The sequence below is a fragment of the Zingiber officinale genome, chromosome 4A, assembly GCF_018446385.1.
Source record: "Zingiber officinale cultivar Zhangliang chromosome 4A, Zo_v1.1, whole genome shotgun sequence".
Lineage (NCBI taxonomy): Eukaryota > Viridiplantae > Streptophyta > Magnoliopsida > Zingiberales > Zingiberaceae > Zingiber > Zingiber officinale.
The window spans coordinates 38,586,184-38,730,362 of record NC_055992.1 but is presented as its reverse complement, the minus strand read 5'-3'; the positions used below and the strand labels follow the sequence as shown (position 1 = coordinate 38,730,362).

The 144,179-nt window shown below is 36.3% G+C and overlaps 1 protein-coding gene across 3 annotated transcripts; it reads left to right on the top strand.

The window, feature by feature from the left end:
• The first annotated feature begins 63,264 nt into the window (after nucleotides 1-63,264).
• On the top strand, nucleotides 63,265-134,077 carry LOC121969833 (protein MICRORCHIDIA 6). Of its 3 annotated transcripts, XM_042520094.1 has the most exons (21): nucleotides 63,265-63,307; nucleotides 95,248-95,347; nucleotides 95,533-95,880; nucleotides 112,112-112,186; nucleotides 112,292-112,326; nucleotides 112,507-112,585; nucleotides 112,680-112,769; nucleotides 112,848-112,923; nucleotides 120,921-120,999; nucleotides 121,145-121,279; nucleotides 121,594-121,692; nucleotides 127,901-127,990; nucleotides 128,068-128,214; nucleotides 128,627-128,719; nucleotides 130,888-130,939; nucleotides 131,060-131,171; nucleotides 131,809-132,044; nucleotides 132,124-132,230; nucleotides 132,889-132,962; nucleotides 133,173-133,215; nucleotides 133,650-134,077. In XM_042520094.1, exons 3-21 carry the CDS (start codon nucleotides 95,541-95,543, stop codon nucleotides 133,749-133,751), a joined length of 2,064 nt encoding a protein of 687 aa, XP_042376028.1. In that variant the 5' UTR covers nucleotides 63,265-63,307; nucleotides 95,248-95,347; nucleotides 95,533-95,540; the 3' UTR covers nucleotides 133,752-134,077. The 3 variants fall into 3 exon arrangements, with proteins under 3 accessions (XP_042376028.1, XP_042376026.1, XP_042376027.1); XM_042520092.1 differs by lacking the exon at nucleotides 63,265-63,307 and having other exon boundaries at nucleotides 95,243-95,354; XM_042520093.1 differs by lacking the exon at nucleotides 63,265-63,307 and having other exon boundaries at nucleotides 95,249-95,354; nucleotides 131,809-132,029.
• The last annotated feature ends 10,102 nt before the right edge of the window (nucleotides 134,078-144,179 follow it).

Below are 144,179 nucleotides of genomic sequence, written 5' to 3'. Positions count from 1 at the left end.
TTCTTTTTACCTTGGAGACTCCCCCTTGAGTTGTACTTCCTCCATGAACCTTGAATGCTTTCTTCCCCTTGGGACATTGGCTCCTATAATGTCCCTTTTGATTGCAAGAGAAGCACACAATGTGCTCCTTGCTCTTCTTTATTGTGGGGACGGTCTCCTTGGGCTTCTCCTTGCCCTTTGGTGCCATTTGACTCTTTTTCTTGGCCAATTTAGGGCATTTGCTCTTATAATGCCCATGCTCCCTACACTCAAAACATATGATATGATTTTTATTTTTATTTGAAATATTTATACCTTCATGTGTAGGGATGACATCTTCTCCTTTTGATCCGAAGGTAGAGGCTTCCTCTTGATCCGATAATGATGCTCCTCCAATAGATTCGACTCGACTTGTGGAGGTGGAAGCTTCTTCATCATCTTCTTCTCTTGACCCGGATGTGGAGACTTCTCCTTCTTCTTAATCCGGTGTCGTCGAAAATTGCTCCCCCTCAATTCTAGAGGTGGAGGCTTCTTCATCTTCATCTTCTATAAGAAACAAAGAGTATGCATCCTCTTTGCCCTTTTTGTTGCATTTCTTTGAAGATGAGGCTTCTTGGACTTCTTCTTCTTCGGAAGTTGAGCATCTCTCAACTTTGGAGTCTTCCTTCTCTTGGTCTTCCTCCAATGAGTCACCCTCTTTGGATTTATCTTGATTTGGTACAGTGGAGGGGATCTCATGAATCTTTGCCAATTTGCTCCATAGCTCTTTGGCATCCTTGAATTCTCCAACTTGAGCCAAAATATTGCATGGCAATAAATTGACCAAAAGTTTGGTCACTTTATCATTTGCCTTACTCCTTTGAATTTGCTCTTGACTCCATTTGCTTTTCTTGAGAGGCTTGCCCTTGGAGTTTGTTGGAGCTTCAAATCCTTCCATTAGAGCAAACCATTCCTCTATCTCCATCATCAAGAAATTCTTGATCCTTGATTTCCAAAGATCGAAGCTTGTTGAAATGAATGATGGAGGCACCCTTGTATCGAATACAAGTCCGTCTTGGAATTCCATTGAAGTTGAGCTTAATAAAATCTTTGACTTGAAAATTTTGCTCCAACTTCTTCACCCTCTAGCTCTTTTCCCTTTCCGGCGATGATTCTGGTGAAGAGCAACTAGCTCTGATACCACTTGTTAGGACCGATTATGTAGCTAGAGGGGGGGTGAATAGCTCGGTGCGCTCGTCGTGCTCTTCGTTGCTTGTTTCTTCAAGATATGCAGCGAAAAATACAAAGAAACAAAATACACGACGCTAATAAGAGGATTTACTTGGTATCCACCTCACAAGAGGTGACTAATCCAAGGATCCACACACTCCCGCACCCTCCACTATGAAAACCCTCCTTTATGAAAAAAGGTAGATCCGCTACCTTAGCGGCCCCCCTAGTGCCGGCCCCACAGATATGGAGGGAGGTTCATGCAGGTACACAGGCCATAGGCGCATGGCGGGGTAAACCCCAGGTCGTCAGTTCCTGAGAATCGACCCCTGGCCATTACGCCAGAGATACTATGCGCTCACCGTCTACGCTACGCCCTAGGGGCTGAAAACCCTCCTTTATGGTAACTACCAAAGGCGGAGAAGCCCTACAAGTTCACACTACAAGAAGAAAGGGAAAGGGAACAAAATACAAGCAAAAGCTTACAAGTTTGCACAAGAAAACCCTAACCCTAACTTTCCTCTTCAGCTGTAGATCCGCCTCTTGACTTGGAAAAACATCCAAGAACCTTTAAGAACTGGCGATCTGAACTTTGTGGAGAAGCTGTGGAGTTGCTGTGAAGATCTGAAATGAAATCTGGAAGTTCTGCCGAAGGAATCGAATGCCTGCAGCTAAATACGATGCCAACGGTCGGATTCCTATCGATTGGATTGCTCCCAATCGATCGGGGAGGCTTTAGATCGATCAGTCGATCGATCCAGAGCGCCTCTATGCTCTCGGAAATTGCCTGGATCGATCGGCTGATCGATCCAGGGCTTATCGTGTGAAATCGTCCCTCCCAATTGATCGCCCGATCGATTGGGAGCTCTGGATCGATCGGCTGATCAATCCAGAGTTCTTCTGTTCACGCGACACTTCTCCCCAATCGATCCACTGATCGATTGGGAGACAGCTTGCCGCGGGGACTCACCCAATCGATCAACCGATCGATTAGGCATGTGCCAATCGATCGACTGATCGATCTAGCTTCTTGTTTTTGCCCAAAAACAAATCCAAGGTCCCCTAAACCAACATCTGGTCAACCATGACATGTTGGTACATCATACCTAGCATCCGGTCACCCTTGACCTGCTAGAACTCGCTCACCAAGTGTTCGGTCAATCCCTTCGACCCACTTGGACTATCCTCCTTGTGCCAAATATCCAGTCAATCCCTTTGACCTACTTGGACTTTCCTTCTCGTGCCAAGTATCTAGTCAATCCCTTTGACATACTTGGACTTTCCAACACCAGATGTCTGATCAGCCTTGATCCATCTGGATTTCCTCGTGCCTGGCTTCACTCACCAGGATTTTCCCAATTGCCTGGCTTCACTCACCAGGACTTCCCATACTGCCTAGCTTCACTCACTAGGACTTTCCATACTACCTAGCTTCACTCACTAGGTCTTTCAATCTACCTGGCTTCACTCACCAGGACTTTCCATCTGTCTGGCTTCACTCACCAGGACTTTCAATCTGACTGGCTTCACTCACCAGGACTTTCCTTCTGCCTGGCTTCACTCACCAGGACTTCCCATACTGCCTAGCTTCACTCACTAGGACTTTCAATCTGCCTGACTTCACTCACCAAGACTTTCCATACTGCCTAGCTTCACTCACTAGGACTTTCAATCTGCCTGGCTTCACTCACCAGGACTTTCCATACTTCCTAGCTTCACTCACTAAGACTTTCTAGTCAAGTATCCAGTCAACCTTGACCTACTTGACTCTTCTTCACAATCTCACCACATGAACAATTGCACCTACAATCTCCATGTCTTGTCTCCATGTATTGTCAAACATTAAAACCCAAACATCAAGACTCAAGTTTGAACCAATTCAAGCTCAGTCAACTAGGTCAACCTTGACCTAGGGAATATTGCACCAACATATCTCATATTGACTCACTTGGGCATGACCATGCACTTAGTGGTCTCACTCTATCAAGAATATCGATGTCACTCCCGTCATATAGGAGGGATAGATCTCATCTACATCACTCACATCCCTCCGCATAATTTGTTACATACCCAGTAATCGCCTTTATAGTCCACCCAGTTATGGGTGACGTTTGACGAAGCCAAAGTACGTAACTCCTTATGTAGGGAACCATGGTGACTTCAGGTCCAAGGACTAGTAGTCATACTAATAGTCACATGAGAAAGTATATAACACTCATATAACGATCCATGATACTTTCTCATGGCGGGTCATTCAGTATACATTCTCCAATGCATACCCATGTGTCAACTTGATATCTCTATATCCATGACTTGTGAGATCAAGTCATCGAGTTGACCTACATGCTAGTCTCGTCGCATTAACATTGTCCCTGAATGTTAATACTCGACTATGAATGATTAAGAGTAGTGTTCCCTATATCATCTCACTATCGATTCAACCAATCGATTGATATAGGTAAGAACCTTCTACTCAAGGACGCTATTATACTTAGTTATTTGGCACCAATACAAGTAAGTATAATAACCAAAAACTAATGCCTTTATTTATATACAAGAATATGATACAACGAGTCCATACAACAATCATCAAATGATTGGCTCTAGGGCTCTAACTAACAATCTCCCACTAGCACTAGTGCCAATCAGTGTAGGCTCTAAGGCCTAATGACCTAGTGTGACCATCATGCTTTCTCTGTGCCAAAGCCTTGGTCAAGGGATCTGCGATGTTAGCCTCTGTGGGTACTCTGCAAATCTTCACATCTCCTCTCTTGATAATCTCTCGAATGAGATGGAAGCGCCGTAGTATGTGTTTGATCCGCTGGTGTGAGCGAGGTTCCTTAGCCTGTGCTATTGCTCCATTGTTGTCACAATAGAGCTCAATAGGGTCAGCGATGCTATGAACCACCCCAAGTTTAGTGATGAACTTGCGGATCTAAACTGCCTCCTTTGCTGCGTCTGATGCAGCAATATACTCGGCCTCTGTTGTAGAATCAGTGACTGTGTCCTGCTTCGAACTTTTCCAGCTCACAGCACCACCATTTATGCAAAACACGAACCCTGACTGCGATCGATAATCATCCTGGTCGGTCTGGAAGCTGGCATCACTGTAACCCTTTACAGCTAGCTCGTCATTGCCTCCATATATCAAGAAATATTCTTTAGTCCTTCTTAAGTACTTAAGAAAATTCTTGACCGCTATCTAGTGACTTTCACCTGGATCTGACTGGTATCTGCTCGTCATGCTCAAAGCATACGAGACATCAGGACGAGTACATAGCATGGCGTACATGATAGATCCTATGGCTGAGGCATAAGGGATTTGATCCATGCGGTCTCTCTCCTCTCTAGAAGAGGGACCTTGAGTCTTCGAAAGACTCACGCCATGTGACATCGGCAGAAATCTCTTCTTGGAGTTCTGCATGGCAAACCGTAGGAGTACCTTGTCAATATATGTACTCTTTGTTAGGATCTTAGATGGCTAGAGGGGGGGTGAATAGCCTCTTAAAAACTTAAACACAAATTTCTACAAAGAAACTTGTTAGCACAGCGGAATTAAGTAACTAAAACAAAAGGAAACAAGCACACTAACACACTAACACACGGATTTACGAGGTTCGGGGATAACTTGCCCCTACTCCTTAGCGTGTCCGTAAGGTGGACAACCCCTTGATCTTCGGTAGATCGCACCCCGGATAAATTCCGGCTAAAGATCCTCCTTCTCGGTGGAGTAACCTCTCCACAAAGTCTCAAGAAATATATATGTTAAAGCACAAGACTTACAGAGCTCGGTGGTAAAGAAAAATGAACTAACACTTACAACCACGCGAGGATCAGTGAAAATAGAGAACTCCCAGATCGCAGTATCACACCCGAGAGCTCAAGAACTTAGCACACCTCAACGATCAACAGAACTTTCTTTTCACTTTCTTTCTTGCTTGTTGTTCTTTCCTCTCGCTTTTTACTGCTTCTTAAGCCTATGTTCTCTGCTGTCACGGATCGTGGTCAATCTGCACAGAATCGTCGTTGCAGCCAATCCCTCTTCCTCCTTACTGGTTCTCTGAACTCACACCAATGAAATCACAGTCTTCACTGGTGTCTTCTGAGCTCGAACCAATCACCAGGAGTCAAGCGGATCGCAGCCAGATCACACCAGTAGTCGTTGATGCCTCAAATGCACCATGCGCCGCGAATCACAGCAGAAAGGCCATTTGTCGTATTCCTCTTATGGACTTAATTTGAAATTAGGCTTGGAATGATACATGTGATCCTTTAAACTCAAAAGCTAACAGCACAGAGGGTTATATGAATCAGGCAGATCAAATGCAGATCAAATGTAGATCAAATGCAGTGGAGGAATCGCAGAAACAAATCTGATTGTGTGTGTGGATCGGTCACCAGACCGATCCATGGACCGATCAGGACATATCCTGATCGGTCGCGCTTGTCGACGGCCGTGAGACCGATCGCATCGCAGTGGATCGGATCGATCCCCGCCTTCTTTCTTTGCAATATCATCTCACGATCGGCCCCAAGACCGACGATTGCACTCGGTGCATCGAGTGTTTCCCGATGGTCTACATCTACTGCACCTATCGATTGCACTCAAGCAGTCGAGTATTTCCGATCGGTCTACGCATCGATCAGATTACACTCGCAAAGCATCGAGTGATCCATGGAAACTTAGTTTCACTGGATCGGTCTGCCGACCGATCCACTGTCTTATGTGTCACTGGATCGGTCTGCCGACCGATCCAATGTACCATGGAATGTCCACTTAGGTCCCTTTCTGACCTAATCCAGAGAACAAACTACCGAGCCCTCTCCGACTTCGTCCGGTCCTGAGAACGAGCTACCGAGCCCTCTCTGACCTAGTCCGGAGAACGAGCTACCGAGCCCTCTCCGACTTCGTCAGGTCCAGAGAACGAGCTACCGAGCCCTCTCTGACCTAGTCCGGAGAACGAGCTACCGAGCCCTCTCCGACTTCGTCCGGTCCAGAGAATGAGCTACCGAGCCCTCTCCGACCTAGTCCGGAGAATGAGCTACCGAGCCCTCTCCGACCTAGTCCGGAGAACGAGCTACCGAGCCCTCTCCAACTTCGTCAGGTCCAGAGAACGAGCTACCGAGCCCTCTCTGACCTAGTCCTGAGAACGAGCTCTCTCCAACTTCGCGTGCCAAGTTTCTAACTTGGACTTTTCCCTTCCACTTGATCAACCTTGATCATTAATCAAACCGAGTTTAATTAACATCTGATATAAACTTAAATCCGTGTCAACATCAAAACAACAGCCAGATCAGACTGTATCAACAATCTCCCCCTTTTTGTTGTTTGACAACACGATTTAAGTTTAGATCAGAAATGTTCTTATTTTCATAATTTTAGGGGAATCAAGATCCTCCCCCTAAGATGGATACACCACTAAGTCAATAACGGGAATCAAGATACTTCCCGTTATCTTTTCCTCTAAAATCAAGCCTTCATACATCTCTAAACTTAAGGTATCCTCTCCCCCTTTGTCAAACACCGAAAAGGTGCAAATGAGGTGACAAAACTCAAAAAGGCTCCCCCTTAACCCATACTGTCTTTTTCTTAATGCACCTAGAGTTCCCTCTAAGTGTATTATATGACAATAAGAAAGAGATAAGATACAATCAAATCATGGCATAGGAACAGCATATTAATATGAACTGAAGCATAAGGAAAAGCAAGAAATAGACAAATGAATAGCAAAAACATATGAGTAGCATAAGTATCCAGGTCAGACAAAGATATCCAACAAATAGTATCCAACACAAACAGGCAAAGTGACACACAGAATGTATCAATCAATATCCTCAACAGGAGGAACCTCATCATCATCTGCGGGAGGCACGTAACCCTGAGGCGGCATGCTGGAGCTCGAAGGTGGATGACCCGAGAAATGCTGTGGAGGTGGGTAGTTTGCCATCCAGCCCAGAAGCAACTGCTGCGTCACCAACTGCTGACTGCGTAAGTCATCGTAGCGCTGGTCGATCCGAACACGTCATGCTGATCGAAGCGGCTCTCAAGCTCAGCGATCTGCCAGCGCAGATCAGGATCGGCCTCATCAGCAGCAGGAGGAGGAGCAGCAACCTGTCGAGGAAGTGCCCCTGGTAACTCTCCCAGACCTCTCCCATCCTTCCACCGAACAGCCCCATTCTGTCCCAAGATACCGGACTTGGAAAATGCCCGTTTCCCAAGTTGGCAATCCTGTCTGACCATCTTCACTATCCTACCCTTAGACACATCTATCAGAATGGTCTCGAGCCAATCTGTAATTATATGCCCATAAGGCATATAAATGGTGGAGCTGCTAGGCTGAGAATAAGAGATGATCGAAGAATAGATGCTGGACATAATGTCAAAGTCGAGACGCCGACGCAAACCATAAAGCATCAAACAATGATAGGATCGGATCTCTGCTAGAGGTTTGGATGTGATTGGAAGAAGACAGTTTGTGACTACCTTAAAAAAAATATAGTCAGGAGGAGATAGTCTCAGAGCCGCAAAAGTAGGAAACTCGACATCCAACTCATCCAATCCATCTGGTCTAGGATGACCGAAGAAGTACTCATAGATGGAATCAGGTGAGACATCAAATGGAGGAGGTAAAGGATGGGGTAAATCAGGATAAATGGAAAAAGGATCTCCTGAATACATTCGGCAACCTAGATACCCAAAGAATTCTACGATGGAGAAATCGATAGTTCTTTTAGCAACTCTGGTTCTATAAGCGCCATCACTGCCCTGATGAAGATTGTTGTAGAATTCAGAGACTAGGTCATAGTTGATGTCCCTTTCTAGGTAGACTAACGAGTCAAGTTTATAATAAGCCAGGGTTTCGAATACAGAGGGACAAAACTCATCAATGTACTTTCGATCCACAGATCGACATGGGAGCAGCTTGAATGTCCTCTGTTGAAACGCTTGTTCAAACTGTCGGTTCGGGAATCTTGAAGAAGAGGAAGGTTGAGGTCGGGAGGGTGCCTGGGACTTGGATTTCTTAGCAGATGACTTAGACGTACCCTCACCGGCTGATTTCTTCCTAAATAGGTCAAAAATGGGACATGGTCGGGGCAAATGGGAGTCCACGGGAGCCACAGAGTCGAGAATCGAGACAACACACAGAGATATACTGTGAAGATAAGCTAAAATGCCAAAAATGAATAGATTTCGGGGAGAAAGGAAGTTACCTGGGCGCCATTTGAGGCTTTCGGAGAAGATGGAGAGAAGAGTCGGGACTGAGGAGTGGTTCGACTAGGGTTTTCGGCGTGAAATGAGAGGACGAAGGATTGGGGGAAGTTAAAGAGGGTGATCAGATCATAAAATCGGACGGCTGTCCGATCAGGAGAAATCCTGACCGATCAGGGAACGTCCTGATCGGTCAGGGAGTGTCCTGATCAGTCGTGGAGACCGATCAGGGAACCTCCTGATCGGTCCCCGGACCGATCAGAGGTCGATCAGAGGTCAGAGCCTCCTGATCGGTCGTGGGGACCGATCAGAGAACCTCCTGATCGGTCCCCGGACCGATCAGAGGTCGATCAGTAAGAACAGAGAGGTGGAACTCTCCTGATCGGTCGTAGAGACCGATCAGATATCATCCTGATCGGTCCCTAGACCGATCAGTGTCTGATAATCAGTTATTTCAGTCTCTGAAATTCATATCGAAAGCTCTGAAACTTGGTTCAACAACTTCCAAGTTCAGAACTTAGGATCTGAAGAGCCCACAGATTATATTCAGTGATACCAAAGAATATTTCCTAATGCTGAGCTCTAATGATTTGGAATTATTTAGGGCTCGTGAGTTTCTGAAACTTGGTTCAAAACCAGAGAAGTTTGTTTTGTTTGTTTGCTGAAACTATGATCTATAGTGAACCAAGGTAATAAATCTGACTCAGGCTATCGGTTCAAAATATATCCTTGCTATGAGTAATTACAAGTTTGTCAAAATATGTCAAGGTTTCTTCACCAACTTGTCCTATTTTCAATCAAAATCAGGAAGATATCAATCAAGGGTATCAATCAACACATCAACAAGGTTAGATGATTTCTAGACACAGGTCCAACCAAGATTCCTTGGTTGGAATATATGAGTAAGATCTAGGAGCCAAATACACATGAATTATGTAATGGCCTTCCCCATACTCAATTTATGTCTCTTCAACCTAATTATTCAAGGGATGCATGATACATTTTGAATAATTTGGTTGATCCTAGCATCTCACCCCATTTCTAGCAAACAAAAATATTTTGTTAAACCTTATAGTTTGTGTGAGATGTTCCCAAGTTGCCCAAATTAATTTCTCAATTTCTCTTGTCATTTTAATGGTCCTTATTGATCATGATGTGGTCAGAATGACTTATTGAGCCAAACACATTCCCAATTCCCTCCTTAAATGACTAAATTCATTTTTCGGAAGGGGTTTGGTGAAAATATCGGCTAGGTTTGACTTTGACTCAACATATGTGAGTGCAATGTCTCCCCTAGCTACGTGATCTCTAATGAAGTGATGACGCACTTCAATGTGTTTGGTCCTTGAATGATGGACTGGATTTTTCGTTAGGTTTATTGTGCTAATGTTGTCACACAACACTTGCACTCCTTTATATGAAAGTCCATAATCTTCTAGAGTGTGAATCATCCACAACAATTGTGATACACTCTCTTCCATGGCAATGTATTCAGCCTCGGTCGTGGAGAGAGCAACACAATGTTGCTTCCGACTTGACCAACTAATCAACGATGAACCTAAAAATTGGCAACCCCCACTAGTGCTTTTCCGATCCAATTTGCATCCAGCATAATCGGAATCGGTATAGCCTATCAAATCAAAAGACTCCGTACGAGGGTACCACAGCCCTACTCTAATTGTGCCCTTGGAAATACAAAGAAGAGTAAGAACAAAATACACAATGAATGTACAAATACTCGCTTGCCTTCTCGTCGACTGAAGTCCCGGATGAAGCACCAACTTTATGAACGAATGCCAACAAGCAACTCAGTCGAAGAAGCTCACACGAAGCTTCGGATCTCAGCAAAGCTCAAGAGCACAGCTTTCAGAAGAACAGCAGCTCAGTTCAGAGGAGGAAGAAGAAGAAGCAGAAGCTTCGGAGAAGCAGAAACAAACTGTAGCAGCCCTCGATCTCCTTTTATAACCTGCATCCACCTGTGAAGAAGAAGCCAGAAGACAGCAGAAGATAGAAGACCGTTGTGAGCCAACGGATAGTTCTGGACCGATCAGGCTCCAACCTGATCGGTCCACACTGTCCCTGATCGGTCTTGGGGACCGATCGGGCTAAGCCTGGACTGATCAGTCTATGTCCTGATCGGTCCAGGAGGAGTCTGATCGGTCCCTGGACCGATCAGCCTTTCTCCTTCTTCTTCTTCTATTTGCTTTCTGATCGGTCTCCAAACCAATCAGATAATCCACAGAAGCATTCTGTTTGGTTACTGATCGGTCACCAGACCGATCAGCCGAGCTACCGAGCTACCGAGCTACCGAGCCCTCTTTGACCTAGTCCGGAGAACGAGCTGCCGAGCCCTCTCCGACTTCGTCCGGTCCAGAGAATGAGCTACCGAGCTATCGAGCTACCGAGCTACGAGCTACCGAGCCCTCTCCGACTCCATCCGGTCCAGAGAACGAGTTACTGAGCCCTCTTTGACCTAGTCCAGAGAGTGAGCTACCGAGCTACGAGCTACCGAGCTACCGAGCTACCGAGCTACCGGGCTACCGAGCCCTCTCCGACTCCATCCGGTCCAGAGAACGAGCTACCGAGCCCTCTCTGACCTAGTCCGGAGAGCGAGCTGCCGAGCTACGAGCTACCGAGCTACCGAGCTACCGAGCCCTCTCTGACTTCCCATGCCAAGCTTCCATACTTGGACTTCTCCCGTGCCAAGCTCCCTGCTTGGACTTTTCCGTGCCAAGTCTCCATACTTGGACTTTTCTCGTGTCAAGCTCCCTGCTTGGACTTTTCACCAGATGTCTGGTCAACCTTGACCTATCTGGATTTCCCTTGCCTGGCTTCACTCACCAGGACTTTCCAACTGCCTGGCTTCACTCACCAGGACTTTCCATCTGTCTGGCTTCACTCACCAGGACTTTCCAACTGCCTGGCTTCACTCACCAGGACTTTCCAACTGCCTGGCTTCACTCACCAGGACTTTCCATCTGCCTGGCTTCACTCACCAGGACTTTCCATCTGTCTGGCTTCACTCACTAGGTCTTTCTCCTGCCTGGCTTCACTCACCAGGACTTTCACTTTCACCTAGCTTCACTCACTAGGATTTTCACCTGGCTTTACTCACCAAGATTTCCCGACTGCCTGGCTTCACTCACCAGGACTTTCCGAACTGCCTGGTTTCACTCACCAGGACTTTCCGAATTGCCTAACATCCCAGTTAGGACTTCCCAGTCAAGTATCCGGTCAACCTTGACCTACTTGACTCTTCTTCATCCAACCTGATCAGACCCTGATCGGTATCTCCCCGCATGGACAACTGCACCTGCATTGTCCATGTCTACATGTCTTTCTGTATTGTCAAACATCGAAATCATTACCAAGGTTTACGCTTGGTCAACTAGGTCAACCTTGACCTACTGGAAATTGCACCAACAATCTCCCCCTTTTTGATGTTTGACAATACCTTTAAGTTAGGCTAATCCAATAGCCTCAACTTTCTTCATGCCACTAGGTAATGAAACATAAGTTACAACCTTACATTCTCCTTCTAAGAAGACAACCTACTTCTTAGATAATGAAGGCCTAACTTAAACCCTTCATTCTCCCCCTATTGGCACACATCAACAAACTCTCCCCCTGAAGAGTAAGTTACCGTTGTTCACAACTTCACTCGTTGTGATTAACAAACTCTCCCACTAACTCCAATGTTCTTCCTTGAACATTCTCTAGACATTCTCCATTCTCCTCCTTTTTGACACACATCAAAAAGAGTGAATCAAGGTCAAGAGTTTCTTCCTAATGAAAGTCTCATACCTTTCATTTAAACCCTTAATTTCCCCCTTGATACTAATGTCAATAGTCAATTTAGTGATAATCCCATATCACTCATGACAACTCCCCCTAAAGGTCAACTCTCCTTGACCAATAGGTAAAACTCCCCCTAAAGGTCAACTCCCCCTTGACCATTGCACCAACAATGTCTTGGAGAGTTTCAACCCTTTAGAAATCCAAAACTCCAACTTCATTGCTGAAATTTCAGAAATTTCAGGAAACTGGCACGCCCTGATCGGTCACCAGACCGATCAGGTCTTCCTTGGATCGGTCACAGTGACCGATCCACAACTGCCTGGACCGATCAGACTCCCTTCTGATCGGTCCACAACCTCTGATATCAGTTTCTGAATTTCCTTCCGAAATTCAGAAACCCCTACAAAATTCCAGAAAATTCCAGAAATTATAAAACTTTGAGGATACATTCCTCATAACATATACTATCAAGGAAAAATAGTTTTCTATGAAAATAGCTTCCATTTTTTAATCTTGATACAAAGTTCACAAGTCTTTGAAATAGCTCAAAGTTAACTCATCTTTGTATCACCTTGTTCAATGATGAATGCTATCACTAGAAAAGCTTCATCAAGGTTTTTCAAATCAATTTTGAAATGATTTTAAACCCTTCAATTTAGGATCATAATCTTAGGGCTAAATGTACATGACTTGTACAAAGGCTTTCCCTATGATCCCCAATTAGAATTAGGCTCATCTAGGTACAAGAACTATGCACCTTGATCCTAACTCACAATCCTAATATCTCACACACATCTAAGGTGTATCAAACACATCCAAGTCAATTTTGATGTGAGATATGGGTTTAGGTTAGCTTAATCTAAGTTCTCATGCATTTTTCTAAATAACAATTTGATCTCCATATCAAATTGTGTTTTAGTCCTTAAATCAATTTCATTGATCATTAATGCACAAGATGATGACATGGCATATAATTGTATCATAAATGGAAACATGTGTCAATGTCATGATGTCATGGCATAAAGTATGAAACTTAAATAAAGCATGACATTTAACTAACCTAAGCATTATCATGACATTATAAATGATCATAAAATAAATATGATGTCATGACATGGCATATGGCAAACAATACATGGCAAATAATATATAAAGGTATAGAAAATACCTAATTCTAGCCTTAGTTGCCATTTTTGATAATTTTGATCATTTTGCCATAGGTTCTATATTCCTAAGTGTAATAGACCTAGCATCTTATACCAAAGATTTTTAGATCACTATGTGCCAATTAGATTGACTCTAGAAAACTCCTCAAATTTGATTGGCACATTCTAATCACCTTAGGAATAACTTTTCATTTCATTTTCAAGGCTTGATTACACCTTGAGAATTTCTAAAGTGCCACCTTTTGCCATGATTAGGTTAACTACCTATTCAAGGTTGGCACACCCTAACCCATCTAGCGTGATGAAATCACGCTCCTAGGAACCCAAAACCTATTTGAGCTCATTGGGTTCACTAAATATTCACTAGGGATGACTTCCCTAGCAACCCTCCTAATGACCCTCCTAGGCTTTAAAGCCTTGGTCATTTGGGACTCATCAAGATCCACTCTAGGGGTGATTCCCCTTGTGACCTTGGTGATGGTCTTCCTAGCCCGAGATTTTGTTCCATAATCGAATGGAACATTATGATAAGTGGGCTTGACCACTTGGGACTTAGGTTTGTGACCCAAACCTTTCTTGTCCTTGGACATTGGTTTTTGGCCCTTAAACCCTAGAGATTACTTCTCCAAGTTCTTAAGAGCCTTTTCCAAAGTATCAAGTCTTGACCTCAAGACTTGATTTTCCTTTTCTAATACCTCAAGTTTTAATTTGTCATTTATCTTTGAGGTATTCCTAGGCATATGTCTAGTTGTTTTGGGATTTCTACCTAGGTTCTCCTTAGCCTTAGATGAGTTAATTCTAGGGTTAGCATTTCTAGAATTGTCCTTATTCAAGCTAGCATGTTTAGCACCTAAGCACATATATTGATTCCTATAATTAACATGCTTATCATTATTAGCAATTGCAATAAAACTACTAGCATGTGTCTTATTAGAATTGCAATAATGTGCCTTAAAAGGTACCTTAGGGTTTGCCTTGGCTCCCCCTATCGATTTGCTTGGTTTCTTGTCCTTGTGAGGTTGCCTCCCCCTCGGACATTGGCTCCTATAGTGTCCCTTTCGCTTGCATTGGAAGCACACCACGTGCTCCTTGCCCTTGCGTATCGGGACTCCGGCTTCCTTGACCTTTGGCGCCGGTGGAGTCTTTCTAATCCTCTTTGGACACTTACTCTTGTAATGCCCAAATTCCCTACACTCAAAGCACATTATATGCAATTTATTTGAACTTAAATTGCTTGAGTTACCTAGGGTTGAGGATGAGCTCTCTCCTTCATCCCTTCCGGAGGTAGACGCTTCTTCTTCTTGCTCCGATCTTGAAGAAGAACTCTCCTCCTTTTCTTCCTTAGATGTTGAGTGGCCCTCAACTTCTAATTCCATGCCTCCATGAAGTGAGCTACTTAGCTCACTTGACTCCTCTTCATGACTTGAAGTGGAGCTTCCCTCATGGAGCTTGGCCAAGTTGTTCCACAACTCCTTGGCATTGTTATATCCACCTACCTTACACAAAATGTCATTAGGTAATGAAAATTCAAGAATTTTCGTTACCTCATCGTTGATTGTGGATTGGTGGATTTGCTCCTTCGTCCACTTTTTCTTCTCTAGGGTTTCTCCGTCTTTATTCACCGGATGAGTAAACCCTACCTACACACAACTCCAATGAACTAGGTTAGTCATAAGAAAGTACTTCATTCTTACCTTCCAAAACGCGAAGTCGTCGCAATCGTAGAAGGGTGGAATCGTGACGTCTTCTCCAAGTTGATCCATTCTCTAGCTTGTGCTCCCCCGGGTGTTAATCCGTCGAAGAGCAACCTTGCTCTGATACCACTTGTTAGGATCTTAGATGGCTAGAGGGGGGGTGAATAGCCTCTTAAAAACTTAAACACAAATTTCTACAAAGAAACTTGTTAGCACAGCGGAATTGAGTAACTAAAACAAAAGGAAACAAGCACACTAACACACGGATTTACGAGGTTCGGGGATAACTTGCCCCTACTCCTCGGCGTGTCCGTAAGGTGGACGACCCCTTGATCTTCGGTAGATCGCACCCCGGATAAATTCCGGCTAAAGATCCTCCTTCTTGGTGGAGTAACCTCTCCACAAAGTCTCAAGAAATATATATGTTAAAGCACAAGACTTACAGAGCTCGGTGGCAAAGAAAAATGAACTAACACTTACAACCACGCGAGGATCAGTGAAAACAGAGAACTCCCAGATCGCAGTATCACACCCGAGAGCTCAAGAACTTAGCACACCTCAACGATCAACAGAACTTTCTTTTCACTTTCTTTCTTGCTTGTTGTTCTTTCCTCTCGCTTTTTACTGCTTCTTAAGCCTATGTTCTCTGCTGTCACGGATCGTGGTCAATCTGCACAGAATCGTCGCTGCAGCCAATCCCTCTTCCTCCTTACTGGTTCTCTGAACTCACACCAATGAAATCACAGTCTTCACTGGTGTCTTCTGAGCTCGAACCAATCACCAGGAGTCAAGCGGATCGCAGCCAGATCACACCAGTAGCCGTTGATGCCTCAAATGCACCATGCGCCGCAAATCACAGCAGAAAGGCCATTTGTCGTATTCCTCTTATGGACTTAATTTGAAATTAGGCTTGGAATGATACCTGTGATCCTGCAAACTCAAAAGCTAACAGCACAGAGGGTCATATGAATCAGGCAGATCAAATCGCAGAAATCGAACAAATGATTAGGTGTGGATCGGTCACCGATCGATCCATGGACCGATCGTGACATATCCGATCGGTTCAGAGCTTGTCCGACGGCCGGAGACCGATCGATCGCAGTGGATCGGCCCACGCACCGATCCCCGCCTCTTTCTTTGCAATATCTCCCGATCGGCCTCCAAGACCGATCGATGTGCAGCATCGAGTTTCGATCGGCCCATGCATCGATCAGATTGCACCGCGTGCATCGAGTGTTTCCGATCGATCTACATATCGATCGATTACACTCGCAGCACTGAGTGATCCATGGAAACTTAGTTTCACTGGATCGGTCTGCCGACCGATCCACTGTCTTATGTGTCACTGGATCGGTCTGCCGACCGATCCAATGTACCATGGAATGTCCACTTAGGTCCCTTTCTGACCTAATCCGGAGAACAAACTACCGAGCCCTCTCCGACTTCGTCCGGTCCAGAGAACGAGCTACCGAGCCCTCTCTGACCTAGTCCGGAGAACGAGCTACCGAGCCCTCTCCGACTTCGTCCAGTCCAGAGAACGAGCTACCGAGCCCTCTCTGACCTAGTCCGGAGAACGAGCTACCGAGCCCTCTCCGACTTCGTCCGGTCCAGAGAACGAGCTACCGAGCCCTCTCCGACCTAGTCCGGAGAACGAGCTACCGAGCCCTCTCCAACTTCGTCAGGTCCAGAGAACGAGCTACCGAGCCCTCTCTGACCTAGTCCTGAGAACGAGCTCTCTCCGACTTCGCGTGCCAAGTTTCTAACTTGGACTTTTCCCTTCCACTTGATCAACCTTGATCATTAATCAAACCGAGTTTAATTAACATCTAATACAAACTTAAATCCATGTCAACATCAAAACAACAGCCAGATCAGACTGTATCAACACTCTTACTTAGGCCAAGCAATCTCTTAGATCTATCTCTATAGATCTGTATGCCTAGAATGCGGGATGCTTCACCTAAGTCCTTCATTGAGAAACAAGTTCCTAGCCAAGTCTTGACAGACTGCAGCAAAGGGATGTCTTTCCCAATGAGTAGTATGTCATCCACATATAATACTAGGAAAACAACTGTGTTCCCTACAATCTTCTTGTAAACACAAGGTTCATCTTCATTCTTGATGAAACCAAACTATTTGATTGCATCATCGAATCGAAGATTCTAGCTCCGAGAAGCTTGCTTTAGTCAATAAATGGACTTATGCAACTTGTATACTCTGCTAGTATGTTGTGGATCTACAAAACCCTCAGGCTATGTCATGTACACATCCCCAAGCAGGTTTCCATTCAGAAACACGGTTTTGACATCCATCTGTCATATCTCATAGTCATGGTATGCTGCAATAGCAAGCATGATCCGAATGGATTTAAACATCGCTACTAGAGAAAAGGTTTCATCATAGTCAATACCATGAATTTGCTTGAAATCTTTAGCTACCAAGTGACCCTTATAAATAAGTCCATCCATGTTAGTCTTTCTCTTAAAGACCCACTTACACCCAATGGGTTTGACCCCTTCAGGTGGATCAACCAAAGTCCATACTTGGTTAGTGTACATGGATTCCATCTCGGATCTCATGGCCTCTAGCCATTTCTCGGAATCTGGTCTCATCACAGCTTCCTGATAGGAGGTGGGCTCATGCTCTATGAGCACAACGTCATCATGGTCAGGCAAGAGAAATGAGTATCTCTCAAGCTGATGACGTACCCTATCAGACCTGTGAAGAGGTAGGTCTACTTGAATTGGTTGTGGTTCCTCAACTCCTTGTGGAACAACATCATCCACAACACTTTGTGGTTCTAGTTCAACTTCCATTGAGGCTTCAGTGCTATGGTCCACATCTTGAACTTCTTCAAGATCGAACGTACTCCCACTAGTCTTTCTAGAAACAAAGTCCCTTTTTAGAAATACCCCAGTCTTAGCCACAACTATCTTGTGTTGACTAGGAATGTAGAAGTAATATCCCTTAGTTTCCTTGGGATATCCAATAAAATAGCACTTGTCAGATTTGTGCCCTAGTTTATCTGAGACTTGACGTCTAACGTAAGCCTCACAACCCCAAATCCTCATAAAAGACACATGGGCATCTCTCCCAGTCCATATCCTATATGGTGTCTTTATCACAGCCTTGGATGGAACTCGGCTTAGTATAAAAGCTGCCGTGTCTAGAGCATAACCCCAAAGGAATGTAGGAAGATCTGTGTGACTCATCATAGACCGTACCATATCTAATAGGGTATGATTCCTCCTTTCAGATACATCATTCCACTGTGGTGTTCCAGGAGGAGTGAGTTGGGATAGAATCCCACACTCATCTAGATAGTCACGAAACTCATGGCTAAGGTATTCCCCACCTCGATCTGATCGAAGTATCTTAATACTTTTGCCAAGCTGATTTGTACTTCATTCTTGAATTCTTTGAACTTTTCAAAGGATTCTGACTTATGTGTCATCAGGTACACATAACCATATCTACTGAAGTCATCAGTAAATGTAATGAAGTACCTATAACCACATCTAGCAGTGACATTGAAAGGACCACATACATCGCTATGTATAAGACCTAACAAGTCAGTCGTTCTCTCACTGTGTCCACTAAAGGGAATCTTGGTCATCTTGCCTAGAAGGCATGACTCGCATGTCTCATATGATTCAAAATTAAATGAGTCCAGCAAACTATCTTTATGGAGCTGGGATAAACGCTTGTCATTTATATGACCTAAGCGATAGTGCCAGAGATAGGTTTGGTTCATGTCATTTGACTTGAACCTCTTGGTACTTATGTTATAGATAGGGCTCTCAAGGTCTAGAATATAGAGTCCGTTCATCAGAGGTGCACTACAATAGAACATATCATTTAAATAAACTGAACAACATTTGTTCTTTATTATAAATGAAAACCCTTTCTTGTCCAAACAAGAAATTGATATAATGTTCTTAGTTAAAGCAGACACATAACAACAATCATCCAACTCTAGTACAAGCCCAGAGGGCAGAGATAGAAAATAAGTCCCTACAGCAACAGTAGTAACCCGTGCTTCATTGCCTACTCGTAGGTCCACCTCGCCCTTTATCAATGCCCTGCTATTTCTCAGCGCCTGCACATTAGTACAACTGTGAGAAGCACATTCAGTATCTAATACCCATGATGAAGAAATAGATAGATTGACTTCTATAACATTTATACCTGAAGTGGAAGTCTCACTTCTCTTCTTCTTAAGATCTTCCAGGTACACTTTGCAGTTCCTCTTCCAGTGCCCGATCTGACTGCAGTGGAAGTAGGTAGCATCCTTGGCGACCCCTCCTTTAGGCTTCAGTGCCTTGCCTTTGCCCTTGGCTTGGGACTTTCCCTTTCCTTTAGGCTTGCCCTTGCTCTTGTGTTTCTGAACCATCAGAATAGAGTTGGGCTTAACCTTCTTAAGGTTGAGCTCAGCAGTTTGTAACATACTAAGCAGTTTGGGCAGTGACTGTAGCTCTCTGACAAAGACTGCAAGATCAAGTCAGTGGCTAGCTCTTGGCCAAGTGAGAATCCCAACCTCTGTACATTCTCTATGTACCCAATCATCTTGAGTACATATGGACCTACGGGAGCCCCATCTGACATCTTGCACTGAAACAGTGCCCTTGAGATCTCAAATCTCTCGTGTCGCGCTTGTCCTTGATATAGTTGACGAAGATGTTCAATCATATCATAAGCACCCATTAACTCATGTTGGTTCTGAAGCTTAGAGTTCATGGTCGCGAGCATTAGACATGATACATCTAATGCGTCATCTTGATGCTTCTTGTAAGCATCTTTGTCTGCTCGCGTGGCATTGGCAGGAGGAGCCTCCAGAATGGGCTGCTCTAGAACGTACAACTATTCTCAGATTCCTGTACCAGTCCAGGAAATTTGCTCCGTTGAGCTTGTCCTTGTCAAGGACAGAACACAGAGAGAAGGTGTTCGTGTTTGACGTAATGGTAATCTACAACAGAAAAATGCAGAAAAATAAATATCATATTCTATTAATCATCTAATTAGGCATTTAATTAAATGATTCTCCCACTGAATTCTATATAATTCATGTGGGACAAGATCCAAATCATACTATGCCTTGAGTTAGCTTTGGTTAAATCACCCAAGACTTAGTATGATCGGTAGGTAACTTATTACCAATTACATCTCTATGCAACTCTTGTTTATAGGATCAAGATCCGCATTTATATTAAAACTCGAGTTAGCTTTGGCTAATATGCCCAAGAGTTAATATAAATGTGATTTTGTCCTATCTACCAACAATTGGAAAATGCCTATAGTTAAACTTGATCCAATTGAGTTAACTAGTTACTCAATCTAATTGAGTTGTACTCACTCATGCATTGATAGGCGGGACCAAGATTGTCCCTCCGCACCCTACCAAGATAGTATGTGTTGCTCTGCTTTGGCAGATTCAACAACAACATGCGATCGAGGTAGTGATGGGTATCACGGCATGGTAGGCATTTCGAGTTAACGCGATTGAGATCTAATCTAATCGTCGATGTGTATCATATACTCGATTTAGATCTAATCTAATCATGGAGGTGCATCATGTGCGTGACTTAGATCTAATCTAATCGTTAAGACACTAATTAATTACTAATCTAGCATGCATCACATATACACACACAAGCAATTAATTAAATATTTTGTGATTAGTCATGGCCCTACTACGATCTTCTCAAGTCAATGAGAAGATCGGATGGTCAACCTAAGGTCAACAGCTTCTCATGCTCCTTCCTTTGACCACCTTATATTGCTCGCGCCCTCCTCATAACTCCGTCTCGAGTGGACCTTCCACCGCTCCATTTTGTACATTACAAAAGTGAAACTCGAGTTACATTCGAGTCTAAACTAATTTACAATAGAAAATAAAAATAGGAAAGGCACGACGCGCAGGTCGCGTATCACATACAACACGCACATCACAGAAAATGACACGCATGCCATAATATGAATTACAACACAGAATTTCCAATCTAATTGGGTCTTTTGGGTCATGACTATCACAAAATAATATATAATTCTAAATTATTTAATTTCTATAAATTTTTGTAATTTTTTTTTTACAATTTTTACAATTTTTATGATTAAAAATTCTCGGCGGTCCCGTTTAGCGATTTTCGGGCGCAATCGCGGAACGAAACCCCTTGCGGGGTCAGGGGAAGCACCCCTACCCGCGATATAACCATCGCGAGTATTTCTAAGCGATCCTACAGCGCCTTAGTCTGCTATCCCAAAATGATTTGGGGCGAAACCTTGCCGTTTTGGAAAAATCTTCTTGGTAGTCGAAGCCTACAAGTGTCTAAACACTTGTGCTTCGCTTCTACGAGAAAAATACCCATAAAAACTATAAAAATAGTAAACTCACAGAAAGTTACAGATCTGTAATTTTCATAAAAATATAAATTAAAACTCATACTCGCTTCACACGTGGCTCTGATATCACTGTTGGATTTTTCGGGCCGCAAAAATCGCTTTTTGCGTTGCGGAAACCCCGAAATCCCCCGCCACTAGATCCGTGCGAAGAATAAAATTTCGTAAAAACTTCGAGTATGAGTTTTCTAACCTAGATCTACAAAGGAGAAGAGTTTATCCTTGATGCGAAGCCCTTCGCGTAATCTCGCTCGTCCAAGGTTCGCCGGATCTCGAAAGTATCAAAGTAGATACTTCTTCATGTGTATCCACACGAACAAATGATGGAGAAAACAACTAAAAGGTGTGCTAGCACCCTTAGAAGTTTCGGCCAAGGAGGTGGAGGAGAGGGAGAAGAAGATGAGAGCTTGAGAGGAGGAAGAAGATGAAATCAATTAGCACAAAAAATGCACTAAATTTCCTCTTTAAGTGGTCGACCCTTCAAGGCTTGTAACCCCCATGGAATATCAAGAGTCACAACTCTTGGTAACTCCCATGAGGTGGCATTTGGTCAAGTCAAACTTGACCAAATGAAGAAGCCTTGATGATGTGGCTTTGGTCAAGTCAAAGTTAAGTTAAAACTTGACTCTTCATCTTCCTACTTAAGTCAAGTCAAACTTGACCACTTCTCTCCCTTGGTTGATCTAATCTAACCATTGGTTCAAGTCAATTTTAATTTAATAAATCTCTATTCATTGAATTAAATTAATTAAATGAGTCTAAGTCCAAATTAGACTCACTTAACACATGAACCAAATTGAGTCCAACTCAATTAGCACAATTTGGATTACTCTTAATCCAATTTGGTTCATCACATGAACCTAATCCTTTAGGTTCATCAAATGAATTTAATCTCCATCCAATTATCCTTTGTGTGTGACTATATAGGTTCTTGTAATGTTGACAATGCTCCTAAACTCATTTAAAATCATAAGTAATGAGCGGTATCTAGAAACACATCATTACTATCCAAGTTACAAGAATGTTGAGATCTAACATCACCTTGTGACTACTAATTGTGACTCCTCACAATATATGACAAGTGTCCTTCTATCCTTGACATCTAGATTGATCAATATGGGGCATAGACCATGTCATCCTCTAATCAATCTAAATCTTGAACTCCAAGTAGACTCACTCAATCAAATGAGCTCAATATCTCATATTGACTCACTTGGGCATGGCCATGCACTTAGTGGTCTCACTCTATCAAGAATATCGATGTCACTCCCGTCATATAGAAGGGATAGATCCCATCTACATCACTCACATCACTCCGCATAATTTGTTACATACCTAGTAATCGCCTTTATAGTCCACCCAGTTACGGGTGACGTTTGACGAAGCCAAAGTACGTAACTCCTTATGTAGGGAACCATGGTGACTTCAGGTCCAAGGACTAGTAGTCATACTAATAGCCACATGAGAAAGTATATGATACTCATATAACGATCCATGATACTTTCTCATGGCGGGTCATTCAGTATACATTCTCCAATGCATACCCATGTGTCAACTTGATATCTCTATATCCATGACTTGTGAGATCAAGTCATCGAGTTGACCTACATGCTAGTATCGTCGCATTAACATTGTCCCTGAATGTTAATACTCGACTAGGAATGATTAAAAGTAGTGCTCCCTATATCATCTCACTATCGATTCAACCAATCGATTGATATAGGTAAGAACCTTCTACTCAAGGATGCTATTATACTTAATTATTTGGCACAAATACAAGTATAATAATCAAAAACTAATGTCTTTATTTATATACAAGAATATGATACAACAAGTCTATACAACAATCATCAAATGATTGGCTCTAGGGCTCTAACTAACAATTTTAGGGTGCGTTTGGTTTGCATCGTTTTCATTTTCATTTTCTGAAAAACGCGCGTTTTCTAGAAAACAGAAAATGACTTTTTGTCATTCTCTGTTTTTCTAGAAAACGATAGTCAATTTTTTAGAAAACGTGCGCGGAAAACGCAAACCAAACACCATTTTTCAGAAAACGTGTGTTTTCCAGAAAATGAAAATGGAAAACGCGCGTACCAAACGCCCCCTTAACATTTCCTCGTTTAAATAGGATAGCTAAAATAGACTTCCCTTATATCCCGTTTATCCCCATAAAATATAAAATGACTTATATAAATCCATAAAAATTCTAATAAATTTCTGAAAATTCATATAAATTTATTTCCTGATAAATTATTCATAAAAATATATTTTTTCCTTAAAATAATTTAATTATCTAAAGTTTTAATTATTTACATCTTTATCTATATTTTTTTTATTACAAAAATAACTTAATCTGATTGAGATGGTAAATACTTGAGTCAAGAGTTTCAAGATTATCTCAAAAACAATAGAATATTGTTTCAATGAACTATGCCTCACAAGTCACAACATAATGTGTTAGAAAGGAAAAAATCAAACCTTGTTAGACATGATTAGGTTAATGATGAATCTTGCAAGCCTTCCCAAAGCCTTTTAGGGTTACATATATGAGACAGTTGTTTACTTACTAAATAGAGTTCCAACTTAGGTAGTCTCTACTACTCCATTTATGAAATGGACTAGTAAAAATTCTTATTTATCTTATTTAAAGATATAAGGTTGTCCTACTTATGTGAAGAGGATTGTATCAGATAAGCTGGATGCTAAGTCTGATAAGTGTTTATTTATTGGTTACCCTAAGGAAACAAAGGATTACCAATTCTATCATCCCTTAGAAGAAAAGGTGTTTGTTTCAAGGCATGTTGTATTTCTAGAAAAATAGTTTCTCTTGTAGAAAAATAGTAGGAGTAAGGTTGAGCTAAGAATAGTTTAAGTGACTCCAATAGACACATAAGAGATACCTAATCAAGAACCACAATTGATTACTCATTTGGATGAGATAATAGCTGAACCTGTTGATACACCAATTTTTCATAGATCTAGTAGGATATGTCTAATTTATGAGAGATATGGATTTCTTAAAAGTGAATTGAGAGTCATATTACTCATTGAAGATGAGAAGATTACTGGTTATGGAAAAGTTCTAAAAAGTTTAGAAACGGTCTCATGGTTTGAAAATCATAAAATCAAAAATGGATTCTATGTATGAAAACTAAGTTTTGAACTTAGTGGATCCACCCGAAGGTATAGTACCTAATGGGTACAATTGGATTTTCAAGAAGAAAATTGACGTGGATGGGAGTTTAATTTCTCACAATATCTTGACAAACCCTTTATGTACATGAAGGTTAGTGGGAGTGTAGTTGTGTTCCTAGTGTTATATGTTGATGACATATTGCTTATAGAAAACAATATGTCCATTCTAAATTCAGTTAAAGTTTGATTTTCCAAGATATTCTCCATGAAAGATATGAGAGAACCAACCTATATCCTTAGAATTAAGATATATAGAGATAGATCAAAAAAGTTGCTTAGTCTTTCACAATCTACATACATTGATAAAATGCTAAAATGGTTTAGTATAGAAGAATCCAAGAAAGGTTGTCTTCCCATATGACATGAGATTTACCTTTCAAAGTCTATGTGCCCGAGCACACAAGACGAGAAGATTCACATGATTTAGATCTCATATGTGTCAGCTGTAAGATCAATCATATATGTTATGTTATATATGTGACCTAGTATATCGTACACTTAGAGTGTCATGAGTAGATATCAATCAGATCTAAGCATAGATCGTTGGGTGGTTGTCAAGACAATCCTAAAGTACTAAGGATTTATTCTTGGTATATAGAGGGATGATATGATTATACATGGGTATATTGATACCAATTTCTAGATGGATAAGGATGATTCTAAGTCTTAGTTTGGATATGTATTCACCTTAAAATGGAAGTGTAATAAGTTGGAAAGGTTCCAAGCAAGAAATTGTTACATATTCTACCACTAAGGTAGAATACATTGCAGCTTTTGAAGCAACAATGAAATTGATTTAGATCGTGAAGTTCGTCATTAAACTTGGATGAGGTTATGAGTATTATTAAAGTAGTACCAGTTGATTGCAACAATAATGAGGTCGTTGACCAAGCCAAGGAATCTAGGTATCATCAATAATCTAAACATATGCTTCACCTCTATCACTTGATCAAAGAAATTAAAGTAGGAATGAAATACAAATCAAGAAGATTCCCATCGAAAAGATTAAAGGAACCTAGCGGATCCTTTAACGAAACCTCTACCTCAAAACTAGTTTGAGAGTTATATATAGGCCTATGGTATAGGGTACCATGACAATTGACATTAGGCTAAGTGGAAGTATGTTATATTTGAGAGGTGTCCTAAGGCAATCGTCTTATGGTTTATACCTATTTATTGGATAAATAAATATTCACTAATTGAGTACACATTCTATATGTATTTGATTGGATCTTAAACTCATTTACTAAATATATGCAATATGATTCATAGAATAAGAGAGCTTGTGATTAGATCACAACTTGTAAGCATCTCTACATGTGTAATTATAAATGTATTGAAATAGTCCCTAGTCGATGAACTGATGAGTTCGGACATCATTGATTCTGATGGAATATGCCAAATATGGTGTGTGATAAAAATAACTTTAGTAAACATACACAGCAGAAGACAACGATAAATAAATAAAATTATTACATCATACACACCACGCATATGCAAGATATAATCATGCAGACAAGATCATAAAATAAAATGAAATCGAATAACAATTATTTTAGGTATACCTTACGAATGACCTATAACGAGAAGGGCATCAACCTTTTGCGACATTATCAAACCTCGCATCTATTCATATCCACATCGAGCTCTTCAAGACCGAGAACAAGCTTCACCTTTGAAAGGTACTAGCCACAAGTGAAGGAGAAGGATCAAGAAGAGGAAGAAGAAGCAAAAGGAAGATCTTCTTCCTTTGGGTGGCTCACGGAAACAAGAGGAGACCCTCTTGTTGTAGCATGCTGCAAGAGAGAGGTGTTGGTCCCTTGCGGCCGGCTAGAGGGGGTGAATAACCTAAAATCAAAAATAAATACTTTTCTTGAGATTTACAGCTTAATTAACATAAACACTTATATAAAAATAGTAAGCAAATTAAAAGAAGAGAGGCGTAAAGATTTTACTTGGTTTGCAATCAGAAGATTGCTAATCCAAGACGCTGAAAAAGCCCACTAAAGTCTCCTTCAGGCGGAGAAGTCTCTTACAGCAGTTAACGCACTCAATCACAAAAATAAACTGAAAATATATCATTTACAAATGTTTTATTTAGCTTCTGGGATCAGATCTATATTTATAACCATGATCGGGGCGTTTGGAAGGGTTTCAGGCGTCTAGATGTGGATAAAATTTTATTCAAGTCGCAATGGATTACGACACATTGAGTTTCAATAAACTTTATGGTCCGGGCATTAGAAAGAGTTCTGGGCACTGGGACGATGTTGATACGGGCCTCACTGGGCGAGGCGCCCAGATGGTCCAGGCGCTTAGACTTGGTCCAAGCACCCAAACTAAAGTCAACTTCCCTGTTGACTTTTTGGTCCGGGCTCTCGCTCCGGCTCCGCTCATTTAGGTCATTTCAGTCATCTGGAATAAGGCTCACCCGAACTCATTTTCTGATCTTCTCAAGCAACCTTCTGCTCTGGCTTCACGTCCCTCAGAATCGTCGGTGCTTCCTTCTCATCTGCCAGCATACTCTTCAGCAACACTCGTCCCTCAGACGCACCGAGCCCATCAACTCTCTCCCGTGCCATCCTTCTCGTTAGTTGTGTCTTTTGCTCGACTTCCTATGCTCCTAAGTTCGTACACACTTAGACACAAGGATATCAAGAAATAGCAGGACCTAACTTGACTTGGTTGATCACATCAAAACTATCACGGGGTACTTACAAGAGGTATTGGGTTTAAGTTTCTAAAACCTAATCAAGTCATTAATGAATTGTGTGTTAATTCTCTCTTAACTATATCAGTATATAGTCTTCTTTAATTAGTTGGATTAGAAAGTCCAAATCCAACTCATTATATCTTAATTAAAAATTAGTCCATCAACCCTTTGGTTTGATTCACAACTAAATTAAGTTGATTCATGGCAAATCAAATTGATTCATGACTAACCCAAATAGGGTTCAAATCATTCATAAGAGATGTGACTCATCCATGCTTTCATTCTGATAAATATTTCCATATTTGTCTTATGTATAGTCCAACCAAATATTTATCTCTTAATTTGAGAATCCTATGCTCTAAATTATTTTACGTCTTTTAGAGACTCGTAGTACGTGTGACCCAATAGGTTGTCGGTTTATCTTAGCCACCCATAATTAACTACTTAATTATAGAACGATCATGAATGACATCTAATAGTACATCATGATTCCCAATTAGCTGAAAAATTATAGTTGATCAAGAACTAATTCTGAACCTTTCAATAACTACAGTGAGTCTTGCCTCGTTCCTTTCACTTGTCTTATACCCACTTGATTTAGGACATGGTCTATGTGTCTGCCCCCACTAAGCTAACTATGTCACACCTAGTCTAAGTAATACTTCCTCATTCTGTGGATTCAATTACGTATACATGTGTACAAAAGCTTCATACTCTTAACAAGTGATAATTTGTCCAAAGACTTTGAGTAATAATCCTAACGAGTGGTCATAGCATAATGAGTGGCCATAGCATATACGTCTCCTTGCAAGAAGCGGTGAATCCTTTATAGGCTATCCAAACACCTTCGGGCACTTCGACTTATAACCAATCATCTCGAGTCCACACCTCCAATAGATGTTTGCTTAAGATGTCAAAGTATAAGTCTCTCTGACCAAGATGACATGTATACCTCAAGTAGAAGGAAACTTACACTCAAGCTGCAGTAAGAACTTTACAAACATATCCATATATGTAGAGAACCATATGAAGTCTTACAAAAAGTGACTTCAATGAACTAGTTACCATAACTATCATCCACATTTAACTCTCGACATTCCAATATCTTTAGCTAGTGAGAAACAACTACTTGGCCGAACCAAGGAATATAACTCATACTAGTCTTACAGAATTGATGATATCTAAATGTATCAATTCGACGACTAAGAAAATTCTAATACGTTCATAATTGGACATGTAGAGATAATCATAAATTCTCTGATATTATAAATTGTATTACGGACATTCAGTAAATAAGTTTAAGACTATTCAAACATATAATATGCACTCAAATAGTGAATCTATATTTATCAAATAAATAGTAAAATCATAAGGTGATTACCTTAGGACATCTCTCAAAATCTAACACTCCCACTTGGCCTAATGTCAATCGCCATGATATCCTAAACTATAAGCATAGACATGACTCCCAAACTTGCTTTGTGGTAAAGTCTTTGCTAAAGGATCCGCTAGGTTCTTTTCAGTAGGAATTTTCTCAAGTTGTATTTCTTTCCTACTAATGATCTCCCTGATCAAATGATGGTGGTGAAGAACGTATTTGGATCGCTGATGAGACTTAGGTTCCTTTGCTTGCGTAATGGCTCTAGTGTTATTGTAGTAAACAGATAACGAATTTCTTGATCCAAACTACTTCCTTTGCTGCTTCCGAAGCTACAATGTGTTCCGCCTCACAAGTAGAATCTACAACAGTGTCTTACTTGGAACTCTTTCAACTAACTATGCCTCCATTTAATATGAATATGAATCCAGACTGAGACTTGGAGTCATCCTTGTTCGTCTGGAAAGTGGCATCCATATACTCGTGTATGATCATATCACCATCTCTATATACTAAGAACATATCCTTAGTTCTTATCAAGTATTTAAGGATTATCTTGACATCCACCCAATAATTCATTCATAGATCTGACTGGCATCTGCTCGTAACACTCAGAATACATGATAGATCATATTGCGGACGCATAAGGTATCTTATCCATGCAAATCCTCTCATCTTTGTGCGTGGACATATAGACTATGAAAGGTGAATTCCATGTCTCATAGGTATGAAACTTTTCTTGGATTTATACATGACAAACAATTTTAGCAATCTGTCTATATATGTCGACCGTGAAAGACCAAGCAACATTTTCAATCTATCTTTATAGATATTCATCCCTAAGATGTAAGTTGCTTCTCCCATATCTTTCATAGAGAATGTCGTGGATAACCAAACTTTAACTGACTGTAGAGCTGGCACATCATTTCTTATAAGTAATATGTCATCGACATATAATAATAGGAATACGACCACACTCTGACTAACCTTTTGAAAACACAAGGTTTGTTTGGATTTTGTGACAAATCAAACTCTTTAATTGCCTCATCAAAATGGATATTCCAACTCTTGGATACTTGCTTTAGTCCAGAAATGGACCATTGCAGCTTGCTTACTTTATTCTTGTTAATAGATGTAAAACCTTCGGGTTGTATCATATACACATCCTTGAGTAGGTTTCCATTAAGGAAAGTTATTTTCATATTCATTTGCTATATCTTATAATTATGATGAGCTGATATAGCCAGAAGTATCTGAATGGATTTAAGCATGGCTACAGGTGAGAAGGTTTCATCATGTAAATGTCTTGCCTCTGATGATGGTCTTTCACCACCAACCTTGCCGTGTAGATAATTACATTACCATCTATGTCAGTTTTTTTCTTGAAAATCCACTTGCACCCTATAGGCATAATGCCTTTAGGTGGGTCCACCAATTTCAAACTTGGTTTTCATACATGGAATTTATTTTTGACTTTATGGCTGTAAACCACTTGCCCTTCTCTGAACTATTTAGATCTTCTTTGTAATCAATAGGTTCCTTATCCTTAATGAGTAGCACGTCATTCGATTCTCTTATAAGAGATTCATATCTCTCAGGAATATTATGCGTCCTACCTAATCTACGAGAAGGTTGTGTCATAATCGGTTGCGGTTCTTGACTAGGCATTTTATTAGTCTCTATTAAAGTCTCTTGAACTTCATCAAGTTCAACTATACTCTCACTTGCTTCTTGTAAGAGAAACTCTTTCTCTAGGAATGCAACATGTCTTAAAACAAACACCTTTTGTTCTAAGGGGTGATAGAATTGGTAACCTTTAGTTTCCTTAGGGTATCCAAAAAATAAACACTTATCAAACTTAGCGTCCAACTTATCTGATATAGTCCTCTTCACATAAGTAGGACATCCCCATATCTTCAAATAAGATATGAGGGGTTTCTTACTAGTCCATACCTTATATAAAGTAGTTGAGATTGCCTTTGTTAGGACTCTATTTAGCAAGTAAATAGTTGTCATGAGTGTATAACTCCAAAAGATTTTAGGAAGATTTACACGATCCATCATTGACATAACCATGTCCAACAGGATTCAATTACACCTTTCTTACTTATATGGCCAAGGTGACAATGTCATAAGTAAGAGGTTAATTGATTATCTATTAGAGCGTGTTTATTGCTCGTTTCAATATTAAATATATCACTAAATATATCTAATGCATAGATGTTATTGTATAAAGCTCCAGTATCATAAAGAACGTCATTCAAAGTTATATAATAATAATTGTTACTAAAAGTCAAATGGAAATTTTTTCTATTTAAGCAAGAAATAGAAACAATATTCTTTATTAATGCAGGAATAAAATAACAATTATCCAATTCTAAGACAAGTCCACTAGGAAGCTTTAACATGTATGTTCTAATGGCGACTGCAATAACCTTTGCTCCATTCCCAACTTACAGACTTGATTGCCCCTTGACGAGTCTTCTACTATTCCTTAGCCCCTGTATGTTAATACATATATATGAGTCACACTAGTATCTAATATCTAAGTGTCTGAGGAAATATCATAATAATAAATAATGAAAATATCTGAGGAGGATGGGGCATCGAATGTCTTATTCTTCTTCACAGACTCAAGATAAATCTTACAGTTTCTTCACTAGTGTTCCATCTTACCACAATAATAGCATGAGCCCTTTTGTGTTGGTTCTACTATCTTAGCATTTTTGCTCTTCCCTTTAGCATGATATTTTGGCTTCCTCTTAGAACCTTTCTTAGAGGAGTCTACTAACATCACAGTTTTCTATTACCTTTAATAAAAGGCTTTATAGTCTTCAACATATTAATCATCTCGAGGATGGTCGATTCCAAATTGTTCATCCAATAGTTCATCACAAATTGTGAATGACTTTTTGGCAAACTATGTAGAATTAAGTCAATACTTAACTCATGATCCATCGCAAATCAAGTGATGCTAAACGCTCTATGCAGTCATTCATCTTTAGTACAAATTGTACTGCAGATGAACCCTCCTACATCTTTGAGAAAAAGAGAAGCTTGGAGACTTCGAACCTTTCAGATCTAGCTTACTTATCAAACAGCTCACGAAGATGATAGATAATATCATAAGTATCTAAATGCTCATGTTGTTTCTCTCAGGAGTTATAGCGGCTAGCATGATGTAACTTATAAGTACAGAATCATCCTTATGTTTCTGATGGGCCAACAATTGGTCTACAGTTGCATTGGCATCAAGACTTGTGGGAAGCGGCTCATCAAGGATATAAGTTAGCTTCTCAGCTTTGAGAATAATTCTTAAACTTCAAAACTAATCCAAAAAGTTCGACCCAGTCAGTTTGTTCGAGTCCAAAATCAAACACAAATTAATAAAAGTCATAATTAAATGATTAACCTAAAAATACAAAAATGAAAATGTATGAGAGACATTATTTTATTTATGTAAACAATTTACATGTAATAAAACCCCGCTAATTTATCAAATTTGAATACCTTTATTTTGAATTCAGGATATGGTAGGTTTCCTTAAAGTGGGTTGATATCATGATAAATAAGAACAACCTTGATTTTAGCCAACAAGATATTCTTAGCTATAGCAGTAGGTAACAAGTTTATCGATAGCATATCACTTATATGCAACTATCATATTATACTAGCAACCAATTGATTTTTGCATAAATATTGGGTTGTTAATATTGGTGCAATTAACCTCCAAGGTTTTAATGTCTAACAAATATGTTTAAATGAGCTTGATCAAGGGAAGTCCTAGTCACGGCTAGGTAAGTGTGAGAAGTCAACCAAGTGACTAGTCCTAACTACGGTTAAGCAAGGAAAGTCCTAGTTGTGACTAGGCAAGAAAAATCTCGGTAGATCATGGAAGCCAAGTAGAAGGATTCGATAAGTCTGGAGGACTCGACATCAAATCCCTAGTGGGTTGATCTAATGCTGAGTCTTGGTGAGTGAAGCTGGGTGGAGAAAACCTTAGAGAGAGGTAACTTTAGGTCCTGGTGAGTGAAGCCAGATAGAGAAAATCCTAGAAGGAGGTAACTCTAGGTTCTGGTGAGTGAAGTCAGATGGAGAAAATCCTAGGGAGAGGTAACCTTAGGTAACGGAAAGTCTTAGAGGAGTGAACTCCAAGACCAGTGGATCTCGGTAATTCTAAGTTTAGTTTTACCATATGGTTCTATATTACTATTATTACTATTATCTAATGTAGTATTGCAGGAAAAATCTTAGTGGATCAAGGATCATACACTGAGCAGAGAAAGTCCAAACAGGTCTGGAGGACTAATGTTTGACAAGTAAGTTGAGATATGAAACTAGAGGAGTGACAGTGAGGTCGCGTTCTAGAAAGGAACAAATCTTAGGTCGCTGATCCAACTGAAGAAACCGGGAAGGTTTCCAAGTTGAGATCAAGACAGTTCTACTATCAAATACTACTCATGCATCTTACTATTCATATATTATTGTCCTAACATTATTTTATAGGGATATATTGTTTAACTCTATTTTGTAGGAACCAGCCTGATCAGTCGACCGAATCCAGGGATCGGTCGACCGAACCCAGGGATTGGTCGACCGAACCAGATCGACTCAGACCAGAGCATAACAAAGTTCGATCAAAGGCTGATCGGTCGACCAAACTAGATGATCAGTCAACTGAACCATGATGACATGGCAGAGATCAGATCGAGTCGAAGCAAAGAAGGAAGCAAGGCTGATCAATCGACCGAACACAAAGATTAGTCGGCCGAACAATCACATCATTAATGAAGAATTAAATGCAAATCTTAGTGAACAGGGAAAGTTTACTATTTAGTTGATTGAACATGTGATCGGTCGATCAAACCATTAAAGATAATAAATGCCCAAAGATCGAATCTCAGCGAAGAAGGAAAGCAAAGAGTTCAGTCGATCGATAAGAGGTTTGGTCAACCGAATAGATCAGTCGACTGAAGGATTTATCAGTCGACCAAACCGTGCTTATAAAAGGGGAGCTCGAGGTATGAGGTGGTAACAAAGTTTTCTGTTCATCTCTGTGTAAAGTATCTGTTCATGATACTTCTCTACTTCTCATCTTCAAGCAAGCTACTTCATCCAGAAGTGTCGACCGAGCTTCATCTTCCATTCTTGTTAGTATATTTACTTAAGCTTGCATTATATTTAACTTGAAAGAAGATAGTAGTTTGTTATTATCTTCTACTTGTATTTGTACGTATTGCTTCTTTCCCAAGATTTTGAAAAGAAGAATCATAGTCGATTGCCCAATGGTGCGATCAAGGATCGCGGGTATTAGAGTAGAAGTCAACATAGGCTCCGAACCAAGTAATCAGCTTATGTCATCTATATTGCTTTTTCCGCTACTACTTTAATATTCGTTTTACGAAATGATACGAAAAGAAAAGGTTTTTAAGGAGCGATATTCACCCCTCCCCCTCTATCACTCCTTTTCGATTCTTCAGTTAACACATTAATAAGTATACATCAAATGCATATCACCCAACTTCATCTCTATCCACATTAATCATGGCTTTGGCATAATAAATCAACTTTTCAAGTTTAAAACCAACCCATTAATCATGAGATTGCATCTCCACAATTTGAACATATTTAATTTCAAGTTGAGCTTGACATTTGCCAATAACTCAAACAAGAACTTAAACTCTAGTTCTTACAAGATTAACAGAAGGTGTAGGTTTTAATATTGTGTAAGGGATTTGGTCTCATCTACATCATGCAAATATTCTATCTATATGATACTATACGCTTGACAAAAATGATGACATGACACATCACACACATGACATAGATGATGGCATGACACATCGCACGCATGGCATAGCATGACACATCATACAAATGGCAAGATCTAATCACATAGTAAACATGGCAAATCTAATCAATCATAAGTAATGTATTACATGGTATACAATATGGCATGAATATGACATAAATTTAAATATATTATAATTCAATTTTGAAAATAAAAATATGTTATAAATCTACTTTTAATAAATCAAGATTTATCTAATCAAATTAGAAATCAATTTCTAAATTTAATTAACATATCTCATCTAAAATTTTTCTATCAATAAAAATATTTAATTATTTTGAAATAAAATTATAAATTAATTTCCTAATAATTTAGGAAATAAATAATCAATAGTTCTTAATTTATTATAGAAGAATTTAAATCTAAATTTTTTATGATTTTCTAAATATTTGTAAATTTGGTATTTCCTAATAATTTAGAAAACTTTATTAAAATAAAATATTTTAATAAATCTAAAAATTTAAAAAATAATAATTTCTATAATTTAATTTAGAATATCTCAAATCTGGATCTTTTTAAAAAAAATAGAATCTTTTCAAATTTGATATTACCTAACAAATTAGGAAATTTTCTAAAAGTAAAATATTTCTTAAAATATTAGAAAATTCTAAAAATAATATTTTCTAAATTAATTGAATATTTCTAAATTTTATTCCCCAAAATTATTTAGAAACTTTCCAAAAGGGAAATTTTCTAACAATTTAGGAAACTTTTAAAAATAGAAAATTCTTAATAATTCATAAAAATACTAAAAAGTAATTACAACATTAATTACAAACTACAAAATAATTTTATGATCATATCGAAGCATGATCAGGCTCTGATACCACTAATGGGATATGCCTGATGCTGTGTATGCTAAAAATACGTTTCGTAAACATGCACAGCAGAATACGTAACGATAAATAAACTAATTTATTACATCACACACACCACACATATGCAAGATACAATCATGCAAAAAAGATCATAAAACAAAATAAAATCGAATAATAATTATTCTAGGTATACCTTAAGGATGACCTATAACGAGAAAGATATCAACCTTTTGCGACGTTATTGAACGTTGCCTCTATTCATATCCACGCCAAGCTCTTTAAAACCACTCCAAGAGAACAAGCTTTTCCTTCGGAAGGTACTAGTCATGAGCGAAGGAGAAGGATCAAGAAGTGGAAGAAGAAGCAAAAGGAAGATCTTCTTCCTTTGGGTGGCTAACGGTAACAAGAGGAGACCCTCTTGTTGTGGCCAACGGTAAGAGAGAGGGAGAGGGAGAGAGAGGCATTGAGTTTAGGTTTCTAAAACCTAATCAAGTCAATAATAAATTGTGTGTTAATTCTCTCTTAACCATATCAATATATCATCCTCTTTAATTAGTTAGATTAGAAAGCTCAAACCCAACTCATTATGCCTTAATCAAAAATTAACTCATTAACCCCTTAGTTTGATTCACAACTAAATCAAGTTGGTTCAAGACTAAACTAAATTGGTTCATGACTAAACCAAATATGATCCAACTCTTTCATAAGAGATGTAGGTCATCCTCACTTTTGTTCTGATAAATATTTCTATATTTATCTTATGTATGGTCTAACCAAACATTTATCTCTTGATATGAAAATCCTATTTCTAACTTGTTTTATGTCTTTTAGAGACTTGTAATGCATGTGACCCAATAAGTTTCCAATTTATCTTAGCTATCCATAATTAACTACATAATTATGAAACAATCATTAGTAACACCTAGTAGTATATCATGATCCTCAATTAACAAAAAAATAATAGTTGATCTTAGAACTAATTCTGAACCCTTCAACAACTACAGTGAGTCATGCCTCGTTCTTTTTACTTGTCTTATACCCACTTGGTTCAGGACATATTCTATGTGTCCACCCCCACTTGGTAGATTACGTCACACCTAGATCAAGTAATACTTTCTCGTTCTGTGGATTCAAATTACTCTAACATGTGTACAAGGGTTCTCATACTCTTAACATATGATGTTTTGGCTAAAGACTTTGAGTAATAATTCTAACGAGTGGTCATAAGGTATACGTCTCCTTGCAATGAGTAGTGAATCCTCTATGGGATATCCAAACACCTTAGGCACTTCGACTTATACCCAATCATCTCGGGTCCACACCTCCAATAAATGTTTGCTTAAGATGTCAAAGTATAAGTCTCTATGACCAAGATAACTTATATACCTTAAGTCGAAGGAAACTTACACTTGAGCTACAGTAAGAACTTTACAGACATATCCATATATATAGAAAATTATATGAAGTCTTACAGCAAGTCACTCCAATGAACTAGGTACAATAACTAGCATCCACTTTTAACTCTCGATATTCCAATATCTCCAGCAAGTGAGAAATAGCTGGTTGACCGAACCAAAGAGTATAACTCGTGCTAGTCTTACTGAATTGATTCTGTCTGAATGCACTAATTCGATAACTAGGGAAATTCCAATATGTTCATAATTGCACATGTAGAGATAATCATAAGTTGTGGCCTAATCACAAATTCTCTCATGCTATGAATTGTATTGTAGACATTCAGTAAATGAGTTTAAGACTATTCAAATATATAATATGCACTCAAATAGTGAATCTATATTTATCAAATAAATAGTAAAATCATAAAGTGATTGTCTCATGACATCCCTCAAAATCTAACAGATTATATAAGACTAGCATGGGTTATACTTCTTGGTCTAACCAAATAACTATTCCTCACTAGATGGATACATTAGTGTTGGTTGGTCCTAGGAAGATCGTACTGGTTCCACTATACAAAAATTTTGTACAAGTGTCATACATTTCCTAAACAACATATTGTGTTCTTTAGAAATTAAATTAGGAATCGCAAATGGAACTTAACATTATTGATTCCAAATTTAACTTATCTGTTCTTAATGGTTTAGATTTGGATCGCAAACGATGGTTAACATTATTGATCTAAATCCACCTATGTTATAAATTCAATTAAATATTAATTTCCAAAATTGGCTTCCAGGACTGCATGGCGAGGCACTAGTCCTTCTTGGGTATGGGATCATCCACCACCGCCTAGACAAAGCCTTTTAAAGAAATCTAATATTTAATTTCTTTATATAACTCTAGGTTTAACCAAAAAGAACAATTGAATCACAATTTCGAAAAACAAAAAAAAAACACAAATTTGAAACTCTAGAATCATATGCCTCTTGTGTTTGGAATTCATACAAAGAAAAACTAGCATGATGCGGAAAATAATTACTAGTTATACCTTTCTTTATATGCAACGACCTCTTGATCTTCTGCCGTATTCCTCGCCTCCTCTTGGACGTCGTTGTTGGTGTGGGAAGCATCCGACGATCGAACCTTAGTTTTGATAATGGCAAAGGATTCAAAGTTAAGTTTGTGTGTGATCTAACATGTTTGAATAAGTGTTTCAGGAAACTCCTAGCTGCAGTTAGGCAGGTGAAAAACCCTAAGGGGTGGTAACCTTAGGTCCTAGGGGGCGGTAACCCTAGGTGAGGGAAAACCCTAAGGGGCGGCAACCTTAGGTCCTAGGGGGCGGTAACCCTAGGTGGAGGAAAACCCTAGGGGGCGGTAACCCTAGGTCCTAGGGGGTGGTAACCCTAGGCGGAAAGTCCAGTCGGTCTGGAGGACCGGACTGGCATCAGGTAATCTCTCCTGAGGGGAGTAGGTGAGGATGTGTTCCCCGTAGAGGGAACAGTAGGCGTCGGGTCGACCTAGGGTTTCCGGTTGGGAATCCGAAGTCAGACTCGGACAGTCCGAAGACTGTCAGTTTTTCTTTACTATGTTTTATCAGATTCTAACACTGTCTTGCATGGTATTTGCTCGGACTAACCTTGTTTTGCATGAGAGGAACCTGCTGGAAAAAGGTGGTCCGGGCGCCCGGAACAGGTCCGGGCGCCCGGGACCAAACTTTATCCCCTGCGCGACTTCACCACGTGGAGCAACCTAGTTGGCTGGCCACGTCACACTCCAGGCGCCCGGAAAGGTCCCAGGCGCCCGGAACCTCATATAAAAAGAGGGTTGAGGTGCAGCTTCAAGAACAAGACATTCTAAGCTTTCTTCTGTGAAGTGCTGCCAACGAGACGACCTTGAAGCGCTACTACTCGACGTCGACAACCCGAAGCTCAGACTCTTCGATCTTTTGTTGTCGGTATTAGTTTACTTATTGCATTAATTGTAATTCAAATTGTAATCTTTCCGATATTATAGTTGTTGCCCATCGAAAGCGGTCAAGGACCGCGGGCCTTCGAGTAGGAGTCGCCATAGGCTCCGAACGAAGTAAAACATCTGCGTCTGTTGTGTTTGCTTTTACTTTCCGCTGCGTAACTCTTTTACGATTTCCGAAAAACGTTAAAATAGCCACAAGCGCTATTCACCCCCCCCCCTCTCTAGCGCTTTCGATCCATCAGTCGTGTGGGCGACGAACCTCCAAGATGAACACCACCTAAAAGCTCCTCCTTCTCTAAGTTTCGACCACAACCACTACCAAGGAACAAAAGAGACCGAGGGGAAAGGAAAGGGGAGAGGGACGATCATAAGAGAGAGCACAAGCAAGAGAATAAGAATTGATCCATTATGAAGTCTCTCCTCCCCTTCTTTTATAATACTTGTCCAAGGCAAATAAGGAAAGATTTTTACAAAAAATTAAAATCTTCCTCTTCTTTTCCTTTTCTCCTTTTTAATTCCTTTTTCTCCTCTTAATTGATTGAATGGTCGGCCCCTTGCTTGGGCACCAAGCAAGGGTGGCCGACCCTTAAAAGAAGAAAAATATATCTTGTAAAAATTTTATAAGCAAAGAAGGAAAGCTCTTATAAAATTTTACAAGATCTCTTTTAATTTCCTAATGTGGATGTTTTTTTAAAGAAGGGAAATTTTAAAGCAAGTTTTAAGATTTAAAACTTCTCATTTAATTTTTTTTTTTTAACATGGTTAGAAAAAAAAGGAAAGTTTTAAATTTAAAACTCTCTTTTTTTAAAAAACCATGCGGATGGTTAAAAAAGGAAAGTTTTAAAACTTTCTTTTAAGTCATGTGGCCTAATTCAAGGAAAGTTTTATAATTTTAAAATCTCTCTTTTAAAACTTGTAGATATTTACAAAGAGAAGATTTTAAAAATTCAAAACACCCCTTATACTTTGAATTATGTGGCGGGCCCCCTTCTTGCTTGGGCACCAAGCAAGAGGTCGGCCCCATTGAGGAGGAAGTGGATATGAGGCTTTTCATGAGTGGATATGAGGCATTAATGAGGCTACGACAAGGACCTAGAGGAGAAATTGGTTTTGGCCTCCCGACGAGCTCGAGTATCCCGTGTTCGCCCCGAACACGCAACTCAAGTTCATCAATAATAACTCATTCCACTAGAGAGTTATTATTGCACTACCGCACCAATCCTAAATTATATTATGGGCTCCTTCTTATCATGAGTGTGTTAATCTCCCTATGTTTAAGATATCGGATGTCCACTAATTAATCGAGTTACTGACAACTCATTTTAATTAATGTCTTAGTCCAAGAGTAGTACCACTCAACCTTATCGTCATGTTGGACTAAGTCCACCTGCAGGGTTTAACATGACAATCCTTATGAGCTCCTCTTGGGGACATTATCAACCTAGATTACTAGGACACAATTTCCTTCTATAATCAACAACACACACTATAAGTAATATTATTTCCAAACTTATCGGGCCTTTTGATTTATCGAACTAAATATCACCCATTGATGAATTAAAGAAATAAATATTAAATATATATTCTTGTCATTATATTAGGATTAAGAGCACACACTTCCATAATAATCGAGGTCTTGTTCTTTTATTTAGTTAGTATAAAAGAAACTGCCTCAATGGTTCTACTCAATACACTCTAAGTGTATTAGTATAATTATATAGTCAAGATAAACTAACACCTAATTACACTACGACTGTTCTGATGGTTTGTTCCTTTCCATCTCGATCGTGAGCTACTGTTTATAATTTATAAGGAACTGATAACATGATCTTCTATGTGTGACACCACACACTATGTTATCTACAATATAAATTGATTGAACAACTACACTTAGCATATAAATGTGATATTTTTGACCAATGTGATTCTTTATTTTAAAATAAATGTTTGCAAAAGCTAGGCTTTTAGTATACACTCTAACAATCTCCCACTTATACTAAAAGACTAAGCTACCATATCTGCTGCCATACATCTGATTCTCATCCCCTCCACATGCCGATCAAAAGCTTTCGCCGGAAGAGCCTTAGTGAAAGGATATGCCAGGTTATCTGCTGATGCAATCTTGGCGACTACAACTTCTCCTCGCTTGACGATGTCTCGTATCAGGTGGTACTTGCGCTCTATATGTTTACTCTCCTTATGGGCTCGTGGTTCCTTCGAGTTTGCAACTGCACCACTATTATGACAATAAATTGTGATGATTTTGGGCAAATCAGGAATCACATCTAAGTCCATTAGGAAGTTCCTAAGCCATACAGCTTCTTTGGTTGCCTCAGAGGCTGTCATATACTCAGCTTTCATGGTTGAGTCTGAAACGTATTTTTGTTTAACACTCCTCCATGCAATGGTTCCACCTCCTAAAGTAAACATATAGCCTAATGTAGACTTACTATTGTCCCTATCTGATTGCAAGTCTGAATCCGTGTAACCCACAGGGAGCAAATTATCTGCTTGGTAAACTAGCATATAATCTCTGGTCCTTCTCAGGTACTTCAATATATGCTTTACAGCAATCCAATGTCCTTGTCCAGGGTTACTTTGATATCTGCTAACCATGCCCACGGTAAAACAGATATCCGGTCTCGTACACAGCATTGCATACATTAGGCTTCCCACAGCCGAAGTATAAGGAACTGCCTTCATGTCCTCTATCTCCTTTGCTATCTTCGGAAACATCTCTTTAGATAAAGCTACTCCATGCCTAAAAGGTAAGAAACCTTTCTTGGAGTTTTGAATGCTAAAACGAGCAAGGATTGTATCTATATATGAAGCTTGAGATAGGCACAACATCTTTTTCTTGCGATCCCTTATGACTTTGATCCCAAGAATGTGTGCACATTCTCCTAAGTCCTTTATATCGAATTGTTTGGACAACCATACCCTTATGTCCGATAACACTTTGACATTGTTGCCAATTAACAAAATGTCATCTGCGTATAGTACAAGAAATATTACCACGTTTCCGTTACACTTCTTGCATACACAAGACTCATCCGGATACTGAATAAATCCATATGATTGGATTACTTCATTAAACTGGATGTTCCAAGATCTTGAAGCTTGCTTCAGTCCATAAATAGACCAATTGAGCTTGCACACTAGATGCTCTTTGCCTTTTTCAATGAACCCCTCTGGTTGCTTCATATGGATGTTTTCTTTAAGACTTCCATTAAAGAAAGCTGTCTTGACATCCATTTGCCAAACCTCATAATCCATATGAGCAGCAATGGATAAGAGTATTCGGATAGACTTAAGCATAGCTACCGGTGAAAAGGTCTCCTCATAATCGATTCCCTCTTTCTGAGTGTACCTTTTCGCAACAAGTCTTGCTTTGAAGGTTTCTACCCTTCCGTCTGTCTCTCTTTTCCTTTTGTAGATCCACTAGCATCCAATGACTTTTATGCCATTTGGTGGTTCTACAAGCTCCCAAACCTTATTAGAATACATAGATTCTATTTCAGAATTTATCGCCTTTTGCTAAGATACTACATCTTTATCTTGGAGTGCTTCGTCATACGTCCGAGGATCAGGTTCATGTTTACTCGGGATCAAGTCCGAAGATTCTTCCAAAAACATGAATCTCTCAGGTTGGCTTACAACCCTCCCACTACGACGAGGCAATGTATGTAACTGTGCATCATTTGTAACACGTGTTGCAGTTTCTTGTGGTACTTCATCTTGTACTGTTGGTGCTAAAGTAGACATGTCATCTCTCATTTATTCTAGAACAATTTTACTTTTGGACTTGTGGTCCATTATATAGTCTTCTTCTAAAAATTGGACATTGGTGCTAACAATGACCTTCTGATCTTTAGGACTATAAAATAAACCATCTTTCGTTCCTCTAAGATACCCCACAACACGCGAACTTCTATACGAGATTCCAATTAATCAGCATATGCTTTCAGCACATGTGCTGGACTACCCCAAATCCGAATATGTCTCAAACTAGGCTTTTGCCCATTCCACAATTCTGTGGGAGTAGAGGATACTGATTTAGAAGGTACCAAGTTCAGAATGTGCACTGTCGTTTCCAAAGCGTATCCCCAAAACGAATTTGGTAATTCTGAATAACTCATCATCGATCTAACCATCTCCATAAGAGTCATATTCCTTCATTCTGCCACACCATTTTGTTGGGGTGTACCAGGTGTGGATAATTGGGATTGAATCCCAGCTTCTGATAAGTAATTCCTAAACTCTCTTAAGAGGTATTCGCCACCACAATCAGACCGTAGTGTCTTGATACTTTTACCAAGACGTTTCTCCACATCAGCCTTGTACTCTTGGAACTTATCAAAGCACTTTGACTTACGGCGCATCAAGTAAATGTATCCGTATTTCGAATAATCGTTTATAAAAGAGACAAATTATTCGAAACCACCTCTTGCCTGGATAGACATAGGACCACACAAATCAGAATGAACCAGTTTTAACACATCTTTGGCTCTATACCCCTTGGCCTTAAAAGGTCTCTTGGTCATTTTACCTTCCAAGCAAGATTCACAGGTTGAAAAGTTTTCCACCACTAATGAACCCAAGAGTCCATCAGCTATAAGCCTTTGAATCCTACTTAAGTTAATATGACCAAGTCTTAGATGCCAAAGATATGTTTGGTTCATCTCCGAAGGTTCCTTTCTCTTATTGGAATTAGAAGATGTGTTATTAATATCCATCTGTTGCTTTATGGAAGAAATTGGATTTAAAGTATATAAATTACCAACCAATGCACCAGAACAGATAATAACCCTATTTCTCTTTATAACCACATTGTTATTAAAAGAAACAGAATATCCATCCAAATACAGTTTAGAAATTGAAATTAAATTCTTTCTGAAATTGGGTACATAAAGACAATTTCTTAAAACCAAACTTCCATTCCTATCAAAAGATAAGTAGACGTCTCTCACTGCAACAGCCGCCACCTTAGTAGCATTGCTCATGTAAACAGTTATCTCTCCTTCAAATAGTCGTCGGGTTTCCTGGAACCCCTGCAAAGAGTTGCAGACATGATCAGTGGCTCCCGTATCTACACACCAGGTACTGGTAGATAACACCACTAAACATGTTTCAACTACTAAAGAATGAGATATACCTTTATTGTTCTCTTTCCTACGAGGGCAGTCTGCCTTCCAATGTCCTGACTGCTTACAGATGAAGCACTTTCCCTTCGGCTTCTTCATTCCAGCTTTTTGTCCTGTACCTTTAGGTTTATTCACCTTCTTTGCTGAAACAGCTTGTTTCTTCTCCTTCTTATTTTTTGACTTAGAAGTATAACCATTTTCAGTATAGTGATGTACTACTAGGTGTCATTCATAATCATTCCATAATTAGTGATTAATTATGGGTGATCAACATAAGCGGGAACCTATAAGATTACACACACTACGAGTTTATCTTAGAGACTTAAAACGAATTTGAAAATTGAATTCTCAAATCAAGAGAGAGATAGAGTTTGGTTGGACCAAATAAAAAGAACAAATATGGAAAGATATTTGTCGGAACGGAAGCACCGATGGGCCATGACTATTGTAGGAGATATAGATTCATTATGATTTGATAATAAATCAAAAGGAGTTTAGTTTAGTTATGAAACAACTTGGTTTAATAATAAATCAAAAGGGTTTGGTTTAATTATGAACTATAATGGTTTAGTTTTGAACTAAACTTAATCTTAATGGTAATGAATCAAATTAACTTTGCTTATTGGATTAGGGAGATTACTTGCTCCCTAAGTCATGTAGAAGTATATAAATACCTTCTATGAGGATAAGAGAATAAGGATTTGATTTTTGAAAGAAAACTCTAATTTAATTATGTTTCTTCTCATCCTCTTCTCCCTCTCCCTCTCTCTAACTGTCGCTCAAGCTCTTGCCTGCTAAGAGTTACCACCGACCATCTTCAACCATCGAATTCGGTGCCGATGAATTTGGTGTCGACAAATTCGATGTCGACGAATTCAATGCCAATGAATTTAATGTCGACTAATTCAGTGCCGAGGAATTTAGTGTCGACGATTTCGGCGTCGCGCCGCTCTCCAAATCGTGTAGTGGTAGTTCTCTCGGATTTCTTAGTCTTCATGCTTGGCTAGTACTGATCGGAGATGAACAACTCATGGCTTTGCGAAGTCGTCTCAACAATAACTCGGCGTATATACGAGTAGAGGCAAATTTCATTGGATTTTCTAGTTGATGTCCTTTCCACTTTGCATCATCAGTCAGGTATACCTAGCGTAAATTTATTTTTCATACAATTTTAATTATGTGATAATGTCTGGTCATATTGTATCCTTGCATGTGTTTGGTATGTGTAATGTAATAATTAAGAATTATTATGTTTTTATTTCCACTGCACATATTTTTGAAATGTGTTTTAGCACACTCCACATCGGACATACCCCAACATCCTGCACTTGCAAACTTCACATAACTAATTAGATCACAACTAACCTAACTTTAACTTCAGTCATATATTAAAATCTTGGGTTACATGTTATGCACCCTGCACTAATAGAAATAAAGCACAAGTCGCAGCTTGTCATAGCACAAAAGGCGAGAGAGCACAAGAGAATATGTGAATGAGATTGAGTTGATTTCAAACTCTACCTCGAAGTTTTTTTTTAGTACTCCTCTGGTCACTTGAATTCATGCTGACGTGACTACAACATTTATCCATTAGATAATATTAACAAAACTCTCCGATTGACTAGAAGTCCTTTGATCACTTGGAGAGGAGTCAAATATGATCTTGACCCGACTCGTTTAGATTGTTAATAACACTCTATCTCTTGGTCACGTGGAAGCTACTCCGACTGTCAATTTGGTTAGGGGTAAAAAGGATTCTTTTTTCCTAAATGCATGTGTCCGCTAGAAATTGATTCCTTACTCCATTATAGTAAGTTTGTCACCCTCTAACCAACTGGATATCCCATTAAGACTATATACAACCACTACATGGAAATATTTGAGATAGTAATAAAAAAAAGTTATCTAGCATTCTCCCATTTGATCATATATTTCATCATTTAGTGAAGGAGTAGATAAAATACATGAATCCTGGTAGGTCCTTTGAGAGTCAGTATTATCTCCTATGTATTAAATGCATCATGTCTCTTGAGCTAATATAACTTAATAAATAAATTACATATTTATTAAATTTAATGATATTTCTAAAATTAATGAATACATATACAAATAAAATAAAATGAGAAAATATCTTACCATAAATGGAGTTTTAAAAAATTTTCTTACAATAAAATTATATAAGAGAATCAAGTCTCATTCTATTGACATAATCCTTAAATTTCAATGATAGCATGTCTTAAGTCGAAAGATTTGCAATCATTAATTTAGTGTGTGTTTAATAATCATTGTCTTATTTAATACTCTTATGGCTAGGTACTTGATGGTGATGCCATTACTTAAATTTGTCTACCATTTTAGTTATTTTTAGCCATAAAAATAATAGTTGAATTGTCATAATATGTCCTTAATGGCTTAGCGATAGATACTATAATTCTAAGTCCAGAAATAAAACTCCTCAACCATACATATGTGAGGTAGTCTCAAAATAACATACGAACTTGACTTCCATATTGGAAGGAATACTGTAGCAACCAATGCATGTTTCATACTTCTCCAAGATACAAATTCTTTGAATATATATCCAAATGTTGATTTCAATGAATCAACACAACTGAAGTAAAGTTTGAATTTGAGTAGCCTAATACATCCAAATTTTTAGTTTGTTAGTATATAAGCATGTAGTTTTCAATCCATTGAAGATATCTTATCACATTCTTTTCATCTTGTTGGTGCAGTTAGCACCGTATAATGAACTTATAGTCGAACTTATATTTTGATGTATAATAAAAGAATTTAAATTAGGTTGCATATGATCTGCTACATTAATGGTCCCCTAGTGTCGGCTCCACGGATTTGGAGGGATGTACATGTAGGTACACAGGCGTTAAGCGCATGGTGGGGTAAACCCCAAGTCATCCATTCCTGAGAATTGACCCCTGGCCACTACATAGGTTGCATGTGTTCTAACTAGTATGTCAAGTGTGCAGGTATAAGAAACTTGATAAGAGAAGTCTGTGAGGATTAGGATGACCAGACACCAAGTAGAAGGAGAAGTTTTGATAAGTTAGGAGGATCAATCATTAAGCAGAAGGAGCCTTAGTAGATAAGAAGGATCAGACACCAAACAGAAAGAATTTTGATGAGTTATAGGACAAATATCAAGTGGGAGAAGACCCAGTACGACAAGATGACTAGACACCAAGCAAAAGAAGTCATGGTTGTTGGTGCGGGAAGCATCCGACGATCGAACCTGTGTTTTGATTATGTCAAAAGGTTCAAATTTAAGTTGTCTTGTTATCTAACAAGGTTGAATGAGTTTTATAGGAAGTCATAAGTGTACTTAGGTAAAGTCCTAGCTGCGGTTAGGTAGGTGCAAAACCCTAGGGGATGATAACCCTAGGTCCTAGGGGATGATAATCCTAAGTGGTGGAAACCCCTAAGGGGCGGTAACCTTAGGTCCTAGGGGGTGGTAACCCTAGGTGATGGAAAACCCTAAGGGGCAGTAACCTTAGGTCCTAGGAGGTGGTAACCCTAGATAAAAAGTTCAGTCGATCTGGAGGACCGATTTGGCAAACATGTAAACTCTCCTGAGTGGAGTAGGTGAGGACGCGTTCCCCGGTGAGGGAATAGTAGGCGTCGATTCGACTTAAGGTTTCCGGATGAAAATCTAAAGTCAAAACCGAACAGTCCGGTGATTGTCAAATATTTATCTTAATCTTATTTTATTATGCTTAACTCTGTTTTGCGGATATGTTTTATATTTTGGATTAATGCATCTTGCAGGGAGTGAAAAATATGTAAAGCCTCAGATGAACAGTACCAGAGATGCCCTCCATGGAGCTTGGAGGCGCCTCGAGTGCACTAGTCGAAGACCTCCGCGTAACAGGGCAGAGGGTGCCCTCCATGGAGCTTGGAGATGCCCTAGACACTGGGCAGAGGGCGCCCTCCATGGAACTTGGAGGCCCCTCAGGCGGATAATCAGCAAGCGACATGGGGCTTATCGACGCTGTGGATTTGGCGGGGTTGGAGGCGCCCTCATGCTATTGGAGGCGCCCTCAATAGGCTATATAAGCCTGTCTTGACTAGATGCCTCAAGATAACAGTTTTCAACGATTCTTCAACTACGCACTTGTAACGCCCGAAAATTCTCAAAACTATTTTTAGAAATATTCTATGATTTGTCTGAAATTTTAGAATATTTTTATGGAATTTTTAGAGTAGCGGAAGTAGCAAAAATAAATAGAAAACGAAAACGGCCTACGCGGGAATTAAACCCGAGACCTATGGTTTACGGATAATTCTAGTAACCAGTTGAACCTAGCAGGGCCGTGCTGAAAGGAAAGGGAGGCAATTAAATTTATATTAGAGTTGGGCCGAATTACCACTTAATATAAATAGGAAATTATTAAGTGGGGTTTTATTTTGATCGGGATTCCTTCTCCTCAAACCCTCACCGACGCCAACTCTCCCTCTCCTCCCTCTCTCGGCGCCAACCACAAGCAAGGCTAGGGTTCCATCCCAAGGGTTCCAAGGGCACCTTCCGGCGACGACTTCGACTCAAGGACGCTCCCCTCCGCGAGAGGAACGTGTAGACACGAGAAGATCGTCGAAAGAATCTTCTCCACCGGAAACCTAGCGTTTAGAATTGTAAGGAACTTCACGTAAGAGGTAAGAAACCCCTCACCTGCAGTATAAGTAGTTTTCGTATGATAGAATGCTTTTAAATTAGTTATATGTAGATTTTTCGACGCATAAGGTGTATTTAACCCTCCTCGCGGATTTAGGGAATTAGTTGAGCACCTCTAGATGGGCCAGACACGTTTACTTCTTTTAGTTGGAGATTCTAGACGTTGTCGGGTGCCTAGAGGTGGTCTCCCAAATAGAGAGGAGAGTTGGAGCACACTAAGTGTTCGATAAAATGCGTAGCTCAGTAAAATGCTACAGTAGACAATTTTTAATAGCTCAGTAAATGAAATAGAAGCATTTAAATAGTTTAGTTAGTCTTGCTACAACTTATATGGGACTACGGTCCAATGGGTGGGCACCCACAGTCGCCTCTAGGTTCAGATAACCTAGAAAAAGCAAGATAAATTAGTTAGCTATGATTCAGTATTTTATTTTCAGTAGGGGCACTGTACAGGATTAGATATCCATTGGGCTGGGCTCCCATAGTCGGTCCCTAGGTTTAGATAACCTAGTAAACCTTACTAAATTCGGGATTTGCAACCCCGGGTCTAGCTAAGGATGCGCGCATAGAAAGTACCGGGCCCATTAGCAGCATGATTATGTATTTTAATCTATTATGATATTAGTTTTCCAAACTCACAATCAGTCATGTGATTATATGTCAAATCAGTTCTAGTTCAGCTTTAGTTTAACTCAGCTATGTTTTAGTTAGTCCTTTCTTATTGATACATATGCTAGCTTATGATTCGCTTTGTATGCCATGTTTAGTGTTCATGTTCAGTGATTTCAGTAGGCCATGCTTCAACAAGTTTAACATATGTTTAATAGCATGTTTTTAAAATCATAGATGCATCGTATGCATGTTTTAGTGAGGTAGATGGTTTCTTACTAAGCGAAAGCTTATAGATACTTTCTTTTCCTTATACTGCAGATAAAGGTAAAGGAAAGATGGACTAGCGGAGGCTGGAGGGCAATGCTACGAAGATGTGTGTGGGCAGGAACTTGGAATAGAGATCTTGGGGAACCTTAGCAAGCTTTGTTTCAAACATTAGAGCTTTTCAGTTTTTTTTTTTATCATTTTGCACTTTAGTATGTTAATCGCTATGAATTAGTTAGTCATGCACTTTATTATGCTTAGAACACCTCTTTTATGTTGATAGAATGTTAGTTGTTGTCGTTAGAGTGTTTCTTAGTCATTTTAGCACTTGTAATGTGATTGAGGCACGAAACAGTGCTGAAATCAGAGCTTAACTGCAAAATCAGAAACCCCAATCGATCGGTGGATCGATTGGGGGTTCCCAATCGATCAGCTGATCGATTGGACAATCTGTTCTGGATCGATCCGCTGATCGATCCAGCCATTTCCGTCACGAACAGAGAGCTCTGGGATCGATCAATGGATCGTTTGACCAGCCTGGATCGATCAGCCGATCGATCCAAATTATTGCCCGAGCACAGTACCGTGCTGGATCGATCACTGGATCGATCCGACGTTCCAATCGATCAATGGATCGATTGGGAGGTCTGATATCAGCGGGAAAATGTCTAAGTTCAGTTCCTTGACCATGGGGAAGGTAAAACATGTCATGAATAGTTAGTTTACCTACCTTAGTATGTACAGAACCAAGAAATGTTAGTAGTTGAGTAAAATTTTAATTAGCACAGCTTCCGCATCTAGTTTTAGTGATGGTCAGGGAATAGTTTAGCACAGCATAATGTGATGATCGGCCTTACAGCTTAGTTAGTAGAAGGCGGGTCGTTACAGCACTACTAACAAAACAATCCGGCAAAGCCATAGGACTACTCCGACAACCACAAGCTTGACTTTCTCCATTCTTGAGTTGTTGGTATACTTTTATTTATTGCATTTAAATTGTAATACTCCTTTTGTAATATTTCCAGATTGATAGTGAATTATCCAAAGTAAGCACTCAACGAATCTGGGTCTTAGAGTAGGAGTCGCCACAGGCTCCAAACCAAGTAGTTCCTTGGTGTGCTTGTGTGTTGTTTCTTTTATTCCGTTACGTAACGTTTACTCCGATCGATTATTTTAAAATGACATGAAAGTCACGAGTGCTATTCACCCCCCCCCTAGCATTTTTGATCCTACAATTGGTATTAGAGCGGAGTCGCTTCGAATTGGTGAAATCACGATTCAAGTAATTTTTTCGTGGTAATTTTAAATTTTTCAGAGTCAATCTAAATCGGTAAAATTGTCGCCTTCCGATTTGTTTTATTGATCGAGCTTTTTTTCTATTTTTCGAAGTCAGTGCAACCACCACTCGAGTTCTTGTTATATTCTCTTACTCCCGCACTACTAAAACCAAGACCCAACCTTGGAATCTTTGCTGTTTTTTTTTTTGTGTGTGTACGAGGTTTCCTCTTAAATAGCTCATCAAGAAGGCTATAGCACAACCCACCCGCTGCTCTTCTCCAGCGAAGACTTCAGCTACTGGAAGGGTCGAATGGAGTCCTACCTCCAAACCCAATTCGAGATGTAGATAATCATCAAAATCAGCATCTCACTCCCACTCGACGGCACGAGAAAACCAGTATCATGCAAGAACTAGGATGCAAATATAATAAAGAAGGTCAAGGCCAACGTCAAAGCAACATATACTCTTCAATGCGGCCTAACCAAAGAAAAACTTAACCGAGTCGACCCATTCTCAAGCGCGAAAGAACTATGGGAGAAGCTGATCGAGCTGCACGAAGACACCTCCGATACGAAAGTAAGTAAGCGCGATTTAATTTTGAATAAATTATATAACATAAAAATACAGGAAGGTGAGACGGCTAGCCAACTTCATGCACGGATTCAGGATCTGCTGAACAGTCTCCATGGAATGGGTCAAAAGGTAGAAAATCGCGACATAATCAGGTATGCACCTAATTCTTTTCCGAGGTGTAACACCCACGAAATGATAAGCTATACACATGGGTAAATTCTTTATAAAAGGAAAATGGAAATAGAAACCAAAATGAAATAAAGGAAGAGATGTTAAGGTTTGAACCTTGAACCTCCCACAAATGATAGAGTTAAATTAGTACATGATAACTACTAGAACCATGAATGACTTATGATTTGTAAAGAGTGGGAATTGTAGTTAAAAGTGAGAGTATGATTAAGTAAGGAAACAAGAGAAAGTCAAGTAGTTATTCTCCTCTTTCTCTTGGTTAAGAAAAGAAGCAAGGAAAAGAGAAAGACAAGTTGTCTTTCCCCTCCCTTTGCTATTTTCGTAGGAATGAAGAGGGGAGAAGATAGAGAAAACAAGGGGATGAATTGGGACACTTTTTCCTCATTGGGAATAAATAAGAATGAGTGAAGAGAAGGGAAAGTAAAGTTTTTCCTCCTTCTTCTTCCTCCTCCTTCTTTCTCCTTCTTCCTTCTCCACCGAAACATAGAGCTCTCTCTCCCTCATTTCCAAAATCCAAGCTAAGGTTTTCTCTCTAAGAAAACTAATTCCTAAGAAGGAGTCTCAAGGTTTACTCCTTACAAGAAAGAGAAAACAAAAGGGAGAACTAGGAAGAGAAGCTCCTTCTTCCTCCTCACAAGGGTACCACTTTCTTTAGGAACAACAAGCGAAAGGATGTAAGTATCCCCTCACCTGTGGTACAAGTTGTTTATGTTTTCCATAAGATTAGAATGCTTGAAACCTAGAGTCACAATGTTGAACTTTCGGCCAAGTGTAGATGAAAGACCTAGGAAAGCTTAAGACCTAAACTAACCATGTTCACTATGTCCTTATGATATGTATGCTATGATAAGAGATTGGTTTGGTGTACTTATGCTTGTATGTTGCTTAAAACTTAATTTCATGCTCCTAAGGTGTTCGGCCAAGACATGAATAAAAAGGTTTAGGGAAGTTCAAGACCTAAATAAGCATGTTCATTATGTTCTTATGATAAGTACCCTAGTATAGGAAGCTAGTTAATGTTCTTATGTTGTATGCTTACTTAAAACCTAGATCTATGATTTTGAACTTTCGGCCAAGTGTAGATGAAAGACCTAGGAAAGCTTAAGACCTAAACTAACAATGTTTACTATGTCCTTATGATATGTATGCTATGATAAGAGATTGGTTTGGTGTTCTTATGCTTGTATGTTGCTTAAAACTTAATGTCATACTCATAAGGTGTTCGGCCAAGACTTGAATAATGGATTAGGAGAGGTTAAAAACTTAGGTTATCATGCTCATGACCTTCTTTATGAAATGGTATGAAAGATTCTAAGTGTTTGCGTGCTTGTATGTTGATTGGAACCTAGTGGTATTACACTATAGGGTTTCGGTCATGATGTGAATGAAAGACCTAGGAGAGCTTAAAACTTAATCTAACATGTTCATGACTCTCCTTAGGATATGATATAAAGCTAACTTAGGGTTATCATGTTTTAATGTTGCTTGAAATCTAGACATATGTTTCTTTATGGTTCGTCCATGGTGAGTTTTAGTGTCTAAGGAAGCTTTAAACTAAATCTAGCATGCTCATGATTTCCTTTATGATATGATATGGAGTTAGCTAGATATTCATGCTTGTATGTTGTTTAGAGCTTGATTTTCTTCTTCATGAACTTTCTGCAATGATCAAATTTAGGGTACAAGGAAGCTTAAAATTAAATCTAGCATGCTCATGAATTCCCTTAAGATATGATATGAAGTTAGCTTGATATTTATGCTTGTATGTTGCTTAGAGATTATTTTCCTACTTCATGGACTTTCGGCCATGAAAGAATTAGAGACCTAGGGAAGCTTAAAAAATTGAATTAACATGCTTATGACTTTCCTTATGATATGATATGAAGTTAGCTTGATATTTATGCTTGTATGTTATTTAGAGGTTAAGTTCATACTCTTGAACTTTCGGCCATGATGGGATTAGAAGCCTTGATATGCCTCACATGCTACGTTAAGAATTAAGAGATGTTATTTAATGATTCCATGCATGATTATGTTTTTCTATGATAGGTGATGTGTTCATTTATGTATACCTATGAACCATGCATGATAATGTCTCTTATGATGTGCTATGTGCTCAAGTATGCATGCTTTATGATATGACAAGTAATATGATCATTTATGTATGCTTATGATCCATGCATGATAATGTCTCTCATGATGTGTTATGTGCCCAAGTATGCATGTTTTATGATATGATAAGCAAAGGCCTAAGAGTTGCTTCCCTTTATGTTGGGATTAAGAGCACTCTTTATGATATGATAAGTGAAGGCCTGAGAGTTGCTTCCCCTTGGGGACTAAGAGCACTCTGCATGATATGATAAGATATGATATGATATGTTATGACATGAACCATGATATGTTATTTTACTTTGTATGGCTTGTACCAAGGGTGGGCTCCATAAGCGCCCCTAGGTCGACGGACTATGAACGGGTCTAGTAAAAAGGGATGAGCTCCTTAGTACGCCCCTAGGTCGACAGTCGTAGTACGGACCTAGTTCCCTAGTAGGTTCGGGGCTAGCTACCCTGTCCTAGGGATTGCGCCCATTTATGTATGTATGTGGTACAAACCGGACCCTCATGATGATATTATGTTCAAGTACTATATGATATGTTTTAAGACATCTTGCATATGACATGACACATGTTTTAAAAGACATCTTGCATGATATGATTTATGATATGATATGCCATGCCTTATGATTTATATGACATGATGCTCTTATGATCTATGATATGATATTCTTTTATGATTTATGTGACATGATGTTCTTTTATTGATGATATGATACATCATGATATTTCTTTATGATATGCTATGCCCTTATGATTTATATGACATGATGCTCTTAGCATTTATGATATGATATAGCATAATGTTCTTTATGAGATGATATGTTATGATGCTATGTTTTCACAATATGATGTTAGATGAATATGTTTCCAATGTTATATGCTTATGCGATTATGCTTTGTTATATGGTTTTTGTGAGTAGGAAAGAATCTTACTAAGCTTGTGTGCTTATAGCTTACTTTCCTTGTACCGCAGATAAAGGCAAAGAATGGATGAACTAGGGGAGCCGCAGGAGAGGCAAGAGATGTGTGTGGTGGTAGCTCGGCTAAGACAAATAAAATATATGCTTATGTTATTTTGTTTATGTTGACATGAACTAAGTTTATTTATGTTAATGTTCCGCATGACTTCATGATACTTCCACTGTTTTACTTTAGAAAGAAATTTTAATATGCATGTATGTTTCCGCAAGTAGTAAAGTAACCCCGCCCTACTAGCAGGAGGGGCGGGCGTTACACGAGGAATATCTTATGGGCATCAATGGTAGATGCTTACAAAGTATCCAAGGACCTTTCTTTAATTAGACTAGACGAGTTATTTTCAGAATTTGAATTGCATGAGCAAACTAATGATTGCCGGGTGAGAAAGGTATTGTTTTGACTACAGGTACAAGCAGAACAAGAGAACCAAAAATCAAGTGTCGAGCTGAACCCAAATCTGAAGATGAATTGGATCTCGAGAGTCAAACTAGTTCGTAAAGCACTAAAGAATAAGAAGGTGACTCAATCGAACACAAAGGTCAAAACTAGAGTTATCTGCTATGGCTGCAACCAGAAGGGATACTACAAGCCGGACTGTCCGAACCAGAAGCAACGAAGAAGGAAGTCCTTGAAAGCAACGTGGTTCGAGTCCTCTGAAGAGTCCGACAAAGAAGAACACAAGCAGACAAGCTTCCTCGCTCTACCGATACAAGAGCATGTTGTCAAAACCGACTCTGAGTCTGAAGATGAAAGTGAATCCTAAGCCGAGTTTAAAACAAGCCATGGATCTGTATCTGTTTCCGAAGGGCCAAATACCGCTGTAAGATCTTCTCAAGTAGATAAATTATATAATTTAATTAACTATTTAATGCGTAAATTAGCTAAGTTAAATATCTAAGTCAAGTCACTCTAAAAGGAGGTAATAGCCCTTAAGGTAGTGACTAGCCCAAGCTCCTTGACCGAACCTATTCAAACTGGAACTTCAACTCAGGTTCAACAACTTGAGAAAGAAAATTCCAGTCTGAAAGATCAAGTCAAGGAACTTAAGGGAACATTGGAACTGTTTATATTGGGTTCCAAGAATTTTGACCTAATTCTTAGAAAACAAAGGGTCATATATAATCAAACTGAACTTGGATACAAGGCCAAACAAAGATTTGGATCCTACTTATCATTAGTAAATTGATCAAATAAAAACTTATTCCAAGCATGGATCCCTAAGTCAAACTTGATTAATCAAGTTGGACTTGGTCAATATTGGATCCCCAAGGATCAAATCCATTACCTTGATAGACCTTATCGAGACTATGATCCAAGGGGAGCCAATAGAAAAATCATTTTTACAAATAGAATTGTTTGATGCTTGTCTTACTACTTTTATTATACATGCTTAGATTGGGCTAAATAAGGACTAGATAAGGACCTAGGCATGATTTACTAGGGGTGGCAATTCGGTTCGGGTTCGGGTTGACAGGTTCGGGTTGGCAGGTTGGCGGGTTGGCAAATGACAACCTGAACCGGACTTGATTATTATTTCGGGTCAAAATATTCAACCTGAACCTGATCTGTTTATTTGCACTTGACCCGAACCCGACCCAAACCCGACCCGTTTGACCCGTTTAACCCGCTTGACCCGTTTAACTCGTTCAACTCGTTTGACCCGTTTAACCTGTTTGACCCGTTTGACCCGAATATGACCTGAATTCATTAAATAAAATTTGTATATTTAATTAAAAATTAAAAATAACATTTATCTACACAAATTGAAAATTCATATCATAAATGATAAGCCATAGCAACATTGCAATCAATAGCATAACATATCTCTATGTTTAGGGTTTTTAACTTTTTTAAATTTGTAATTTTAGTTTAAATTTATAATTATTTATAAACGGGTTCGCGGGTTGTAATCGGGTCATTTCAGGTTGACCCGAACCCGACCTGTTTATTAATTGGGTCAAATGGGTCGACCCAATTTCGACCCGAACCCGAAACTACCCAACCCTAACCTGATTTTTTCGTGTTCGGTTCGGGTCGTGTTTTCGTGTCGGGTCAAAAATTGTCACCCCTATGATTTACACTTGACTAGTTAGACCTAGGGGTTTCAAAAAGAAAATTAAATATCCAATTTCATTGAAAGGCTTTGTCTGAAAGTGGTGGATGATCTCATACTCAAGAAGGCCTAGTGTCTCGCCACAGCCTGGAAGCCAATCTTTGAAATGAATATTTAATTAACTGATTGTAAAACCTGAGTCTAACTTAAATGTAAATCAACCTTAGATTGAATTTAAATTGAAGATTAAATTAACCATCTCACAAAATTATTAAGGTTCCTTGATTGAAAATCTAGAAAAGGGTGAGATGGACCTAAGTTTAAAGTACTTAACCAAATCAAAATATTGTCTACAAAATCATAATTTCAAAATCTAATAAATTATAAAAGTTTAATTAATTTCAAAATATTATTTACAAGATCATGATTTCAAAATCTAATTAATTATAAAAGTTTAATTAATTTCAAAATATTATTTACAAGATCATAATTTTAAAATCTAATCAATTATAAAAGCTTAATTAATTTTTAATATATTTTCAAAATCTTCAAAATTTTAGTTATTGTCAAATGTTTAAATCAAACTTATATTTTAAATCTCAATTTCAATATTCTTTAAAATATTAATAAAATTAAAAATAAACTTAACTCCTCACACACACTCATAAGCTAAACATGCTTAATAACCTAGAATGAGTGAGAAGGAAAATCAGGAAAAATAACTTTATGCTTTTGATTTACTCATGCTTAGACTCTAGAATACCCTAAAACTTAAAACACTCATTTTTAGCATTAATTAAGGGGAAGTGAAAGGAATGTTAAGCCATTAATTTTTATTTTTATTATTTCAAATTATTTAAAAGAAGTTCAGTGTTTAATTTTTTTTTAAAACAAAACCTTATTTGAAAAAGCAAGTTCAAAATTTTTTAAAAATTTTAAGTTTGTAACTATGCTTTTTATCTAAAAATATTTTTTTCACAATATTTTTAGCTAAAGTGTTTTTATCAAAAGCTTTTTAAGCTATGTACTTAACTAAGTTTTTATCAAATTTTGTTATAAAAGCCAAGTACTTAACAAAACAATTATTTTCAAAATTTAGCTAAGTCTTTGTTGTGAAAACTAAGTATTTTCAAAGTTAAGTACTTAATTTAGTTCTTATCAATTTTTTTTAAAACTAAGCTTTAATCAAAATTCTTTTTTTTAACTAAGTCTTTTTCAAAACCTTCATAAAACTAAGTATTAAAGCTAAGCTTTTATCAACATCTTTTTCAAACCTAACTATTTATCAAAATCCTTTTAAAACTAAGTTTTTGTTGAAAAAACTAAGTGTTTTCAAAACTATATTCAACTAAGTATTTTTCAAAGCTTAAATTTTTGTTGAAAAAATTAAGTAGTTTCACAGAATTTCTAATTTAGCTAAGTGTTTTTCAAATAAATTATTTTCAAAGCTAAGTGCTGCCTTTCAGGGGGAGCTAAAGATTTAAAAATTTGTCTATCTTTACAACCTTATCTCTACTTAGTATTGTTTTTTATTTATGTCAAAGGGGGAGAGTAAAGTCAAAGTTAAGAATTTAAACATAATTTTTATGAAAGAGAGAGCATAAGGAAATTTTTATGAATTATTTTAGTTATGCTCATGCTTAAATACCTTAATTATCTTGTTATATTTTACTTAACTTTGAACTGTGTTGTCATAATAAAAAAAGGGGGAGATTGTTGGTACAGGAAGCATCCGACGATCGAACCTGTGTTTAGATTATGTCAAAGAGTTCAAAGTTAAGTTGTCTTGTTATCTAACAAGGTTGAATGAGTTTTGCAAGAAAGTCCTAAGTGTACTTAGGCAAAATTCCTAGCTGCGGTTAGGCAGGTGGAAAACCCTAGAGGGTGGTAACCCTAAGTCCTAGGGGAGGTAACCTTAGGTAGTGAAAAACTCTAAGCGGTGGTAACCTTAGGTCCTAAGGGATGATAACCATAGGTAGTGGAAAACCCTAAGGGGCGGTAACCTTAGGTTTTAGGGGGTAGTAACTCTAGATGATGGAAAACCCTAAGGGGCGGTAACCTTAGGTCCTAGGAGGTGGTAACCCTAGGCAGAAAGTCCAGTCGATCTGGAGGACAGATCTGGCAAACAGGTAAACTCTCCTGAGTGGAGTAGGTGAGGACGCATTCCCCGGTGAGAGAACAGTAGGCGTCGGTTCGACCTAGGATTTTCGGATGGAAATATGAAGTTGGAATCGGATAGTCCGGTGATTGTCAAATATTTATCTTAATTTTATTTTATTGCGCTTAACTCTATTTTGCAGGATATGTTTTGTATTTTGGACTAACACATCTTGCAAAGAGTGAAAAAAAATGTAAAGTCTTTGATGAACAGTACCCGAGGCGCCCTCCATGGAGCTTGGAGGTGCCTCGGGTGCACTAGTTGAAGACCTCCGTGCAGAAGGGCAGAGGGTGCTCTTCATGGAGCTTGGAGGCGCCCTGGACACTGGGCAGAGGGTGCCCTCCATAGAGCTTGGAGGCACCCTGAGGTGGATAAGCTACGGGCAACGCGGGGCTTATCGACGTTGTGGATTTGGCGAGGTTAGAGGTGCCCTCCATGCTATTAGAGGCGCCCTCAACAAGCTATATGAGCATGTCTCGATCAAATACTTCAAGACAATAGTTTCCAATGATTCTTCAACTGCGCACTACTAACAAAACAATCTGTCAAAGCCATAACGTTACTCTGACAACCACAAGCTCAACTTTCTCCATTCTTGAGTTGTTGGTATACTTTTATTTATTACATTTAAATTGTAATACTCCTTTTGTAATATTTCCGGATTGATAGTGAATTGTCCAAAGTAAACACTCAATGAGTATGAGCCTTGGAGTAGGAGTCGTCACAGACTCTGAACCAAGTAATTCCTTGGTGTGCTCGTGTGTTGTTTCTTTTATTCCGCTACGTAACGTTTACTTCGATCGATTGTTTTAAAACGACGTGAAAGCCACGAGTACTATTCACCCCCCCCCTCTAGTGCTTTCTGTAGGATAGAAAGTGATAGAGGGGGAGTGAATAACGCTCGTGGCTTTCACATTCGTTTTTAAAACTATCGAGTAATACGCAACAGAAATAAAAGAAACAATGCAAACACCAAGATTTACTTGGTTCAGAGCCTGTGGCGACTCCTACTCCAAGGCCCGCGATCGTTGATCCCTTTCGATGGGTAATCACTATAAGTTCAAAAATTCTTTACAATTTTAAGTACAATATTAAAGCAGTAATAAAAATTATACCGACAAAGGAAAATAGTAAACTTGAAGATTCTGGTCATCGGAGTCTTGTTACATCTTTGTTGGGTCATTCTTTGTGCAGAGCACGGAAGGAAGATTGTGATTTCGAGAGATGTCATTGTTGCTGCTCGAACCGACCTTAAGTAGGCAACTGTATGGAGGGTGCCTCCAAGCCCCGGGTCAGCCGTGTGTGGATAAGCTCCGCACTGCTCGCAGCTTATCCGCCTGAGGGCTCCTCCAAGCTCTATGGAGGGCGCCTCCATCTCAGTGTCCAAGGCGCCTCCAAGCTCCATGGAGGGCACCCTCCATCTAGTGTCCAGGGCGCCTCTAAGCTCCATGGAGGGCACCAGCCTGCTTCCTGCACTGCTTCGGCCAAGGCACCCGAGGCGCCTCCAAGCTCCATGGAGGGCGCCTCGGATATTATTCATCCGTGCTTTTAGTTCTTTTTCACTCTCTACAAGATATGTTAGTACAGAATACAAAACATATCCTGCAAAATAGAGTTAACACAAATAAAGCAAGATTAATATAAGAATTTGACAGTTACCAGATTGTCCAGTTCTGACTTCGGATTTCACTTCCAGAAACCTTAGGTCGAACCGACGCCTACTGTTCCCTCACCAGGGAACGCGTCCTCACCTACTCCACTTAGGAGAGTTTACCTGTTGCCAGACCGACTGGACTTTTGCTCAGTGCCCGAGGCTCCAGGACTTTCTACTGAACGTTCGCTCCGATACACCATACTAAAACGATACACACCTCCGATTGAAGATGGAAAGCCATTAGAACTAGAAAATTGGAATCCTCCAATGATCAAGAAGGCACAATTGAATTACTAGGCAATTAACACCATCAAGTGCGGGTTGACTATGGAGGAACTGAACCGAGTCAGGGCCTACGAGAACACAAAGGAACTTTGGGATTACCTGGTAAAACTACACGAGGGAACCGACGAATTAAAGGTAAATAAGAGAGATCTTTTATTAAATAATTTATTTAATATTAAAATGCTTCCCAAAGAAATGGCCACCCAACTACACATGCGATTGAAAGATATCTTCAATGACCTCTATCTGATTGGACACCACTTGGAGAACCGCGACACAATAAGGTACACGCTAAACGCCTTCCCGCGAAATGCTTTGTGGGCATCGATAATAGATGCTTACAAAGTCTCAAGGGATTTTTCAATTCTTAAGTTAGACGAATTATTTTATGAATTAGAATTACATGAGTAATCTAACTTGAGCCAAGTCGAGAAAGGAATTGCACTATATGCAGGAACAAGCAAGGAGACCAAATCAAGAACAAAGAATAAATCAGAAAGTGAGTCAGACATGGACTCAACAAATGAAGAAGAATTAGTCAACATGGTCCAAAGACTACTGACAAGGAAGAAGGAATGCCCAAACCAGAAGGAGGAAAAGCCTAAGTTGACAAAAAGGAAGAAAGCTCTCCAAGCAACACGGGATGAGTTATCTTCCGAGGAGTCCGACGCGGAAGAACTGAAGTGTAACAACCCAAATTTCCTCATACGAGTCATAATAGTGTTTAAAAATATTTATAAATGCTTTAGAAATATTCTATAGATTTTTAGAAATTTTTACAGTATTTTTATGTAATTTTTGGAGTTTGTTTGGTATTTTTACCAAAAGAAAGAAGTTTCAAAAAATAAAGAGGTTCGCCGAGGTTCAAACCCGCAACCTCCGACCCGATCTGAGACTTAAGCAAAGCGTGATGACCAAGAACCCAGCAGGGCCGTGCTGATCAAATAGAGGGCGAAAATATATTTAAGTAGTAGTTAATAACAGAATTATTTAGGTATTAAAAGGGATAAGTTAAGAGAGGAAGGGGATTTGCCATAACCTAAATCCTTGCCTCTCTTCTCTCTCGCGTGCGACGGCTGCTCGGGCGAAAACGCAAAGGAGGAGGCTATGTAAAATACCAAAAAAATAGCAGATAATAATAAGGGAATTTTTCGGAATTTTTGGAAATTTTTCGAGAATTTTTTGGAGATCGTATGGACGAATTTACGGGGATAAAAAAAAGGGGTCAGGAAAATTTGTTTGGGCTACCCATTTAAGCGAGGAAAAGTTTGATTTCCTTTTCCTTTTTATTTTCTATTTCTTTTTTTTCCCGTGCCCGTGCCGTCCCTTCTTCGCTTCCTCTTCTTTGCATTCCCCGACGGTTTTCCCTTCCCAAACCGTCGACGGCGCCGATTCTTCTTCTCCTTCCTCACGTCGCCCACAGCCGACATCGCAGTGCCTTCCCCTGCCCAAGCCTCCAGTCGACGTTTCCTTTTCACCGGCACCCGAGTACCACCGCCGATGTTCTCCTGTGCCCTAGCACTGTCGTCGGCCACAGGAAACCCCAGCGCTGCCGTAGCAAGGGACACACCGACCCTTCTTCTCCTCTTCTGAGCGCCGGCAGCTGAGCACCTCTCCTCTGCCCTAGCGCCTGTGCCGTAGCCGCCCAGCACCGCCCGACACCTCCTGGCACAGCCGAATCTCTTACACCTCCGCCGAAAGGTTCTACCTCTCCCTCATGAGCCGCCCTTACTACAACCTGTGCCCTAAGCACCACCATCTCCTCTCTGTGCCCTAGACTTGTCCCTGCGCGCCACTGCCGACCACCGGATCGGGCTGTTCCAGCCTCTCTGAGCCCCTCTATGAACCATCATCGCTGCGTGTTGCTGCATTGTTGTGACCAGAAGCGGCCAGCATCTGTCGTTGCGCTAGGACCATCGTTGGCTCTGACATTGCCAACATAAATCTGTGGTAAGGTTATAGAATCAAGCTTGATTTGAATTACAAGACTAATTGGTGGATTCATTAATAGGATTGTTATGCTGCAAGGGAAGGAGGTAGAGGACAATAGTGAATTGTTGTTGTTGGTCTTGAGTCATTTCCAGTACCCCTAGCTGCTAAACTCGGGGTAAGACATGTTGAGATTTGATTTCATTTCTACATTAGATTTGGTCTGTTAATTGATGATGTTAACCATGGATTTTGGAGTAAGTAAATCTATTATGGTTTGTGTAATTGGGATTGGTTGAATATCATGAAGGTATGTTTGTCGTTAGGCTCATTGAATTGATTATCATACATGGAGTGTTTGATTATTGACTGAGGATCATTGGATTTATTCGATGAGTTAGGAATGTTGGATTAAACCTGACTCAATCAAATGGATTAGATGAATCGAGATTTATCGTTGGATTGAGGTTTCCTTAATTAGTTTTAGGGATTTTATTTAGCTATTTAATCCATGTGAATTTAGTTAAATAAAATATATTGATACAGGACTTTGATTGAGACGGCATCACGACGTCAGATTTGGATCGGATTGGACCTTTCTATTGGAGGCGGGTACCTCTTGACTTATCTTTTATGATATTGTCAATTGGATATGTATAGTATTTTATAGCTACAAGCAATGATCATGTTTGTCTTTGGTATGCCACGGTTTGATACCCATAGCATGTTCTGTTTTGTCTCTTGTTATGTATCCATGTTTATACCTTGTGATTATTGCCACGAGTACCTTAGTTCCTAGAGTAAGTGACATACCATGCTTTACTGAGTTTAGGACTAGATTCTGGATTTTTATTATCTGGCATGTGTACCTATATTTTTATATCATATCTGATCTGTGTACCTAGACCCTTTTGTTTTGATCCATGTATATTGTTGGTACATATTTTATGGAGGTGGATATGTTCAGGACCTAGGTTGTTATGCCATAGAGGACATGTATACCCTAGAGCTCTGGATTTGACTTACTGGTAAGTCCAAGAGATAGTCTTCTAGCAAAGAAGGTCCACAACAACAAAAAAAACATGATTTAGGGATGAAAATTCTTCTTCCTAAATCTGCAATGAATTTGGCGACAAAAAAGAAATTATCACAATTTAGCAATAAATTAGTAATAAAAAAGTTTCGTCATTAATTCGTAACAAAAAAATATTTTGTCAAAAAAAAATTTATGATGAAAAAATATTGTCATAAAAAAATATTTTTTTTACTATTTCAAATGTTATCATGTAGTGGTTATATAGTTCTCACAGGATAGCCAATTGCCCAGAGGATAGCAAACCTACTATAATAAAGCAAGGAATCAATTCTTAGTGGGTGCATGCCCTCAAGGAAAAAAATCCCTCCTACCCCCAAACCAAGTTGGTAGTTGACTTTAAGCTAACCCTATGATTTATCTCTCTTCATATAACTTGGGAATGAATTATAAGAGATGTTTGAGATAAGCATAATCACTTTTTACTATAATATAGTGGTCATATCATTAATCATTCCGTGTGGAACAGTCTGTGACATATCAATCGGGGCACTTGGAATTAATCCAGGTGCCTTGATTTGTTTTTTTTATTTTATTTTTAATTTTGGTTGGGGCACCTGGATTAAATGCAAGCGCCCCAACTCTATTTTTTAATTTTTTTTTAAAAAAATAAAAATAAAAAATTTCTTAAAACATCCTAAATATATATATTATACTATGTGAGCATCTAAAATTGTTTATCTTAAACACTATAACCCAAGAGAGAAGTCTGAACCCTAAAGGAAAATCTTATTAGCTTAAACTCATTATAACTCAACCCCTAAATTTTAAAATTTTAAACCCTAAATACATATAATATATCATGTGAGTATCTAAAATTTTTAATCTGAAACACTATATACTAAGAGGGAAGTATGAACTATAGAAGAAAAATCTTATTGACTCAAACTCGTTATAAGTTAACTCCTAAATCCTAAAACTTTGAATCCTAAATACATATAATATATCTCAAAATTAAAAAAAAAAACTAAATAAGTCCAGGTGTTTGGATTAATTTCAGATTCATGAACCATGTCACCAACAGACACTTGAATCAATTCTAGATGCCCCGAATCTGGTCCAGATTATTCTGCACGTGTGTGTGTGTATATATATATATATATATATAGAGTAAAATAAATATTTAAATATGTCTATTATCATAGAGTGAGTCATATATTTATTAAGATTAAACTATGTAAGTAAAATATATTGTTCGATGTATATCATTACAATATTTAACTAGATATAATGTCATTATGATTTCTCAGAAAAAAAATTCATTATCATTCCTTCTGATGTGGAACAAATATTCTCATAATTTGTCACAATGTTTTGGATGAAATGATGATAAAGAGTTGTTTATAAATAATAAGTAGAGGTATTTGGTTGATAGATTTAGAAATAAATGATGACAAAGAGTTATTTATGAGAATCAGTCAAACCTAATATAATTAAATGGATTTTATTTTTATTCTTATTCTATTTTACTATCAAACTTATATCTATAGTTATTTCGATCATTTAACTAAACACCCCCTCCTAACCCTATTCACCTTCCAAAATTATTACACTATTTACATGTGTGGTTTGGAGTTTTAGAATTCTCTCAAAGATTCTAAAGAATATCAAAGTTTAACTAAGTATTGCTGGGATATCAATGGCCTGAGATATTATTGGATTTTTTTTCACATTTCGTTACTCGTCATATTTATTAAGCTTAGAGAAATATAATTTTAAGCATTTTGTTATCTATCATGTTTGTTACGTTTATGTAAAATATGATCCTTAAATTTTCTTACAAAGGCTCGTATACCTAAACTAATGAAGAGAAATTTCATTCAAAGAAATTTATTATTATTTTAGAAATTATTCTACTCTTATAATGAGTAATGAACACAAGATTCAAGATATCAACATTAGTTTGAAAGGGATTAATGATAACTAAGATTAAATTATTCTAATTAATTATTAAAGTAATTAAGAGCCAATTAAGAAAAATAATTTAAATAAAAATAAGATGTTAATTTATTCAATTACATCAGATAGAAAAAAAAAATAATCCTAAGTATTCTTATTAACTATATCTGAGTGATCGGTTCGATCCCATGAAAATTTTCAATCAATCATCAGGATAAATCGAGAGGCGCACACGATGGTCAATCCAAAAATTCAATATCCTTTGATTGTGTCCCTCATTTAGAAGAAAAATTCTTACAAATATACTATAACTAGGGTTTGAATCATAAATATTTAGATGACAATCTAAATATTTTACCATAGTACCATAGCTCCGGAGACTCAATTACACTAAATAGAGTGACTCAAAATGAATGCCTTATTTAATTGGAAAGACAAATTCAAGAATTTAAAATTATATTTTTTTTTACTTTACTAATGTATTTAATTAGATTTTTTTCCAACTTTGATTCCTAAGAAAATTAATTAAATGCATTGATAATAAAAAAAATAAAAAATATATATAATTTATGTACAGAATTGATGCAATTTAGATGCCATTTATTCGAATGAATTCACTCAATGAAAGACCATCATAATTTATAGTGGATCAAGAAGAGACTAGGGATAAGAGAGCAGAAGATCCTATTTAACTTTGGGAAGTCTTGCACGATTATTTTTTTTTCTCTTTCTTCCTTTCTTTCTATTACAAAGTGGTTTTTTTCAAGAGAATTCCTTTTTTTCTCAATCCATACTCAGAAGCAAATTAATCTTCATAGTTAAATTTTTTAAAATCAAATTGAAAAATTAATTAAGGGTTAATTAAATTTTAATTTGAATATATATAAACATTAAAAATAATTTCACCAAAACAATATATAAATAATTTTAAAAAAATTGCAAAAAATTATAAAAAATTGAGATTCTTTTAAATCTCAAAAATAAAATCTTAATAGGAAAGTGTTAAATTTGCAATAACAAAACTCTATGATGTATGATTAATTTGATGGATAATTTAATAAAGATGCGCTTGTATAATTTACCGTAAAGAGACTTTAAACCCCAAGCTAGTAACAGACAGACTTCTTGGACTTCCTAAATAATAAAGATGAAAGAAATTTAGGTGATGTTTGATACACAGATATAGAAATAACAAATTAGATTCATTTTTAAATTTTATGTTTACGGGATGGAAATAAGAATTAAGATTTTAGAATGATATTAAAAAATTTAGGTATCGATAAAACTTATCTCTTTCCTTAAGTTTCACCATATCCAAAAATTTAGATATAATTTAAATTATTTTAGATAAAAACACTCTTAATATATTTGTTCAATTTTTCTTTCATATCACTTTCTCTCTCTTTATTCTCTCTCACTCTGCTTTCTCTCTCTTATAACAGTAATAAATGAAACCTATATATAATACCACAAGACTACTCATAAGATATCAACAGCACGCACGGCTGGAAAACAAACAAAACCACGCAGTTGTATATGCAACACACACCACTGAAAATAAAATACAACGGAAGAAAATAAAGCTACACAACCTACACGACTGGTACATACACAAAGCCACACAAGATAATAGACTGACTGTATGTCAGCATGACTTACGCCACAATAAAAACTAAAACAAATAAAAGTGGCTACAAGGCTTAAAATCATAAATAAGACAACATAACTCAATACCAAGTCTAAATACAAGATACAAATAGTGCAGAGTGCAATAAGAGTGGAAAACTGATCTCAGATGTGACATGGAATTGACAGTTTGGATCCTCTAAACAACTCCATAAATCCTCTACCTGCTCTCTAGTGAAAAAAAAACCAGTAAAAGGGTGGTGAGTCTAGATAACTCGGTGGATAATAAATAAATAGTAGTGCATGGACAAATGTGTAAGGCGATCAAAGATATACAATCTCAGTAAGAAAATAAGAACATGATTATATATGACATGATAAACACACATACAAGTACCAGTCTAACACATACGGTATAACGATCAATAAATCACTTGGGATTAGCAATAGATCTGCTCATAACACATGGGCAATATATCATGTATGATAAATGCACATATATGAATCATGACAAGATCTCAAATATATACAATATACGTCTACAACATAAGCAACATGGGTATCACAAAGCCTAAGCATGTGCTAGTACATATAACCATAATAGATCATCAAATGTGAAAATAACACTCCATCACAAGAATACATCATATCTAAGAGTAACACTCCACTACAATCAATCCATATATGTGGGAGCAATGCTCCATCATAAGTAATCCATCATATATGGGAGCAACGCTTCACCGCAAGTAATCCATCGTATGTGGGAGCAATGCTCTACCACAAGCAACCCATCGTATGTGGGATTAATGTTCCACCACAAGCAATACAAATGACCAAAATATCTAGCTATTTAGCTAAGGATTACACGAGAATACTCTACCACAGATAACCCGTGGGTAGTCTGAAATGTTAAGGTCCCTATCTGCACGAGAATACTCTACCATAGATAACTCATGGGCAAGTAGAATGTAGCTATCTAACTATGGGTTGTGCGAGATCACTCTACCATAGATAACTCGTGGGTAGCCTAAGTTATAACAACTACTGTCGACTAGACTTGACCTCAACCCACAATGAGAGAGAGGCCTGGTCGATATGATATATGCAAGTCTAGACGTATAACAAATCACTGTCAACTGACTTTGACCACAAGAAAGCAATGGTCGTCAATCTAGCTCATACCATAAGGGAGCAATGGTCGTCAAACTAGCTCATACCACAAGGGAGCAATGGTCATCAACATGTATATAGTGCAATGATGAACACGATGTAAATCATCAATATGACACCTCCAATAGTATACACCCGACACGTATGCACTCTCAATCATAGGTATAATCAACATGATACTTCCAATAGTACAACCAGACATGTGTGAACACTCATCATAGGTATAATCAACAAGATACCTCCAATAGTACACACCAGACATGTGTACACATACCACAACATAAGTTTAATCAACAAGATACCTCTAATAATACATACCAGCCACAAGTACACACACGTCAAACACATGTACACTTACAACTTAGGAATAATCATTAAAATACTTCCAACTAAACATGTTGGACACATGTGCACATAACAACAAAGATATAATCAATAAAATAGCTCCAATAATACACACCAGACTAATGTGCACACACAATAGAGGCATAATCAATAAGATATTTCTAATAATACATACCAAACATATATGAACACTCAATATAGGTATAATCAACATGATACCTCCAATATCACTCACTCGACATATATGCACATATATTATGAGTATAATCAACATAATACTTCCAATAAAACATAATAGACATGTGTGTACACGCAAAATAGATATAATCGATAAGATACTTCCAATAGAACTCTCCCGATATGTATGCATGTACAACACACATATATCCAAAAATATGATCCATCAATCACATATACTTATATACATGAAAAGATCCAACATGTGACTACTACCAACATATACAGTAAATAACAACACTTAAAGTACATATCATACACGTGTATACGCTACTGCATATAAGCAATCTTAATGTCAATTCCTATCATATACACCCTACACGTGTGTACCCTATAGAATAGGAATATCAAACAGTAAGACTGTATAGATAATAAAGAGATCATCTTAAAAATCAAACATATAAGTATCAAACACAGATAAAATATGAGCGAAGTCAAGATAAAGTAACTTAATTCATCAGATAATCCATGCACTAAGTACAATGAACTATAGAGACCAAGGAAGAAGAACCCGCCTTAAATGTAAGTCGCTTTGAATATCCTCATGTCCAAGAGTTTGATTCAAATCGAATCAAAACTCTACAACATAGAATACAAATCATACCAATCTACCATAATTTAATTAACCAAAAATAATCCCAATTAGGGTTAGGAAACCCTAATTGGATTAACCAAATCATTTCACATACCAAATCTGTGGTGGCTAATGGTGACTCATGACTGAAAGGGTTCACGGCCGAAAGATGGTTTATTGTTGCCCTTCCTTCTCTTGTTAACCTAACAATTTCAAATCAACTAATCTATCAAATAACCTCTTACTTATTGATCAAATTATCCACAAGCCCCCCATTAAACCCTAATCATCATTGGCCTTCTTGCTCTCTGGTGGAAGCTCACTCTGGTCGGCTTTGATATCTCAGGAGCGGAAAGTGGCATCCTGTCTAGTCTAGCAGCTGTTGCAGCGCACGAGCAGAGGTAGAGTTCTAACATTTCACGATCAGGGCAGCACGACGTTTAGGCGACACCACCGAAGGGGGGTAGCAGTGCACAGGAGATCAACTCTATTGCTCGTGGTTGGAGATTGGCTAGCGGTGATGGCCCTCTGCTTGTGGATCAGAGCAAGCGACGAGAGAGGGTAGCAGCGTCGACTCCTACGTCGTTAGCGACCTGTTGCCTCACGCTGAGAAGGGTGACAATGATGGAATCATTGGCATTGTTGGGCTTGTGGGCAGTTGTCACACTTGACGACTTCTGCTCAGGGTTGACACCCAGGGAGGAGAGGCCGACCAAGGAGATCGAGAAAGAGAGGTTGTTGTCGGTGATGTGAGGCAACGCGACATTAGGGATCGAGCAAGAAAAGGTGCGGCGGCGCACAGGGGCTGCCCGGTGGTGTCTTGCAGCTAAGGGAGGGAAGGTGGTGCCAAATCAGGGCTTGACCAAATAAGGAGAGAGACAGGGCGGGGCGTCGTTGTCTACGGCGGTGATGAAAAGGTCATAAGCATCATTCGGGCAGAAGAGAGGGAGAAGGAAGAGATCGGCTGAGAGGAAAAGAAGGAAATAAAAAGAAATAACTATTGGCGCAGCGGGGCCAACAAGAGGGGAGGAGTGAAATTACCTGAAATAGAAAAATAAAACCTTCATCGTTCTTTAACTCAAATTAGTAGCACACTTATATAAATGAAATTAAGTAACTAATAAATCAAAAAACACAAAGGAATTATTTGGTTACAACCTAGGTGGTTGTTAATCTAAGGCAAATGAAAGCGTTGAAAGATCTCTTTCGTGTAGGCGAAGAAGCCTATTACACTCTTAAAAAGCTCAGGAATGTGCAGAAAATGAAAACTAGAGTTGATACATATATCCTAGGTCCGGGGGTCTTTTTATAACCTCTAGAAAATCTTTTCCGAAGGATGAAGGCGCCTTCCATAGGGCTGGAAGGCACCTCCAGCGAGGCATTCATGGATAAAACTTTATCCACGGCCAATGACTCTTTTTAGCCTGGTCGAAGGCACCTTCCATAGCCTTGGAAGGCACCTCCGCATTATTCATCGAAGGCGCCTTCCATGGCTTGAAGGCGCCTTCCACAGAAGGTGCAGAGGTGCATTCACCACCTTTGAAGGTGCCACCAGCAACATTTCTAGCTCCATTTCGCTCATTTGCTGCTGCGATCTCCTGGGTGATTTCTACCACCGAAATAGGGTTCACCCGAACTCAATTTCTGGCCTTCTCCTCGAGCAGGCTTCCGCTCCGGCTTCTCGCCCCTCGAACGTCATGTACATTCTTCTCCTCCACCAGTGTACTCTTTCGCAACCCTTTCGTCCCTCTGATGCACCGAGCTCGTCGGCTCCGTTCCCATCGGTTTCGTTCCCGTGCCATCCTTCTCGCTAGCTGCATCTTCTGCTTGACTTCTATATACTTCTAAGATCCTACACACTTAAACACAGGTATCAAAATCAAATAGGACCTAACCTAACTTGGTTGATTACATCAAAACAACCACGGGGGTCCAACAATTTTCCCCTTTTTGATGTGCATCAACCCAAGTTCAAGTTAGGATAAAAATGATCAAGTAGTAATAAATGAAATTGCAAATAAAAGTTTGCAATAAAAGAAATTGCAACACTAAATATAAAATAAACTAATTTATCAAAATTCAAAAAAATAGAGTTAGCAAAATTCAAAATTTAAATAAAATCCTAACTCCCCCTACTTCCCCTAAACTTGTACCTATCCCCCCCTTTGATCACATCAAAAAATAGGGTAATATTAAGTTTTAGGAAATAATACAAGTAAAAGATATTTAAAACAATTTCTAAGTTATGAAATTTTCCAATAATTGACAAACATTAAAAGCATTATCTTAATTAATTTCATAAGCTTATCAATTTATCAATTTATCAATAAAATATTTAATTCAATAATCGACTTCCAGGCTGTGGCGAGGTACTAGGCTTTCTTGGTTATTGGATCATTAACCACTTCTAGACAAAGGCTTTTAAAGAATTTAAACATTTAATATTTTTTGAAAGTCTTAGAAAAAAAGAATGTTTAATCTAAGTAAGAGAACCCAATATAGGTTACTTCCTATTGGGTTAACTAAGAATTTAGGGGGTACATATTCTCTGAAAATTTTTCTAAGTTGTTCTTGATGATGTCTAATATACCAATTTAATTTACTATAAATTCTAAGTTTTGATTTTTAAAAGTTATTTGGTTTCAAGCATGCATGATCATTTTTCAATTTTTGGATTTCTATTTTCAATTTTTCATTTTCTAATTTTAGATTATCATACAATTCTAGAGGGCATGCCTTTGCTAAGTTTAATTTCAACTCAGCATTTTCCTTTTCTAGTTTAAGTAGATCTTTAGTAAGAATTTTAATAAAATTAAAGGACTACTTAGGAGATAGAACACGTACCTCACTTATCTCAATTTTTGGTGATCCCCCTTCATCGCTGCTTTCTTCCGATGATTCTCCTCCTTCATCAATGCTCATCTCTGAGCTGGTTTCATCTTCCACTTGATGGTTGACCATTAGGGCTAGTCCTGAGAAGGCTTTAACCTTGGACTCAGAGGATAATGAATCATCTCATGTGGCCTTCAGAGTCTTGTGTTTGGAGGATGTTGGTCTTTTGTACTTTTCCTTTTCCTTCTTTAACTTAGGGCATTCATCTTTGATGTGCCCTTTTTCGTTGCAGTTGTAGTATCGGACTTTCCTTTTATTTCGGTAATCTTTCTTTGTCTGCGTAGATTTATTAGATCTAATAAATTTATTGAACTTTCTTACCATTAGGGCTACTTCGTTTTCATCAATAGATTCATCAGAGTATGAATCATTTATTCTTGCCTTCAGGGCAACATTCTGACTTGGTCCTTTTCTTTGTCCTACACATCGAGATTCGTGTAATTTGAAAGTAGAGAAAAGACTTTCTAAAGTACTTATCTCGAGATCCTTGGATATATAGTAGGAGTCTACTATAGATGTCCATTTAAGTGTTCTTGGGAACACATTTAAAGCATACCTTTGTACGCATCGATTCGTTATCGTTTCTTCCAGATTTGTTAGTCCGGTAATCAGCTCCTTGATTCTTTTGTGTAGTTGTACTACTGACTCTCCTTCTTCCATCCGGAGGTTCGTTAGTTGATTCCGGAGTACATCCCGTCTCGCAAGGTTTATTTCGGAAGTTCCTTCATGCAGTTCCAGGAACTTCTTCCAAAGTTCCTTTGCTGAGTTGTATCCTTCGATTTGATTTACTTCTTGGGGTGGAAGTACACTAAGTAGGTGGAACTCGGCTCGCCCATTTGCTACGAAATCTGCTTGCTCCTTCTTGGACCAATGCTATTCTTCTTTTTCTTCTCCTTGGGGGGTTTTTGGGAGCTCCAAAACCATATTTAATTATTATCAGAATTTTGAAGTTTGGTTTTGAAAAATACCTCCATGCATTTTTTCCATGAGGTGAAATCCCCTTCGAACTTTGGTGGATAGATTGTTGATTCGGGCATCGTCTTGATCTTGATGCTTCGGTCGGTGGTTAGTCCTTCTGAGGTGGTTGGATTCTGATACCACTTGTTGGCGCAACGGGACCGACAAGAGGGGTGGGGTGAATTGCCTGAAATAAAAAAATAAAACCCTTCCTCGTTCTTCAACTCAGATTAGTAACACACTTATATAAATAAAATTAAGTAACTAATAAATCAAAAAGACACAAAGGAATTACTTGGCTAAAAAGCGCTGAAAGATCTACTTCGTATAGGCGGAGAAGCCTATTATACTCTTAAAAAGCTTAGGAATGTGCTAGGAAATGAAAGCTACAGTTGATACATATTTCCTAGGTCCAGGGGTCTTTTTATAGCCCTTGGAAAATCTTATCCGAAGGCTAAAGACACCTTCCATAGGGCTGAAAGGCGTCTCTAACGAGGCACTCGTGGATAAAACTTTATCCACGGCCAACGACTCTTTTCAGCCTGGTCGAAGATGCCTTCCATAGCCTTGGAAGACGTCTTCACACTGTTCATTGAAGGCACCTTCTAGCTATGGAAGGCGTCTTCCATAGAAGGCGCGGAGGTGCCTTCAACAGCCTTTGAAGGCGCCTCCAGCAGCACTTGCAGCTCCATTTCGCTCCTTTGCTGCTGCGATCTCCTGGGTGATTTCGACCACTGGAATAGGGCTCATCCGAACCCAATAACTTTTATAATCATAACTTAGGTTTAATTAATTAACCACAAGTTAATTCGTCAATCAACTCCCACTAAATAGATATTCCAAACTGGCTTTCTTCTAGCCTAATCGCTCTATTATCTTAAAACGTGTCATATGGACTCCATTTAAATCCTGGTTTTTTTTAAAATTCCTAAAAAAATCAAATAAAATTATTTATCTAATAATACTTATTATTTAATTTGTTGTTTCTTGCATTCTTTCTCATTATACTTTCTCTTTCCCCATTTTTTCTCATCACTCTTTCTTTACCTTTCTCCCTCATCAAGCATTCTCTCCTATCACACACTCTCTCTTCTCATTCTTTTCCATCACATTTTCTGTCTCGTCATATGTTTTATTTTCTCATCCTCTCTTATCATACTTTCTCTCTCATCATATTTTCTCTTTTTGTAATATCTCCCATCATAATCTTTCTTCTCATTTTCTCCCATTACACTTTCTCTCTCTTATCACACACTCTCTTATCATTTTTTTTATCATACTTTCTCTCTCTTCATTCTCTCCTATCACACTTTTTATCTTTTTATTATCTTTCATCATACTTTCTTTCTCCTTATTCTCTCTCATTATAAGTTCTCTACCTTCTCTTTCATATTTTTCTCTCACATTTAACTTTTGTTCACATCTAATTTTTTTTCTTATTTTTCTCTAAGGGTAAAAAAAAAATTTAGTTCATTCCGATAAAAAATATTCAATTAATCAAATATTATTTTTTAAGAATGATATTCATGCTCATATTTATTCTCATTTCATAATACTATCATTGTCATTCCTATTCTGATTTCTAGGAAAGAACTAAACGCTGTCTTATTAATGATAAAGGAAGGAAAGATAAGTAAATTCCTTATGCTCTGTTTACTGAACTAAACGTCGTCTTATTAATGATAAAGGAAGGAAAGATAAGTAAATTCCTTATGCTCTGTTTACTTGGGAGAGTAGAAGTAAAACTAAGGAAAATTTTCTACAGTAAAAAAAAGTTTTTTTTCATTTACTTTATTAAAACTTTAAGAGGGAAGAAAAATACAATTCATCAGTGGATAGTTTTGGAATCAAAATCGATCATCTTAAAATCAGACAGAAAGAATAGATAAAAAATGATGTATGTACCCTTTTCATTCATCAAATTACACCATATATTGAAAAAAATAATACATGTGCTTTTTTTAACTCACAAAATTACGCCGTATACTTAAAAAATAATACGTATATCCTTTTTTAATTATAAAAATTACACCTCATAAACGTCACCTTTCTCAATCAACATAAATAAATAAATAAATATATAGAGAAAAAGATTGTTTTCTCTTTCTATTATTTTCCCATGTCCTTAGTTTATTTCAACAATTAGGGCTTGAGAAAATAGGCTATTTGAAAAGTCAGGAAGGGTAAAGTTTACTTCCCTCCCCTCACCTTCTTCCCAAATATTACTTTCCCTTCCCTCGCTTCTCCCAAACAGACCATTAATCTTCCGTTCTTAGTTCCCTCGACGGTCTTGGGAGGAAGCGGACCTAGGCCGAAGTCGCCGCAGGCAGGTAGGTATTTTTTCTTTGTCTCTCCCTTTTTGTTTGGTTGCTTTCAGTTGGATAATGCTCCCTTAGTCTTTCCCAAGATTTCGTTTTTTTGCTTTCCCTACTGGATCGGACATTGTGATCGTCTAATTGGATAACTACACTTTCGCCTTCCCCATTTGATTAGGGTTTCTCCCCATGTGGTCGACCCTCCACCCGTTCCTCCTCCTCGTGCTCCTTTGTCTTGCCCTTGCTAGGTTAAGGTGCACGGTCCACACTCCCCAGATTTTACGCCTGCCTTGCCTTCCTTGGAAACTCCCTCTATCTTCTCCGCTTGCGAGAGCGCCATGAGCAGTGGAAGAGGAGGGAGCACACTAATTGTATTCCCATGTGGTCTTTCTGTGAAAAGATGTATCAAAGCTTTGACATTTTTTTCTCCTTCAAGAAAATGAAAAATGAACTATTTTGAGTTGTTTTTAGTGGAAGCAAGCTCCATCATTTGCTTAAACCATTGAGAACATGACCTGAGACTTCGATTTTGGAGCAAAGAAAAACAAAATGTCACCGGAAGCAGTGCAAATCTTTTTGAATGTCATTGCTTCTAGCTCTTCAGCAATCTCACTTGTTGAAATCTAAGCTTGAAATTAGAGTTTCATTCATAATTAAAAACGGAAGGAATTGAAATCAATGAAAAAAATGCAAACACAAATCCCAATGCTTGTCACAGATTTTTATGCTTGTCCTTAAACAATCATTTATTTACACACTAGCAACAATAATAAAAATCAAGTCTTATTAGATGAGATCAACTATATGAATCCTTCTACGCCATAAGCTTTATCCTCTACTATATCTTTATTTATATTTAAATAAATTTTATCTAATTTTATTATTGCTAACTAAGTCTTTTTTGATTTTTCTTTTTCTCATTTGATATAGACATTTGTCATAGTTTTACATTACCTAACATACATTTATTCATCCGTTAAGTACATGTCTTTACCATAACTAAACATTTGTTGGTCGTCTAATACATGTCTGCACCATTCTAAACCTGCCTTTTTATTAATAGGTGCAATTCTAACTTTCTTTTTAATATTTTTATTTCTTATTTTGTCCATGTATGTCCGCACATCCACCTTAACATCCCTACCTTTGCAACTCTCTTTTTTTGCTTATGTGCTCATGTCATAGTCCAACATTTGCCTTCATATAACATAACAAGTGCAATCGTCATTTTATAAAACTTTCGTTTAAGTCTTAATGATCACAAAGAATACTCGACGTTCTCTTCCATTTCAACCATCCCACCTATATTTTATATAAGAAATCCCTCTATATTTTTTAAAAAATGATTCTAAATACTTAAAATTCTCCGTTACATACAACTCGTCATCTCTTATATTAACAATTCTTTTATTACGTTTAATATTGCTAAATTTAAATTTCATATATTTTATCTTTACTTTATTAAGCCTAAGATCATTCATTTCTAGCATTTTTCACCAAGATTAAAGTTTATCATTTATTTCTTTAAGTGTCTCATCCACCAAAACAATAGCATCTGCAAATAATATGTATTGTGGTACTGTATCTTGGAGTTTAAAAAAATAGAAACTTAGAATTGATCCTTGATATAACTTTATCTTTATTGGAAACACTTCGGTTAATCCGCCATATGTCTTTACTCTTATCATTACATCTTCATACATATCCTTAATTATTTCAATATATGCTATGCTAATATCTCTTTTTTCCAAAACTCTATATAATTTTCCTTGAAACTCTATCATAAACTTTTTCAATGTCGACGAATACCATGTGTAAGTCTTGCTTTTGTTTCCGATACTTTTTAATTAGTTGCCTAAGATGTAAAACTTCTATTGTCGACCTCTCAAACACGAATTCAAATTGATTTTTGGTCAGCGCAGTCTCATTTCTTAGTTTACTCTTTCCCACAATTTCATGGTATGACTTATTAGTTTAAAATCCCTATAGTTTGCACCATTTTGTATGTTTCCTTTATCTTTATATAAAAGAACTATAGTGCTTACTTTTCATTGATTATATATTTTTTTAAAAGTATATAATTTCTTACAGGGAAGGGGAGTCTTGGCACAACGGTAAAGTTGTTGCTTTATGACCAAAATGTCACGGGTTAGAATCCTAAAAATAGTTTCGTACAAAAAGCAGGGTAAGGCTACACACAATGAATCCTTTTCTGGGACCCGCATGGTGGGAGCTTTGTGTACCAAGTTGCCCTTTTATATAATAATCTTATAGGCTATTCATTTTTTCCTTTACTTTCTTATTCTACCATTAAAATTCTTTACTTGATGATGCGTCTTTTTGACTTATCGAGTACACTGTTCGCTATTGTTTTCACTTTAATATCATCTTATGTTGTATTTGAGTCGTTGTATATTTCTCCTAATACTTATAATCTTACCCGTCCTTAAATATATTTTGTTTCCCATCTTTTAATTTCCATCATTTAATTCTAGGAGTTTGCATATTTTCCTTCTATTGATATGCGTGAGGCGTATATCCAACCAACACTATTAACATATATTGAGTAGTTAAATTTTATCCAGATATAATCTTGCAATCTTTAACTCCGCCCATGACGACCGGTCCCGGATAGAGGAGGGTTGCGTTAAGTTGCTCGTCAGCATTAAAACTATGACAAATATTCAATGAATGGATTAATTAAACTATTGTGTTAATGCTATGTTGTTCTCCGGAAGGAACGCATTGCAGGGTTCGATTATAACGTCTCTGCAAGGACCGCTACACTTCTAGAACTCGGGTGTAGTGCTAAATATATAAGAGTTACGTGGTTCGACTGTAATGTATCAGCAAAAATCGTTACATCTCCATGAGAATTTGAATGTAGTGTTAAATAGGCAAGAGTTCTCACACCATAGGTTGGATAAGAAATAAATATGATAGGAAAACTAATAATCTAGAATTTGAAATATGGAACATAGGAACTCTCACAGGTAAATCAATGGAGGTAGTGGATACGATGATTAGGAGAAGAATTAATATTTTGTGTGTACAAGAGAAAATGGATAGGCGAGAAGGTAAAGATGATAGAGAACTCGGGTTTTAAGTTATGGTACATTGAAAAGAGTAAAACAAGAAATGGAGCGGGTATTGTTGTAGATAATTCGTTAAAGGATGAAGTTGTAGTAATTAGAAAAGGAGATAGAATTATAGACCTTAAGATAATAGTGGCGAAAAAAACTATGAACATAATTAACGTATATGCACTGCAAGTAGGATTGGATGAAGCTACCAAATCAAGGTTTTCAGATAACTTAGATGAAATATTACAAAATATTTCGCCAAATAAAATGATTTTAATAGGAGGTGATCGAAATGAGCATGTCACAGTAAAAAATGAGGATATGAGAGGGTACATCTGAGTTATGAGTTTGGAACGAGAAATGAGAAAGGGAAAACTATATTAGATTTTGCGATAGTATATAACCTTATATTAGCTAATACGTTTTTTAAAAAAAGAGAAGAATATTTAATCACGTTCAAAAGTTGGAATAATAAATCACAAATTGACTTTCTTATTGTTAAGAAGAAGGATAGAAAGATTTATAAAGATTGCAAAGTCATCTATAAAGAAAACTTAACTACCCACCATATGTTAGTAGTGTTGGATATATGTCTCAAATATAGTATCAATAGAAAAAAAAATATATACGACTTCTAGAATTAAGTGGTGGAAGTTAAAGAATGAGAAGTAAAGTATATTTAAGGAGAAGGTAGGAGTACAAGCATTAGGTGAAATATACGGTGACTTTAATACGATATGGGATAAGATGATATCAAAGTTAAAAATAGTAGCTAAGAGTGCACTTGGTAAGTCTAAGGGACATGCACCACTAAGTAAGGAATCTTGGTGGTGGAATGAGAAAGTATAAGAGAAAGTGAATGTAAAATGAATAGCTTATAAGGAATTATATATTTGTAAGAATGAGGAAAATGAAAAAAAATATACAATAGCTAAGAAAGAAGCTAAGAAAGTAGTGAATGAAGCAAAGAATGAAACTCGAACGATTATATCAAAAATTGGATACAAAAGAAAGGGAAAGAGACATTTATAGAATAGCTAAAGTGAGAGAAAGACAAGAGATCTTATCTAAATAAAATGTATTAAAGATGAACGCAACAGGGTACTAGTAAATGATGGAGAAATAAAAGAGCGGTGGAAGAGGTATTTTCATTAACTTTTTAACGAAGGTTTAAGTGACCAACTTAACTTAGATAATTTAAGTAGGTCAAATGGGCATAAAAATTTAAATTTTTATCGTAGAATTTAAACTTTAGAAGTAGAACAAACTTTAAATAGGATGCAAAAAAGGTTTTGGACTACATGATATTTTGATAAAGGTACGGAAGTGCCTAGGGAAATAAGGTACTGAATGACTTATAAAATTATTAATATGATATTGAAAACAAAAAAAATGCATGATCAATGGAGGATAAGTACTCTAGTTCTCTTATATAAGAATAAGGAGATATATAAAATTGTGCAAACTATAGGGTTATTAAACTAGTGAGTCATGCCATGAAATTTTGGAAAAAAGTAATAGAAAAAAGATTAAGGATGGAGACGTGACCGAAAATCAATTTGGGTACATGCCTTGAAGGTCGACAATAGAAGCTATACATCTTCTTAGACAATTAATTGAAAAATATCGGAAGTAAAAACAAAATTTACACATAGTATTCATTGACTTGGAAAAAGTTTATGATAGAGTCTCAAGAGAAATTATATAGAGAATTCTAGAAAAGAGAGGTGTTAACGTAACATATATTAAACTAATTAAGGATATAAGGACATAATAACCAAAGTAAAGATTTCAGGCTGAGTAACTAAAGCATTTCCAATAAAGATAGGGTTACATTAAAGATTAGCTCTAAGTCTTTATTTTTTGTACTAATTATAGATGAACTCATCGTATACATTCAAGACATAGTACCGTGGTACATGTTGTTTGTAGATGATATTGTTTTGGTAGATGAAACACGTAAAGGTGTAAATGCTGAACTAGAATTTTGGCAGGAAACACTGGAATGGAAAGATTTTAGGTTTACTAGATTAAAGACAGAACATATGAAATTTAAGTTTAGCAATATTAGACGTAATGAGATAATTGTTAAGATAATAAAATGACGAGTTGTTTGGAATTGAGAGCTTTAAATATTTAGGATCATTTTTACAAAATGATAGAGGAATTGAGAGAGATGTCTTAGATAGAATACAAGTAGGATAGTTGAAATAGAGGAGAGCGTTGAGTGTTTTATGTGACCCTAAAGTACTTCTAAAACTTAAAGGAAAGTTTTATAAAACAGTAGTTAGACCTATTATATTATATAGAGCTGAATATTGGGCTATGACTCGAGCACATGAGTAGAAGATGAGAGTTACAGAGATAGGATGTTAAAGTGGATGTGTGGACATACGAGGAAAGATAAAATAAGAAATGAGAGCATAAAGAGAAAGTCGGAGTTGCATCTATTGAAGGAAAACCCTAAGATGGTATGAACATATACTTAGATGATCAAATAAATGCTCTAGTTAGGCGATGTGAAACTATGATAAATACTCATATCAAATGAGGAAGAGGAATACCAAAAAGACTTGGTTAGCAATAATAAAATAAGATAAAATTTATTTAAGTATAGTTGATGATATAGTAAGAGATAGAGCTCAATGGCGTAACTCCACCTAATGGGATATGGCTTGATTGTTGTTGATTGATAACCTTATAATTTTTACAAATCTTTCTATTATTCTTTCCAATCATAAAAAAATCAATTTGCGATTTATTATTTTCACTTTTGAACGTCATCACTCTTTTCTTAAAAAATATATTAGCTAATACAAGATCATATGCTGTCGCAAAATTCAATATAGTTTTAACTTCTTTATTTCTTGTTCCAAACTCATAACCTTATGTACCCTATCATATTTCTTATTTTTCACAATTTAGATCTTCTTTTATTAAAATTATTTTGGTTGGTGGAATATTTTATAATACCTTATATAGATTGTCCCAAAATCTAGATTTGGCGTGTTCATCTAATCTTATTTGAGGTGCATATATGCTAATTACATTAATAGTTTTTTTCATCGCTACTATCTTGAGAGTTATAATCCTATCTCCTTTTCTAACTACTATTTTTTGATCCTTTAGCGAACTATCTACAACAATACCTATTCTATTTTTTGTTTTACTCCTTTTTGTATACCATAACTTAAAATTCGATTTCTCTATCATCTTCGCCTTCTCTCCTATCTATTTTGTCTCTTGTACACACAAAATATTAATTCTTCTCCTAATTATCATATACCAGTGAGTGTTCCTATAATATTTGTTCTTTTCCAACCTATGGTATGATAACTCTTATATATTTAACATTGCACCTAAGTTCTCATGGAGATGTAGCGGTACTTGCCAATACGTTATAATACTTATAACATGAACTCTTGCATATTTAACACTACACCCTAGTTCTCATGGAGATGTAATGGTCCTTGTCGAGACGCTACCTTACAACGCGTTCCTTTATGGGAACATCATAGCATTAACACAATAGTTTGATGAATCTATTCATTGAATATTTTTATGAAAGTACACGCTTGCTAGTAGCCTAATGTGCAACTCTCACTCTTTCTCAATCGGGCTTGGGACCGACTATGACAAGGTTTATTACACATTGGCAACTTATTGAAAAAAAATACAAATTCCAATGTTCCATTTCCTTTCTTTTCTTTCCCCTCCTTAAAAAGAAACACAACATTAGTAATTTTTCCTTGCCTCTACTAATTAAATTAATTGGTTTGCCCCATCGGATGCCACAATTGTTGGTTCAATGACTCCTCTGTCTATGATGTGTTCATGTTCCGTCTGTGTAGTTAGAAATAGATTGTGGCTTGAGGAGGTACCAAATGTAGAACAATAAATGTAAGGGTTCGCCCTGTTAATCAAAGCCTTTAAAAGCCTATGAAGTTTTCAATTGTATGATTTAGATGTGGGTTTGCATGAGAGAGAAATTGTTTACTTCTGGCATGTAGCTTGATGTTAAAATAGTGAATTTTGAAACAGTCCTATGATCAATAGGATCAAATCATGGTTGTCACATGTGCAAATACCTACTAGTCAACTAGCTTTTATATAAGTTATTACTAGTTGTTTGAGCTCAGTTTAATAGTTTAATATCCCTCATGTTTGATCAATTGTTACTTGTTGGGTGGGTCATTCAACTAGTCTTTATTTAAAGCATGATGTTATGCAAACTCTATCTTTATTTATGTTTATATAGAATATGGAATTCTTACCTAATCAAATTGTCGACAATCCATTTTTGACCTATTGCATTTATCTATTAAGTCTATATGGATGTTTGAAGGGCTAATTTATGGGGATGGCTAGCCATCAAGTTTCTGAAATCTTTAGTTTTCTCCATAGTACTATTATGCAGGTTGAACAATGTCTGTTGAATCAAATGTGCTTATTATAATATTTCAGTTGTATATTGGGTTAGGTAACGACTGCAACTATTTCAGAACTTAGTTGGATTTTAGATTTGATAGTATATATGAAGTTTGTGATGATCTGTTAGACATAACAATAATAACTAAGCCTTTATCCTACTAAGTGCGGTCGGATATATGGTGGAAGCATACATAACATTTACTTATGTTTTATACTGATTGACAATCTAACACAATCCTCCTCTATTCGGGCTTCAGACCGGCTATCGTGGAGGTTACCATGGGTGGAGTTTTAGTCTATAAGGTTACAATTTATTTTTAATTTGATTGCATTTATCTAAAATAAGGCATCATTAATTTATAGGAGCACGACTTATGCCAATCTATTATCACTTGAATTAGTTTTAAGATTTTTAAATAGGGAGCATCATCTTATAAAATGTTTGGGTGATTCCTATATCCTATATTTTCTTAGACAAGTCATTGAGCACTGTTTTTAAGTTTGGTCAAAAGATTAAAACTAGAAGTACTTGGAATCTTCCAAAATTTGAGTGCTTTGGTCTCACTTCTGTAATATTATTAGGATTAATAGTGATTTTGCATGTTTGGAGCTCCTGTCTACTTTTTTGTTCCTTATCTTATTTTCATTAACCTAGCCTTCTTTTTCTAATGCTTGTAATAATAGTCACTCTATTTCTTTCCACCAACAAGGATATTTGCTATGCTTCTTGTTGTAATATTGGAGAAATGATAATCCGAAGTGGTTGGGTTTGACTAAGGTGATAACATTTATTTTACAAAGGGTTTAAGTTAAAGTTGATTTATGTTATTGATGTACATCAAGTGTGTAGCTATTTAAATAGTGCACATGAAGCTTAGTGTCTCGAAGTAGTCAAATTGATTTGCACTCAATGGCTTGGAGGACTAGAACAAGTGTTAGGGCTTAAGGTGCTTGGAGAACACTCTAGGGAAATGAACATTTAGTGGTTGCAGATGCAATCATTAGTTGTGGATTTGATGGTTTCAAGGCTTGATGCGAGATGGACTTTGAAGGTGAGGAGGATTAGATGACACATGGAGCAAGCCTAGGGAGTTTGATGCATGTAATGAACCGGAGGCCTAATGCGAGGTGTACTATGGTGGCTTAAAGCAAGGTGGACACTTAAGCGAGGAGGATTGGAGGATATGTGGATCAAGCTCAAGGAGGTTGGTGCATTTGGTGTATTGGAAGCCTGGCACAAGGATATCTTAAAGATGAAGGGCATCAATAAACCTCAAGACTTGTAGGCATAAAAGGTGGGGGAGATAATGAGAATGATTGTAATTTTCAACTTTTGCTTTCGAGCCTTATCATTTGGATGATGTGTTTGGCAATGTAGGAGTAGATTACCTAGTGCCTTACAACTTTTAACCTCAGGATCGCAGGTCTCGGCTGGTAGAATGCTACGTAGCTTGACCTTTAGACTTCATGTTGGCTTACGAAGGTGTGAATCTATTAAAGGAGGGATCAACAATTTGATTTAGTTGATTGGAAAAAGTTGATTTAGTTAACCTCAATAGCTCAGTTCACTGAAGAGTCGACTAAATGCAAGACTTCAATAAACACAATATTTTTGGTTTGAGCAACACTAGATTGCAGGTGTAGTCTAGTGAGTCAAGTGAACGGGAGGCTGAGCAAGTGATTGGAAAAGATTTTTAGTCAATTGACAATATAGCTGTTGGTTGTTCAACAATTACTTTGTTACTTATTAGTCAATAGGGATTTATTTCACTCAATTAGAGGTGGACAAAATGGGCTTGACCAACATATATAAGAACTTACAGAGTTTTGAGCCAACAACTTTACATGAAAACATCTTTGATTCTTTAGTAAACGCGTGCTCAAAACCTTCTCTAAGGGTTAGTAGTTCAATCTCCTCTCCTTAAGCTTTACATTTTTTTCATGTGACGAAAAAGAAGGCGAAGCGCTAGCCCCCTGCCAGTCCGTTCCCGGATCAATACGGAGGAGGTAAATCACGGTGATTGAGGAGGCAAGTGGATTTGGGGGGGGAGGGGTGGGTTGAATTATACCGGTCGGAGGTATTTACGCCCCGCCAGCCTCGAGGTTTGACCCCGCGACCTTAAGTGGCAAACCTCCGTCCACTTACCACCTCAACTATGCCTGTGGGGTCCTTTACATTTTTATCATGAGAGAGAGAGAGAGAGAGAGAGAGAGAGAGGGGTATATATTATAATCATCCAAGGTTAGAATTGTAAAAGGTTTGCTTTGTTGGTTCTAATGAAGGAAAGAGTTAATTGGATTATTAGAGGTGACTTATTGGATGAGCCAACAGACTGTGGATTATGAGTGGAGTCTCGAACCACGTTAAAGATATGTTCGAGTTGTATTTGTTTTATTTTTATTTTTGTTACGTCCTTAATACCTGACATGACAATCAAATACACACATGCACTCATGCGTAACTAATGAATTTGTTTGTATTTGTTTTGCGAGAATTTGCATTTATGGTTTCGTTTATTCACTCCTTCAATCTGTGTGTTAGACCCATTTCTTGGAAGAGTTTGAGGCTTATTTTTAAGAAGATTAACATCATAGAGCAATGACCATAATGCATTTCTCACTTTCAAAATTTTGAAAGGGACTTCAATTTTCAAATAAGGAAGATTGAGGATTAGTTTTGGATTGATTTTGTTATAACAATGAAGGATTGGTACGAGGCTCGATGGAGAATTTGATAAAAATGACAAGATAGGTTAAAGAAGTGAAAGGATAAGTACCCGATGGGGGGAAGACTCAATTGACTTTATGAATTCTCTCACCACTTAAGGGTTGAATAAGATTAGAAATTATGAGAGAAGGTTGTAGAATTGCATAAGGGCACATTCAATGCTAAGTTTGCTTAGTGAGCCCCATTAATTACTCAATTGAATACATTCAAGGTGAAAGGAGAAATAGTCATTCAAATGCATATAAGATTCTTGGAATTAATAAAAGTACTTATGAGATATGCTTCAAAATGCATACAATGCACTCCTACAAACTTCATAATGGTCTTAAATTATGGATGCATGTTTAATGTCAAAGGACCTTCATGCGTGCACATCGAAGATCTTTTTTCAACAATCGAATTGCATGAAGTTAAACAAATGTTGACAATTGCTTAAAGTTAAGTAATGGAGAAGGAAAAAAAAAGTAGAGAAGGATTAACTTTCTTCATGAACAACTTAATATGATACAATCCACATTTGAAGAATGACGAGCAAAAGGCAAGGAGTTGCTATCCAACACTAATGAGGCCCATGTGTCCAGATACTTCTACCTTTCATTTACTTGGGGGTGGCCGGTCTGATCCCACGAAATTTTCTCACTTTCCACCGAGTAAATCCAGGAAGTGTAGATGGGTCATGGGGAACGACCCAACACCACAAGTGGTTCGAGCGCCGCATGAGTTTATTTGTGCTGTGTGGGAATCGAACCCTCATTGCTTAGGAAACCCGTCCGTCTACTTACCATAGTAAAACTACCTAACACTATTTTTTTTTTTTTGTTGGTAAGCTACCCAACACTAATGATACTAGATGATGGTGTCTCTTTAATTGATGAGGGAGTTCTAGCTCCAGCCAAGAACCAACATTTCACAACATAAATAATGAAGTTGATACCATTTATAGCTTGACTAAATCCTTAGAGTAAAAAAATAAAGATATAAAGAAATTAGGTAACATATTAGAGCATCCACATTAGTTACTCTATCCAAAGATTTTACCTTAAATTTTGGATAGGGTAGTTAAAAAACTTTTATATCAGCTATCCTATCTATTCCCTAAATTTTGTATTTATAAATAGTGCTTCTCTAAATTTAGGGAATGAATTCCATTCCCTAAACATTATAGAAGAGAGAGAAAAAAATAGGGAAGCTGATATATGGTGTAGTGAAAAGTGGATATCCAAATTTAATAAAGTAACTTTTTTGTCCTAAATTATACATTTTGGATAGGGAAGTTGATGTGAATGTTCTTAGATAATAAAATTAACTCACTCCCGGTCTTTGTGATGAATCAAATTACCATGATCATTTTGAAGTTAAGGAACTCTAGTTTTAAAATAAAAGGCCTAAGCCATAAGTGAAAGATTTGTAGAAACGTCTTCCCATGACTAGATATTTAGATATGATAGTTAGAGCCAAATGGTTAACTATCGTAAGATTGGGTTAGGGTTAACTAGAGTAAGGCTGGATTGAGGTACAATTTAAAATCTCAGGAAAATGCCTACTTATCAATAATAGTTAGAGGTAAACCAAAATCTAAAATTGATCATATGGACCTTGGAATGCATTTAAGAAGATAAATGATGTACCAAGTTTATTTCTGAGAGTCAGTTAGACTTAATTTGTATTGGCTGCCTAAAATCTGTCTCTGTAGGTTACGGGGTGCTAATGACTAGGTGAGAAATAATTCACCATTAGTGAATTGTCATCAATTAAGGATTATATATTATTGTAATGTTATGAGATGGATAATTAAGGATCAATTTGCTATTTATAATAAATTGGGTGATTTATATGTTATACATGTTTAGTTGTGTGATTTTAATGCTCATGGCATATCAATATTGTAATGTGTATAGTATACACACTTATGATGCATGGATACAACAACAACCAAGTTTTTATCCTATCAAGTTGGATCGGTTATACGTATCTTCCTATGTTATTAGGCTTAATCTATTATTATATTTTATATTGTATCTTGTTTTATCGTTGCCGACCAAGTCTTCTTTGATTTCCTTCTTTCTTGATTAATGTGTATATTTGTCATGGTCTTATATCGCCTAAGTAGAGCATGTATTGATCGTTTAAGTGCATATCTATACTACCTTAAACGTGTTTTTTGAAATTTTCTCTCATAGGTGCAATCCTGACACTTATGTTCTAATTTCTTATTCTGTATGAATGTGTATCTACACATCGACCTTAACATTATTATATCTATGACTTATTTTCTACTTATGTGTAGTCTAACATTTAGCTGCATATAACATATCAAGTCTAATTGCCATTTCATAAAATTTTACTTCAAGTTTGAGAAATATCATACGATTACATAGAACACCTTACTCCGTCTTCCATTCAACCATTTTCTAAAATACTTAAAACTTTTAATTATAGATAATTTGTTATCTACTAAACCTAAAATCTAACTTTCTAGTTGTCCTGCCAAGAGTCGAATGTAGCTTTAACTCTTCACGTGTCTCATCGAGCAAAATAGTGTCTAAACAACATGTACCATCATAGTGTGTCTTGGATGTGTCTATTGAGTTCATTTATAAATAGTGTAAAAAAGATATGAATTTATAGTGAATTCTTTATGTAACTTTACTTTCATAGTGAACATTTTGGTTGATTTGCTGAGTTTTCACTCTTGTCATTATATCCTCATACATATCCTTATTTATTTCAATATATTCTTTTCTAGAATTCTCCACGTAATTTTTATCGGGACTTTGTTATAAGCTTTTTCTAGGTTAATGAATACAATGTGTAAGTATTGCTTTTTTTTTCGATACTTTTCAATCAGAAGGAAGGGGAGCCTTAGTGTGTGCGAAAATAACCTTTTGCAACGTAGGTAAGACTGCATACAATAGACTGGTCTTACCCTTTCCGGGACTCTGCATTGGCGAGAGTTTAATGCATCGAGTTGCCTTTTAAGATGTATAACTTTTATAGTCCGACCTTTCAGATAAGAATCTAAATTGATATTTTATTACTTTGGTCACTTTTCTTAATTTTTTCCTTATCACTCTTTCATAAAGTTTCATAATATGACTCATTAACTTAATTTCCCTATAATTTACAAAAATTTATATATCTCTTTTATTTTTTTACAAGGAATAACGTTCTTACCATCCCTCTCCATTGATTATACATTTTCTTCATTTTCAATATTAAGTTGAATAATTTTGTACTCACTTTATACCTCTAGTGCAAATCGTTCGGTCTAATTGCTTTATTTTTCATTCCATTTTATATCTGTTATAAATATTGGGTTGAGTAACTATGATGCACGAATAACATATTTTTAAATTTTAATGACATTCTCACATAAAAATAATTTAAAAAAGATTGTGCATTGAGGCACTAGATGATGAGTGAGATGCTAAGATGATACCTTATTTACCTTCGATTCATGATCATTGTTATGACACATTTATTTGAACTAAAATGCCAATTCATCTATGAATCATGTAATGGGTAATTATGCCCCCAAGGGCTGGATCAGCTGGAAGGGTGTCTGACGCTTGCAACGGAGGTTCAGGGGTCGAGGGTCGCTAGTTGCACACGGGCGTAAAACCTCGGTCTGCTGCGCTTTAAATTCCACTCGACCGCCAACCACCCCTCCTGCCCAGCTTAACCGTGATTTTCCCCCTCTGGATATCTGTGGGGCCGGACCCAGGGGGCGGCTAAGGTGGCGGTTCCATCCTTTTTGCAATGTAATAGGTAATCATGGGGGAAATATATTGTACTCAATTATGTACAGTTAGTCCAAAATGATCATGGCTGAAATTCTTATTATGAGCCAAAATACTAATTTTGACAAGATAAAGTTTTAAAAAATTATGATTTTTAGCACTCTCTATTACTAGAACATAGAATTATTAAAATTACCTATTCATGGAGTAAATACATATAATTTAAATTAACGCATGCCATCAAACTAATAAAAAAACTTAATTTAACATAGATGTTCATGCAATACATGGTTTAAATATTTTAACCCTTTTGAATTTTGTGCCAAAATCCTTAAGTATAATGACTTTATATGAAAAGTATTTTTCCCAAATAAAATTGACTTAGATATATATGCCTACAAGATTCTATGAATTTTCAATTGTGTATAACTTTTAATGCATTTTAAATTTGGCGTGCTGAAAGTTTTTGCATTTAGTTGACTAAATCACAAATTCATTTGACTAGATGGGTAATTCAATCGACTAGAATAACAGAGCCAGTGAGATTCGAGCATTTTATGCCATTTTGATATTTCTATAGACAATGCTCTAGATTATGTAGATTAATTTTCATACATAACAATACCTAAAATTATGCTTATAACCAATGATTCTTTAGTTACAATTTCATTTTTGACAACATATAATAGTATATATTTATCATGTGTGTGTATATACCATGCTTACATTTAATATTTATATGATATTCTTATGCTTATTCTTAGACAATGAGAATCATGCTATGCTTGATTGAAATGTATAATTGAATGCTTACTTGTTTCTGACCTTTAATCACCATTATTACCTTATTATTATAGGGAGTTCATACTTGCATACATTTGTTTTTAAATGATAATGCCTAGTTGATTTGTGGTAAAGGGAGAGAAGTGTAAATGATTAAAATATTAAACCTCTCCTCTAATTAGATAATGTAGGGTAATTTGAATGGTATCTCGTACGAGGATAGAATGTTAAATAGAAGGACCACATAGAAGGGAGCTTAGGTATAAGGTTCCTTTAATTTTAATTTCTTAATTTACTTATTTGTACTGTTTCCTACCATAACAAGATTGCCGATAATAAATCTCATTGTTAAGTTCATTTCTGATACTTTATATATTTGTATTTAATATCCATATATGCAATCTAAATATGTTATACAATGTAAATAATTTATGTATGCTATATGCAAAAAAAATGAAAATACTATTACATTATTCATTGATGGGAGATATCATAACTTTATGATAAATAAATCAATTTTGGATAAAGAAATAAGAATTTTAGTTTAAAATATATATAATATGTCTATTTTCAAAGGGCAAAGAGTAATTGATCAAATTGGCATATGAAGATAGACTTGTGATATTGGAACTCATGCCTTATCGAACACAAAAAGGGATATTGTTAGTGATTGATGTCCCCAAGAGATCATTTGCGACCATGTGTTTTTGACAAAGGGTTTAAGTTATGCTTGACCTGTATTAGTACTGATGTGCTGGTTGCAAAGTTGCAAACATAGTCCCATATTAAAAACACATGGGAAATATCATGAGTTTATAAGAAAAAGATATCTCCATTGGCGTGAAACCTTTTTGGTAAAAGTCCAAGGGCAAAACCATGAAGGCTTAGACCTAAAGTGGGCAATATCATATTATTGTGGAGATATATGAAATCTTTTGGTCCTAACAGTTGGTATAAGAGTGAGATCGCTCTTCACTAGACTAACCGCCGAAAGAAGCACGAGCCAGAGCCATGATTCGAGATTGAATCATATGGGTGAAACCTTGAACGAAGTAGGGGAGGCCCTAAGTAGGTCAAGAGTGATCCCATGTTCGAGGGGAGACCCTGAGCAGGTCAAGAGTGACCCGATGCTCGAGGAGAGACCTTGAGCAGGTCAAGAGTGACCTGATGCTCGAGGGGGGACCCGTGGTCCTTTGTTTGAGGGGGGGGATTGTTGGGGTTGTAATGTTGCAAATATAGTCCCACATTGAAAACACATGGGAAAGATCATCGGTTTATAAGAAAAAAATATCTTCATTGGTATGAGCCTTTTTGGGTAAAAGCCCAAGAGCAAAACCATAAGGGCTTATGCCCTAAGTGAACAATATCATACTATTATAAAGATATGTGAAATCTTTTGGTCCTAACAATATGTGCATTAAATGCAGACTTAGAATAATGCCTTATGAGGTGAACCTAGTAAAAGAGGATCAATGATTTGATTTAACTTGGGTTGATGCTTTTAACCTACAAACAATAGACACCAAGGCGTAGTTTGTGATTTAGGTTGATCTTGGAACTTTGCATATGCTTACGTGATGTATACGTAGTAAAGGTGGGATCAATTATTTGATTTATCCAACTGGAAAAATGTTGATTCAATTTACTGAAGACAGTGAAGTCCACTAAATGCTAGGGTTTGATGGTATAATATTTATGTTTGAACAACCCTTTGCTAAAGGTTCAATCTAGTTGACTTGAGGCTAAGAAGCCTCGAATCGATCGGAACATAATTTCTAGCAGACTGGTAATAATAAGGTTTAAAATTTCGACCAGTGTTGATGTTTCAGTCCAGACCGGAACGATACGGTTTCAGTATCGTATTGTGCTGTGTCGATACGGTTTCGATATTTTTTTTATTTATATATAGTAATTATTAAATAAATATATTTATTGTGTATAATTTAAAAATAAGTTATATATTGATTTTAAATGTTAGAAAAAATAATTAAATATAATTTTCTTTAAAAAATTATTGATCTATCAATAACTCGAATTAAAATTGATATATTATAATATCATAATATGTTATTTTACTAAAATGAGTGACGTGAATCAAATAAAAGCAATGGTTCTTGTAATATTTTACTCATATAATCTTTAGGGTGCGTTTGATTCAAGTTATCATGTATAACCTTGGTTATGTGATTACCAAGTAATCACATAACCAAGGTTATGGCGAATAAAACATAACCAAATGTTGTTTGGTTAAACTTAGGTAATGCAACAAAAACTTGTTTGTTTGAAGGTTTTAATAAATACCCTACTTTAATATTTTATCGTATTACCCTCAGTTACAAAACCAACTATACATAATAATAATAATAATATTATTATTTATTTTTTATGTTTTTTTACTTTTCTTTTTCCTATATATTTTTTTTTTTACTTTTTTTATGTGTTTTTTTATTTTTTTAATGTTTTTTAATGTTTTTATATTATTTATATGTTTATTTTTTATTTTTTTACATTTTTTAATTTTAATTTTTATTTATTTATTTTATTTTTAAAATTTTTTATTTTTAAATTTTTTAAATTTTTTTAAATTTTTTATTTTTTAATTTTTTTTATTTTTAAAATTTAAAATTTTTTAAATTTTAAAATTTTTACAATTTTTACCATTTTAATTTTTTTTTTAAATTTTTTATTTTTAAAATTTATATTTTTAATTTTTTTAAAATTGTTTATTTTTTAAAAAAAATAAATTTTTAAATTTTTAATTTTTTTAAACATTTTTTAAAACATTTTTTACATTTTTTAATATTTTTTTACTTTTTTTCTCTTTTTTTTCATGTTTTTTCTTATCGGAGGGTATTTTTGGTAAAAAAAATTCGTTAACCCCGGAATCAAGAAAAACTTTAGTTTTATGAGGTTTTCCGATTCCTGGCTGCATGACCCTTTTGCTGACGTGTCGGGCATGGAACATTACTCGGGAATCATCGAATACCTAAACCAAACAAGGTTTTTGTTGATAACCTTGGATGGATAACCAAAGTTATCAAGAATAACTCCGAACCAAACGTACCCTTATAGTTTTCCAATATCTAGATTAAATAATCATAATTATATAAATTAATACAAAATACTATTTTATATATAATAATCATATAAATTAACTATTTATTTATTTAATAATTTAAGTAATATATATATTTAAAATAGTTAAAAAATTATAATATCAATTAAACATTAAAACAGTAAAAAAACAAAATAATTAAAAAATATATATAAGAATGTAAATTTGATTTATTAGTATTTTTATATTTTTTTTAAATTTTTTTTAGATTTTTAAATAAAATTTAAAATACTAAAAATAATTTCAGAATATTATTTAATAAAATTTATTATTATTTTAAAATTTTAAATATATATATTTTTTTATATTTTATTGGGATAATTTAATTAGGATTTATGAAAATTTCTTTAAAATATAACAATTAAGTAGGAATTGTTTGATTTATTTAAATTGTAATATTAATTTTATATAGTAATCCCACGCCTGCGACTCACGCCCCACGGACGCCTCCGGCGCCTTCCGGAGGTGTTCGGTGACACCTTCGGCAGCATCGGAGGCGTTTGGCGACGCTTTCGGAAGCGTTGGAAATGTCTTGGGATGCTTTTGGCGCTGCCAGAAATGTCGCATGGTGACGCCTACGGTGCTCGTGACGCTTCACGATGCTTTCGGTTGCATCGGAAGCGTATGGCGACATTGCCCATGCTGTCGTGCGACGACAAGCGTGCGCGATTCCTTCTGGCGCACTCGATTCCTCCCAGAGCGTGACGCATGCGATGACGCGATGAAATCGTCGCTAGTCTGGTGCCGGTTTTGGTGCACGGGTGGAACGGTAAGTTTTGCCTGTTCCATCCGGTACAGAACAAAATTTTGAATTGTGAAAATATAATTATTAACTGTTTATCAATTACTCTTGCCATAGTACTCATCTGGAAGTTTATTTCACTTGCTTGTAGGTAGACAAAATGTGTTTTTGGACCAACAATTATATACGAACTTAGGGCGTTTTGAGCTACTAACTTTTTTAGTTTTAGACATGAAAGGATAATTATAAATTATAATATCTACACGATGAGGTATATTTATGACACATTTTGTAGAGAGATCCTGCAAGGTGATTCACACTTTCTTGTTGTTTTTTGCTTTTTTGTTAATTTTTTAAAACTGTTTTGCAGGGCTTGGGCTTGAGTTTCATGTGGGTTAGGATAGTGGATTGTACAATCCATTAGTCTGAAGGCAGCTTATTTAATCATAGTCAATCGTGCAATCAAAGGCAGAGATAGTGCTAGAATATTTTCTGAATGGGTGCATGATGCTTTTATAAATCTTAAATATATAAAAAGATAAAATGCATGTTTTTTTTGTCATATCTTCCACAAAAAGTTATTCACATATTTTAGAATAATCAATATTTGTACGATTTCTGGTGTGAAATACATGAGTACAACATATTCAAAATCCTTGTTTATATTTTTTCGAATGATCTATATATAAACCATCCATCTAAAATTTAACTAGGGTCAGGCGGTCAGCTGCCTGACTTGTTTGATGTAGCTCCATTTCTGGCTACTGAGTTGCACTGTGCAAAAATTTTAAGCTAAATGCTTCGGTGCTCCTCTGCAGGTGGTTGCCAAGGTCCATTTCCCTTCTGATGACTTGCTTCTAGCTGACTATTATCGTGGGCTGGAGGTCCAGAGGCTTCTTTCCACTTCTCTCTTGCACAGCAAGTGGTCTGATTTTCCTTTATTCAGTGATCTGCTTTTATCTTGTTGTTTCCTGTGAATCAAAGAATTCAGGGTTTCTTTGTTTGCCCTACATAATCTGCAAGTTTTTTTTTTCTGTTAATGTCAGTCTCTGGAGGATATATTTTGTTGGTGTATGCTCATTTGATGTCTGTTGCAACTGCAGTCCTCAGGATGAACTATACAAACTTCATTGACTTGTCCTGTGATGAAGAATCTGAGCAAACATATTTTGAAGATGTTAAACCTATTTTTCCTTTACAAATTAGTTCTGGTAAAAGTGGATGTTCCACAGTAAATGATCAGTCACTTCATAGAGGTGTCTCTTTAAAGCAAGAACTTGAGGAAAGCAGAAGTTCTACTAGTGGTTCCAGCATAATAGATCAAGGGGGTCCTTCAGCTAATATGATTTCTCTGAACTTTGCCTCACCATCTTCTCCTGTTCCTCTATGTCGACAATTCTGGAAATCTGGAGACTATGAAGTTGGACAAGCTATTTCTTCCACATCTGAAAGTAATCTTTTACCTATTATGGTTTGTGATTTAAAAATTGCTCTCCAAGGATTCTTGTGATGTTCTAATAATTGGTTTCTGGCTGGTAATTGTTAACAGTGATCTTCTTGCTATTTCTTTTGAGTAACTTGCTTTTACATGTAGTTGAGATGTAGGTTTATACACACACTAATATAATTTTCAAGTTCACAATCTGTGGTACACTATCAATGCAACTAAACTCATTTACTTTCAGAACACCCTCAAGCTGGAGTTCCATATCTGCCATGCTAAGTTTGTCACTCTTAAGACATAGTCAAGCTTCATGGAGTGGCTTAGACAAAATGTGGACTTCTTTTTAGTATGTTGATAGAAAGTAATGCCTATTAATCATTCTGATGAAATAAAAGATACTTGTAACAATAATAAGCCATGTGGAGCATGACATGATTTTCATATGATTGTAGTTTTAGGTTAAGGGTTAGCTTTAAGTCATATCTCTTTGATATTTGCATTAGATGAACTATCTAATTGTATTTTAGATAGATACATCCTTAAGCTAGAGCTTTATATCTACCATGCTAAGTTTGTCACTCAAAAATATAAATTAAGCTTCATAGAGGGGCTTGGCAAAACTATAGATTGTCGTAAGTAAATTACTTGAAAGGAATATTTAGTAATTATATCAATGGGATAAAGCTATGTGATAATCTTATTTATTAGTGTTAGAGTTGCATTGGGGTCTAAGTAACATATGAATTTTCTCCAGTTATACATTAACATTAAGGATAGGCTCCAAGTCATTTTCCTTTCACATTAAAGTTAGATGAACTATCCAATCATGTTCAAGATAAAGCTCTTACTAGTAATTTTAAGGCATTATTTTGTTAATTGATGAGAGTGTAATTAGCTTAGTTTGAAATTTAAATTTTGTAGAGAAAACTTTAGCATTAAAAGGTTTTAAGATATTAGGAAAAGCCTAGTTGAGATTAAGTCTTAATAGAAAATTATGATACAATGTATCACATGTTTTTGTTCTGCTGGAAGATATGGTGATCTGTTAAATCGGTGCTAGGTGACATACATTTATCTTTTATCTTGTATTTGTGTTTGATCTTATTCTACTCTGTCTAGTCTATATCCAATTGATGTAAAATAATGAACAAACAATTCTCACCCATTGAGAAGTTAGTAATCTCACCTAGAGAAAAGAAATTAAAAATTGTATTTGTGGGAAAACATGATTTTGTAACCATATATAGGTTGAAAATATTTCAAAAATTATGGGATAGGATAGCATAACTAATTTTCATAAAAATTTATTTAGTTTTTTAATGTCCATGTAGAAAAGTTTGTCAAGAATTTTATTAGAAATGCTATTATTTTATAAAGAATAAGTCGTATTATTTTATGAAGTATAAGTTGTGTTATTAATATGTCAAAAGGGTTTAGCATCCCATGTATCAAATAAATTTTAAGTTAATACAATTTTCAATTGTAAAAATGGTATCAAAGTTGAAATTTGGTAATTCAATCTTAGTACTAACTCATCCACGAATCATTCACACTTTGATATATGGTTTGGTTCCTTCTCTCCTTATTCTTTCCTTACAAATAAGTTACTCTTTCCTTTTTCATTCTTTCATACTCTATATTTATTCCTAATTTGGGCCCTCTCTTTATTTTCATGCCCTTTTAATCTTATTTTCCTTTACCCTAGTCTTTCTGTCTTTCTACTCTAGTTTTGCTAAAATGATTCTATTATCATTCCCTTGGCTTATTTGTGCTCTTACTCTTTTTGTTATCACCTCTTAACTCTAAAATTATATATATATATATAAATAGATATATATATCCTTTTTGATTTGCATGTAAAAATTTAAAAAATACAAAAAAGGGTCTCAAATTTAATCTCTATTTTCAACCGGAGAAATGCTCCTAGCTATATAAACCTCTTCCTTACCAATAAAAACTTTATCTTTTCTACCCATCAAACTTATTAATCACAACTATTTTCTTTAGGAAACACAGATTCTCTCATTGCTTCATATCCATGATGACTTTTAATTTTTTTTATTCTCTTTATATTTATTATCTTCTTTTTCTCCGTTTTCGAGTTTCCTATTACTAGTGTTTATCTTTATATTCTTTCTTTCCACCATTTTCATCTTTTAAAATTTCTTTTCTTTTATTCTTGGTTTGCGCAATGGTAAAGTTCACGGGTTCGAATCCTGGAAACAGCCTTTTGCAAAAAACAGGATAAGGTTGCGTACAATGGATCCTTCCCGGGGACCCCGCATGGCGGGAGCTTCGTGCACCGGGCTGTCTTTTTTTTTTTATTATTGCTTTGTCCTTTTTCCTCTTCTAATCTTTTTTTTTTTTTCATTTCCTTGTGTTGCTTTCAATCAAAACTCTAATCCAACAAATCTCATAATTCACATTCTTTTCTCTTCCCCTTCTCTTTTTATCATCATGAATTGTTTCCTCCATCACATCCTCTACACCGATTACCATCTTCGCCTTTCATTGCTTTGTTCTACCACCATCATTAACTTTCTAATCCAAGATTTTTACCTTTTGCTCAACCCTCAATATCTCTTTTTCCAATCTTCATACTTGGATTTCTTTCACCTAGATTTTCCCCTTTTGTTTGTCCTTCATTGCTGTATTTCTTTTATCAGCTTTCATAGATGGATTTTTCTCTTTTACTCTGCTTTCATTGCCAATTTTTTCTAAGAATTCCTTTAGCAGTCATCATAGTTCAAGTCCTCTTTTGCTTGTCCTTCATTGTTAATTTTTCTTTTTATTTTTTTTCTCTTTTGCTTGACCTTCATTGCTGATTTTTTGTTTTACCAGCCTTTATAACTGGATTCCTTTTACCTCCTTCATAGATGGATTTTTTCCCTTTTGTTCGGCCTTCATTGTCGATTTTTTTTTTCTTTGATCACCCTTCATAGTTGAATTTCTTTTACTAGACTTCAGAGTTCATAGCCTCATAATTGTATTTTTCCTTTTTGCTTGACTTTCATTTCTGATTTTATTTTATTTTTAATATTTTACCAGCTTTTATAGCTGGACTAGCTTGATTAACTGGATTTTCTATTTTGCTCAGCCTTCATTGTCGATTTTTGTCTTTTACCACTCTTCATAGCTGGATTTTTCCCTTTTGCTCGACTTTTATAGCTTGATTTCATTTGCTTTTTTAATGGATTTTTTTTTGTTGCTTGATCTTTATTGCTATTTTTTTTTTATTTTCTTTTACCAACCTTCATAGCTAATTTTTCTTCGTTACTGGGCCTTCATTGTTGATGTTTCCCTGTTACCTCCTTTTATAGCTAGAATTTTTTGAACCTTCACAATTCGGCAGTTGCGCTTAATAACATACTCAATAATTTTAATTCAATATATGATTGTTCTAACTTGTCTACATCGTTACTTTTTAAATTTATTTGAACTTTATTTTTTTTATATATTTTAAAACTAGGTAAAAGTGTTTAGTCTGTTTGAATAGAGTTTTTATTGGGAGAATTAGAGTTTTGATCAATAGAATTAGAGTTTTGATTCAGATAATTGGAATTTTTATTTAAATAAATTGAGTCTTTATTTATGAACAAAAACTCTTGTATTAAAGTTTTGAATTAAATTGTTGAAAATTGTATTAACTAAAACTTGTCAAATACATGGAATCCTAAATTGATAATACGACTTATTTTTCATAAGATAATAGATTTTTCTAATAAAAACCCAAAACAAGAGTTCTCTTGAAGGACTTATTAAAAAAGTTAAAAGACATTAAAAAAGCTACACAAGACTTTTGTGAAAACTAATTACACTATCATATCCTAGAATTTATGGAATATTTTAGTCTATATATGGTTACAAAATTATCCTATAATCTAGTGAGCTACTTAATCCTTTAGTAAAATAAGAGGTACAAATTAACCCACTCTCTAGTCTCCTTGATGAAGTGTCTTCAATGTGTTTTATTTGATCATATTGACTCGATTGTGATTATGCTAATCGGAGACTTATTATCACAATAAAGTCTCATTGGGTCATCCCACTTGAGCTTCAAGTCTTATGATTTTTTACTAAAGTAGTTCAGACACAAGTCATTACTTGGAATTCTACCTCTGCATTTGACAATGCTTCCACATGCTCTTTCTTGCTCCATGTCTTTTAAATAGAATACCGTGTTCCTTTGAGGTATTGTATTACTCGGTGAGCAGCCATTGATACATTTCCTTTCTATTATGACATTTTTCTCTACCATTCTAAGTCTAAGATTTGGACCTATTAGAGTACTTGCTGCCTTGCATGTTGTCTTGTCTAGGAGATCTATAACTTATTTTTGTTCAGAGATAAAGATGTCTTGCTTAGAGTGACTAACATCATTTCTTGTCACAATTATATCAACATATACTAAGAGCATTGCGACTCCACCTAAAGAAGAGTGTTCAATAAATAACGTGTAATCCCTTTTGCTTTGTCTATACCCCATGACAATCATCTCTCTCACAAATCATGCTCATGGTGATTGCTTAAGTTTATCTAAGGTTTTCATACAGTCTGAGCTTCCAATTTTTTTTTCATATCTTGATGGGTGAAATTTTTAGGATGGAGAGGGGATGGAGATGTTTTACATAGGATAGAAATTGGATTGTTGAAATGAAGGACAGCATTAGGTGTTTTCTTTTTGTGATCGTAAAATACCGCTAAAGTTTAAAGAGAAGTCTTACATTACAAAACGGTAGATAGACTTTCTATGTTATATGAAGTTGAATGTTAGAATATGGATTGAACACAAGATGAAAGTCATAGAGATAAAGATGTTAAAGTGGATGTGAAAGTTGGGGTTGCGTCTACTAGGGGAAAACTCTAAGAGACACGTATGAATATTTACTTAGGCATCGGTAAATGCCTTGTCTAGTCTCACATTTTCAATGACATTAAGATACTGACTGACAATGAAAGTAATGACAAGTCGAGAAAGAAATACCCTTATCCTCTGGTATGAAATTCTCTCTCTGAAGATAACGTGTATTAAAGTAAGACATTTGTTCATTGAAAGTAATGTCCTCCAAGACATAACTTATTTAATGAAGGATGATAACACTAGTTCCATTTTTGAGTTGAGGAATAACTTAAATATCCAAGTGACAATATTACATAGTGTGCATGATTGGAACGTTAAGAGTGTTTCAATTGGACTCTTGAACCCTAAGATTTTGAAAGGCAAACAATTTATAAGATGAATGAATAAGTACATCAATGAATGAGTACTTGAAAGCTTGTCAAGGTTATCAATAAGAGATCTCAACCTCTTGATTAGCTATAAAAGCTGGTAACAGGTAACCTTACCCTGGTTATCAATAAGATGAGCTCAATTGGGTTAGCTAGGTATTCCTTAGAGATGCATTTACTATCTTCTAGATTTGCTTTCTTTTAATGACATTTTTAGAAGGTGCATTTGATTTGTTCTTTGAGTTTGGTTGACCTCTAACAATAAGGGCGGAAGAAGGTCTTTCTTTTGTTTTGATCTCGGATATTGTATTGCCATAATTCATCCATTGGCTTCCTATGATGTCAAAGTATTTGGTGCTATTGGATTTTTAAGGCTTTCTTCAATCCTCTCACTTGCAATTTTAGGTTTCCATTTTCAACCTTAAGCTTCAACACGAGATTACTGATTCCTTTTCACATGGAGGTGAACTAACTCAGGCCTTAAGTATTTTTAACTTTCTTTGTATTGGCCTTGCTCTTATCCTTAGTCTTGTTCACTGAATGGTTAGACTATCAATAGTATGCAGTTTATCTACAAGAGAAGTGAACAAGCACATTATTGTTTTTGCATGATGCTCCCTCTTTGCTAATGCTAGACTCATTGTTTATTGGCATCATTTGATCATCAATTTCCAACAAGCTTCATGACCTCCCTATGCATGAAGCTAATACTAGACTTTGGGTCCACTGCTAATTGTGAGACTAATATCGAAATTGTCACTTGAATAAATATTAAACCTTGGAAGGATTGATGTCTGTCTGGTCCGGAGTTGGGGTGTCTGGCCAGATTGAGAACATGCCAATGTGGATGTGTTGCCACAAGTAGGATGTTGAAACAAGTTGATTGGGCTGTGACCTAATCTTCCCTCTTCTTCTTTTCCAATACTCCTTCTCTTCTTCTTGCCTCCTCTCTCTTCTTCTTATTGTGTCCTCCTTCCTCTTGCTCTTCTTCCTGAACCTCTTCCTTCCACTTCCCTCTTTTCCCCATGCTGGTTAGAATGCCCTTGTCCTTGTAGCTGTGTGGAAAAGATAACTTCAATGTCCCTCCTATATTGCTGTTGCCTTTAGTGGTGGAGCCGCTTACTTTCTCCATCATGGAGCAGCAGACATAAGGTACTTGTGATCTGGCTGGAGAAGTTACTGAACTGAATCTTCTTGTATCAACATCATCTGTTTTGGGCAGCATAGGCTAGACATCAGACCATGGCATCAAAAGTTGAAGCTATTTTGAGCCTTTTTTTGTATCTTTGTAATGAGACTTACCTTTTTGTTACATTCTCAGCAATTTGACATGGTGGATAACGGTTTAAATTTTATTCTGTTTCCCATTATCATATGATGCTGGTTGGTTTACAAAAGCAAGCTTGCATTATCTGTGATTAGTTTTTCTACTTGAGCAGATGGTAGAAATCGCCTGCGCATCCATCCAAAATTCCTCCATTCAAATGCAACTTCACACAAATGGGCTTTTGGTGGTATGTGTTCCATTTAAATATAAGCTTGCTTTTTTTTTTTTGGTTTTATTAGTCTAAGAGACCATTGACTCTACTATCTTTTTAATTAATTTGTTGCAGCTATTGCAGAATTACTTGACAATGCAGTTGATGAGGTATGTTCTTATTGAAACCTATCTACTTACTATCTGCGGATACTCAATATTTACTAGCTTATTTTTTTTCCTCCTTTTTTCTGAGATTTTGAAAGAAGCTATCTTTTAAACTTTACAATGTTGATCATGCAATTCAGTTTTACCAGCATGAACTATTGATTTGATATTGTCAACCTATAGGCACAAAATGGAGCAACATTAGTTACCGTAGAAAAATTCATAAATTCACGTGATGGAAGTCATGCTTTACTTATTCAAGGTAATTGAACATGTTGCGTCAGTTGTGCTTACATGCTTATGAACTTTTGCTTCAAGTTGGTAACGATAATGACAAATTGTGTATGATGAGCTAGATGACGGAGGAGGAATGGATCCAGAATCTCTGCGTCGGTGTATCAGCTTTGGTTTTTCAGATAAACAATCAGGACTCTCGATTGGCCAATGTACATGCATTTTGTAGTTGTGCTTCTGGTTTGCTTATTTCTTTTATGACTGATAATGATACATAAATTTAACTCAAGATGGAAATGGTTTCAAGACAAGTACCATGCGGCTTGGGGCAGATGTAATTATATTTAGCCGTTCCAAGAAAGAAAGGTGAAAATTTCTACTTAACATCTTACTCATCCTCTTTTAAAGAATTGTTAATTGTTTCTAGTTTTTGGATATTGAAGTTTGTTTCAGAGATTCATGACATGTAATTGTTGTATAGATGCAGAAAAGCTTGGTTTTTTAGATTTTAGTTACATTATTCTTTCTAGTATGTGTATATTCTTGAATTTTTATTTTCTCTCTCCATTCAAATAAAGGTTTCATAAATTCTACAATTTTTGTGTTCGCACATTTGGCTGCAGATGCAATTGCATATGTAGAGCTTCACTGCATGAACAATGCTTGCATTTAACTTATGTAAGAACACAGTCTTATGTTCACTTAGTTCACTCATAGAAACTAATTTATTATTTTGTTTTTTTATTGTCTTTAAGAATAAACTAGCCGAGAACATGACACATAGGTTTATTTAATTTGATTTAAATATGGAGAATTAACCAAATGAGAAGCTAGGATTTTCTGTAATTGAAAGGGCTTGGATGGAAATCTTCTCTCTCTACTCAAGATTGGTGTTCTGGTTTTAGACAGAGTGAAATTATACTAGGATCAAACTTGGTATGAGATTTAGTTTTAGAAGTTACAATATCTGATATCTCAAAGATTAGTATTCATTGTACCTCAATGTAGAACAATGTCTCAATACTTGGTTAGTATATAAAAACTGAGCTAGGATCAATACAAGGTTTTTACCAGAGTATTTGTCCTTTTAAGTTCTTAACAATATTTAATTTTTATTTTTTATAAAAACAGCTAAGCTTAAATAATTGCATATTCACTGTTAGATGATCTGGTTGGTCCTTTCATGTTTCCTACCTTGATTGCTATTAAAATATGTATGATATTGCACATCAAATTAAAATTGAGCAAATGGGGAAAAAATATAATGGTCAACTGTGGCATTTGGGTTGATTTTTGAATATCTATAAAATTGGACCTAATTATAACTAACATAAGTAGAGGGACTATCTCAGTATGATATATTTGTTTGCCTGCAAACTTCTATATGGTACTAGAGTCATCATGCTAACATCAATCTTCCAACACCTTAAGTGTTGATTTCCTAGCATGTCACAAGCCACATCAATTTTTTAGCTGCTTGCAACTAGTGTATCCCTCATGCCCAACACTCCTAGTGTAATTGTTTGGAGTTGATCTCATTCACTTGCGACCTCCATCTATGTGGGTGGGAGATCTCTAATCTCCAAGTCTGTGCTGTTTGCGACCTGCATATTTGCATGCATGTGAGATCTTCATATAAGTTTGCATGCAGCTCACAGCATGTGCATCCAGGAGCTGCTTGCATATATTGCACTGTCACTTGCATGTGGTTGCTAACTTGCATCGTGCAATTTCTGCATACCTTCTTTGCTGAATCTTCTTTAGAGTTAGAGTTGCATTCTTAGTAACTAATGATGCACCACAATAATTCCTTATCCTTCTTTGAGATCCAGCAGCTCTGTGCCCTTGCTGCAATCAACTTGGTGAGCAGTTGACCTAGTCTGGACATTGGTGTAGCAAGCCACTAAACTCTTGCTGGTGAATTAGGCAAACTGTTATCCTGTTTTGGAAGAAACTTTCTTGGTTGCCCCCTGCATTCCTTTTGTTCCTCCATTTGGCAGCAACTTCAGCAAGGAAAAACAGCCTGTTTAAGCCCTTGGTTTTAAGTTGTGTGGCATTTTTGTAAGAAGAAACAATTTTGAATATGAATACTCATTGTTCCTGTTTTGGTTAACAAGGGAGCAAACAGCTTCTTGTTCTTTCGGTGTTAAACTCTCTTTCGGGTGAACCTTTTGGATCTTGCCTCCATTCAAATGTCATATTCATCTACTACTTTACCGTTGCCACTTGGATGGTCTTGTGACAATGGAGGTTGCTAAATAAAGCACAGTGAAGTCCATATTAGTGGACAATGCCTGTCTAAATACACCCAATTTAGGAATTTTGGTATCCCAGTGATGTCTACTATTCCCTTCTCGTGACAATGGAGGTTGCTAACAGAAGCACAGAAATCTGTATCTGTGGACAATGCCAGTCTACATACACCCAATGTGGGAAATTTAGGCATGCCAGTGATGTCTACTATTTCCTTCATTGCCATTCGTCATTCTATCCTCTATATACTGTTGGTTAGTCTTAGGAAAACGTACCGGTTCCACTGTACAAAATTTTTTTATACAAGTGTCGAACCTTTCCTTAAATAACCTATTGTGTTCTTTAGAAGTTAAATTAGGAATCGCAGACGGAACTTAACATCATTGATTCCAAATTTAACTTATCTATTCTTAATGGTTTCGATTTGAATCGCAAGCGGAACTTAACACTATTGATTCAAATCTACCTAAGTTATTAATTCCATAAATATTAATTCCAAAATTTCCGCATGACCTTCTTGGATATCAAATAAGGAAAGAATATCGAATCACAAATTCGAAAAAGAAGAAAACACAAACTCAAAAAAAATTATTTCGAAAACTCTAGAATCATATGCCTCTTGTGTTTGGTATTTCCAAAATAACTTATACAAAGAAAACTAGTATGATGCGGAAAATAATTACTAGTTATATCTTTTTTTGTAAGCAAAAATAACCTCTTGATCTTCTATCGTATTCCTCTTCTAATCTCGGACCTTGTGTGGGCAACGATCTTTCGAGACGAGAACCACCAAGCTCCTTCTTCTCCAAGCTAGATCCGGCCACCAAGAATTCTCCATGAGAAGTAGAGGTCCGACCACCACCATCAAGCTCCAAGGAATGCTAGAAACAAAGCCTCCTTTCTCTCCTTCTTCTCCTAGCTAGAACCGGCCACCATGGAAAACTCTTGTGTTGATGCCGCCGGCCACAAAGGAGGAAGAGAAAAGAAGAAGAAGAGAAGACCCTAGGGCCGGCCATGAAGGCACCTCTACCCCTCTTTTATAATCCTTGGTCTTGGCAAATAAGGAAATTTTAATAAAACTTCTTTAATTCTTTTGCCATGAAAAGGAAAATTTATTTAATTAAAAATAATTTTCTCTTCACAATTTAAGGAAAGTTTTAATTAAAACAAAATTAAAACTTCCTAATTTGTTTCGAAATTTATAAAAAATCCTCCAATAATTTTAATCCGTCATGATTGGTTAGTAAAAGAAATTTTATAAATTAAAATCTTTCTTTTAAACATGTGGATAATTTAAAGTTATCTCTAAAAATTAAAATCTCTTTTGATCTAAATAAGGAAAGATATCAAATCTTTTCTTAATCTTTATAAAAGAGAATATTTAATTTTAAAACTCTCTTTAAATTATGATCATGGTTAAAAGGAAAATTTTCTCAAAATTATAATCTACATAAGGAAAGATTTGAATCTTTTCTTAATCTTTTAAAGAACACCATAGGATGGGTAAGAAGGTGGGTATGTGGTGGGATAAATCTCTATATACAAACACCAATCCCAAATTACATTTGGGCTCTTTATTATGAGTGTGTTAGTCTCGTGTTTAAGATGTCGAATGTCCACTAATTAAGTGAGTTACTAACAACTCATTTAATTAATATCTTAGTCCAAGAGTAGTACACTAAGTCCACCTGCGGGGTTTAACATGACAATCCTTATGCGTTTAACATGACAATCCTTATGAGCTCCTCTTGGGGACATTATCAACCTAGATCTTAGGACAGTTTCCTTCTATAATTAACAACACACACTATAAGGGGCTTTATGATTTATCGAACTAAATCTCACCCATTGATTAATTAAAGAAATAAATATCAAATATATGTGCTTGTTATTATATTAGGATTAAGAGCACACACTTCTCAATACACTCTGAGTGTACTAGTGTAATTATATAGTTAAGATAAACTAATACCTAATTACACTACGGCCTTCCAATGATTTGTTCCTTTCCATCTTGGTCGTGAGCTACTGTTTATAATTTATAAGGTACTGATAACATGATCATCTGTGTGTGACACCACATACCATGTTGTCTACAATATAAATTAATTGAACATCTACATTTGGTATATATAAATGTAGACACTTGACCAATGTGATTCTTATAAATGTATATACAAAAGCTAGGCTTTTAGTATACACTCCAACATATACTACCTGCAATTAACCACAACTGATGTTCCATCTTCTCCCATCTATGCTGGCTCTAGACCTACTATTACAATTCTCACTGAATATACTCACCTTCTTAGGCTCTAAGCTGTACCTCTTCTCATCTAAACATTGTCTTTTTCTCTAGGCTGCAACTCTATTTTTATTTAGGATTTGTGGATAGGGATGTTGATTGGCGTTGGACATAAGTTTCAAGGTCCATGTCAATTATTTACAGAATTTCTATTTGCTATTGTGGTTGAACCCTCTATTCATCTTCAGATTCATAATTACCGTAGTCATTCTAACCTTTTTAATTTTCACTAGATGATGCATACTTTGTCTCATATTAAGAATCTTGAGTTTGAGTCATCTCAGAAAATATGTTGGATTTATATTTTCCAACATTGCCTATGAATGTGCTTCCCTTATAGTTGAAGGGAAGAATCACCACTTAGTTGAAATTACTCATACATTTCTCACATGGGATTCTACTCAGGTTTTTGGGTGATGCTGTTATCCTGCATGCTATCTTATAAATCATGTCTTTTTTTTTCCTTCACATATGACCTCCATTCGTATCTACTGACATTTGCCAAAGGTATTTAGATGCACTTATTTTGTCTGTTTCTTATCGTTAAACAGAGATAAAATGTCACATTAAGCAGCAAAGTTTGTTTTCCTTGGATACTCAGTTGCAAAATGGATTTCATTGAGAACCTGCAATTGGAACCATAAGACTCAGCTTCCTATCTTGAGACAGAATGTTGTTAACCTAAATATAAATATCAATAGTATCATGTACCTATAATATTTAGGTTGATTCATAATATACAAATGTAGATGCAGAGGGTACAACCATGGGAGGATATCCCTAATAATTTTTCCATTGCAACAAGTCCTAACTATCAGGATTTGCTAAGGAGAAGGGTGCATTGGCACTTTTGTGGGCACTACTAGGAAATGAAGCTTGAATATCTTTACCTAACAGGCAAGACTCACACTTTAGATTCTAAAAAATAGATGCTATAGATTTTTTTTGGCTAGGATGAGTCTGACAACTTATCAATTTGGACTGAAAATCAACTGTAGCCACTGGAGTAGATGAGCAATTGGCCACTGCCAACTGATATAATCCTCACGACTTATGCCTTATACTATTACTTTTCTTACCTTCAATTAAAAATTGAAACATAATCAACTTAAAGTTTATCGAACAATTTAGTGTTTTAGTGAGTGTGCTAACAAATAATAAATTGAGGAGAAATTTAAACATATAAAGGTTAGAAGAAAGTGGTAAGACAAAGTAGGGATGGCCCAATCAACATCTTTCACATATAAGAGTGACCTATTTGCCAGAATGACACGAGTAGGATGGATAGCTGTATAAGGCCAAAGAAAAGGGGGATGCTACAAAACATGTGCTTAAATGCCTGTGAATTTAGAATCCTTGTGTTTCTACAGGCTGTAGAATCATCTTCATGAACTAATGTTTACACTAACTGACATAATGCACTCTATGATGCCCACCATTTAAGAAAATGTTGATTCTGTTCCATTGACATTTGCATGTTGATACTATTCCATCATAAACAGTTCATGTAGTTGAGTCCATAATGGTCAAATCTGGTGGTAATATAAAAATCAATGGAAGTTATAGATCGAAGCAAGAATTAGACAAGAGAGAAAGGACTCATCATATTCGGGATGTTCCCATTGATTTTAGAAGGCACAATGATTCACTATACTCCATGGTTAAACTGCTACAGAACACTACTGCTGATAAAAGGAAATCCACGACAAACACATTTTCATGTTTAGTAGATATGTAAAATGAAGGGGAGCCTTGGCGCAATAGAGGTCATGGATTCAAGTCTCGGAAACAGTCTCTTACAAGGGTAAGGTTGTGTACAGATCCTTCCCTGGAACCTGCATTGGCGGGAACTTCATGCACCTGACTTCCCTTTTTAGTAGATATGTAAAAGACAATTCATATTTGAAATTGACAGAGCATAAGAGAAAGGGTGTGTAGGGGATAGAAGACTAACTATTATTGGTCTAAGGATGCAAGGGTTGTTCTAATGCTACTCTTTTGAAAATTTAGGATCAAGACAGAGAAGAAGCTTACCCGGATTCAAAGAGGGAAAGGCTGATTGGTCACCAAAGGGGAATGCTGTTATTGCCTGGGGTTGAGAAGAACAGAAGAAGGTAGCATTAGTTAGAGGTATTCTCAAGGTAATCAAAGAGAATGACATTGGGAGTGAGTCTGGAGTCTAGAGTCAAGTGAGACTACTGGTGTATCATTTGCTCGGATTTGTCAAGAAGTCTTCCGCTTGCATTGTCTGCTTACATAGGGTAGTGAACCTTTTCTTGCTTGTGGGAGTTGTTTATGAGAGGAATGCAGAGGTTGTCTTTTGCAGGAGTAGGGGAAGGGACAAAAGGCTAAGATACTCACTGTAGTTTCGCATGATGGTTGGCTTCTAGCAGGTTAATGATGAATACAGAACAAGATTACTCAATGAACTTGAAAAAGGGATTGATAGCAGTCCTGATATCATGTTAGATGTGATGGGAGAATATTAGGGTTCTCATTGTCAATATGTGGCCCCCTCTACTACGATAGTAAATGATTTGTATCTATTATATGAAATGAGGCTTAAGGTTGATATAAGAAATTTTCACTTAACATAACTAGAAGTAACATAAGAGATTAAGTTTTTATTTGTTTATGTTAAGATTTGCTCCTTTAATACTCTTTTATCTAATCTACTTCTAAAAATATGACTAGTAATGAAATAGTTAATGAATGAAAGTCTGGTTGTAGTATACCATCTTAATGCTTGACATACTACGGCAAGTATTAAAGTCTGTTGAGATAAATTATGTTAGGTTTTACTAATTTAATCTTATTTCACTTAGATTTTATACTTCTAATAAAACTGTACCATGGTGGCGAAAATGCACTGTTTTGGTTGTGAACTAAAACTATGGCATCACGGGGAATAATACTTTTAACCTTTGTTATTAGGATAATAGATTGTGAATATATATTTGTGCCATCATTTTGTGACTAACTTCTTTAATGAAGGATGATAACACTTGTTCCATTTTTGAGTTGAGGAATAACTTAAATATCCAAGTGACAATATTACATAGTGTGCATGATTGGAACGTTAAGAGTGTTTCCATTGGACTCTTGAACCCTAAGATTTTGAAAGGCAAATGATTTATAAGATGAATGAATAAGTACATCAATGAATGAGTACTTGAAAGCTTGTCAAGGTTATCAATAAGAGATCTCAACCTCTTGATTAGCTATAAAAGCTGGTAACAGGTAACCTTGCCATGGTTATAAATAAGATGAGCTCAATTGGGTTAGCTAGGTATTCCTTAGAGATGCATTTACTATCTTCTGTATTTGCTTTCTTAATGACATTTTTAGAAGGTGCATTTGATTTGTTCTTTGAGTTTGGTTGACCTCTAACAATAAGGGCGGAAGAAGGTCTTTCTTTTGTTTTGATCTCGGATACTGTATTGCCATAATTCATCCATTGGCTTCCTATGATGTCAAAGTATTTGGTGCTATTGGATTTTTAAGGCTTTCTTCAATCCTCTCACTTGCAATTTTAGGTTTCCATTTTCAACCTTAAGCTTCAACACGAGATTACTGATTCCTTTTCACATGGAGGTGAACTAACTCAGGCCTTAGGTATTTTTAAGTTTCTTTGTATTGCCCTTGCTCTTATCCTTAGTCTTGTTCACTGAATGGTTAGACTATCAATAGTATGCAGTTTATCTACAAGAGAAGTGAACAAGCACATTATTGTTTTTGCATGATGCTCCCTCTTTGCTAATGCTAGACTCATTGTTTATTGGCATCACTTGATCATCAATTTCCAACAAGCTTCATGACCTCCCTATGCATGAAGCTAATACTAGACTTTGGGTCCACTGCTAATTGTGAGACTAATATCGAAATTGTCACTTCAATAAATATTAAACCTTGGAAGGATTGATGTCTGTCTAGTCCGGAGTTGGGTGTCTGGCCAGATTGAGAACATGCCAATGTGGATGTGTTGCCACAAGTGGGATGTTGAAACAAGTTGATTGGGCTGTGACCTAATCTTCCCTCTTCTTCTTTTCCATTACTCCTGCGTCTCTTCTTCTTGCCTCCTCTCTCTTCTTCTTATTGTGTCCTCCTTCCTCTTGCTCTTCTTCCTGAACCTCTTCCTTCCACTTCCCTCTTTTCCCCATGCTGGTTAGAATGCCCTTGTCCTTGTAGCTGAGTGGAAAAGATAACTTCAATGTCCCTCCTATATTGCTGTTGCCTTTAGTGGTGGAGCTGCTTACTTTCTCCATCATGGAGCAGCAGACATAAGGTACTTGTGATCTGGCTGGAGAAGTTACTGAACTGAATCTTCTTGTATCACCATCATCTGTTTTGGGCAGCATAGGCTAGACATCAGACCATGGCATCAAAAGTTGAAGCTATTTTGAGCCTTTTTTTGTATCTTTGTAATGAGACTTACCTTTTTGTTACATTCTCAGCAATTTGACATGGTGGATAAGGGTTTAAATTTTATTTTGTTTCCCATTATCATATGATGCTGGTTGGTTTACAAAAGCAAGCTTGCATTATCTGTGATTAGTTTTTCTACTTGAGCAGATGGTAGAAATCGCCTGCGCATCCATCCAAAATTCCTTCATTCAAATGCAACTTCACACAAATGGGCTTTTGGTGGTATGTGTTCCATTTAAATATAAGCTTGCTTTTTTTTTTTTTTTTTTGGTTTTGTTAGTCTAAGAGACCATTGACTCTACTATCTTTTTAATTAATTTGTTGCAGCTATTGCAGAATTACTTGACAATGCAGTTGATGAGGTATGTTCTTATTGAAACCTATCTACCTACTATCTGCGGATACTCAATATTTACTAGCTTATTTTTTTTCCTCCTTTTTTCTGAGATTTTGAAAGAAGCTATCTTTTAAACTTTACAATGTTGATCATGCAATTCAGTTTTACCAGCATGAACTATTGATTTGATATTGTCAACCTATAGGCACAAAATGGAGCAACATTAGTTACCGTAGAAAAATTCATAAATTCACGTGATGGAAGTCATGCTTTACTTATTCAAGGTAATTGAACATGTTGTGTCAGTTGTGCTTACATGCTTATGAACTTTTGCTTCAAATTGGTAACGATAATGACAAATTGTGTATGATGAGCTAGATGACGGAGGAGGAATGGATCCAAAATCTCTGCGTCGGTGTATCAGCTTTGGTTTTTCAGATAAACAATCAGGACTCTCGATTGGCCAATGTACATGCATTTTGTAGTTGTGCTTCTGGTTTGCTTATTTCTTTTATGACTGATAATGATACATAAATTTAACTCAAGATGGAAATGGTTTCAAGACAAGTACCATGCGGCTTGGGGCAGATGTAATTATATTTAGCCGTTCCAAGAAAGAAAGGTGAAAATTTCTACTTAACATCTTACTCATCCTCTTTTAAAGAATTGTTAATTATTTCTAGATTTTGGATATTGAAGTTTGTTTCAGAGATTCATGCAATGTAATTGTTGTATAGATGCAGAAAAGCTTGGTTTTTTAGATTTTAGTCACATTATTCTTTCTAGTATGTGTATATTCTTGAATTTTTATTTTCTCTCTCCATTCAAATAAAGGTTTCATAAATTCTACAATTTTTGTGTTCGCACATTTGGCTGCAGATGCAATTGCATATGTAGAGCTTCACTGCATGAACAATGCTTGCATTTAACTTATGTAAGAACACAGTCTTATGTTCACTTAGTTCACTCATAGAAACTAATTTAGTATTTTGTTTTTTTATTGTCTTTAAGAATAAACTAGCCGAGAACATGACACATAGGTTTTATTTAATTTGATTTAAATATGGAGAATTAACCAAATGAGAAGCTAGGATTTTCTGTAATTGAAAGGGCTTGGATGGAAATCTTCTCTCTCTACTCAAGATTGGTGTTCTGGTTTTAGACAGAGTGAAATTATACTAGGATCAAACTTGGTATGAGATTTAGTTTTAGAAGTTACAATATCTGATACCTCAAAGATTAGTATTCATTGTACCTCAATGTAGAACAATGTCTCAATACTTGGTTAGTATATAAAAACTGAGCTAGGATCAATACAAGGTTTTTACCAGAGTATTTGTCCTTTTAAGTTCTTAACAATATTTAATTTATATTTTTTATAAAAACAACAAAGCTTAAATAATTGCATATTCACTGTTAGATGATCTGGTTGGTCCTTTCATGTTTCCTACCTTGATTGCTATTAAAAATATGTATGATATTGCACATCAAATTAAAATGAGCAAATGGGGAAAAAATATAATGGTCAACTGTGGCATTTGGGTTGATTTTTGAATATCTATAAAATTGGACCTAATTATAACTATCATAAGTAGAGGGACTATCTCAGTATGATATATTTGTTTGCCTGCAAACTTCTATATGGTACTAGAGTCATCATGCTAACATCAATCTTCCAACACCTAAAGTGTTGATTTCCTAGCATGTCACAAGCCACATCAATTTTTTAGCTGCTTGCAACTAGTGTATTGCCCAACACTCCTAGTGTAATTGTTTGGAGTTGATCTCATTCACTTGCGACCTCCATCTATGTGGGTGGGAGATCTCTAATCTCCAAGTCTGCGTGCTGTTTGCGACCTGCATATTTGCATGCATGTGAGATCTTCATATAAGTTTGCATGCAGCTCACAGCATGTGCATCCAGGAGCTGCTTGCATAAATTGCATTGTCACTTGCATGTGGTTGCTAACTTGCACCGTGCAATTTCTGCATACCTTCTTTGCTGAATCTTCTTTAGAGTTAGAGTTGCATTCTTAGTAACTAATGATGCACCACAATAATTCCTTATCCTTCTTTGAGATCCAGCAGTTCTGCGCCCTTGCTGCAATCAACTTGGTGAGCAGTTGACCTAGTCTGGACATTGGTGTAGCAAGCCACTAAGCTCTTGCTGGTGAATTAGGCAAACTGTTATCCTGTTTTGGAAGAAACTTTCTTGGTTGCCCCCTGCATTCCTTTTGTTCCTCCATTTGGCAGCAACTTCAGCAAGGAAAAACAGCCTGTTTAAGCCCTTGGTTTTAAGTTGTGTGGCATTTTTGTAAGAAGAAACAATTTTGAATATGAATACTCATTGTTCCTGTTTTGGTTAACAAGGGAGCAAACAGCTTCTTGTTCTTTCGGTGTTAAACTCTCCTTCGGGTGAACCTTCTGGATCTTGCCTCCATTCAAATGTCATATTCATCTACTACTTTACCGTTGCCACTTGGATGGTCTCGTGACAATGGAGGTTGCTAAATAAAGCACAGTGAAGGCCATATTAGTGGACAATGCTTGTCTAAATACACCCAATTTAGGAAATTTTGGTATCCCAGTGATGTCTACTATTCCCTTCTCGTGACAATGGAGGTTGCTAACAGAAGCACAGAAATCTGTATCTGTGGACAATGCCAGTCTACATACACCCAATGTGGGAAATTTAGGCATGCCAGTGATGTCTACTATTTCCTTCATTGCCATTCGTCATTCTATCCTCTATATACTGTTGGTTAGTCTTAGGAAAACGTACCGGTTCCACTGTACAAAATTTTTTTATACAAGTGTCGAACCTTTCCTTAAATAACCTATTGTGTTCTTTAGAAGTTAAATTAGGAATCGCAGACGGAACTTAACATCATTGATTCCAAATTTAACTTATCTATTCTTAATGGTTTCGATTTGAATCGCAAGCGGAACTTAACACTATTGATTCAAATCTACCTAAGTTATTAATTCCATAAATATTAATTTCCAAAATTGGCTTCCAGGACTGCATGGCGAGGCACATGACCTTCTTGGATATGGGAGCAACCACCACCGCCTAGGCAAAGCCTTTTAAGGAAAGTTAATATTTATTTCCTTAAATAACTCTAGGTTAACCAAAAAGAACAATCGAATCACAAATTCGAAAAAGAAGAAAACACAAACTCAAAAAAAAAATTATTTCGAAAACTCTAGAATCATATGCCTCTTGTGTTTGGTATTTCCAAAAATAACTTATACAAAGAAAACTAGTATGATGCGGAAAATAATTACTAGTTATATCTTTTTTTGTAAGCAAAAATAACCTCTTGATCTTCTATCGTATTCCTCTTCTAATCTCGGACCTTGTGTGGGCAACGATCTTTCGAGACGAGAACCACCAAGCTCCTTCTTCTCCAAGCTAGATTCGGCCACCAAGAATTCTCCATGAGAAGTAGAGGTCCGACCACCACCATCAAGCTCCAAGGAATGCTAGAAACAAAGCCTCCTTTCTCTCCTTCTTCTCCTAGCTAGAACCGGCCACCATGGAAAACTCTTGTGTTGATGCCGCCGGCCACAAAGGAGGAAGAGAAAAGAAGAAGAAGAGAAGACCCTAGGGCCGGCCACACCAAGGAGGAAAAGAGAGGAAGAATAGAATAGAGTTGTTCACGATGAAGGCACCTCTACCCCCTCTTTTATAATCCTTGGTCTTGGCAAATAAGGAAATTTTAATAAAAACTTCTTTAATTCTTTTGCCATGAAAAGGAAAATTTATTTAATTAAAAATAATTTTCTCTTCTTCAAATTATTTGGCCGGCCACATTTCTCCCCAAAACAAGGAAAGTTTTAATTAAAACAAAAATTAAAACTTCCTAATTTGTTTCCGGAAATTTATAAAAAAATCCTCCAATAATTTTAATCCCGTCATGATTGGTTAGTAAAAAAGAAATTTTATAAATTAAAATCTTTCTTTTAAACATGTGGATAATTTCCAAAAAGGAAAGTTATCTCTAAAAATTAAAATCTCTTTTCAATCTACAAATAAGGAAAGATATCAAATCTTTTCTTAATCTTGTGTAGAAACTAATAAAAGAGAATATTTAATTTTTAAAACTCTCTTTTAAATTATGATCATGGTTAAAAAGGAAAATTTTCTCAAAATTATAATCTCCTTTCAATCTACAAATAAGGAAAGATTTCAAATCTTTTCTTAATCTTTTGTAGAAAGCTATAAAAGGAAAGATTTAAATTTTAAACTCTCTTTTAAAAACATGATATCCACATAAGAAATAATTTTAATAAAAATCCTTTTTAATATTCTAGTGGCCGGCCACCTAAGCTTGGGACCACCAACTTGGCTCATCCACATGGTCTTGGCCGGCCCTAGCTTGGGTTCCAAGCTAGCTTGGCCGACCCCCTTAGGATGGGTAAGAAGGTGGGTATGTGGTGGGTATAAATCTCTATATACAAGAGGCTACGATAGGGACCGAGAGGAGGAATTGGTTTTGGTCTCCCGATGAAATTAAGCAACCCGTGTTCGCCCCGAACACATAACTTAATTTCATCAATAATAATTCATTCCACTAAAGAACTATTATTGAACTACCGCACCAATCCCAAATTACATTTTGGGCTCTTTATTATGAGTGTGTTAGTCTCCCTGTGTTTAAGATGTCGAATGTCCACTAATTAAGTGAGTTACTAACAACTCATTTAATTAATATCTTAGTCCAAGAGTAGTACCACTCAACTTTATCGTCATGTCGGACTAAGTCCACCTGCAGGGTTTAACATGACAATCCTTATGAGCGTTTAACATGACAATCCTTATGAGCTCCTCTTGGGGACATTATCAACCTAGATCATTAGGACACAGTTTCCTTCTATAATTAACAACACACACTATAAGTGATATCATTTCCCAACTTATCGGGCTTTATGATTTATCGAACTAAATCTCACCCATTGATTAATTAAAGAAATAAATATCAAATATATGTGCTTGTTATTATATTAGGATTAAGAGCACACACTTCCATAATAACTGAGGTCTTTGTTCCTTTATAAAGTCAGTTTAAAAGAAACAACCTCTAATGGTCCTACTCAATACACTCTAAGTGTACTAGTGTAATTATATAGTTAAGATAAACTAATACCTAATTACACTACGACCTTCCAATGATTTGTTCCTTTCCATCTTGGTCGTGAGCTACTGTTTATAATTTATAAGGTACTGATAACATGATCCTCTGTGTGTGACACCACATACCATGTTGTCTACAATATAAATTAATTGAACATCTACATTTGGTATATATAAATGTAGACACTTGACCAATGTGATTCTTATAAATGTATATACAAAAGCTAGGCTTTTAGTATACACTCCAACATATACTACCTGCAATTAACCACAACTGATGTTCCATCTTCTCCCATCTATGCTGGCTCTAGACCTACTATTACAATTCTCACTGAATATACTCACCTTCTTAGGCTCTAAGCTGTACCTCTTCTCATCTAAACATTGTCTTTTTCTCTAGGCTGCAACTCTATTTTTATTTTGGATTTGTGGATAGGGATGTTGATTGGTGTTGGACATAAGTTTCAAGGTCCATGTCAATTATTTACAGAATTTCTATTTGCTATTGTGGTTGAACCCTCTATTCATCTTCAGATTCATAATTACCGTAGTCATTCTAACCTTTTTAATTTTCACTAGATGATGAATACTTTGTCTCATATTAAGAATCTTGAGTTTGAGTCATCTCAGAAAATATGTTGGATTTATATTTCCAACATTGCCTATGAATGTGCTTCCCTTATAGTTGAAGGGAAGAATCACCACTTAGTTGAAATTACTCATACATTTCTCACATGGGATTCTACTCAGGTTTTTGGGTGATGCTGTTATACTGCATGCTATCTTATAAATCATGTATTTTTTTTTCCTTCACATATGACCTCCATTCGTATCTACTGACGTTTGCCAAAGGTATTTAGATGCACTTATTTTGTCTGTTTCTTATCGTTAAAGAGAGATAAAATGTCACATTAAGCAGCAAAGTTTGTTTTCCTTGGATACTCAGTTGCAAAATGGATTTCATTGAGAACCTGCAATTGGAACCATAAGACTCAGCTTCCTATCTTGAGACAGAATGTTGTTAACCTAAATATAAATATCAATAGTATCATGTACCTATAATATTTAGGTTGATTCATAATATACAAATGTAGATGCAGAGGGTACAACCATGGGAGGATATCCCTAATAATTTTTCCATTGCAACAAGTCCTAACTATCAGGATTTACTAAGGAGAAGGGTGCATTGGCACTTTTGTGGACACTACTAGGAAATGAAGCTTGAATATCTTTACCTAACAGGCAAGACTCACACTTTAGATTCTAAAAAATAGATGCTATAGATTTTTTTTGGCTAGGATGAGTCTGACAACTTATCAATTTGAACTGAAAATCAACTGTAGCCACTGGAGTAGATGAGCATTTGGCCACTGCCAACTGATATAATCCTCACGACTTATGCCTTATACTATTACTTTTCTTACCTTCAATTAAAAATTGAAACATAATCAACTTAAAGTTTATTGAACAATTTAGTGTTTTAGTGAGTTTGCTAACAAATAATAAATTCAGGAGAAATTTAAACATATAAAGGTTAGAAGAAAGTGGTAAGACGAAGTAGGGATGACCCAATAAACATCTTTCACATATAAGAGTGACCTATTTGCCAGAATGACACGAGTAGGATGGATAGCTGTATAAGGCCAAAGAAAAGGGGGATGCTACAAAACATGTGCTTAAATGCCTGTGAATTTAGAATCCTTGTGTTTCTACAGGCTGTAGAATCATCTTCATGAACTAATGTTTACACTAACTGACATAATGCACTCTATGATGCCCACCATTTAAGAAAATGTTGATTCTGTTCCATTGACATTTGCATGTTGATACTATTCCATCATAAACAGTTCATGTAGTTGAGTCCATAATGGTCAAATCTGGTGGTATATAAAAATCAATGGAAGTTATCGATTGAAACAAGAATTAGACAAGAGAGAAAGGACTCATCATATTTGGGATGTTCCCATTGATTTTAGAAGGCACAATGATTCACTATACTCCATGGTTAAACTGCTACAGAACACTACTGCTGATAAAAGGAAATCCACGACAAACACATTTTCATGTTTAGTAGATATGTAAAATGAAGGGGAGCCTTGGCGCAATAGAGGTCATGGATTCAAGTCTCGGAAACAGTCTCTTACAAGGGTAAGGTTGTGTACAGATCCTTCCCTGGAACCTGCATTGGCGGGAACTTCATGCACCTGACTTCCCTTTTTAGTAGATATGTAAAAGACAATTCATATTTGAAATTGACAGAGCATAAGAGAAAGGGTGTGTAGGGGATAGAAGACTAACTATTATTGGTCTAAGGATGCAAGGGTTGTTCTAATGCTACTCTTTTGAAAATTTAGGATCAAGACAGAGAAGAAGCTTACCCGGATTCAAAGAGGGAAAGGCTGATTGGTCACCAAAGGGGAATGCTGTTATTGCCTGGGGTTGAGAAGAACAGAAGAAGGTAGCATTAGTTAGAGGTATTCTCAAGGTAATCAAAGAGAATGACATTGGGAGTGAGTCTGGAGTCTAGAGTCAAGTGAGACTACTGGTGTATCATTTGCTCGGATTTGTCAAGAAGTCTTCCGCTTGCATTGTCTGCTTACATAGGGTAGTGAACCTTTTCTTGCTTGTGGGAGTTGTTTATGAGAGGAATGCAGAGGTTGTCTTTTGCAGGAGTAGGGGAAGGGACAAAAGGCTAAGATGCTCACTGTAGTTTCGCATGATGGTTGGCTTCTAGCAGGTTAATGATGAATACAGAACAAGATTACTCAATGAACTTGAAAAAGGGATTGATAGCAGTCCTGATATCATGTTAGATGTGATGGGAGAATATTAGGGTTCTCATTGTCAATATGTGGCCCCCTCTACTACGATAGTAAATGATTTGTATCTATTATATGAAATGAGGCTTAAGGTAGATATAAGAAATTTTCACTTAACATAACTAGAAGTAACATAAGAGATTAAGTTATTATTTGTTTATGTTAAGATTTGCTCCTTTAATACTCTTTTATCTAATCTACTTCTAAAAATATGACTAGTAATTAAATAGTTAATGAATGAAAGTCTGGTTGTAGTATACCATCTTAATGCTTGACATACTACGGCAAGTATTAAAGTCTGTTGAGATAAATTATGTTAGGTTTTACTAATTTAATCTTATTTCACTTAGATTTTATACTTCTAATAAAACTGTACCATGGTGGCGAAAATGCACTGTTTTGGTTGTGAACTAAAACTATGGCATGACGGGGAATAATACTTTTAACCTTTGTTATTAGGATAATAGATTGTGAATATATATTTGTGCCATCATTTTGTGACTAATTTTCATTGCTGAACTTAGTGAAACTTCATGCAATATTAACTTCTTAGTGAGACTTCATTTATTTAGTATACAATTTTCTTCAAAATGATTTGGTTGGTACAAATCCTCTTAATAAATTGAAGTCCTTAATACCTGATGAAGTTTTACTTTTGTCCAGGGCATTTACTCAAAGTATAGGGCTCCTTTCTTACACTTTTCTCAGGGAGACAGGTTGCGATGACATTATTGTACCAACTGTAAGTTCAATCCTTAGGAAGAAAATATTGTGCAAATCATCTTTTCTCTTTACACAATTATTTGCAAAGTATGCCATTGCTGTAGGACTCATCCCCCTTCTCCACCAAAAATGCTAGTTTAATTGGCATACACAATTTTATGCAGGCTGATTATGAATTTGACGAGCTGACTAATTCATTCAAGAGATTATATCGTCATGATGAGAAACATTTTTCTTCAAATTTATCAACGATCTTGGAGTGGTCACCATTTAACACAGAAGATAAATTGTTAGCACAAGTAAGAGTGAATTATATATGGTCATATCCAATAATTTCATTACTGCCACCATGCAAGAAAATTTTGATCTTATAAAGGATGAAAATTTGAATAGTCATGAAGTAACTATAATTTCTCAAACATCACTTGTTAGTATTTCCTTGCTTTGGTGGTGTTTTATTTGTACATTAATGTCACATCTTTTTTCTAATTCGGTTGCTTTTTACCCGAGTGTTAGTATATGTGTGTTTAATGAAAATCTAAGGTGATCAACCTTTTTGTGATTTTATGGCTATATTTGTTTAACTTATTTCTTGTTTCTGATTACTGAACAGTTTATTGACATAGGGCATCATGGTACAAAGATTATTATATTCAACTTATGGTTGAATGATGATGGGAATATGGAGCTTGATTTCCAGTTAGATGCAAAGGTGAGCAAGACATTTTTAAAGAGTGCATTTCTTTTCCTCTTCTTAGACATGACAATTTTGTAGCATCCTGATTTTATTTATCGCGGATAGAAAACTGATTGGAGTAGTATTTTGACTACTTGGCTTCAGGAGGGTTCGATTTTTTGTAAGGTTTATAAATTTGTCTAGTGTTGAAATTTTAATGGTGGACTAGAACAAGATATTTTGGTATCATGCCAAAATGTTGACACATGGTGTTGGTGTCAAATTGGAGGTGAAGGAGCCCCCGGGTTATGGTGCAATGGTAAGAGGTGGGACGAACTCCCTAAGCAACACAGTTTCAAATCTCGTACAGGGCATATTACACTTGGGGAGTTTGAAAAACGTGTGACGTTGAGCCCTCCGCCAGTTTTCATCCGCCCTTCTCGATTTATCTTGGTGGTCAATGGAAAACTTTCGTCGGGTCGGGTCAATCACCTCCAAGATTAGTCAGATTGTAAGAGTTGGATAATTACCTAAAAAAAAATGGAGGTGAAGGAAGAAGATGAAGAATACTAAAAGGAACAGAAGACAGCTACATACTTAGAGAGCTACTTGGTTGCGTCTTCCTTTGTGGATGGAGAGTTTTGCCATTTCAAAGCTATTCACAAATTGAAAAGAAATATTCTTGAACTCCTAATGCTAAAGGAGTCATTCTGAGATGAAGAAAACCCTCATTCAGATTTATATAGATATGGAGTGATTTTGTAAGTCATCATGGTTAGAGCTATATTAAGTTATCTCAGAACTTAAAGAAGCTCCTTCACTATTAGAACTTCATAAGCACAAAGCTATTCCTAATTATCTCAAAGAAGTTCCACTCCCCCCTCTCACAAAAGAAGTACAAGTTTTAAACCTACACTCTTTGTCTACTTTGAACTAGAATTTTGAAGAAGCAAGCTGCCCTTATAAACATGTTGGCATAGGTGATTGGAGTGATTGCTATTCGGACCGATGGCATCGCTAGAGGAGGGAGGGGGGATATCGTTTCACTTCGCTCGAGCGTTCTCGTGTACTCGTAAGTTCGCAACAGAAAGAATAACACAAAAACCAAATACAAGAAAAGAAACAAGCACAAACACAAATCAATTTACCTGGTTCAGAACCTTAATTCCTACTCCACTGTCTAGTCCTAATGATAATCCACTAGCTTTTTCCTTGCCAAAGACCTTTTGGAGGCGAAAAAACCTCTTATAGAACACTTGTTCTTACAAGCAAATAAAAAGTGAAAAGATAACAATGAATATAATGTAAATGGACAATTTGCAAACAAAAATTTTCTTTGTTCGCTGTTGAATGCTTTTGGATTGCCTCCTAAAGTCTAGAAATTCAACAATACTTATCTCAAAAATCCTTAAAAATTGGTCGTGAAAACCTCTTTGAAACCTTTCTTTTATAACTTCCAGATGATTTCCACGTATCAGTCGATTGATCGACTGAATTCGATCATTGCACTTGTAGAACAACTCTTTCCGACTCTTACCAACTTTGGTTTAACCATGAACATTGATGTCCAAACAGTTGAGTGTCGCAGTCGATTTAGAAACCTTCTGCTCACTGCAATAGTGATATCAATCGACGGATAATATTCATCAATTGACTGATATCCATCAATCGAAGTATTTAGTCGAGTTTCAAACTGAAGAATGCCGAGAGATGTGAAAATAATAGGACTAGTTTCTATTTCTTTCTTTTGCAAATGTACAAGAGAGATTGTATAAATACAATGTAAACAAGAGAAAAGTAAATGAAATACATATTTCCAAGAAGACATTAAAGGAAGGTAGGGAAGCCTAAAGGACATCTAGGGAAATGGGGAAGCATGCTCTTAATTAATATTTATTTTCAACACTCTCCCTCAAGTTGGGTTATACATGTACATGCCCAACTTGCCACGTAGCTCTTCAAAGTTGTTACGTGGGAGAGCCTTTGTGAGAATGTCAGTTATTTGATGTTGAGATGAAATATATGAGAATTCCATATTTTCGTTCGTCACGTTCTCTGAAATGAAATGCCCGCCAATTCAATGTGCTTCGTTCTATCATGGCGAACCAAATTTTTGGCGATACTGATAGTTGCTTGATTATTGCACCACTATTTAACTGTCTTCTCTGTGGAGATTCTGTGGTCATTCATAATTCTTTGGATGCATATTCCTTCACAGCTTCCAAGAGCAAGAGCCATGTATTCAGCTTTAGCACTGCTTCTAGCCACTAAGGACTGTCCCATTACATACGTTCCAAGGTTGATCGTTAGTCATTAACGTTTTCGGCCAGTGTGCATGTCTGCATCAGTGTAAACGTGTATGCATATGTCTTTAGTTTTCCGGAATAGTAGCCTTTTGCCGGAGTACTTTTAATATATTTGAGAATCCTGTAAACGGTTTTCATATGTGCTTCTGTGGGATGATTCATGAATTGAGTTACCACACTTACGGAAAATCTAATATTGGGTCGAGTCTGTGATAGGTAGAGTAGTCTGCCTACAAGCGTTGGTATCTTCCCCTGTTTGTTGGTGTCTAGTCCTTTTCATAACCAATTTTATTTGATTCATCTATTAGGGTATCCACTGGTTTACATCCAATCATTCCAGTTTCCTTTAGTAGATCCGTAGTGTATTTTCGTTGTAAAAGAAAAATACCTTGTTTCGATCTTGCCAGCGCCATTTCTACGAAGAATTTTGGTTCTTCGAGATCTTTGGTTTCAAATTCTCTTGTGAGGAGCTCAGAGCTATTTCTTTCTCGTTGTTCCCTATGACAATGATGTTGTCGACATAAATAATAAGAATAAAGATTTTGTTGTCAGTCAAGATTTTTATAGCGTGTGGTATGCTTGCCACTATTTGTACTCGTGTCTGGTTACGAATGTGGCAAACTAGTCAAACCACGCTCTAGGAGATTGCTTGAGGCCATACAAGGATTTGTGTAATCTACATACTTTGTTAGGGTATGGTCTAATTCCAGATAGAACTTCCATAGAGACTTATTCATCCAAGTCTCCGTTTAGAAAGACATTTTGGGCATCCAATTGGTAGAGTTGCCAGTTCTTGTTAGTGGCCAAGGAAAGGAGGATCCTGATTGTGTTAAGTTTAGCGACTAGAGCGAAGGTCTCATGATAAACCCTTTGTGATTAGTCATGCCTTAAATCTTTCAATTGATCCGTCCACCTTGTGTTTGTTTGACTTTGAATATCCACTTGCACCTAATTGCCTTTTTTTCCATTTGGTAGTTCGCAGATGGACCAAGTGCTATTTTTCTACGGTGCTCTTATCTCCTCATTTACTATCTGTTACCATTTTGTCTGATTTAGAGATTCATTAATGTTGGATGGAACTTGAATGATGTCGAAGGAGGCTATACATGCTCGGTATTTTGAGGATGACCTTTCATAAGAGATGAAATTGGAAATGGGGTGCATTGTGCATAATCCAACCCCTTTCCTTAAAGCAATTGGTATCTCCGATTCATTTACTGTCAGTAAATTAGACTAATGATTTTAGGTCATACCTGTACGAGTGTTAGTAGAATCTAGATCTAGTTCCAACTTTTAGACTGGTCTTGCGCGTGTTTTTCCGCTCAAGCATAGTGTTTGTGTCAGGAGTAGACTCAAGCATAGTATTTGTGTTAGGGATTATTTCAAGCTCTTTGGGATGATATTCTCTCGAGTTCTTCCCTGATGGGGTAGTATGGTTGATTTTCAAAGAATGTGACATCTATTGAGATGTAGGTGTTATTGGTGGTAGGTGAGTAGCATTTGTATCCTTTTAAAGGGAAGAATATTCAAGAAAAATGCATTTGGTGGAGCGAGGGTCAAGTTTGCTCCAATGATGTTTGTGGATGTGGACAAAGGATGTGCACCTAAAGATGTTAGGGTGTGGGAGTGACTGAAGAAGTTTGGTGTGTGGGAAAGATTGGAGAAGACGTTGAACTAAGCTTTGGAAGTTGATGATGTGTGATGGCATATGGTTGATGAGGTATGTGGCAGTAGAGACGACATCACCCAGAAGATTTTGGGTGCATTGGAGGAAAACATTAGAGAACAAGTTACTCCAAGGTGTCTGTTTTTACATTCGGCAACTCCATTTTGTTGTAGAATATCAATGTAAGAACTGAGATGAATGACACCTTTGGAGTTACGAAATGCTCTTAGGTTTGAGGTGAAGTACTCTTTTGCATTGTCGGTTTTGAGTACTTGGATCGGTTTTGAGTACTTGGATGGATATATGGAACTGTGTTTAGATCATGACAAATAATTTTTTGAATGTGACCAATCTCTGATTTTTCTTTCACTAGAAACAACCAGGTGAGTCGTGTATGATCATTAACAAAGGTTATGAATCAACCATTTCCTGTGAGAGTTTTGATTCGGGATGGACCCCAAACATCGTTGTGAATGAGTGCGAAAGGTTTGGATGGTTTATAGTGAATTTTTAGGAAGGGACCTTATATGTTTAGAAAGTTGCCAAATCTCACATTTAAAAGAACATACTTTTTCATTAAGGAGTAGATTTGGAAACAATATTACAAGATGAGGGAAATTTGGATGACCTAACTTCTAGTGCCATAACATGATTTTGGCACATTTACTAAAAGTCAGATGAGAACTAGGTAGAGGTGGAATCTTGCGAATAATGTAGAGTCCTGAACACAGCTCAGCACTGTCAATCGTCTTCCTCATCTTTGTATTCTGAAATTCACAATGATAAGGTGACAATTTAGCACGACATTTTAAATCATGAGTTAATTTACTCATTTTAAATCAGGAGTTAATTTACTCATGGATAATAAAAATTGTAATTTAGTGTAGGAGCATAAAGAACATTTTTCAAACATATGTTTGGTGTTATTTTAGCTTAACCAACACCGGTGATTTTTGTCATTGCTCCGTTAGCAACACGGGTATTTGACTCGTCTTGTCGTGGCACAAAGTTGTGGAGTAAAGATATATTACCCGTCATATGTTCCGATGCTCCTGAATCGATAATCCAACGCCAAAATATCGAGAAAATACCTGAGTGGGTTGTGGGACTTAAGTAGGCTGAGGAAGCAGTGACCCCATCAAATTGGGCTTGAGGAGCACCAATTTGCCTTTGCTGGAAGTCACGACCCATTCTGTTGTTACGGAGAGGCCCATTCTTCCTGTGGTGTAAGCCCTGCATCTTGGGGGTTTTTCATAAGAGACTCAATCTGTTTTTGGAGGGTAGTGGTCGAGGCAGGCGGTGTTCCTGTATGTGGAGTAGCGACGTGCGCATGGTGGGAACGATTGACCCTTGGCTTACAATCGACTGGCTTTCCATGAAGGACCCAACATTTCTCCCTTGGGTGGTCAGCCTTTCGATAGTGGTCGCAATACGGGCGAATTTGGTGAGGTTGATGCTGTTCGGTTTGATTTGCAGGACGCTACTAGAATCGCTGCATGGAGAGAGCAGCGGGTTTGATGGTTGTGGTTGAACCAGGCATTACCTTTTATCGACTTTCCGCTCGACGAATTTCAGCAAACACCTCTGCTAGGCAGCGGCTTAAAGCTTAGAATTCGTGCCTATGAGTAACTATTAGACATTGCTTAAAGCTTTGCTAATTAAATGCTTTCAACAGATAAAAGTAACTATTAGACATTGCTACATAGATGCTTTCCTCCCTTTGAGCCCTTTCTGAAGGTATTACATCACATACTGGAAAATCTGCCGTTTCACCTTGTGGTTGAATAATCTATTTGCAGGTTTCCACATTGCATTTGATTGATTCTCTCTTTGCTTCTTACCTTGTCGTTTCAGCTTTTTGTCACCTGCTATATGTACCATTTGCAAGATTTCATCTGTTGATTAGACAAATGATTGTTTTATTATGATAGACAGATCATTTATTCATTTTTATCCAATTTTCAGTGTATTCATATTTTAGGAGATTTTTCAGTAAGTTTTTGATGGGATGGTCCAACTTTTTCATGAAAAAAAATTGAATTGGCACTATATATATCCCAATTTGACTTAGCAGATCCTGCACAATTTGATCAAAGATATTCTTGTATTTTTTTTATTCCAAACTTTTGAAATCTTGCTGGATGGAACACCTGTGATAACCATGATATTTGCCTTCATACTATTTGTGTAATAATTGGTTGATTTACTAAAAATATATCACTTCTAATCGTTCTCAGATTAATCTATTTTGGGGTATGTTTATTGGCTGCAGGATATTATGATTAGTGAAGCACAAAGACAAGTGCAGAAACATAAACATGACAGTAAACAAATTGCAAATAGGCTACGTTTTTCTCTTCGAGTAAGTCTGAACTAGTAATATATGATCTCGAATAGCATTACCTAATATAACTATTGCTGCTTCTCCAAACTATACAGGCATACATATCCATCTTATATCTACGGATACCACAAAATTTCAGGATAGTTTTGCGTGGGGAAGTTGTTAAACCTCACAACATAGCTAATGATCTCATATATCGGGAATGCATATTGTATAAACCACAAGCATGTGGAGTTTCAGAGGTTTGCCTCTTAACTTGTTTCACCTCTAGTGAGCGACTTTTGTTGTATGTTTTGTATGTCTCAGTAACTAGTCTTCCAAATTTTCATGCATCTGCGATTTTTATGTCAATCGACTATTTTTCTACGCTCCTCAATTGCCTGTCTTAAAAATTTATATCTGAGATTTCTGTTAATTGATTGTAATTGTGTTAGCTGGATAAAGATATTGCACCTAAAATAAAATTGGCTGATTGTTCTATTTGAATGATGTTTTAAAGAAAAGGATTCCAAAATTAGCTACCATAGTAACTTCTTTATGTTAAGTTAGAATATTCATCAGAATATCAGATACTTGTGGTACAAACTAGATAAATGTTTAATATTCGTATACATCATTTATGGGTTGTTGATTTCCTTTTCTTTCTTAATTTAGGCTTCTATTGTCACTACCATTGGATTTCTAGATGGCGCTCCAAATGTTAATGTCCATGGATTCAATGTCTACCACAAGAATCGCCTTATATTGGTTTGACATTCTTTCTTTCACCATTTAATTAGTATTAATAGATCTTATTTTGTTTGCCTATTTAAATTCTCATAAATCATATTGTGATATCATCTGAAAGTGATAAATTGCGTTTCTGGTTTTCTACTTCAAATGATTCTGACTCTTGCAAAGTTTGCTTGCTAAATTCTGACTTGATGTTGTATGACTGTATAATTGTTCTAATAGTGTTCTTTGCACCTGCATATGCTGCCACAGTTGCACATGAAGTACTGTGTTGCATTCAAGTATGCTTCGCCCCCATTGCATATATCTGCATATACATACAACTTTGTATCATTTAAATCCTCATTTGTTTCTCCTTTTCCAGGTTATTTTATTGATTCAATATCAATCTCTTTGAATAAACTAGATGAGTGCCTTTAATTTAGTATAAATATAAACCATGGATGAATGAGAGGGGAAGATGTCATTAGTGAAAAGGACTATTTGATTGTTGGAACAAAAAGAGATCACTCATAACAAGTTTAATCCGTCAAATGAAGAAAGCGTGAAATATTATGATTTTGTGCAATTGTAAGTGGATATTATTTGTTAAACTTAATAATTTTTCTACTTTTTTTTGCATCAAATATAATTCCTAAACTATAACAGTTTAGAAGAAATTTTAATCTCATTCAAGGGAATTAGATTATCAAAAGATAAACCTCCAATTGAACTACAGGTCTAGAGCTCCCACTTAAAATTGTTGAACCTCTAATTGAACTACAAGTGTTAATCTTGAAAATTCTCCTATTGACTTAACCTTAGAAGATCTTTCTAATGAGTTACCCTTAAAGAGTCCTCTAAAGACACTGTAAGTAAAACCTTGATGTTGTAATTCTTGAAGAACCAACCAAATTGAATGAACAAATGGATAATATAACATTAAAAATTGATAAAATTGCATATAAATGCTCTAATAAGACATTTACATGTATGTGTCCATTTGTAGTTTGTGAAATTAATGTTCATCAATTTTTGTTCCTTTGTGTACTCTTATCCACTAGACACTAAAGTGAGAGTTCTATAGTGTATTCATGAGCCCTAGAAACATAAGTTTTATGCAAGTATCTCTATATGCATCCTATTTGTGAGAAAAATTGATTGTAATGCATGTTTATTTAATTATCAGCTTATTTAAATATTAGTCCAATTTTCAAATTAGAAAAGTATGCTAAGTTACTAGGAGACACTTGAGCCTTTTCTTGACATTGTTGACTTTGACACTGGGGCACCATAGAGATTACTTCCACTTCCAGATCTGATACTATTTCCGAACTCATTAGTAGGGATGACTGAAAAAGGAAAAAAAATCATTGGTTAATTCTCTAAAAATTAAAATAAAAAAGAAAGTACATCAGCTTCTCACTCATTGGAACAGTTGTCTATGAACAACAAAGAAATACTGAACAATCTTTATGAGGCAAACACTTCTGCTGAGGAATAACGACCAAAGAAGGTGCTAGCAACTCACTCAGAATTGAGTTCTCCTTGATCATAACACAACCCAAGAATTGGAGATCCATTTAGAATTTTTTTTTTTAAATTATAGTTTACAAGTTCTATGAGTTTTTAAATTTTTAAGTGTTTGTTATATTTCTTAGAGATAAATTAGATCTTTTAAAATTGGTTATAGTTTTAGAGATAAAATAGGCCTTTTCTTAGGCAACTTAATCTCATTTCAAGGCTGTACAAAGGTTAAGACCGCATATATTATATTATCTTTTAGTTCAACAATTCCCTCCTTGTTAGTCGAGAGTTTGAGTATTGGGTGCCATGATTTGTTTGTGATGATTAAGAAACACACTCATCTTGTATTTTGGAAATCCTGAAGAATTCTCCATAATGTTTGCCAATTTTTGCAACTTTCTTGTTTAGTAGTTTACAAATCAGAAAACCATTTGGTCTCCTGCTACTAGCTAGTTCTTGCTTGATAGTGATATTCCTCACGGATTTTTGGATTAGATTTTTTATTTCAATCGTACTTAAGCTATGGAGTGAGATACATACAACCCATTATTGAAGTTTCTTGCTTGATTTTATGTCATTGCTTTTTTTTTTTTTTCCTGAAACTGATTCCTTTTATTTGAAATTGGTATCTTTCAAATGTAACATAGTACTAAACATGCAATGTAAATATTTGGCAGCCTTATTGGAAAGTTGCAAATAATTCCTATGGAAAAGGCAGAGGAGTTGTTGGTACACACTATAAATTCTTTCCGATGGCACTTTTTTGTATTTCTATCTTTTTGTCATGCTGGAGGCCTCTGCTCAAAGGCTATCCTCAACTTAATTTCCGGTTTCCTATAAAATTATCAGGTGTGCTTGAGACAAATTTCATAAAGCCTACTCATGATAAGCAGGATTTTGAGAAGTCTGCCCTTTACCAAAAGCTTGAGAGTCGCTTGAAAGAGATGACATATGAGTATTGGTAAGCCTGATTATGCTAGGACAGGAAGAGGAGGCCCAAACCTCAGAGTTGTTTTGCTCTTATCAATATTTTTTTTCCTGTTTGATGAGAAGTTGTTGCTTGATATTAACAATCATGGATGAAGCTTTTATACATACTTTGTGCATCTAAAATGAGTTGCATGAATATATATATTTGCATATTTGAATTGGTTGACTGGCAATAAGTTCCTTTTTGATGGCAAGTAATTTCAGTTAAGATGGTGGAAAATCAGAATTTGTTTCTTTAACCTTTCTTGGGGTTTGCCGTGGCAACTATCTGTTTTCTCTTTTTGTTAATTGATGTAAAGCAAATATTTGGAATTCCATTCTATTCAAACAATGGATGCCTTTCTATAAAAACCATTGAGGCAAGCATAAGCAAATTTTTCTTCAGTATATAAAGAGTCTCTTTCTTGTTGGAAATGTTATGAAATTATAACAAATTCAATTGAGAAATTTTGTTAGTTTAGGTCATAAATTCTTTTTATCTTTTGTTATGTATTTCAATTGTTATCTTTAATTTTTTTTGGCTGTTATGATTTTTTTTATCTACTTGTATGTGCACATAAATATTTTTAATATGTGAAATTCTATTGTATTTATGATTCTCTTAACAGGGATCTTCATTGCCATTTGGTGGGCTACTATAACAACAAGAAGCCTGCAGCACCAAGACCATCTACTGTTGTTTGCCAGATGCCTCAGTTGGGAACATCTAGCTCTTTAGATCTGGTTGAGACTAAGGATTTTACACCAGCTAAGCTGGAGAGAACCACTCTCATTACTGCATCCACACAACCTATATCCTGCATAACACCTACAGACTTAAAATGTGATGGTAGCATACAGACCAGTAGGTTAACTATTTCCTTCAGTGTTAGCTAATTTGTTTTTTTATGCTAACCTCAGTTATATTGTGATGTTCAAACCAGGACTACCACTTAAAAGAAAGAATGAAAATCAAGTTGCTGCCACGCGAGAAACAAAAGTGCAGAATTTATCTAATCCATTTGGATCTAGAAGCACCAAGGCAACCAAAGTATGGATTTTTTTTTGCAATGGGCTTCTGATAACTCTGTTGTTTCCACAAGATATGCAGCATAAATTTGATACCACCATGTTCCTATGCATGCACTAAATGCAGCAGCCAGTGTTAAGACAATTATGATATTTAACTTGTTCAGTCAGTCTCTCTTAGAACTTTGGGTCGAATACTAGGACTTGAAATATATAACTTTTCTTCCATGTTCAAGCCTTGAGAAACCATTCTATTTTTATGTATTGGTTTTTTGTTATTATCAATTAAATGCTGGAAAGAAATTTTCTCACAACCTTTTTTTTTCCCCACTGAATGTTTCTATAGCCAGACATGCACTATATGAAATCCTGGAGCATTTCTAGTTATGGCTGCAAGAAATAATAAGATATTTAATTCCATGTCCTTCCTTTATATGCTAGTCAATAAAACATATAACTCTAGATGTGTAATTGTAGAAATTTTATTTCTCATATTGTTCAAGCGGCAGTAACAAGTCCAAATTGTTCTATAATCATTAGACTTAACAGGGTTCTAAAATAAAATGTGGAAACACAGACAAAGATAAAATGTCCTTTGAGAATTGTGATTGTATGCCGATTTAGTTTATATCCCTGAGCACAAGTTTTCTCATCCTGCATAATCCATGACATTTGTCCAGGATTCCGGTTCTGGCGTGCAACCAATTCCTGATATTAAAGCAATGATTTTAAAAAATAAGGAGCTACGTGATCAGTAAGTCTCTATTTGTTCCCTTCCCAGTGTTTTGTTTCTCCAAAATGTGTTTTTTACTTCACTTTGTCGATCTGTGCAACAATGGGAGATTTTTAAAGCTCATTGGTGCTACTTAAATGTTCGTATCATCGGTGTTACCAATCTCACGAGTTTGAAAACTTATTGGGTAAAACTGTTTGCAAATTTTTTACCATTGTTTTTTGTTTTCAGGTGCTTGGAGTACGAAGAGACAGAGAAACAACTTGTGCAAAAGGTCTCAACCCCTAGTGTTTCATTCTATAACAAATGAAACTGTGATGTTTTTTGCATTCTAAGTAGCATTAGATATTACAATAATATCTGCTAAATTTCAGTCGTAACTCATTACCTTTTCCTTCTACATTCAATATATTTAAGCTATAAACTTTGGAAATCAAGTTATATGAGAATTTTCTGTCTTTCCATCTTCCCCCTTTCCACTCCGTAAACAAAGTATTGTACTGGCCGTTTTTAACACTCATTCTTTCCTATCATCACATATATATGCTTATTTGTGTCGCACCTGATAGCATGATAATTTTTCAAAATTGATGTGCTCTTTAAGGTATTATTAAATCCATGCTAGTGGTGGCTTCTTGATAACATATAGTTGAATGCTTTAGAGTGTGATTTTTGGACTATTGAATATTTGTTGATCTTATCTGGCAGGCGAAGAAACTTAGAGCTGAGCTTCTAGAGGTTTTAGAGGCATACAAGAAATTGCTGATTGATGTCATACCAATTGAAGATGTTAAAACAGAGACACTGTAGATCATTCTATCTAAAGCACGTCTATTAGTTATCCTCTAAAGCACGACCATGATCCATTATAAACTGCCCAGAATCTTAAAATGTTCTTGGAAAGGATGAGTTCATCTTATGTGAAATATTCACTTGCAAAAATTTTAGATGCAGAAAAGGTTGTTCCGGCTGATATGTTGTAAGGCCATTATTCTCATGGCCGATATGTTGTATGATCATTATTCTCATGTAAGATGAACCTGTAATCTGGCTACCTTGTGCTTATTTGCTGTTGTAATTTGTAAAAGTACGAGTATAGTGGTTTTAGCATTCCATTGATTTCTTTTGGAAGATCATTCGTTCCCTTTTCAAGTTTATGGAAAACCTAGTTTTCATGTCGTGCTAACAAATTAGGCGACAGGTGTTATACATCCTAGTTTTTGCGGCTATGAATAAGAAGTTGCCTTTCAATCTCAAGTAGTCGTTCAATTGGCAGGATCAGTGGATGGAGTCTCCCTTTGCAAAACATGCCAGCCAAATGTGGATGAAATGTGAATAGCCCAGTTAGCGCAAGTATGATTTGTATCTCTAAATTTTGAATGTTCAATGTGGTCTAGTTAAAATTCATCACTATGTCGAAGATAATGCTGTAGTTGCATTCAAAAATTTTATTTAACCGGATGTTTTGCATTGATACAGGAGGACCAGCTCTCGCTTCTTATTTCAAGTTAATGAATTGAGTCCGCAACATTGATATTTTAAAAATACCACTTGCAGCAGTAACAAGCGCAAGATAAATGCTGAAATTAACGGAGGTAAATGGATGTTTGTACAAATCAATCAAAGTGAAATTCGATTATATCTAGGTTTTATTTTTGTTTGGCATGCTTGTTCAAACTTATTCCTCCAAAAAAAAAACCAAAAACTAAGACCTTTTTATGGAGCTCAATGAGAGACATTATTTTAGTGAAAATATTGTTATAATAAGATTACAAGGAGTATTATATTTTGTATTCAAAGGTCGTCCGATGCATAAAACTTCTGTCAATATTTAGTTTTGGGGAAGGATTATGCTTTGTAAGAGGTTTTTAAGATTTGAACATGGGACTTTTAGGTCACACGGTAGAAGCATTATAGGGTAGGGATTATGGTTTGTGCCAAGTTGTGAATGAACTATGAACCTACTTCTGCATGATTATTTAATTGCAATGTTTATATCTAAATCAGAAGAACTCGTCATGTTTTTTCCATCACAGAGTTTTCTTGAAAGTCATTGAAAATTCATTCTTGCTTTCTCCAATTTAAGAGAAGTCCATTATCGAAGAAATGCACACTGATGTCGAGTAGAAGTCAAGGAGGTTAAGGTGCTCTCAAAGAGGGTCACTCTGCAACGAGAGACGGAAATTTTGCCGGTGAACTAGTATTAGATGCACCAACACACTCTAAATGAGCTACGTGCCTTCGTTTCTTTGAAACTTACAAATATTGGAAATGCGATCCAATGTACTGAGAAAATAAAGCCAATGACACGCTCAGTTTCTAATGAAAATGACATTTGCCTTTGAGAATGGAAGATCATCGTGGCAAATTGTAAAACATAGAATTCTTAGAGCAATCCCCACATGCATTTAGACCATCTCCCTTGTCAATTTTTAGCCAATATAGGGTCTTTGCTATCCAAGTAGTAGGAAGACATTGATCCTCAAAATATCATCCAAAGCATACCAACTAATATTATCAAATGCTTTGGCGTATTTAAGTATATGATCAAAACTATCTCTTCCTTGTTTCCCTTGCACCAATTTAGGATTTTTCTTGCATACATATAAGGAAATATGGATGCGATCATGAGATGATGGGTTTGATGGTAGTGGTGTAGTCAAGATTTTTAATCAGAAGGGGGAATTCAATAACTTAAAAAATTAATACAATAGAAAATATTTAGCCATTCGTTCTAGTTGAAATCACTATATGTCAGTCCCTAGATCTTATTTATGACTCAATTTTAAAGAATCATTTGTGATATTACTTTCTTATAATATTTAACATTCCTAAGACCTCCATTCCGATCTAATTATCTTAACTAGTAACTTAATAAAATAAAATTTATATTTTACAATTCTCTTTCAATTAATGAAACATGAAAAAAGAGAAGAGCAACTTATTCCTCTTGTTGTTGATGTGGTTGGACAAAGGGGAAAAAGAGCTGCTTGTAAAGGGCTGCTCATTGGAAAAGATAAAAGGAATATTGTTGCCTTTGAGAAAAATAGAGAAGAGAGGATAGAGAGGAAGACGCAAAAGAGGAGAGCTTTACCTTTATTGTTAACAACCTCTACTAGCTTCGGTGAGCTCGACAATGACACAAAATAAGTAAGGCAAAACATGACTATAATTGTGGTGCCAACAAAATCTTAGAAAATATGAGAAGAAGAAGAAGATGTGAGCACCGAGGACTGCTCTTGTTGTTGGAAGAAGGTAACATATGATGCTGTGTTTCTTGTTTGCTGGAGAAGATAAAAGAGAAGAAAAGAGAGCTCTTGTGTTTGATAAGAGAAGAGTAAAAAACTACAAGTTTATTGGAGAAGAGAAGGAGAAGAAGAAAATGAAGAAAAAGAGAAAGGGAAAAATAAAAAAGAGGGATGGGCGAAGGCACGATGGTAGTGTACAACATGGCGGAGGCTGCAATATGCATAGGGATAAAAGGGAGGGAAAAAAAAGAAAGAGAAGGTTTCTTCAAAAATATTCTAATTCATTTTAAACTGCTCGAACTCCTATTAACCTTAAACTTAATTTGATCATAACTTGACCAAATCAAATCCAAATCGATCCAAGTTTGAACCAACGTAATCCTTAACTCCACGCCTACCTATTGAATTTAGTTCAAATCCGATCCAATTTTAATTTAGTGCCCTCACTTTGTGTTCTATGATTTAATTCATCTGTTTATTATTATATATTTTATTTTTAAAATTCAATACTTAACATTCTAAATCATGATATTTCCTCGTAAAAGTGGTATCTATAGATAACTTAGGTCGAGAGCTTTTTAAATACGTGGTCAATTTCAATTTTCCGATGACGAACGATGGTGAATCAGTTGATCAAAGTAGTAGTGAGGTATAGAATTATTATTATTATTTTAAAAAAGGAGGGGGCGCACCCCCTCGTCCCCACTTGGCTATGCCCCTGTTTGATGGCTTAGAAACCTAGTACGAGGAGGATTAAATAACATGGAATAAATGAATAAAGTTTCCTGCATTTGATGTGCTAGAGGATTATGTTGGTGCAGGGTGCACCAGAATCAAATCTAAGTTTTGATGTTGTCCAAGATTCAAGTCAAGTCTTGTTATGATCTGACAAGTTAACTAAATGTGTAGGATGTTTACTCAACCAGGAAAGACTTAGCAGATCGTGGAAGTCAGGCAGGAAGTCCAAGTGAATCGAGAGGACCCAACACTTGGCAGGGAAGCTCGATAAGTCTGGAGAACCTACTATCAAGAGGAAGCCCGGGTGAGCCGATCTAATGCTAAGTAGTAAAGTTCAAATAGGCCTGGAGAACCAATGTTTGACAGGTAGGTTGAGGTAAACAATTGGAGAGGAGTGACAGTGAGGTCATGTTTCGGAAAGGAACAACCCTAGGTCGCTGATCCAACTGAAGAAATCGGAAAGGTTTCCAAGTTAAGATCAAGACAGTTTTACTATCAATTACTACTCATGCATATTACTCATGCATCATATATTATTACTGTTGTAACTTTGTTTTACAGGAGTATTTGTTTTAACTCTATTTTGTAAGAACCGAAGTTATCAGTCAATTGAACACCAGGATCGGTCGACCGAACTAGGTTGATTTAGACTAGAGATCAGATTTATCGAAGCAAACATGGAAGTCGGCTCGATCGGTCGACCGAACCTAGGGATCGGTCGACTAAACAATAAAAGTATTAATGGAGAATTAACGACAAATCTCAACGAAGAGGGAAACTGCACAGATTGGTTGACTGATCAAGGGGATCAGCCGACCCAACCATAAATGCTCATAAATGCGCGAAGATCGAATCTCGTTAAAGAAGGAAAGCAAGAGGTCCAGTCGACCGATAGGAGGATCAGTTGACTGAAAGGATTAGTCGACTGAATGACTTTTCGGTCGACCGAAGCAGGCTTATATAAGGGGAGCTCAAGGTCCACGGCAAGGCATCAATTTTCAGTTCATCTTTGTGCAAAACTGCTATTTGTGCTCTTACTCTACATTTCATCTTCACAAGTAAGCTGCTCTAGCAAAGAGTGCCGACAGAGTTTCATCTCCTACCTATTGTTGGTATAATTTTAGTTAAGCTTACATTGTTTTACTTTCTAAAAGATAATAGTGTGTTACTATCTTTTCATTTGTACTAATTGCTTCTTTTTGAAGATTTCGGGAAGAAGAATTATAGTGAATTTCTCAACGGTGCGATCAAGGATCACAGGTCTTAGTGTAGGAGTCGACATAGGCTCTGAACTAAGTAACCACCTAAGTCACTTGTCTTTCTTTTGCTATTTTATTTTTTGCTACCTTACTTTGATATTTGTCTTACAAATTGATACGAAAAGAAAATTTGTTAACGAGCGATATTATTACCCACCCCCCTATCGCTTCATTTCGATCCATCAATTGCTATCAAAGTAGGTCGCTCTAAATTTACTTGATAGTTTTTCGAGCAATTTTAAAAACTTTTTCATTCTTTAAAAAGATTTTTCTTGCTATATGATTATTTCTTTTTATCTTGCACTGCTAATCCCAAGACGAGATTCTTAGAAATTCCTTTTGTTAATTATGTGATTGTAAGAATGTCGAACTCCTACCAAGAAGGTTATAACACGGTCCACCCCTGCTATTCAAAGGAAAAAACTTCAGCTACTAGAAAAATAAAATGGAGTGCTACCTCTAGTCCAACATTGAGCTATGGTTCACCATACTAAAACAATACACACCTCCGATTGAAGATGGAAAGCCATTAGAACTAGAAAACTGGAATCCTCCAATGATCAAGAAGGCACAATTGAATTACTAGGCAATTAACACCATCAAGTGCGGGTTGACTATGGAGGAACTGAACTGAGTCAGGGCCTACGAGAACACAAAGGAACTTTGGGATTACCTGGTAAAACTACACGAGGGAACCGACGAATTAAAGGTAAATAAGAGAGATCTTTTATTAAATAATTTATTTAATATTAAAATGCTTCCCAAAGAAATGACCACCCAACTACACACGCGATTGAAAGATATCTTCAATGACCTCTATCTGATTGGACACCACTTGGAGAACCGCGACACAATAAGGTACGCGCTAAACGCCTTCCCGCGAAATGCTTTGTGGGCATCGATAATAGATTCTTACAAAGTCTCAAGGGATTTTTCAATTCTTAAGTTAGACGAATTATTTTATGAATTAGAATTACATGAGCAATCTAACTTGAGCCAAGTCAAGAAAGGAATTGCACTATATGCAGGAACAAGCAAGGAGACCAAATCAAGAACAAAGAATAAATCAGAAAGTGAGTCAGACATGGACTCAACAAATGAAGAAGAACTAGTCAACATGGTCCAAAGGCTACTGACAAGGAAGAAGGAATGCCCAAACTAGAAGGAGGAAAAGCCTAAGTCGACAAAAAGGAAGAAAGCTCTCCAAGCAACGTGGGATGAGTTATCTTCCGAGGAGTCCGACGCGGAAGAACTGAAGTGTAACAACCCAAATTTCCAGTCATAATATTGCTTAAAAATATTTAGAAATACTTTAGAAATATTCTAGAGATTTTTAGAGTATTTTTATGCAATTTTCGAAGTTCGTTTGGTATTTTTACCAAAAGAAAGAAGTTTCAAAAAATAAAGAGGTTCGGCCGAGGTTCGAACCCGCAACCTCCGACCTGATCCGAGACTTAAGCAAAGCGTGATGACCAAGAACCCAGCAGGGCCGTGCTGATCAAATAGAGGGTGAAAATATATTTAAGTAGTAGTTAATAACAGAATTATTTAGGTATTAAAAGGGATAAGTTAAGAGAGGAAGGGGATTTGCCATAACCTAAATCCTTGCCTCTCTTCTCTGTCGCGTGTGATGGCTGCTCGGGCGAAAACGCAAAGGAGGAGGCTAGGGTTTTGTCTCCGGCGGCCGGCCAAGGGTTCAATTCGAGAGTTCTTCTCCACCATCACGATCCTCTTGTCGAGGAGAACCTGTAGGCACGAAGGAGAGGCCGAAAACTTGCAAATCTTCGAAACCCTAGAAGCCTTCTTCTTCGGTGGTGAGTCCAAGAATGCAAGGTAAGTGCTTCTCACCTGCAGTAGGAGTAGTTTCGGGTTTTGTTTCTCCTTGATTTCAAAGTATGCTGTAAAGTTTGTGGTCTTGTAACCTGTTGCTCTGAGTTTCATAAAGGAAACAAAAGGGGAATTGTTTAGGTTTGACTTATGGTTATCTTTTGATATTAGTCTCCTTATACATGCGATTTTGGATTCACTGTATGTGGTGTAGCATTCGGTCCCTTTTGGTTTCCTTACCGTGGTACTGAACAGGAGGAATAGTTGTGGTTCGGTTTGTTTTTGAAGCTTGCTGCTATGAAACTTAATTCAGATTATTTAGATTTGGAATTGAACATGGAAGGGTTTAGTCTGTTTAAGCATGTAGCATTTTCAGTCCCTTTTGTTTCCTTGCCGTGGCACTGAATAGGAGTTTTGGCAAGTTTCGATTTGTGTTGCAATGGGCACGAATAGTTTTAGTGTTGGGAGTTTCAGTGGATTGCAGTGACTTATTTAGACCTGGTGTTATTAAATGGTTAATTTGTTGTTAGAACTCTTGTTATCAATTCTGTACATGCAATTAGATTCTTTATAGATTCGGTTAAGTATTGCAAATTGATTTTGTTCAAGCATTTCAGATTTTAATTCGTTTAAGCATTGCAAATTTAGATTTTGTTCAGAACTGCAGTTTTAGAATTGTTTAAGCATATCAGGTTTAGAATTGTTTAAGCATTTCAATTTGGTATGAGGCATTCTGTTATTAGAAGTATTAATAAGAACAAGTATTTTACTTGAAGAGCCTAGTACCCGACTTCCGGGGTTGTCGTTAAACAAATCCAGGTGACCAATTCCGAGGTCTTGGACCTGGTAAAACCAAGGTCTTTACCCTCATAGGACTGGTGGCTCGCTACCTCAGTTTCTATTAGGGAGCGCGCATTGGTACTAAGCCTGGGCCCAAAAGATTATTATTTTGAAGTATAAAAGTATAAGTTTTTGAACAAGTGAAATAAGTTTCACATAAGTTTAAGAATAAGCAAGTTTAGTTTTCTTTTAAGCTAGCATGTTGTTTAGTTTTGCTTACTGTTATTTACTATTAGATGAGCAGCTATACATGTTTAGCATTTCAGTATGTTTGATTCCTTTATTATTAGATGAGCATGTGTAGTATTTCTTTTAAATCATTCAGTTTTTAGATTTTTTCCTATTCACATGCATATTCGAGTTTTGTGAGTTAGATAACGTTTACTAAGCATTCTGCTTATAGTTGCATTTTCCTCTTACTGCAGATAAAGGAAAGGAAAAGTTATAGCGAAGGAAGGCGACAAGGAGGTGTGGATGGATGTGTGATGTCTGGACTATGGAAGCCTTGGGATTTAGTTTAAAAATTCATTAAGATTTTGTATTCAGAATGTTAGAACTATTCTTTCATGTTGCTGGATTTTCTTATTGAATATTTTATGTTTTAGAATTCTTCCATTTAAATTGCTATGCACCTTAGTTCCATTTTCTTTGAGTTGTATTATTCTCACATGCATGTGTAGATTGATATATTTTAGTTGTGAACATATGCTTGAGTAGAATGTTGAGATGAGTTATTTAGGTTTTCCGTCGTTACTTATTATATGTTTTGAGTTTTTGAGAGTTTCAAGTAATATTATCTACATGTGAGCAACTCTAGTTAAGATAAGTTAGTAGTCCAGTAGCGTCCCACCCTCACAGACTAGTAGGGAGGAGGGTGGGGGCGTTACACGAAGCACTCGAGCCATCTTGTCTTTATGGAAAGAAACAAAGATTTTGAGACCGAGGAAGAGTACGAGTCTGAGATTGATATCGAGTTTGAGAGAAGCCACGGATCCGTATCCATCTTCGAAGGTCTCGATATGGTAATTTTTTATTCAAAGTCAAATTTACTTAAAGTAGTTAAATGTTTATTTAAAAAATTAACAAAGTTTGAGAAACAAAATAACTTACTACTTAAGGTAATTTACCACCTTAAGGAGCAAGTTTACTTGAGTAACTCGACTAACCAACTTTAGGTTGGAACTTCAACTCAAGTTACAAAACTTGAGGAAGAAAAATTCCAACTCGAAAGGTCAAGTGGAGTGACTCAAGAAAATATTGGAAAAGTTCAAATTGGGATCCAAGTGTCTAAATATGATACTTGGATAGCAACGAGCTGCCTACAACAAATCCGGACTCGGCTATAATCCAAACAAAACCAACAAACCATATTTGTCATTAATTAGTCAAAATGTTAGAAATCAAGTCCAAGCATGAGTTCCTAAAAAATGCTTAATCAAACCAAACTAATATTTAATCTCTAAGAGTCAAATTCATTTATTAGATAGACCATATCTAAACTATAACTTAGGAGGAACAAATAGAAGAAATGTTCAACCTACCTGATTAATCAACTATGCATACTTAGGATTATGTTTACTTTTCTACTTAGGTTAGAATGGTTAGTTAAAAAGGTTTACTAAACCCTAATAACATATCATCGGAATGGATTGGGATGATAATACGCCAAAAAAACTATGTCGAAGACATGTTTAGGTTTAATCATGTGTATTCTACTTGGTGCGCTAGACCTAGTGGATCTGACTGAAGCTTCCCCAATCAAATATGAGCTAGTTATACCAAAATCTAGTATTAAGTCCTTTGGGCAAAACTATTTTAGAAAGTATTCAGAAAATGGTCAACCATTGATACATAAGAAGGCCATATGTCTTCCCACTGACTGAAAACTTATCTTTAGGAAGTTTGCTTGATTAACCCAAAGCTAAGTTTGAATCTAACATGAGTTGAATAACCTTTTTCAAAATTTTAATAATTTAATTCAAAATTAATTAAAAACTTTAAATTAATTGAAACTTAATTCAAAATTAATTAAAATTTAGTTTAAAATTAATTTAAAACTTAATCAAAATTAATTTAAACTTAAATTAAAACTTAATTCAAAATTAATTAAAACTTAAATCAAAACTTAATAAATTTAAATAAAAATTAATTCAAAATTAATTTAAAACTTAATCAAAATTAATTGAAACTTAATTTAAAATTAATTTAAAACTTAATTAAAATTAAATTAAAACTTAATCCAAAATTAATTAAAACTTAATCAAAATTAATTAAAACTTAATTTAAAATTAATTTAAAACTTAATCAAAATTAATTAAAACTTAATTTAAAATTAATTAAAACTTAAATCAAAACTTAATCAAAATTAAATAAAACTTCATTCAAAATTAATTCAAACTTAATCCAAAATTAATTAAAACTTAATCCAAAATTACTTAAATTTTAAATTAAAACTTAATTCAAAATAAATTAAAACTTAATTTAAAAATTTAAAAGACTTAAAACTTAAAAAACTAATTAAAAATTATTAATTCAAAATTAAACTAACAATTAATTATCTTAAAATTAAACTTAAACTTAAATTCCAAAACTTTGGTCTAACTCCTATGTTATGTGTAGGAACCCAAATCTTTGGACAAATGGATTCTGGATAGCGGCTACTCCAGGCATGTGACTGGGGATCAACACAAATTCATAAGTATAAACTTTAAAAAACTAGGATCAGTTACCTTTGGAAACAATGATAAATACAGGAGAAATTCAATTATAGTTGAATATATCAATTAGAAAAGTATAGCTTGTTGACCATTTTCATTATAACTTGCTTAGTATAAGTCAATTATGTGACTTTAGATTAAATGTAAAATTTTTATCTTCTGAATGTTAAATAAGTTGCACTAAATCATCAAGCATATTATTGAAAGAATTTAGAGATAACAATATTTACTCAATAAATCTACCAAAAACCTCACCCAAGTGTCTTTTGACACAAGAAGAAGAAACATGGTTGTGGCATTGGAGATTATCTCACACCCATGTTAGAAATTTACTAAAATTAAACAAAAGTAGTTTAGTTATAGGTCTACCTAAATTAGGAATTTTTGAAAATAAAATTTATAATCCTTGTCAACATGGAAAATAAATTAAATCAACACATAAACTAACTAATCAAAATAGAACAAATAAAATACTTGAATTATTACAATTAGACTTATTCGACTCCCATGAAGTTAAATCATTAAATGGAAGCCTTTACTACCTAGTCATAATAAATCATTACTCCAAATATACTTGGGTAAAATTCTTAACTCATAAAATGAAACTTT

What these genes read in the sequence shown, in the direction of transcription:
- LOC121969833 (XM_042520094.1), top strand. Translation starts at nt 95,541, where the DNA reads ATGAACTATACAAACTTCATTGACTTGTCCTGTGATGAAGAATCTGAG. An exon ending in TATTTCTTCCACATCTGAAA is followed by an intron (nt 95,881 to 112,111) that starts GTAATCTTTTAC and finishes CTACTTGAGCAG; the next exon opens with ATGGTAGAAATCGCCTGCGC. An exon ending in AAGATAAATTGTTAGCACAA is followed by an intron (nt 121,280 to 121,593) that starts GTAAGAGTGAAT and finishes ATTACTGAACAG; the next exon opens with TTTATTGACATAGGGCATCA.